Source organism: Pongo abelii, chromosome 16 (genome assembly GCF_028885655.2).
Source record: "Pongo abelii isolate AG06213 chromosome 16, NHGRI_mPonAbe1-v2.0_pri, whole genome shotgun sequence".
Lineage (NCBI taxonomy): Eukaryota > Metazoa > Chordata > Mammalia > Primates > Hominidae > Pongo > Pongo abelii.
In genome coordinates, this window is record NC_072001.2 from 22,434,349 (window position 1) to 22,578,527 (window position 144,179).

The 144,179-nt window shown below is 41.9% G+C and overlaps 3 protein-coding genes and 2 pseudogenes across 6 annotated transcripts; 3 read left to right on the plus strand and 2 right to left on the minus strand.

Annotated features, from left to right (window-relative positions):
* Window positions 1–10,404: 10,404 nt before the first annotated feature.
* Window positions 10,405–46,265, plus strand: LOC134760191 (U3 small nucleolar ribonucleoprotein protein MPP10-like). The gene is made up of 2 exons (XM_063716102.1): window positions 10,405–10,552; window positions 45,852–46,265. Exons 1-2 carry the CDS (start codon window positions 10,405–10,407, stop codon window positions 46,166–46,168), a joined length of 465 nt encoding a protein of 154 aa, XP_063572172.1. The 3' UTR covers window positions 46,169–46,265.
* A 9,280-nt stretch (window positions 46,266–55,545) lies between these two features.
* On the plus strand, window positions 55,546–64,345 carry LOC129050313 (golgin subfamily A member 6-like protein 26). Of its 4 annotated transcripts, none has more exons than XM_054532205.2 (10): window positions 55,546–56,160; window positions 57,789–57,917; window positions 58,715–58,744; window positions 59,009–59,059; window positions 59,148–59,241; window positions 59,337–59,443; window positions 60,803–60,861; window positions 61,192–61,333; window positions 62,019–63,137; window positions 63,795–64,345. In XM_054532205.2, the coding sequence occupies exons 1-10, from the start codon at window positions 55,663–55,665 to the stop codon at window positions 63,855–63,857; spliced, it is 2,292 nt and encodes a 763-aa protein (XP_054388180.1). In that variant the 5' UTR covers window positions 55,546–55,662; the 3' UTR covers window positions 63,858–64,345. The 4 variants fall into 4 exon arrangements, with proteins under 4 accessions (XP_054388180.1, XP_054388182.1, XP_054388183.1 ...); XM_054532207.2 differs by having other exon boundaries at window positions 62,022–63,137; window positions 63,795–64,343; XM_054532212.2 differs by lacking the exon at window positions 63,795–64,345 and adding an exon at window positions 63,520–63,679 and having other exon boundaries at window positions 55,611–56,160; window positions 62,022–63,137.
* A 3,387-nt stretch (window positions 64,346–67,732) lies between these two features.
* LOC129050012 (uncharacterized) lies at window positions 67,733–68,550 on the minus strand (annotated as a pseudogene).
* An 8,356-nt stretch (window positions 68,551–76,906) lies between these two features.
* LOC129050013 (uncharacterized) lies at window positions 76,907–89,705 on the minus strand. The gene is made up of 8 exons (XM_063716104.1): window positions 89,675–89,705; window positions 88,666–89,299; window positions 86,569–86,717; window positions 85,456–85,649; window positions 80,969–81,169; window positions 78,575–78,803; window positions 78,358–78,487; window positions 76,907–76,991 (listed from the first exon to the last, which is right to left on the minus strand). The coding sequence occupies exons 1-7, from the start codon at window positions 89,703–89,705 to the stop codon at window positions 78,465–78,467; spliced, it is 1,461 nt and encodes a 486-aa protein (XP_063572174.1). The 3' UTR covers window positions 76,907–76,991; window positions 78,358–78,464.
* LOC129050358 (E3 ubiquitin-protein ligase HERC2-like) lies at window positions 89,366–116,615 on the plus strand (annotated as a pseudogene).
* Window positions 116,616–144,179: the final 27,564 nt, after the last annotated feature.

The following is a 144,179-nucleotide window of genomic DNA, read 5'->3' on the forward strand; positions in this document are numbered from 1 at the left end:
CCAGGCGTGGTGGTGGGCACCTGCAGTCCCAGCTACTTGGGAGGCTGAGGCAGGAGAATGGCTGGAACCTTGGAGGCGGAGGTTGCAGTGAGCTGAGATCGTGCCACTGTACTCCAGCCTGGGCACAGAAGCTGGGCGTGGTAGAAAGGAATTGACTATGTAGGGGCACCAGAGGAGTTTCTGGCTGGGATTGTTTTAAGGGTTGAATGTGGTAGGGCCTATGTAACTGTGCTTTTATCAAAACTTGCTGAACTGTGCAAGTAGAATTAGTGAATGTCACCTTCTGAAATTCTGCAGTAAAGTTGAATAAAAGGAGACTTCCAAACCTATATTTTTGAGAGCCAATTTTGAGTCATAAGTCCAACAAAGTTTACCTTATATGGTTCTCACCTCTTTCCATTTTTTCACAATATCTATGGGTTGCCATCTCCATTTCTTTTCTGTGAACTCCCAGCAATATGCACAAGTTTTATAATTCTCCACCATGTTAATTGTAACAGAAAGCATTTTGAATTAGCACAACTAACCATGTTCCAAAAACAGATGTTCTGTTTTATAGTGTACATGTATTAATGTATGTATTAATATGTTAAAATATTAATGTAACAATAATTATATTACTAATATATTCATTATATAATATATTAATTATATAAATATAAATATATTAATAATACATTAATTATATAAGTATTGGTATAAATATATTAATATATAAATATATTAATATGTTAATAAGATAACTATTAATATAAATATATTAATATTGTGTGCATATATATAAATTCTCATGACAAAATTTTGTGTAACATAAAAGGATAGGAAGAGGAAAATGAAGATCTGCTTTTTTTCCCTCCAATCAAATCCTTCAACTGGGGGCAATTGTTGTTAATACATAGTTTTCTGAACATTTGCATAAGTAGGGCAGTTGTATAGTAGGGCAACATATTTTTTTGTCACATGGCATTATGTGTAAGGGAACTTAACATGTCAGCTTATATAGATGGATTTCAATCTTATGATTGTGACATGTACAAAATAGAGCAAATATACTGTAATTTGTTTAGTCATTTCTCTATTGTTGAACACTTACTTAGTAGTTTTCCAATTTTGATAGTTTCCATTGCAGTGCCAAAATAGATCCTATTAGATGTTTATTTCTAAAGATAACAGCTAAAGTACAGGTATTATATTTGGGCTCACCTGCTATCTAAGTAATAGCCTATTACGTGCTACATAGGTGCTGTACCTGTGTATGAATAAAAACACATCATAGAAATCAGCAAGGAAATCCTTTTTTCTTAAACACTGGATGAGATTGCTCCAAGCTTTCACTGAACACTTTCTTAAAAATCCTCCTCAGGATTTTTCCAAATTATCTGTAGGCTTATAATTTTGTGGTCATTCTCCTCCTACCCCCCTGCCCCACTTCCTCTGATTTAACTTCGTTTCAAAATTATGCAACTGTTCTGTGTAGGGTTCTTTTTCTAATTATTTTGGCCTATCATGTAACAAACACAGCATTTTCCTTAGTGTTCATAAAATCAAAATTCTTACTCATGCTATGTGTGTTTTAACTGAACTTACTCAAGTTTTTGAGGGCCAGAAAATTGTATACAACTGACCACTGTAGCACTGCCAACACCTCAAGTTGTGTGTTAGCCATCCTCCTTAAAATCATAAAGTTCCTTGGCCTGGTCTGGATTCTAGCTTCAGTCTGCCGTCATCTGTTGCAGACTGCATTTCTACTTCTCTTTCTTATTTATTCTTCACCTCTTTTCTCCCTTTTCTGTTTCTTTTGTTTCAGGAACAGCAAAAATAACAAGAACATATTTCTCCCACTGCTCTACACAGAACATTTAAGCTTCACTCGGCTAAATTGTGTAACTACAAATTTAACCCAACGCACTTTAGAAACTCAAGGGCTGGGCTAAAACACAAGTGAGTGGTAGCCCATATGTAGTGGCCTACAAATATTGGCCATTTGTAATGGCCTCACACAATTTAGTTGAAAGAGATGGTGTCCTCTTCAATCTCTATCTGGTTGAGGGAGCAGGGAGCTCACAGTCTGATAATGTACAGACCTTTTGAGACACCAGTGGACTACCATGTAACAGAAGAAGAGTCGAGGGAACACTAAGCAGGGTAGGATTAATTCTGCTTTGAGGTAGTCCCAAAGATTGCCAAGAGGAGGCAATACCTAAAGATAAGTCACATGAGTCACAGGTGAGGATGGTTTTCTATGAAAGGTAGAAGCCCTGTAAATTTGAGAAGGAAAATATTCTGGGAGACATCTGCTACCCTGCTGATCAAGAGTCTACTCAGTAAAATTTCACTAGTTTTTTGACTTCAACAATAAATCATCAATCTAATGTAGGTGGGCTCTACCATTCACAGCAAGTGCACACTACTGTTCAGGTAGACCCAAAGCACAGGAAAAGCAGAAATAGTGCCATTGCCATTATATAACTACACTATATTACAAACCTCAGCTTCCATTTTTGAAATATTTTTTTCTGTCAATACCAGCAGTGAAAATTAGACTATGTGCACAGGTTAAACATGCTTTGGAGAGCTACAAATCTGGTAACAGAAATAATAAAATGTTTCAGATCTGCAAATAATTTCAGTTGTCTATTTGATTGATCAGGAGTCATGGCACAGAAAGGAAAAAAAGGAAGTAAAATTAAGGAATATGTCCAGATGAAAGAGAAGTACCACGTGCCTACCACTCCCTTTCTGCCCAAAGTACCAACATCTCTTATTTAATAAACTGCATTTTACTCTATTTATAGAAAAGGATGCTCTGGAACTAGGAACTCCATTTCTATGATACCTGGGAACAGAATAAAAAACATAACTACAAAAACTGCAATATAAAAGCTACTGTAGAAAACAGAAAATATGAGTCAAAACATTTCAGCTGAAGAAATTCTTCCCCCCCAAACCAACTAGGAAGAAAGATAAACTGCAATAAAACTCTCCAGACTGAATTAAATATCCTCAAATAAGCATCTGAAGATAATAAAATTCAAGAAATTTAACACTGAAGTAATATTTTCATCTAATCTATGTAGTCCGTATTCCATGTCTAGAATCACATACTGCATTTAGTTTTTATATCTCTTTCACCTTCTTTATTCTATCAGCATTTCTCTGCCTTTCTTTATCAAGGCATTGGGAGTTTTGAAAAATTCAGGCTAGTAATTTTACAGAATGTTTCTTCATTTGAGCTTGATTGATGTGTTCTCATGATTAGACTCGGTTATACAGCTGCAAATGGAATAATGCAGCAGTGATGTGGTGTCCTTCTTGGGGTACCATAGTCCCCAAATGCAAGACATCTACATGCTTCTTATTGGTGAGGTTACTTTGCAGCAAAAGGTCAAAGTGTCATTTGCATTCTTCACTGTTTAGTTAGTACTTTTCTCCTTGTAATGAATAGCAGTCTGAGGAGATACTTTGAGAACATGCAAGCAGCCTGCTTCTCATCCAGCTCTTCCCAAAGATAAGTATTCTCCTGATACTTCTTGCCTAAATTATTCTTTACCACCATAGTTGCAAATGGTATTCCCCGCCCCACCTCCCTCCACCCGGCCACTCCATGACTCTTCCTTTCACATGTGTCAGCTGGCATACTAATTTAAAGAAATGTTCTCTTTTCTCTTCTGCCTATTTATCCATTTATGTATGCATGTATCTGTTTGTTTGCTTATTATAATAAACAAATACTTTCCTACTTTATTTAATCATCCTATTTTATGTAATTGTTACAATCCATTGCAATCCTCATTTATTTTGGTACTCAAATTGTCCCTGGATTTGGTCAGTGGGAATCCCTTGAAGCTATGGCCTATTTCTTTTTGACATGTCCCTGTTGTTTTCCTGAGCACTCCCTTTCTTTCTGGCACAAAAAGGTGTTCCAGTTTCATCATGCACCTTCTTTGTCCCAGCCCTGGAACCAGACATTGCTCCAAGAGGCTCTTGTTCCTTTCAGTAGGGACAGGTATTAAAAACCATCTGGGCACAAAATTCACTTATGGCTCTTAAGGTATAAGTGCTTCTTTTGTGGGTAGAATTAGGAGAAAAATAATACATATATAGTATGTATATATATATACATGTAAGTATATATGTGTATTGTTCATACATATCTATCTGTCTCATACTGAGACTCTAGTCTGTTTGCTTAGCTACATTTGACTTAGGTGCCAGTTTCAGCCAGAATTAGGAGAGGGAAGACATGAGGGAGGAGGGAGAGAGAGAGAGAGAGAGAGAGAAAGAATTCCTCAGGATCACTTATAAAGTGATTTCTAGAAGCAGTGAGTAGGAGTGGTTGCATTTTACTTCTGGACTCTGAGCATTAACTTTTCCCATTCATGTCTATAAAGATGTTTTCTGTTCAAATGCCAACCTTCAACCAGGCTTCAATGTGGGGAGGGAAGAGTTTTCAATTCATCTGCACCTATTTGCTTTTCAATGTCTCCTGCATTTTACTGTATCCTAGAAAACCACTACCCAGGTACAGGTACCTGGTCTGTGCTCACTTCGCTTTAGAAATAAAAATTATAAGGTAGAACTGAAAAGATAGTGTTTGAATAAATGGTTTAATAATGCCCAGACGGGCTGGGCACAGTGGCTCAAGCCTGTAATCCCAGCTCTTTGGGAGGCCAAGGTGGGTGAATCACGAGGTCAGGAGATAGAGACCATCCTGGCTAACACGGTGAAACCCCGTCTCTACTGAAAAAAAAAATATATATATACAAAAAATTAGCCAGGCGTGGTGGCGGGCACCTGTAATCCCAGCTACTCAGGAGGCTGAGGCAGGAGAATGGTGTGAACCCTGGAGGCAGAGCTTGCAGTGAGCCGAGATCACGCCACTGCACTCCAGCCTGGGCAACAGAGCGAGACTCCGTCTCAAAAAAAAAAAAAAAAAAGAAAAAGAATGCCTAGACCAACTCAGAGAAAAATGAACACTGTATAGATTATGTTATGCCCACAGATCACTGTGATAAAACTCCATGGCCGGGTGCTGTGGCTCAAGCCTGTAATCCCAGCACTTTGGGAGGCCGAGGCGGGCAGATCATGAGGTCAGGAGATCGAGACCATCCTGGCTAACGTGGTGAAACCCCGTCTCTACTAAAAATACAAAAAATTAGCCGGGCGTGGTAGTGGGCACCTGTAGTCCCAGCTACTCAGGAGGCTGAGGCAGGAGAATGGTGTGAACCCGGGAGGCGGAGCTTGCAGTGAGCCAAGATCACAACACTGCACTCCAGACTGGGCGACAGAGCGAGACTCTGTCTCAAAAAATAAATAAATAAATAAAATAAAAAATAAAAAAAGACTCCATGAACAAACCTTTAATAGTGTGCACATTCTGTGGCCAATTCATTTGCCATTTCAAGATATGCAGCCACTCAAAGGATTTAAATCAGGAAGGATTTCACAGGATCTATGATACAGTCTTTTGTTAAACCACTTTAGATAGTCATTTTATTTTCTCATTTTACTTTTAGCAAGCACAGAACAGGTGAGAAACACAGCTGGAATGGAACAAAGGAAGATTTGATACTTTTTTTAGAAGCTTTTACAATAGAATCTGTTCTTTAATGGATAGCGTTATGAGAGAAAATAAGATTATAATGGAATAAAAAGTGGTCTAATGTTCATCATTCAGTTTAGTGGATATGTTACAAGATTATTTCTAAAATCTTTTGTAGATAAAACTAGATGCCTTTCTTGATTCTGTGACTGGTATTACTCTATCATCATTTCTGAGCCCTTTACTAAAAATTTTTACTGAACATACTAAAGCATATTACGTAAAAGATAGTGAGCTATGATGCAAGATACTATGCAACGTGCCCCTCAATATTATGACTACCTCTCCACCTATTTATACATAGAATTTACGTGGTTTAAACAGATTGGCAAATACTATAATTATTATAAAATGATTTTTCAAAATCTGTATTTGTATCTAACAAAATACTAAAAAAGAACTGTGTCAAAATAAAATATTAGAATTTCATAAGTCTTTTGTGCCTAGAAATTGCTGAGATGTAAACCTTTTTTCATGAATGCTTTCTCTACTGACTCCTCCTCCCCCTGAGTTGATGAGTACTCTGCCCCTTGCTCTTTGTGCTAAACACAGACAAGAGTGAGTGGTGGTGGTCCGTAAGAAATAACTAGATTACAAACATTATTGCATTATCTTTCATAGAAGCCGTAACATTCAGGGGATGGTAATTCATAGGTAGATATAAAGTATATAAGGAAACAACAAAGAAGACGCTTCTGTAGAGCTTAGAGAGAGACTAAGAAGATCTGAGACAGGAGGAGTATAAGAGAAAACAGGAAGCTGACTTGTGGATCCGAGGAAAAGCCCTAAAGATGGGTCTGAATTACAGGGACTGCAGCCAGGTGAGTGGGTAATCCTGTGTTAGAACCATCCTGAGGCTCACAGTCTTCTCTCTCCGGACCAAGGGAGTGATGCATTTTTAGTAGAGATGGGGTTTCACCATGTTGGCCAGGCTGGTCTCAAACTCCTGACCTCAAGTGATTTGCCCGTCTCAGCCTTCCAAAGTGCTGGGATTACAGGCATGAACCACCATGCCCAGCCAGTTATTTTTAAATGTACAGTTAATTTTTTTTTTTTTTACTATAGTCACTCTGTAGTGCTAGCAACTAGTACGTCTTATTCATTCTTTCTATTTTTTTTGTACCCATTAACCATCCAACCAACTACCCTTCCCAGCCTCTGGTAACCATCCTTCTGCTCTCTGTCTCCATGAGTTCAATTGGTTTAAGTTTTAGCTCCCACAAATAAGTGAAAACATGCAAAGTTTGTCTTTCTGTGCCTTGCTTATTTCACCTAACAATGACCTCCAGTTCCATCCATGTTGTTGCAAATGACAGCATCTCATTCTTTTTACCGGATGAATAGTACTCTATTGTGAGTATATGTACCACACATCATTTATCCAGTCATCTGTTAATGGACACTTAGGTTGCTTCCCAATCTTGGTTATTGTGAATGGTGCTGCAACGAACATGAGAGAGCAGATATATTTTCGGTAATTGGATATGTACTTAGGAGTAGAATTGCAGGATCATATGGTAGCTCTATTTTTAGTTTTTTGAGGAACCTCCAAACTGTTCTCCATAGAGGTTGTACTAATTTACATTCCCACCAATGGTGTATGAGGGTTCAACCTGGGGAGATTTTTAAACACACCAATGCCTGGTCTCATTTGGATCTGACTTTTGGGGCTGGGGCCTCGACTTCTGCTCCCCAGGGAACTTTGTTGTGCACCAGCATTGGGACACATCAGACTGTGGACTCTCCCTAAGGTGGCCCCAGACAGGAGTGGTAACCCTTTCCATCCAGGGGCTTTTGGAAATGTGGGAAGGTATTCTTGGTTGTCATGTCAACCAGGTAGGGCTCCTGGCATTTTGTGTATCAGGGAGGCCCAGTATCCTGCAGATCAGCCCTGTGCAGTGGAGAATGGTTCTGGCCCAGATGCCAATAGCATCCCTATGGGTCCTGCACATTCTCCAGCCAGGACTGGGAGTCGTGTACTCCAATGCTGGTACAGCATTCCCCCAGTTTTCCCCTTCTTGTAAAAATTAGGCTGTCTGTGGTTCCAGCGAGCTTGATCACAGGCCATCAGTTCCTGGGGGAGCTGGCCTTTGACAGGGGCTAGGTGGAACTTGCCCAGCAGGTCTGATGTTGGCCATTTCAACCTTTTAAATAATGCCATCAATTTCTTTAAATAAGCAGATGTTGGTGGATACCTAGTATGCAACTTCCTCAATTTGGGGAACTCACAGATCTGAGACTCTGTCTCACGCAACCTGTCCAGAACAGTGCAGTTTCCCTGAGTGGTATTTCTAATATCCCCTCTGACTTTCTGGTGTCATTCTAAGGACACTGAAAGCACAAGTCTGGCTGATCTCTGTTGCATTGTCCTGTGTTGTGGGACTCTTAGGATTTTTAGGTCTCAAATTCCAGACAACATCCCCCAAAATGTACTCAAGGAAATCTGGTGTTCACACATGGTCTAGTCTCAGTCCATCTTTCCTAGTGTGGTGTCAAATGCAAAGAAACAAAGCCTGGAAGAATGCTGAGGGATGGCCAGATTTGTAATAATGTTGTGGAGAGAACATTTGAAACCAACACACAGGCTGATACCTGCAAAAGGAAATTATAGCATTTTTTACTATGTGTAATATTTCACAATAACAAAAGTTAAAAGAAAAAAATGGCAATAGTTTCAGGTTGTCTGCCAGCCATCTTAAAAACATTTTCCCAGGAAATCCTGACATTTAACCCTCCTAATGGATATTATAATTCCAGTGTTACCACTGAGGCAATAGGCTCTGAAGTTAGGTGACTTGGCTAATGTCACACAGCAAATAAATAGCAGGATTAGAATTTATATTCTAATTCCAAAGCTGACCCTTTGGTCTGGGTGCACCTTTGTTCTTAGGAGATAAATATTTCTTGATGTTAAGATGTTTCATTGTGATTAAACCTCTCGCACTTCTGAGAGATTGAAATCACAGAGCGTTTGGTCAGAATGTCCATGGATAGAATCAGAGCATATTAAAGTCATGGGACTTTTTGTTTGAAAGCCCTCCCTGGCCCCCAGATCTCCCCCATGATGGTCACCTGCCAGGGCTCTGACATGGCTACAGACACCTGGAATAAGAGAAGCAGGCCTTTCTCAGGTGTTCCTCCCTTTTATTGGAAGGAAGACAAGAATTCACCCTTGAATTTCCCAATTGTCTTCCTGCTGCCCGTCTGCATAGAAGAGATGGATGGATGTCTTGGGTGCTTTCAGGATCCATGAAGAGGAGTCGGCAGTGGTGTGCCCAGTGATTGACGTGATCGACTGGAACACCTTTGAATTCCTGGGGAACTCCGGGGAGCCCCAGATCGGTGGTTTCGACTGGAGGCTGGTGTTCACGTGGCACACGGTTCCCGAGAGGGAGAGGATATGGATGTGATTCCCCGTTGATGTCATTGGGTCAGGAGTTGACTTCTGGGTGACTTGTTTTTTAAGCATGCCTCGTTGCATCTGGCCGACCTGTCAGCGGAGGCCCTCGGGAGGAATGGTTAGCTGTCAGCTTAACTACCTCCCCTCTTCCCACTTTTTTGTCCAGAGTATTTGCTTATTTTTATTAAACATGTCTGCTACACATGTCAATTTTATATGGGTATATTTTATTTATTTAATTTTTAAATTGTGGTAAAATATGCATCACAGAGAATTTACCATTGTAACCATTTTGAAGTATGCGATATTAGGCTGAGCCTGGTGGCTCATGCCTGTAATCCCAGCACTTTGGGAAGCCAAGGTGGGAGGATTGCTTGAGTCCAGGAGTTTGAGACCAGCCTAGGCAACATAGCAAGAACCTATCTCTACAAAAAAATAAAAATCAGCTGAGCGTGGTAGTGTGCATCTGTAGGCCTAGCTAGCTGGGAGGCTGAGGTAGGAGGATTGCTTGAGTCAAGGAGTTCAAGGCTTTAGTGAGCTATGATCATGCAATTGCACTGCAGCTGGGGCAACAGAGCGACACCCTGTCTCTATAAAAAATAAATAAATAAAATAAAGCATGCAATTTTAGCAGCATCGAGCACATTCACAGTATTGTGCAAACATGATCTTTACCTATTTCCAGGGCTTTTTCATCATCCCACACAGAAAATATCCCCACTAAGCAATAACTTCCCGTACCCCACTTCCAGCCCCTGGGAACCTCTGTTCTTTCAGGCGCCCCATGTAAGTGGAATCGTACAATATTTGTCCATTTGTACTTGGTTCTTTCACTTATCATCATGTTTTCAAGTTTCCTAGAGAACATCATTCCTTGTGATGGCTGAGTAATATTCCTTTGTACATATATGCTACATTTTGTTTATACATCCTTCTGTTGGTGGACACTTGGGTTGTCCTTTGGTTATTGTTAAATAATGCTGCTATGAACATCGGTGTACTTTTATCTGCTTGAGTCCCTGTTTTCCATTCTTTCGGGTATACACCTAGGAGTGGATTGCATTCTTGAGGAAACATCATTAGGCCCCTTTGACCCGGGGTGTGGGTGGATCCATGGCAGGTGGAGGAGCCCGCTCTGGCCAGTGGGTGAGTCAACGTCTGAGTAGAGTGGGCCCAAGGGAGGCTCAGCAGCTCTCATTCTGGAGGTGTTGAAGTGATAGCCTGGCTTCTTCCCCCCTTCCAAATTCAGAAGCAAGTGGGAGACAGATGTGGGAGTTGGGCAGAAGGAGGTCAGGACTTCAGCCTCACCACTGGTGTGTTGAAGCGGAAGTAGGCTCTTAGTTCTGCATTCACATTTGGCATTTGGGCTTCTGAATTCTTTCACCAGAGTCCTGACCTTAAGATGACCCGCTGCTGGCTGGAGTGGAGCAAGCAAGGAGAGTGTCCAGAGATAAGGCTGGAGAGATGTGAGCGGGGCCAAGGGAAGGGATTTGGACTTGACCCTGAGCAGGTAGAAGCCACTGAAGGGATCCGAGCAGGAAGTGACCTGAGTATGTGCCACGTGCCAAGTGGTGAGGGCCCTGGAGGGACTGTTGTGGGCAGGGATACCATTAGGAGGCTCTGCAGTCCTCCAGGTCAGAAACAATAGTTCAGGAGATGGTGGGCACTGTGGATTCCAGAGATGGTAAGATGGAAGAACTGGAAGAAATTGAGTGGGAAGTGGGGAAGGAAGGAATTGAGAATGGCACCCAGGCTTCTATAGGAGCCCTTAGTGAGAACATCTTGCTCAATCCCTCACTGAATAGGTTTGGAAACTGAGACACAGAGTAGGAGGCTCTAATCCAGGCTACTTAGGCAGCCTGTAATGAATTCATGGGGGGCCATGAATTCTGATTGCCCCCTTACCCCACATGCTCAGGGCACCTATCCTACCCATCCCATAATATCCCTGTGCCTCAGTTATCTCATCTGTATAATAAGTACCAGCATATCCACCCTGCCTATTTCCTAGATTTTTAGGATAATCACACATGAAGGTGCTTTGTAGTCTAGAACCTTCCCTTCCACTGGGGATGTTGCTGTTGTCTTCTCAGTTGGCCCCACGCTTGGAGTCCAGGGCAGGCCCTGATGCTGCAGGATGTTAACATTTTTAGTGGTTGTGCTCTCAATGTTCTCTTTCCCTATTTCTTTTTTTTTCAAGTTGGGGTCTCGCTCTGTCACCCAGGCTGGAGTGCAGTGGCATGATCTTGGCTCACTGCAACCTCTGCCTCCTGGATTCAAGTGATTCTCCTGCCTCAGCCTCCTGAGTAGCTGGGATTACAGGAGCGGGCCACCACACCCGGCTAATTTTTGCATTTTTTTTTAGTAGAGACAGGTTTTCGCCATATTGTCCAGGCTGGTCTTGAACTCCTGACCTCAGGAGATCCGCCTGCCTCGGCCTCCCAAAGTGCTGGGATTACAGGTGTGAGCCACTGCACCCGGCCGCCCTTTGCCCATTTATTAATGGGATTATTGGTTTGTTTTTGACCACTGATTTGTTTGAGTTCCTTGTATTTTATGGATGTTAATCTCCTGCCAAATGAGTAGTTTACAAATATTTTCTCCCATTCAAAAGGGTGCCTTGTCACTCTGTTGATTATTTCATTTGCTTTCCAGAAGGATTTGTTTTTAATATAGTACTATTTGCCTATTTTTGTAGCCTGTGATTTTGAGGTCTTAGTCATAAAGCTTTCGCCTAGACTAATGTCCTGAACAATTTTCCTTATGTTTTCTTCTAATATTTTTAGTAGTTTTGGGCCTATATTCATCTTGAACTGGTTTTTCTATATGGTGAGAGATAGAGGTCCAGTTTCATTCTTCTTCTGGTTATCCAGTTTTCCCAGCACCATTTCTTGAAGAAGGTATCCTTTCCCCAGTGTTTATTCTTTACCGCTTTGCCAAAGATCAGTTGGCTGTAAATATATGGATTTATTTCTAGATTCTCTATTGTGTTCCATTGGTGTATGTGTCTGTTTTTATGCCAATACCATGTTTTCTTATTCCCTGTGGCTTTGTAATATATTTTGAAGTCAGATAGTGCAATGCCTCCAGCTTTGCTGTTTTTGCTCAGTATTCCTTTGGTTAGCCGGGCTCTTTCTTGGTTACATGCAAATTTTAGAATTTTTTTTTCTATTTCTGTAAAAAAAAAATTGGTGTTTTGACAGGGATTGCATTGAATCTGCAGATTGCTTTTTGCAGTATGTCCATTTTAATGATATTAAATTGAAGAGGACACAAACAAGTAGAAAGGCATACCATGCTCCTGGATCAAAAGAATTAATTATTCTTAGTTTAGACATGCAGCTACCTTATGCTAAGGACACAGTAAACTTAACTGCCATTACAACAAACCGCAAATCTAGGATACCAGGGTCTTTAAGACCAAAATAATGCTATTCCTTATTATACTCAAAGCAGTGTGAGAGGGAAAACATGTTGTGTTCTTTATCTCTCACAGTGACTATGGGAAGTCAGTGGGAGTTGTTTCATGTGGATAATTCAAGAAATAAAGGTTCCAGTGGCTATGTACTTAGAAATGGGATTCTGTGATAACACCTAATATTTTATGTAGTTAAAACCACTTTTTTCTTGGAGAATGGATATTAAAAGTGGAAGAAGGGGTGACTTTTTACTGTTTGTCTTATATTTGTTTACAGTATGGATTTGATGCCATAAGCTTGTGCTATTTTTTATGTTTATTAATATTGGTATAATAATTTATCATTTCCAGTATTTTCAACAATTCTGAATATCTTATATAACATGTTTTTATATTGGATCATAAAGCTCTTCAATAACTATATGCACTTTTGTTTATCAATCATTAGCACTTAATTTAAGTACTTGTGTATACAAAAATAACAGAAAAATAAAACTGAAAAAAGAAAGGAGGGGAGATAGAAAGGAACGGAGGCCTCTAACCAAATGGCTTTGGAAAGAATAAATCAGTCAGTCCCAAAGTAGTTTCATATAAATATGTACTTTTCAAACACCATGCCTAAAGCACAGTGATTGAGATTACATTAATAAAATGTTGATTTAAAAGTCCTAACAGTTATTTGCATGAAGAAAAGCATTCAAGATGATATATAGTATTTTATGAATTCTGTTGTTGTTTTGTTAATGTCTACAATCCTCAAAACTAATGATTTCTGATTCACTGGTTATATTTCTTAATTTACCATACCAGCATTACATATTACACATTGCAGAGATTAGCAGTGTATTCATTTATAAGAAAATGTTTTCTCAAATGAGAAAAATAGTTATTTTAGCATATTCTAGAAAGTTTAGGGAAACATGTAAACGTTCATCTACCTCTTAATCATAAGCTGCTAAAATCTTGGAGAAAAATCTATTTTGGGTAAAAAAATAAATCACTTGTTATTACCATCATAATGTAGTTGATAATATTTTATCCATATAGCATACATCTTCTACATTAAAATTATATTATGCCAACATAAACTATACAAATAATATCATATAAAACTTAAGTGTAATATATATGATATTGTTACAAAATTCTTAAAATCGAGCGTGTTCATTTTTTAATGCAGCCATAAAGAATGGCCACAAATATGGTGTCTTAACACAACACAAATTTATTACCTTAGAGTTCTGTGGATCAGAAGCCCAACATAGATTTAAGGTGTCAGTAGGGTGCATTTCATTCTGAAGATTCTTGGAAAGGAGAATTTGGTCCCTGCCTCTTCCAGCTTCTAGAGTCCACATAGTTTCCTTGGCTCTTGGCCCCTTCCTCCATTTCAAAAATCTGTCGCTTTGAGCCAAGTCCTTCTCATACTGCCATATCTCTGGTCCTCTCTTCCACCTTTATGTGCTCTTGTGATTACATTGGACTGAATATAATCATGCTAAGGTCAGCTGATTAGCAACTTTAATTTCATCTACATATCCTTATTTCCTCTTCGCCATTTAATGTAACATATTAGTAGGTTTCAAGCATTAGAATATGGAAATCTTTGAGGGGCCATTACTCTGCCTATGACACCAAGATATATGGGTGTGCAGTTGAAAATATTAACTGCAAAAAGTAATTATTTCATATTAAATTGTTGTATAAGGTCCTTTTCAAAATGTAGCCTGTCTTAAAAATGAGACTATATGTAATGCATTTGAATAAATATGCAAATTATATATATTTCATAAACTGAATAAAAACTAAAATGCACAAAAGCACATTACTAAAAGTTTTCTCTATCTTCTTTTATTATTATTCTAGCTATTATATTTGAAATTAAGAATTTAATTTGGTTTATAAATTTATATACTACATTACTGAGTAAGGAGTGTAACCATGCCATTTGTAGATGCAACTGTAATCATTATGTTATAAAATTATTTAGTTTCTAAGAAACTTAGATTAAAAATACATATTATTTAGTAAGTATTGTATCACTTTGAAGAGTTTTTCATAAAATGTTAGAAAGAAAAGTAGTCATAAAACTTCAATACAGAGTAATTAAAAATCATTTAGTTTACCAGTAATCTCAGTATTAGCCCCAAAATACTAAACTCTCTCTCTCTCTTTCTTTTTTCTCTCTGTCACAGACACACACAAACACACTCACATACACACACAGAATGTTCAAATATGTAAAGATATTAAGAATAGAGAGCCAGATTTTCTCTTAATTGAAGAAAGAATTTACAAATTTGAAGGGTAAAAACTTGTGTGGTTGGATCAGAATTAGAAATAAGAGAAATAACAAACACATATTTAATATGCAGACTTTTCATCACCTCTGTCCCTTTCTTGATGCACTGATGCTTCTTCCCCTGCATCAAGATCCTCCCTCCCCACCCCACAACAGTCCCCGAAGTGTGATGTTCCCCTTCCTGTGTCCATGTGTTCTCATTGTTCAATTCCCACCTATGAGTGAGAATATGCGGTGTTTGGTTTTTTGTTCTTGCGATAGTTTACTGAGAATGATGATTTCCAGTTTCATCCATGTCCCTACAAAGGACGTGAACTCATCATTTTTTATTGCTGCATAGTATTCCATGGTGTATATGTGCCACATTTTCTTAATCCAGTCTATCATTACCATAAAACCTAAAGTATAATAATGATAATAATAATAATAATAATAAAAGAAAAAAAAAAAAGATCCTCCCTCCCTTGTCCAGATTTCCCCATAATGTGCAGACAATTGTTTACAAGAAAGCCCTTCTTGAGCTGGTTAGACTTGAACTTCCAGCCTGAGTGTCCCCTAACAGAATGTTCTCATCCTGCTCAACTTCTAACACCCCACACCAGGCTGCACACCCATTTCTAGGCCTCTCTTGGACTCTGATTTCCATGCTTGAATGCCATATCGTTTCTCACCTACAACACTTTTCTACCCAGCCTGGACTCTGACAACATGCCCTCCATTTTGTTTCCCCCTTCTTTGCACAGAGACACTTTCCTAATCCACCTCATGTTGGTGTGTCCATCTCTTGTAGAAACAAGCCTCACCCTGCTTTCACTCTGAAATGATGTCCTGGGTCACCATCCTACTCATTACTTTCTCACACTACTCAAAACACACCACTAATAATCTGTCCCCACGGCACTCTTGTCATCTCCCTCCCACTCCTCTGTCACCTCTTCTGTAACACTGTCTTCCCCATCCTTAACATAATGCTGCTGTATTTGGCCCTACCTAGGAATAGAGTAGTTGAAGAAGAGAAAGGAATAAAAGGGAGGGAAAAGATGAAGTGGTTGTTTAAAAGAAAGATGATGAGGAAAATGAACAGCCCAATATAATCCTGAAAGTCATCAATATTAGTGTTTATTTCAGGTTAAATTTTTAAATGAAGTATCTTTATATCTTTGATGAAGAAGATACATCCAATGTACAGTATTCAGCTCAGGGTTTTGTATGGGAAAGAAATGTTTACTAATGAAGATCTAAAAAACTGTGAGCAGGAAGATCAAGTGTGAAGAAAATCATGTCATAGAAATATCTAAAGGCACAAGATGTGGCATAGACAAGTAAAGTGTTTGGAACATGAATGTATGATGATCTGAGTATTAATAGGAATGCCATATGCAAAACTGCTGTATTTATTCTGTGTGGTTTTGAAGGGATAACTGGGTAAAGCATAAACAGAAAAACCTAAACTAGCCTTTCTAAATATAAAAGCCATTAAAAAAATAAGAAAGGCTTTTTTAAAAAATACGGAGGTATGAGCACATGCTTCCAACATTTTCCTCACTGCATATGCCCTCCATCATTACCTAACCAAAATATTTGATGAGCCAAAAAGTATGTGGACACGTTGGAAAAACTGGATGTATGCTGGTGATTTTAGAAGTGTCTATCTTCAAATTCAAATTATGTGAGCATTCTTTTAGATACTGTACCAATGGATCAAGATGAATAGAAATCAGCAAAGATCAAATAAAAACTTGAGTTCCTGTGACAGGTCCTCCATGGCATGAGAATTAAAAATAAGCAACATGAACAGAACTCTACCAGTAACTTCAGAGAGAGAGAATGATAGGTCCACTGGGCACATGACTGCTCCATAATCACATCTGCTTTGTTTGGTGTGACATCAGAGAGAAAGCCTGCAGCATGGTGGCCTTTACTTGTCAGGGCTTTCTCTGATGCTGACCGTTTCTCCATACTTCTCACCCCTGTGAATTTGGAAAACCCAGTTACATTTTGTGAGAAAATAAATGGAAGTGACTACTGAATTGGGTAAATACACCGAATTGGCATTTAAAGCCATTAAAAGTTTAATTAACTGAAAACTGTCTAATTAAAACTCAAAACAGGATTCCATTTATTTTTCTTTTCTCCAAATGCTCATATTTACCTTCACTTTGACCCCTTGTTTAAACTTTTTTTTTTCTATTTGTTTGCTTGTTTTTGTCTGTCTTCGGCTGATAAATGGAATGAATAGGGGGATAAAAGTGAAATAAGATGGAAGAGAAAGGGGAATAAAGAGAAGAAATGAGAGAAAAACTTTTTGTGAGGTAAGTTTAGATATGTAAAGTGAGCACTGATATATATAAGTACTAGGAACAAACTACAGAGAATGCTCCAATGTGTGAAAAGATTTTAATGTGGTGCTAAAGGAAATGTGTAAGACTGAGTTAAAATGGGATGCCATGCACACAGTCTTTATTTGGTGTGGGATCTGGGGCAGGACAGTTAACCATATACAGCCCTTTCTTATGTCAGTGATTACAGCATCAGCTGATGGAAGAGGTAATAAGGAAAATAATTTCATCTCTGTACTTGAAGTCGTGAAATGTAAGGACAGAGAAAGCTATGGTATGGACATGACAGAATACTTTTTCTAAAAACTCCTAAAGGTATGAGTTACTAATAAAGAAATAAGGATTTATAGAATTTAAATCAATTCATTTATAGCTGGAAAGAGCTAATATGCCTTATGTATTTTGTTATTTTGTACAAGCCAAACTAATAAATTTATCTTGGTAGGTTTTCAAATAGGAAACCTATTGTGTAAATTTTAAAACCAATTCTGATACCTCATGAACCATAATTCCCAAGAGCATACTTTTTCTAATTATATCTTCTTTAAGAAAATTTACGATGAATGTAACACCTTAAAATATATTAACATAATCTTTCAGATCCTCTCAACACACATTCAAAGCTAAAATGTTTAAAAGTAACATGTTATAACACAGCTGGATTAGAACTCCTTGACATGACACCTTTTAAAACACCTGTGTTTCAAAGTCTAGTAGTAGGCTCAGTTGGAAGATATAAAGCTGAAAAGAATACTTAGCACAGGGAGAGGGTTTTACAAACCAGAACTGCTCATGAAAGTATAGTTCACATGGGTATTACAGTAATAATACAATTTCTCTTTGGCTTGAAATCCACTATGCATTGCTCACATTCTTCAATAAAGAGGCTTGAGTTCCAATAACCCGGTCTCTTCTGTCATCTCTTTGAGATAGTTCAATTGAAGAACAGGTAGTTTTCTCAGTAGGTGTCTTTACACGAGACCTTAATAACTCAGTACCTGCATTGGTCCACAAGGTGAGAAATTGAGTTAAAAACTACATGAAAAATGTCGCTATGCTAAAATTTGTATAATGCCAAATTAAATTTAGTAGTGATTTTAAACTAAATTTAACAGTGATTTTTTTTGGTCTTATAGTGGCAGAAATGTCAACGGGGCATTGTGATGTTGTGTAAGCATCACCTTGAATACTGTCATAATCACTGGCACAGCATACACAATGTGCTCATGAATAAAAAATAGGTGGTAGTTTGATTTAGTTTTTATAATCATATATTAATCATAAACAATTTTATATTCTACTCTACGTAAATTACAAGCATAAAGGGAAAATATTTATGCAGTGAGTCAAATATTTTTACCAAAGCAAAAGGTATTCATAAAACACTAGGTAATAAAGAAAATAAATTATGCTTTTTTGCTCCCTTAATAATGCTGGGATGTTAGGAATTCAGTATAATTACACAGATAAATGGAGAGTCAGTATTAGAATTAAAATGTAAGGGAAATATATTAGTGACTCTGACAGCACAACACAACTAATTTAAGGGAAAAAATGCAAGAACACATTTATAAACATTTCAGATTTCCATGAGTTTCAGAAAATAACATGGTACATAGTCATTTGTACTAATATAAAGTAAATATAAAAACTAACAGAATACGAATAAAACATGCAAAAGCTTACAATAATGTACCTTTTACAAATAAGTAGCATATATTTGCTATTCAATTTGTGTGTTGTGTTTGTGTACAAAAACAAAAAAACCCAAAAACGCATATTTAAATTATTAAATTTTATTTTTATCTGGATTGAAATACACACATTGTACGTTACTAATTATTCCCTAATTTGCTAATGTCATGCACTTAGCCAAACTTTGGTTAATAGGTGGTTGTGGTACTGAAGAATGAGAAACAAAAGATCTCCTTCTTCCTTTTATGAAAGTAAATGTAATTTATTTAGTGTATCAGTCTTAAGAACTTACATATTAATAAGTCTTCCAATTGTTGTTTTTTGCATTCCAAAACAAAACTACTGTCTACCATATTTTTAGCCAATTTGAGTGATTTTCCTTATTCATAATCATTTTGTTCTATTGTGGCAAATGGGTACATTTATAAGGTGAAGAGCTGATTGTAAGGTGCCATCTGTTATGCTACATAATAGTCTTTTTGTTTGATGTGCTGTATAAGGATCAGACCCTCAAACTTGACCTCATCAGCATCATGAGATAGATAATGGATCTAGTTAGTACCGATATAACTCATTCATATTCTATTGTGAAACACATTGGAGTCTCAACTCATATTTGATTACATTTCCATTAATCATTATTAAAGATTCCTCTGTGTAAATGAAATGGCATTTAGTTCATTTAACATATAATTGAGTTCTAGTGGAGCAGAAATTGTTTCATAGAATTCTTAAGTACTTTTTGAACGTAAAATAACACAGGTACCAATTTGTCGGTAGTTTTCTGTATCAATGTTTTCCCATTAACTTCAATTTCCATATACTGGACCAATAGCTATTGGTTCATCTTGCCCATCACGGTCCTCATTCCTCATTCAGTTATGTGGTATCATACACTTAATGAAATAAGTTACACCTTTGGATATCTTCTAAATGAAATATTTTTAGTTTTGTATGGAGCGATAAATGTCCTCATCGTGAAAAGAAAGTGTAAGCACGCACTCTTCTGTTAGGGAAAACCTCATATTTAAGAGGATGCTATCTGTAGTTTATGAGTAATTCCTTCAAACAGAATTAAAAGTATCTTATTTACCCTAATCAAAATTATAAATCAGGGTTGGGCATGGTGGCTCAGACCTGTAATCCCACCACTTTTGGAAGACGAGGTGGGTGGATCACTTGAGGCCAGGAATTCGAGACTAGCCTGGACAAAATGGCAAAACCCCGTCTCTACTAAAAATACAAAAATTAGCCTGTCTCAGCTGCTTGGGAAGCTGAGGCATGAGAATTTCTTGAACCCATGAGGCAGAGGCTGCAGTGAGCTAGGGTCGCACCATGGCACTCAGCCTGGGCAACAGAGCAAGACCCTGTCTCAAAAAAAAAAAAAGAAAACAATCTTCATCAAATGTTTTCTTCTTAATTTTTTGCAATTTATTGCAATTTTGCAATAAATTTTGCAATTTATTCCCAATTTGAGAATTCAGTCCTCTATACAAACCATTTTTGTTCATTTTTACATTCATAACTCTGTAAGTGTAAAACCTCTGTAAGTTTAAAACTTTTAATATAAAAGTTTTATTTGTTCTTAATTTTTAATATCATTTGATCCTCATTAATCTTGGATCCCTTGGAAATTTGTCTACTTCATAAAATTTATTTATAACCTCAAAATTAACACTAGCAGCACTTTTGTGGTCATTTGTGGACAAGTGGTGAGTGGCAAAAACTTTCATTCACATTGTGCACAGGTTCCCAGCTAAAATTAAATGAGCCAAAGCTGTTTGTTTCAACTCTATATTGTAAAGAAATGGCCCTTTCATGATCTAATTGGTGCCATATTTTTCACAACTTTGTCCTTTCTCTTGGTGATTTCACTATTTAAATATCTCCCAAAGATAATGCTGAAGTGCTGCTTGGTTTTTCTGAGGGAAAACAGCTGATATGTCTTAGGAAGAAAATCTATGAATTAGCCAAGCTTTGTTCAGACATAATTTATATAGTGCTGTTGGCTGAGTTCATATAAATAAATCTGTATTTTAACATAGATTAAATAACATGTCTTTAAATAGAAATAGACATAAAACTAGGATATGTGTTGATTGCTTGGTAAAATGTGACCAGAGACTCACAGAAATCTAAGCCTGTGTTTCTCCCAGGAGTAAGCCTTCAACATTTGTTAATTCAGTGTTATCTGTGACTTTATAGAACATAACAACTGCATATAAGGAAAAATGCTTGCATGTGAGAGAGTAAGCTGGAAGAATTTGGAAAATAATATTTTTATCAATCTTAATATTTCTAATCTCAAAAAGCTTATAATTTCACTTATGAGACCTAATATAATCAAACTCATAGAAGCAGAGAGTATATTGGTGGTTTCCAGGAGCTGAGAGAAAGAAATGCAGAGCTATTGTTCAATGGGTATGAAGTTTCAGTTACGCAAGATGAATAAGTACTAGCCATCTTCCATAAAACATAGTATCCAAAGTTAACAACGCTCTATTGTGCACTTAAAGAATTTTTGAGAAGGTAGAACTCATATTGTGTTCTTAAAACACACACACACACGCACACACCAACACACACACCAACACACACACACAGCCCAAAACCAAAACAACAACAGCAATCAAGAAAACAAAGGAACCTGAGGAAGCTTTTGGAGGTGATGGATGTTTATATCCCTGTGGTGGTGATTTCATGGGTGTATGCAAGTGTCCAAACTCATCACATTGTACACATTAAATATGTGCAGCTTTTTGATGTATCTATTATACCTCAATGAAGCTGTTACAATCACTAATCAAGACAGAGAATATTTCAATATTTTTTAAAAATCAAAATTAATCCAACAAAGCTATGTTGACCAACATATAAAAATTTAATACATGAAATGTAACTCTGCAAAAAAAGAAAGAAAATACAAGTATTTTCAATCTAATTTCAGTGTTTCCCGTATGACTCTGAATTTCTCAATCACTCGCTATACAAAATAAAAATTCGTGTATATATTTGACCCTTTGTATCTATAACCTTCTGCATCCGTGAATTCAACCAACCACAGAGCAAAAATATTTTTTAAAAAAACACAAAAAATAACAATACAGTAAAAAATACAGATAAAAATACAGTATGCTATTTACATGCATTTATATTGAAGTAGGTATCATAAGTAATCTAAAGATGATGTAACGCATATGGGAGAATGTACGTAGGTTATATGAAAATACTATGTCATTTTATTTATTTATTTTTTTTGTTTTTGAGACGGAGTCTCGCCCTGTCACCCAGACTGGAGTGCAGTGGTGCGATCTCGGTTCACTGTAAGCTCCGCCTCCCGGATTCACACCATTCTCCTGCCTCGGCCTCCCGAGTAGCTGGGACTACAGGCACCCGCTACCACGCCCGGCTAATTTTTTTGTATTTTTAGTAGAGATGGGGTTTCACCGTGTTAGCCAGGATGATCTCGATCTCCTGACCTCGTGATCCACCTGCCTCGGCCTCCCAAAGTGCTGGGATTACAGGCGTGAGCCACCGCACCCAGCCAATACTATGTCATTTTATATGAGGAACTTGAGCATCCATGGATCTTAGTATCCAAAGGAGTCCTGAAACCAATTCCCTATGGATACCAAGGGAGGACTGTACATTGTTCTAACATTTGCCTTCATTTTCATCCTATTCTGAGCTGTACCATATCTATTATAAACATATGAATGTGTATTCATTTATTGTAAGCATTTTTTTCTGTAAACTGATGCAAAATATTTTTAGTGATCTTGATCTTGTAAATACATAAATAGGAAGCCAATTAGCATTTTAGGTTCACATTTGCTTTTGAAATGCCAAATCATCATTTTTGAGTTATTCATAGTGTCATTTATAATTGGGGTTGTTTTTATTTTCACTTCAATTTTTAATAATGTTTTAACTTACTTTGTATTTTGTTCATGACTCTACCACAACATTCTGTTGCATCTTTGTCTTATGTTTTCTAGTTACGATCTTTCTTGTTGCAGCACAACATGTAGCTGTTTCACTATAGACCTTTTTGTTTCTTATTTTTTCTCTGTTTTACATACCTTTTCATATTTTTATATTTTTAGAGAATTTCCTTTAGTACTACTCTCATTTCACATTAGTTTGTATTTAAAATCATAGTTTTAATTTCTCAGAGATGCATAGTTTCTATTTTTTATGGCATTTCTATCTTTTTATATACAGTATCTTCTCCAATAACACTGAGAAAATAAATTAGTAATTTCTTAAATATTATCCATTGTGCACTGATCTACTTCTGTTTTATCCTCAGCTTTCTAAATATATTGACCTCCCTCTCTTCTTCCTAGATGCTGATTTTCTTCATATAACTATTGATCTATGGCTATTTGTTCATGGTTTAAGAAATAACTGGGTAGCTCCTTCTTTCATGAAGGATTGACTTTTATGAGATTTGCCGTCATGCTAAATACAACTAGAACCTTCCCCCCAAAAAATGTAAAATGATATATTTTAAGACAAGGAACATTAGGTAGCACAGGACTGTGATACCTGAGAGAAGGAAAACAGAGTAAATTCAAAATCATTGTCAGGCCTCAGAACAAGTAGGGAGAACCCAGGAGGAGCAGTGTTCTTCTGCTTATATGTGGAGATGAGGGCATTAAGTTCAGGAAGGCAAAGATGGCTAGACTGCTGGGTGGGGTACTAAGAGGAAGACGCTGATACAGAGAGTGACAGCTCAAGGGATGTGCTGAGGCATTTCCCTGAATCAGACCAAAGATTGATGTACACATGTGTGAGGAATCTCTCTAGAATAATGGAAAGACACACCTTGAAGCACACAACAAACCAACTGGAGCTTCCAGAGGGCTAGGAAACATTTTGTTTCCACCAGCTAGGATGGAGAAAGCTTGTAATAATTCACAGGGCATAAGAAATAATTATAAGGAAGGTCATGTTGTAGAAGGGGGCTGCATTTGTACCAAGTAAAGAAAGGCTGTTATGGATATATTAATTAGAAGATTGGAAAATGATATACCATGGAAAAACAAAGTCTGAAGTAGACTTCAGATAAAATACTATTTCTAGAGATAAGGAGAAATATTCCAAACTATAAATGGTGTAAATTCATTAAGAAAACATAACAATCTTAAATGTATATGTTCCTAACAACAGAGCATCAACAAATACAAAATAAATACAAATATGAAGTAAAAACTGAAAAGAAAAATCCTGATTTTTATCAAGTAATTTAAATTCACATTATATTATATATTTATTTATATTATAAATTTATTTATATTATATATTTCTCCAGTCTCAACTCTGAGTGCAAGTTTTTATCTGCTTTTTTCTCAAAACCTATCTGTGGAAAAAGAAATAAAATGGTATTTTGAAGGAATTTTTGCCCCCAAGGTTTACCATTTCATGTTTGTCCTATCCTTACTTGCTTGAAACCTTCCTATTGCATTGTATGCCTTTAGCACCATTCTAAATTGTTTTTACATTTTCAAGGATGGTTTTAAATTCCTAAAATTTGCCTTTTCCCAAATATTTATCTCAGAATTTTTGAGACCTGGGAATTTCGGGTGTCTAAAGCACAGAAAGGCTTTTACCTCACATGTTGAGATACCATAAGAAACTTAGGCTGTGGTACTTTTCTCTGAATTATCAGTTACCACCTTTCCATCTGCCTTCTATCTTCCAGAAATGTATTGTTATCTCCCTGCTACTAATTGTCCTAGTTTTATAAATGTGCTTGGTCTAAATCGCCAATGTTCTTTTGAAATAAATTTAATGTGGCCTCTTAAAAAGGAGGAGATTAATATATATAGTGAGGCAGCTATGATAATTTCAAACATTGCCATGTTTAATCCATGTTTAATATATTTTATGTGATTTAGTCTTTTTCTTATTTACTTATAAACATCTATTTTTTAATTGACAAAATTATATATATCGTGTACAATATGTTTTGTAGTATGTTTACATTATAAAATTGCTACATATAGCTAAGTAACATATACATTACCTCATATACTTTTGGTGGCAAGAACACTTAACATCTCTTTTCTTAGCAATTTTCAAGAATTCAAGGCATTGTTATTAACTATAGACCTATGTTGTACAAAACATCTCTTGAACTTACTCCTTCTACCTAACTGAAATTTTGTATCCTTTGATTAACATCACACCAACACTCATCCGCACCCCCATCTGCAGCCCCTGGGCACCATCATTCTATTATCTAATTCTATGAGTTCAACTTTTTTAGATTCCAAATATAAATGAGATCATGTGGTCTTTGTCTTTCTGTGCCTGGTTTATTTAACTTAACGTAATGTCTTTCAGGTTCACTATGTGTCACAAATGACGAGGTTTTCTTTTTTAAAAAAAGGTTGAATCATATTCCATTGATTAAATATACCACATTTTATGTATTCATTTATTAATGAACAATTATGTTGATTCTATATCATAGCTAGTGTGAATAATGTTGCAATTAACATGGGAGTGTAAACATCTTTTGGCATACTGATACCATTTTCTTTGGATATATACCCAGTAGTGGGGTGGTATGATATGATAGTCCTATTTTAAGACTAAATTAAAAATTTCCATTCTGTTTTCCATTATGTCTATAATAATTTGCATTTAATATACAACAGTATACAAAGGGTCCCTTTTCCCCATACCTTTGCCAATGTTTGTTATCTCTTGATATTTTGATCCTAAAGAGGATGAGGTGATAACATATAGTTGTTTTGAATGCATCTCCCTGATGATTAATGATATCGAGCAGCTTATTATATAGTTGTTGGCCATTTTTGTATCTTCTCTGGAGAAATGTCTCTTTAGGCTCCTTGCCCATTTGTTAATTGGGTATTTGTCTTTCTGAGTTGCATGAATTCTTTACAAATTTTAGGTATTAACCCTTTTTCAGATATGTGGTTGACAAATATTTTCCAAATCCCTAGCTTCCATTTTATTTTGTTGTTTCCTTTGCTTTGAAGAAACTTTTTGAATTTGATGTTTTATTTTTATAGCATTGCTTATTGGTATGGTTTGGCTGCGTCCCCACCCAAATCCCATCTTGAATTGTAGTTCCCATAATCCCCGCATGTCATGGAGGGACCCAGTGGGAGGTAATTGAATCATGGGGGTGGTTACCCCCATGCTGTTTTTCTGATAGTGAGTGAGTTCTCATGAGATCTGATAGTTTTATGAGGGGCTTCTCCCCCTCCGCTCAGCACTTCTTTCTCCTGCTGCAATGTGAAGGAGGATGTGTTTGCTTCCCCTTCCGCCATGATTGTAAATTTCCCGAGGTCTCCCCAGCCGTGCAGAACTTTGAGTCAATTAAAACTCTTTCTGTTGTAAATTACCCAGTCTGGGGCATTCCTTCATAGCAGCGTGAGAACGGACTAATACGCTTATGTAGCCTGAGCTTTTGATATGATATCCGAAAACACAAACAAAAAAAAATCATTGCCAAGGCTGCTGACAAGGAACTTTTTCTCTGCATTCTCATCTAAACGTTTTATGGTTTCTGGTGTTACATTTAGATCTTTTGTCCATTTTAACTTTTTTTGTGTTTTGTATAATAAATGGGTCCAATTTTACTGTTTCCATGTGGAAATCCAGTTTTCCCAGAACCATGTATTGAAGAGACTATGTTTTACCTATTGTAACCTCTTATTGCCCTTGTCAAAAGTTACTGGACCATATAAGTTTGGGTTTGCTTCTGTGGTCTCTATTATATTCTACTGCTCCATGCGTTTGTGAGCGAAATAGATGATTGGAAATCAAATTTGAGCAACCATTAAATGTGTTTTCTTCCTCCTTGTGTTTCTTTTAGTATTGAAGCTTTGCATTTTTAAGTAATTGTACATGCATAAGAAGTTGCAGAAAAAGAACACAGAGGCCCCATGTCCTCTTCATCCACTGAAGAGGATGAAAGTCCCACCTTTCCACTAATCTTCCTACACCACCACCACAGAGGGCAGCAGAAGTTTCTCATTACCTCCTGGTGGTGGTAGAAGTCCAGGTACCTAGTGCCTCTGAAGGCACTACAAGGTTGGGGGGTGGGGTAGAAGATGTTATTTTTTGGAGTTGGTGAAATTTCTGGTTTTCCAATAACCCCCTTCTCACACTACTTGAGGAAGGAGTGGGACAGGCACCTCTTATAGTCATGCAAAGTTGGAAGTATTCGCTTTCCACTCAGGCTTTGCTGATGTGTGTATAGATGGAGATGCAGGTTTAGGTTTTTCTCATGGCTAGGGTAGGAGTAGAGAAGTATCATTATTGAAAAATTTTACTGCTTGCTAGGATCTTCCTTTCCTGGCCCTTTGTCTAGAGAGGACAAGCTTTTCTTTTTTCTTGGTGTGACTCTTTGCTGTTTCTAGGTTGTAAGTTTCTCCAGTATCCAGTCCAGTTAAAATGAAGTGAAAAGAAACCCCAGTGGAACTCACCTTCATGTAATTCTTCTGGCACAAGGCCTTTAGCATGTCTGCCTTCTTCTCTCCACGTTTTTATGTTGTTTTACAATTTTAGCTGTACATAGCATGAAGAACACTGAGAAGTATTTCTATTACATCTTTCCTAAAACTTGGAATCTCTTTCCCTTTTTGAAACGTGTTCTGTATATAAAAATTAACTTTAAAAATATTCTGCATCTTTTATTTTAGTTTCTTTAAAACATTACAGCAATAAAAAGAATGCAATCTTTAGACAAAAAAAAGTTAACTAAGCTCAAGTGAATATTTACTTTAAAATAAAATTCTTCATTTTGCACAGTAATTCACTTTCAAATTTCAATAATCTCTCTCTTAAATATAATACGTGGTACAATTCCTTTGAATGTAAAAATTTACAGGACTTTTCAGGTACCCATCATTCTATAAAAGGATGCATATTTGTATTGAAAATTCTAAGACTGGCACTGGGAAGATGATTTTAGATACTGTCTTTATTTATTTTTCTTTGAATTTGTATTAATAGTAGAAATTCACAAGTGCCTCACATTCATAACAGTGTTCTTTGTGCTTTGATCTATAGTTGTAATCTTCCCAGGCACTGGAGGCAATGTTGTTTACTCAACATAAAAAAGTAAGGGTCACAGCTCTGCTTGCATTTTCAGCCTGAATATGCTGAGAATATTCTTATAAGACTCTTGGATCATTATTACATCCATTATGCACATAGCTATTACACTAACTTTAATTTGAACTTTGTTTCCAATGATGCAAAAATCCCTGAGTCTGTAGTTAAGCCAGCATAGTCTGAGTGAGTGTAGAGATAAACCCATTATAGGAAAAAATACATTCTTACTACTAAAAGGTCACAATGTTCCCAGACTCCAGAAAAGGGTGAAAAAAAATACTCGTCTTTTCCCATGAAATGCTGTTTGTCCAGCTTTGATGGTGATGCCAGGCCAGAGCCCCTTCTTCCATTATCTTCTTCTGTCTTCTTTGCTTTAGTCTTTTATCTTCTCTGCCCTGACCCAGACTCCTAACTTCAATACTCTGAGGTCCTTGTAATCGTCATCACCGTTTTGACTTCATGAAAGTTGGAAGACTGACAGCAGTTATTATTCTGCTTCATTTTGGAGGACTTCACCATTTTGGTTTCATCTTGGAGCACTGACAGCAGTTTTCTACTAAGTCCCACTCTGTGCTATTTCAACTTTGAGGTTCTTTAAGGTAGAGCTTTTAAAAATAAATAAATGTTTATCATGTATACAATATAATGTCTTTGCTATACATAAAAATATGTATGATATTTAAAATGTTGAGCACATTGATAGCAAAACTTGATGAATCATGCTCACGGAGTCTTTGTCTTTACGCCCCTCAAAGTCAAGCAGAAACAGAAAAAGAGATGAAGTGGAATGAAAATCTTGCTTTGCCATATGAGGTTTAGAATATTTAACTTAGTCTTAAATTTATTTCTCTTACAAGTAGCTGGAAAGATTAGAAATAGGATTTTCAATGTCAGTAAACATTAAGCATGCTGATATCATATTTACATTCCTGATTGTTTTATGTATGTAAACACATATATTGGAAATACATAATATATATAAATACAGTTGACCCTTGAACAACATGGGTTTGAGCTGCACAGTTTCACTTATACATACATATTTTTTCAATAAATATACTGGACAATGTTTTGAAAATTTGCAACATTTTGAAAAAAATTGCAGACAAACTGCACAAAATATAATTTATCAATACAACTTATGAAAAGTTAGGTAGCTCATGAATGCATAAAATATATGTAGATGCTAGTCAATTTTATTATTTACTATCATGAAATACACACAAATTTATTATAAAATGTCAAAATTTATACAAAACTTACAGACCATACATGGCACCATTCACAATGAAGAGAAACGAAAACAAACATAAAAATCCGGTATTAAAACATAATTGCCTAAAATTATAGTACATTTTGTACTACTGTAATGATTTTGTAGCCACCTCCTGTTGCTATTTTGGTGAGTTTGTGTTGCAGGCATCCACTAAAAACATGGTGTGGCTCTAGTCAACTTCGAGTGAACAGTTCATCTCTTCAGTAAATTGTGTATTCAAGTAAAAAGTGTTCTCTCACAGTTCTTCTGTTATTTTTCACTGTGTTTAGTGCAATATCATAGACTTTGAATAACACAGGGGACCTATATGCAGTGCCGCCATTGATGCTAGAAGTGCTCCACAGAAGCATGAAAAAGCCATGGCATTACAAGAAAAAGTCGAATTGCTTGGTACATACCAAAGATTGAGGTCTGCAGCTACAGTTGCCCATCATTTCAAATAAATGAAACTAGTGTAAGCACCATTGTCAATGTAAGAAAAAAAACTGCTGCAGCTATGCTAGCAGGTACAGAAACCTTGCACTTTTCATGAAATACATTTTTTATCTCATACCCTTATGCTAGTATAGAAAAATGCAGCTCTTATGTTAGCATAGGATTGTTATAAGGAAAACATACCAATAGACTCTAATATAATTCAAGAAAAAACTAACCATTATATGGAACTTAAATCAAAAGGAAGATGAAGTATCAAAGCTGGAAAATTTATTGCCAGCAAAGGATGGTTTGATAATTTTAGAAAAAAAAGTTTGGCCTAAAATTGTCTACATAACAGGAGAAGCAGCTCCTATCAACCAAAAGGCAGCAGATGAGTACCCAGATGCCATAAAAAATAATTGAAAAGAAAAGGTATCTGCCTGAACAGGTTTTTAATGCAGGTGAAAGGTCATAAGGACTTTTAAGGCTCATTATGCATGGCACTCTATGGAAATAATTTTCAACTCTATGGAAGAGAACCCTGATAGAACATCTGGAAGAATTACACTGTTAAATTTGCCATCATTGTTACAGAAAAGCAATGAAAACCATCAAGGTTGAAACAATAAATTGCTGCTGGAGAAAACCGTATCCAGAAAACGGTGCTTGACTTCACAGGATTTCTGGCAGAGCCAATCTAGGACATAATAAAAGAGATTGTGGATATAGCAAAAAAAGGTGAAGTATGAATGGTTTCAAGATATGAGTCTTGGAGAAATTCAAAAGTTAACAGACACCACACAAGAGGAATTAACAGAAGATTACTTGATAGAGATGAGTGTTTCTAAACTAGTGCCAGATAATGATGATGGGGAAGATGTAAAATAAGCAATGCCAGAAAACAAGTTGACTTTTGACAATCGGTCAAAAGGTTTCCAATTATTCAAGACTGCTTTTGACTTCTCTTACTATAAGGAACCTTCTTTGATATGGGACTGAAACATGATGGAAGACAGATTTTTACCATATAGGAACATTTTTAGAGAAATTAAAAAGCAAAAAAGTCAGAAATTATTATGTATTTTCACAAAGTTGGGCCAACTTTGCCTGCTTCTCGTGACTTCCCTTCTATAGCCTCCACAAATCTGCCTGTGCTACCCATGAGATAGCAAGACCAACCACTCCCCTTCCTCCACCTCAGCCTACTCAATGAGAAAATAAGAATTAATAAATTATGGTGACCAACTTCATAAATAGTAAATATATTTTATCTTTCTTATAATAATAATTTTATATTTTTAGCTTAATTTACTGTTAGAATACAGTACATAATGCATAGAACATTTAAAAGATATGTTCATCAAATGCTTATGTTACTGGTAAGGCTTCTGGTAAACAGTAGGCTATTAGTTAAGTTTTTCAGGAGACAAAAATTATACACAGATTTTTGCCTTTGTGGGAAATCAGCACCCCTAATCCCCACATTGTTCAAGGGTCAACTGTAATACATAACACATATAAATATATATATTATATACATAGTAATCCAATACTCAAAAATACTAACCAGGGAAACACGCTTTTTCTGAGAAATTAATATTTTATTAAATTGAAAATATATTGTGTTTTCATTAGTTTTCATTAGTGACTCCTTTTTGTGAGGTCATAATAAAATCCAAAATAAGGTCCATGTGGCAGTGGAACCAGCAATAAAAAATATTTGAATAGCTAGATGAGCACTGAAATATGACACCCAGAAAATATCGTGACAGACAATAGCTGGATGTAGAGCGTAGAAAGCAGTCAAGGAGGCAACAGATGACATAGTGGAATTTGGGTAGATTTAGGTGGATGACCAGAAGACTGGAAGACACAATATAGGGAAGTTAAGGCAGACTGTTGTGACAGAAAAACGATAGCTGAAGGTGTCATTCCTACCATGATCATTTAAATTGTAGCAATGGGTTTAAAGCAGGTGTGGTGATTCATGTGACCACATGAAAAATAAAATCCCCTGGGTAACCACATCAAACATACTCCTACACTCTAGGGAACATACGGGGAAGGAAGCCGATGGACAGTAGATCCCTACAGAGGTTATACAGTAGGCTTGTGGAAAGAGCAGATTGTTTTGTTCAAGACAGAATTAATCTTTTATAGTTTTGCTTTTCTGCACAACAAGAACATTATTTAGCTACTATGTATAAGCAGTTAAATTTGATTTCTTTGGTTTATAATAACGTTAAGCATGGTGTGTTTTTGTAATTCTAATCCAGTATTTTAAAGATTATTAAAATTATTATCACAGTTGTGATTGTGCATCCCATTTCATTTTTTTTTTATCCTGATACCTACATTCTGACCTCAAGTTTCAATTTTTTTATAAAACTAGGTTTCTTCTTTGCTCTGGTTCTCTATGTTTCTGTTTGGATAATGTGTCCCTTGCATGATTTTGCCTTCTAACTAGAACCTTAAAGGGATCTTGGCACAGAAACGTTCGATAGTTTCTCACTGTTATCAGAGAGTACATCTTTATAATTCTGTGTTTCTACAGTTCAAAGAGTCATCAGCCTCACTAGTCTCCATTATTTTTTTCTATATAACTCCAGCCATTTCCTGCCCTTGATATCAAATCACTGATGTCTTGCTGGAATAACCTGCTTGATACCACCAAGTAAATGCCATGAGCTTACTGATTAATTCAAATTTCCCATAAGTCCCCATGCATGTCATATCTCAATGATAAGGTCAGGTTCAAAAAGAGTACATATTTTTTTTTCTGCCAAATTCTCCTTAATTAGTACAGGCTCAGTTATAGCTTCTGGTTTTAGCAGGCAGTTATAGCTGCTGGAATGCAGATTTTAAAATATCCTCTCTGGGATATGTTATGTTTGGAGTAATTTCTTTTTCAGATGCCATTCTTGAAATCTATCAAAAGGCTAACTTAGAGATGACTGATTTTATCTACTATGCTACTCCAGTATTTGTCATGCAGAGGAAGTGTGACCATGTGCTTGCTCATATCTTGACTTTCACTGTGTTATTTTATTTGTGGTTTTTTGTTTGTTTTTTGTTTTTGTTTTTTTGTAATTGAGTAACTGGATGAGGGTTGTGGACTTCTATGAAGATCTAGAAATGGCTATCTTATTTTTTTCAGATAAAACTGGATGTGTGAGTTCAAAGGTCTACATTTTGCATTAGGAGGTAGGATATTAGTGTTAACTTTGTTACCAAGGCATATTTTACTTTTTCATTTTTGAGACAGGCTCTGACTCCAATGCCCAGGCTGGAGTGCAGTGGTGGATTATGGCTCAGGCTCACTGAAGCCTCAATCTTCTGGGCTCAAGTGCTCCTCTTACCTCAGCCTCCCAAGTGGCTGGGACCACAGGCTAGTGTCACCATGCCTGATTATTTTTTGTGTTTTTTGTAGAGATGGGGTTTCACCATTTGCCATGGTTAGTCTCGTACTCCTAGGTTCAAGTAATCTGCCCACTCCACCTTCCAAAATGGTGGGATTACAGGTGTAAATTACCCTAAGGCATATTTTTCAATCAAGCTTTTACTTCAGCTTTGCTCTTGGTCTAAAATTTTTGTTCTTTATCTCGATATGCTCTTGTTTGAGAACCTTGTAGGAGATGAATCCTATTTGGTGCATAAACCCAAAACAAAGTAATCTTTAGCAAGACTGCTATATACAGAACACAGCTCTGTGACTGATAGTAATGACACTCAGCAAGTACAAAGTCAAAATGCAGATATAAAAGTAGCAGTTACTAGTAGTGGGATTGATATTTTTGATAGAAGAATGTATCAGAGGCCAAGATTCTAACCAATTTTTTTCTGAATTAATTTTCAGAGAACAGCTGAATTGAACTAGGGAGACATACATTTGTTATGAATAAATCTGGCAGCAGGAATGTGTTCAAACTATGGAGATATGATATACAGTGAATAAATTTGTGGTTAGCAAAATGATGTTACAGTTTTATGATAATAAATTTCTTAGTATCTTGCACAGTGCTGGCGTGAATTAGATATTAAAACTTCCTACTCCCAAATTTAGCAATACATTATTAGAAAATGTTAGTCAATATTTACCAGTATGTATGCCCCAAACATTTTGCAAAGTATGGGAAATGCAAATTTTAAAAGTCATTGTCTTTGCCTAAGGTCTTTCCATTTTATGAGGGAATAACATCAAGAATGGAGAAAGAAGAGCGGACAGTGTTGAATAAAAGTGACATAGAAGTGGAAAAAAGTATGAGGAATAGAAAGTGTACACAAAGCAAGAAATAACAACAGTGATGAGAAGAAAAAGGAAAGAAGCATAGTAGTGAATACTGAAGAGGCGAGAGGATGATGAAAAAGAAGGATAAATAGATGCAAGTGGAGGATCAAGGCAGAAAGGAAAAACAGAGAAAACGTTAAGGGCAAATTAGACCAGAAAGGAGGACTAAAGGGAACAGGACTACAACCAAATGTTTCTATATCTGCTATAATTAATTCATTACAATAGATGATACATGCTTTTACTCTAATAGGTTTAGTAGTAACTGATTTGAAATTATTAATATATATATAATTTTGAAATTTGTTTTAGAAATATTAAATTGGTGGCAGCAAATAAATGACCACTATGTAGAAAAATAATCGTTAAAATTTAAAAGGATAAATTCTTGACAGAAACCTGCTGCAATAACAATCGCTATCTTATGTAACAAACACAGAACTTCCATTAGCTCCAATTTAAATCAAACTGACATGTTTCACTCAGAATTTGTTATGACTACTAAACGTTCTTGTAAAATTATGTAAGAAATAAATCTTCTTTATGAAATAGCAGTCATATTCCTGAAATAAAATGTAGATACCAGGTTGTTTTACCCACTCCACCCCATTGGAGATTGATAATTAATTATAAAATATGCATACATGCACAATAATGCAATTAGCACATATAAGCATATTACTCTTTATCCCTCACACAGACGTGCACACACACACACACGCACAACCATTCATGCACACACACAGAGTTATTGCATATGGATAATTTTAATTGTTGCTACTCTTTTCAACTGTCATTACCACCCTTGTGTCTTTTTCTTTATGACTAATTGCTCCCCACTGTTAGAATGGAATGAAATCTGATAATCAAAAGAGAAACTTCTTGAGGTTTCTCTCCTACGTTCCGCATATCCCTCAGCAAATTTCATCTTTAGTTTTTTTAAGCTAAGAAAAAAAAGATTAGAGAGCATCTCTGTCTCCTGACTGAAACAACATGCATTCATCATTGTTGCACAGTAAACATGTCGCATTGGTCCAGCCCCAAACATTGCTTATTTGTACAGCCTTGGCCTCTAGCAGTGGGTACAAACTAGGCCCAGGTATGGTTTTGTCCTGTGGATCTAAGTACTTCTGCTGCATTTTCAGAAATTCCAAAGTCTAAAATTGTCTAGTGAAAAGGAAAGACATGCAATCTAAGTCGTTATCTTCAGTAGATTGTCATTTCAGAATATACTAAAGCATGTGCAATGAGTTGTTCGTTAATATCAGGAACTGACAAAGTCTGGAAATGTGCCTAGAAATCAAAATCTATCATAACGCCATTATAAAATATATAAAATAAAGGATCAGGAAGTAACTGCTGCTACAATGAGAAAAATAAATGTCGTTTATGATTGTTTGCTAAGTCTATTTCTGAAATATTTTATGATTATAAAATGATTGACATGCAAATAATTCTCATGATTTTCAGGTAAAAGCTAAAAATTAAATTATATTTATATGACCTGAATCAAGACAGTGGAATAAAACAGTAAATATTCATGAATGTACACATGGAGAGAAATGTATTTTTTTGTTTCCTAAGATTTGACTGTGTTCCCTGAAAACCCAGTGGGTTGTTTTAAACTGGCAAGGAGGAATAATCCAGCTTGTTTACGATGTGGCAGCCCATATCAGCATCCTATTCCACGCAGTCCTTGAAAATCTTGAAAATGAACACATCAGCATTATCATTACCTAAATATACATCCTATGTGAATTTATACAGCTAGAATGTAAGATTAATATGAACAATTCAAAAGCATCCTTCCCTTCCTAGAAATTAATTTATGTTACCCTCTTATATTCATATCTTCCATAGTATAGTAAAGGTGCCTTCTCACACTTTTCCCCCTATCTTGAGCTTCTGCCTTCCTTTGTTTTTAAACTAAGTTACTCTCTATTTCCTGAAAATGCCTCCACTTCTAACACTGAGTCTTTACCCACGGAGACCCCAAACCCTTCATATATATTAACTCATCAGTTTTCCTAACATCTGGATACTTCTTACTTCTCTAATCTCCTCAGTCTTCATTCCTTCTCAAGAACCCTACGTGGTTAAAATCTTGCTAGACTGAGTCAGGCATTCTCAAAAGGATATTATTGTCCACAATGCGGTTACGATTGGCTCTTGAGGGAGAAAATATTCTTTAGAATTACAATAGTTTGGGCCGGGCGCGGTGGCTCACGCCTGTAATCCTAGCGCTTTGGGAGGCCAAGGCGGGTGAGTCACGAGGTCAGGAGATGGAGACCATCCTGGCTAACACGGTGAAAACCCATCTCTACTAAAAATACAAAAAATTAGCCGGTCGTGGTGGCGGGCACCTGTAGTCCCAGCTACTCGGGGCTGAGGCAGGAGAATGGCATGAACCTGGGAGGTGGAGCTTGCAGTGAGCGGAGATGATGCCACTGCACTCCAGCCTGGGTGACAGATTGAGACTCTGTCTCAACAACAACAAAAAAAATTACAACACTTTGGGTCTCCGCAGTTTAACACTATAGGACAAGATCTTCATTGTTAAAATTTAATTTCATGAGAGAATGGTGGTGATTTTATAAAAGCATCTAAAAGGGATCCTGGTAGGGAGAGGAGTGATAATAAAAGAAGATTGGGAAACACTGGGCACAATCATCGTCCCAGTTGCCCTCAATATATTTGGAAAACTCTGTACCAATACACATGTTGTTGTATCTTGCCCGGACCCCAAATCTATGTTATCCAATGTGGATTTCTGGTTTCCAACATTGTTCCTTTATTGCCATAAACCAAGGAGTGACAACCATAAACCAAGAGCCTCCAATTTCATTCCTGTAACACTGAAGTTATTCCTTTCAAGTCTTCCCTATCATTTCTCAGAGTGTATGTTTTCCCTATTTTTCTTCCTCTTATTTTTCCCCGGCACAAGCAAATAAGTAGCTTTCTATTCTCTATTGAAAATATTGAGTATCTAAAATATGACATATATTTTAATATTCATTTTTATATAATATCTTATTTAACCATCACAACTCTACTGTGATATATACAGTTTGTTCTCCTTAAACAGCTGAGAAATACCCTCAGTGAAATGAAGTAAATAATCCAAGAACATACTGCTATATAATGTTAGAACTTGGACATATAGATCTTCAAACTTGAATATAGGTAGATAGATAGATACTTCTATAGACACATATCTCCACTATATGTATATGTATGTGTGTGTTTGTGTGTGTATATATATATATATATAAAAAATATATATATAAAAAAATATATATATATAAACTGATTCTATATAACTGATTCCAAAACTTTGCTCTTGAAATATACAGTTATGAGGCAATTACCTAATCTTATTTTTCTCCCCAATTTAGACAAATTGCTTTAATTTTGATTGAGATCTCTATGCTTTTGGATGTATGTGGCCTAACACATCTCAGGTAGGCAGCCTCCATAGCTCATCTATTCCCTCAGTAACTATGCTGCTGAAATCTTGAACTTCCAGACTTCTCCATTACAACCCAGAGCACACATACACACACAAAATGTATGCTTAGTCTCAGTCTATGTCCTATTCATGGAACAGTCTTTTATCCATTGTTGCTACCTAGAGCCTTCTGACATATTTGGGTCTTGAACTTTGTCAGCTGGTTGACATACCACACCTCACTTCCCATGTCATTTAACACCTTCCCTTCCCAGGTAGCAAACTCCCTCTTGCTACTTCTTGCTTCTCTTATTATTAAAGAAATATATTGAATTATTTTATAGGATTTATAGTGAAATATTTGTATTTCCTATAATGTAAATACTGTGTACACTTTCCTTTCCATTTTTTAAAAATGCTAATATTGACAGTGGGTTCAAGTGTTAGCCTAATCTTCTGCAGCATTTCTCGTAATTTTGGGCAGCCATTGATAATAATTTTTTGTGTCTACAATTTCATTCGTGGTGCAATATGTTGATACTACAATTCTATTAATCTTTTTTTCTTTATCAGCTGGAATTCTTAATTTAAAAAATATTTCATCAATTATTTAGTTGCAGTTGTATAAGAATATTAGGATGAATGCTAGAGTTCTTCCCTTTCTTTCTCAGTTTACAGAATGCATTGGTTACCTAGTATTCACCAAATGTGATTAAGGAATTTTTATTAAGTAAAAAAATTATCACTTTTTATCACTAATTAAGGTCAATCAATTTTTCAGTAACTTCCACTTGTTTTGCTACTAAAATTGCCTCATCCTAACAATAGAATCCTCTTCCAATTGTACCATGAGAGTTTTTGATATGAAGTTTTTGAAATCTTCGTTACATTTTTAGGATAATAAGTTGCTTCAGACCAGTTCTGTACATTTTTTGCACCGTATCCAGATTTAATCATTTATTTGGGGTCCCTGATTTGTTTTAATGTAAAATGCTACATAAGAGGCTACACTCTGCTTGCCAAGGTCATCAGTGTTACTGGGCTTGTCATTGTTTTTAGGCTTTTTAGAATATGAGGCTTGGAAACATATGGATATAAAAGATAAAATATTTTATGTGTATAATATTTTTTATTGCCAAAGCCAAACTAACAAAATATTACCACCAATAAATGTACTATGGATATTGAAATAGTGATATTTAGTGGTGAGATTTTTTTTTCCTTTTGAACCAAGCACTTTTTTACCCACTCCTCCAAAGTCAATCTTTAAACCATTCATTTCCAACATGGGAAAAATTATATTTCTTTTTATTTATATGACAGTGTTATGATGACACATTTATAAAAATGTGAAAATGTTTTAAAAATTAAAATGTTGCAGTCAGCTTTTAATTATCAGAAAGCAGCTTCTTCTTTGGTATAGCCTAACTTTGAGAATTATTGAGGAAACTTCTAAATGATTTATTTTATTGGCAAAACTTTCTGAAAATGACACAGACGCAAAAATAAACAAAATCTTTAAACAGAGTTAGCAACCAAGGAGTGTGCATGACAACCAAAGTCAGCGCAATCCCTGCTGACATGTCCTTTGTCCAAACATGAAGGGAATAATTAAGGTGCATATTGATTTCATTGCAAAAAGCAGAATACTATTTTGTGCATCAGACTGCAGCATAAGACTCAGGACCTGTAAAGACCATGCAGAACAACGGGGCCATCTGTAGATGAATGTTTGATGACATTTTTGAAGCACCTGTGATGACATGGGTCATTCACCCAGACTCCAACTATCTCACACCCTCACTGGGGTTCAGCTGAGTAACTTTGAAGCAACCCAATGAAGAGCTATTATTGACATTTTCTAAAAATAAGACGTGAGAAAGGAAAGTTTCAACAAACGTCTTCCATTCATTTCAACTCAATAAACATTTTTGAAGACTCACTAATGTGCACTGTCTTTGCTGCTCTATGCATCTCTCTCATCTATTAAATGTTCATCCTGCTTCAGATTCCTGTCAGATCTATCCTTCATGCTGCTGATACAAGAATGTTTTTCAGACATACTCCTGGTAGGGTCACTTCTCCACCTAAAATCCCCAGGATAAAATTCAATAACTTTAGCAAGATATAAAATGTCATTAATGATTTGTTCCCTCCATCTCCTCTCATCATATCTCCTACTTATCCCCATGCCCCTGACATGCAAAGCTATTTATATGTCTTCTGGTGTTATTCTCACCTGAGTCATTTGTGCAATGCTTACATTATAGCCTCTTCCTGAAATGGCCATTCTGTCTTAAATGGATTATATGCTAATTGGCTTTTTGATAACTCACACATTGCCTTCTACACAGAGTCTTCCATGATTTTTCAAGCATGCTTAAATATCTGTGGGTTCTTTCTATTAGAATGTGAGTGATTAAAAGGCAGGAGGCCGGCTCATAAGTCTCTTTGTATAACCACCCCCTACTTCTGCAACAGTACTAGGTAAAATAAAATGTAAAAAAAAATTAATGTTTTATTTAATTACTCAACCAACCCTACAATATATCGAACAGCTGCCATTCCATTAGAGTCCTGGGTATCTCAAAGACTTACTCAACATCTCCGTTTCAAGGGGATGTGAAAGAGAACATTTCTTAGTAGAAAGCTTTGTAATTATTTGAAAAGCAAACAAAGAAAATGAAGCACAAAATGGATTACATGGAGTAGTTTTATACTTGTCAGAAAGAAGATTGATTTCTGAATCTTCAGAGTGGCAGTTCATTATTTTATTGATTTCTAGTATAAGTGAGATATCCAAATATAAAAGCAAATAACAAAGGGATTCCATAAACAGATAAATATTATATTTGCATTGACAGTCTTCATTGTCTCATTGCTTTTGAGGGTGCCAAGACATAATCCAGGCTGTCTTCCTACTCAAGCCACTGGAAAAGCACTAGACCTGGAGATGTAGGTGACTCCCAAAGTGAAATAGCTGAATAATAGCAGAAACTGAAAACATCCCTCGGTTTCTGAACTATTAATCCACTGTGCATTTTACTAGAGTAAGGGCTATCAAATTATAAATAATATATATCACAGTAAAACACCTTCATTAAATATTTTGTTTCACAATAAAAAAATTCATTATTGACCAGCATTTAATTTTAGATTCAAAATTCATAAAAATATTAGGTTATACTTTTCTTTTTTGGATAGATATTTAATACCTATTTTTAATTTTTTCAAATTGAATTATGTTTTAGACCTTGTATGAACAGCTTTATAGTTATTTACAAGAGGTAGCCTATTTGATGGTCCAGTTAAGAAAGCTGCGTTTATCTTACAGCACTGAGTAAGGTTAGTATGTTACAAACAAAATTAATGAGGGGAGAATGGAGCAACCAACTTTTTATATAAGAAAATAGGATTATTTGAAGAGAAGTAAAAAATCAAATACAAATGATCAAAAATGTCACAATAAAGAAGATTTGAGACAGAAGAAAATGGAAATGAGAGCCATTGTGATGTTCAATACTGATTATAAATATTAAATAGAGAAGATACAAAAAATGATATTGATATATATACTATGGCCTGAATGTTTGTGCTCCCTGAAATTTCATATTAAGTGTAAATTAGGTACTAAAACTCATATAGATATGGTATTAGGAGGTGAGGTCTTTGGGAGGTGAAAGAACCTCTTATGTAATTAGTGCACTTATAAAACAGGCCCAGGAAAGCTCCTTTGTTTCTTCCACCTCATGAGGACGCAGGGAGAAGGCATTATCTGTGGGAAAATGGGCCCTCACCAGATGCTGCACATGCCTGCGCCTTGATTTTGGATTTCCTAGCTCCCAGGACTGTGAGAAATACATTTCTGTCGTTTATAAGCCACCCAGTCACCCAGCTGATGTATTTTGTTACAGCAGCTTGACTAGGCTGCAACAATCTGGTAAAAACATAAGAAATTATTTTTATCTCTGAAGGAATTTTTTTTTTTTTTTTGAGACGGAGTCTCACTCTTTCACCCAGGCTGGAGTGCAGTGGCGAGATCTCGGCTCTCTGCAAGCTCCGCCCGCTGGGTTCACGCCATTCTCCTGCCTCAGCTTCCCGAGTAGCTGGGAATACAGGCGCCCGCCACTACCCCTGGCTAATTTTCTGAAGGGACAGACTTCCACAAGAGGCTCTCCCCTGATGATGCAGATTTTGTGGATGTCCCCCACACCTACATGCATTCCTTCAGCTTGAGCACTGGTATTTACATGCCCAGGGGCCACATTGACGTCTATCCCAATGGGGGTGACTTCCAGCCAGGCTGTAGACTCAATGATGTCCTGAGATCAATTGCATATGGAAGGGAGTTCCCTCTTTTCTGCTTTGTGTTTGACTCAGTTTATCCCATTTCCTTCTAAATCAGCCAGAGCCTTTAGTGCCGCAGGCACTATTTGTTCATTATTCTCACGTCTCACCACAGTGGCCCTCCAACACTGTGTTTAATGTGTATCGTTGTCCTCCAAGACTAACTGACCTAGTGGTTCCCGCTCTGGTTTCTCATGCTTTAAGGTTGCAGCTGTTATTAGTTGTTTTCTTTCTTTCCTTTTTTTTTTTTTTTTTTTTTTTTTGAGAGAGAGAGTTTTGCTTTTTTTGCCCAGGCTGGAGTGCAATGGTACAATCCCGGCTCACTGCAACCTCCACCTCCCTGGTTCAAATGATTCTCTTGCCTCAGCCTCCCGAGTAGCTGGGACTACAGGCACGTGCCACCATGCCCAGCTAATTTTGTATTTTTAGTAGAGATGGGGTTTCATCATGTTGGCCAGGCGGGTTTCAAACTCCTGAGCTCAGGTGATCTTTCCACCTCGGCCTCCCAAAGTGCTGAGTTTACAGGCATGAGCCACTGTGCCTGGCCGATTAATTTCTTTTTATGACAAAAGGAATACATACATTTGTTGAAAGAGAAATCAAGCATTATAGACTTGCACAAAGCAAAAGTGCACTCCCACTCCCACCTCTACTTCCACTCCTCAGATGTAGCCAGTATGAATGCTTTTGCGTGTATCCTTCTAGTCTTCTTTCTTTGCAAATTTATTTGCATTTGCATGCAAATTTTCCCCCAAATCACATTGTTCTGCAACTTTCTTTATTTTTATTTTTTTCAGCTTCATTTTTTTTCTGTAATAATATATTATGGATACTCTTTTTCTTTTCTTTTTTTAAAACACACAATCTTTTTTTGTTGCTGTTGTCATTGTTGTTTTGTTTTTGTTTTTGTTTTGTTTTGAGATAGAGTTTCACTCGTTGCCTAGGCTGGAGTGCAATGGCACGATCTCGGCTAACTGCAACCTTTGCCTCCCAGGTTCAAGCAATTCTCTTGCCTCAGCCTCCCGAGTAGCTGGGATTACAGGCACCCACCACCACACCTGGCTAATCCCAAAGTGCTGGGATTACAGGCGTGAGTCACCGTGCCCGGCCACATCCTCTTTCTTTCTTGAGACAGGGTCTTGCTCTGTCACCCAAGCTGGAGAACAGTGGCACAATCATAGCTCACTGCATCCTCGACCTCACGGACCCAAACGATCCTCCCACCTCAGCCTCCCAAGTAGCAGAGACCATAGCTGTGCACCATCATGTCTGGCTACATTTTTTATTTTTGTAGAGATGTGATCTCACTATGTTGCCCAGGCTGGTCTCAGACTCCTGAGCTTAAGCCATCTTCTCACCTGGGCCTCCCAAAGTGCTGGGATTACAGGTGTGAGCCACCATGCCTGGCCTTGGTATTCTTAATAATATGTCTTGGAGATTGTTTCATATCATTATATTTAGAGCTACCTCAGTCTTTCAACAACTGCATATAATTTCATTGCATGAATGCATCATAATTTATCTGGCCCTTATAAGTAGACATTTAGGGTTTTAAAAAATCTTTTTCAGTTATGAACAGTGCTACAATGAATGCCTTGTCATATTTTTAAGATGAGTTTTACAGCCAACGTACTAGAAGATGGAAGGAAGCATGTTTCTCACCCATTCCATTTCAGACTGCATTTTTAGGGGAAATTGTGCTAATTGGAGAACCACATTTGGCTTAGAGGTTCAGGAGTACTTGGATCCTACCCTGGTGTAACTCTTCCCTCCCCTACATCTGGGCCAATGAGAGATGGAGAAAAAAAGCAAGAACCATCATTCTTAGAGGGGCTGAAAGCCTAAAGCCGTGCTCTCGGGAGGACACCCCTTCCCCTAAGCCAGGGCTTCTCTTTGACGTTTGGGACTAGATAGACCTTTGTTCTGAGGGCTGTCCCATGCATTGGAGCATGTTTAGTAGCATCTCTGGTCTCGACCCACTAGATACCAGCAGCACCTTCTCCCTAGTTGTGACAGTGTCTCCTGGCTGAGATCTACTGCTCTAACCCAACGTGGACCTCAGAATCGTACCACCCACAGGCTGGCAGAGGGCAGGAGCCTGAGGCACCAGAAGTGCTTGGCCCAGAATAGGAGTGGAAGTGAGATGACCAGGCTTAGCACAGCAGGATCAGCCTGTCCTGCCAAAGCAGGCTCATGGAGACAGGGGTACCCCTGAGGGCCCCAAGTGCAGAACCTTTTCATGGTAGTGCCCCCCCACCCCACCCATTGGCAAACGTGGCCCCACGACACCCTGGAATCTATCCAAACATATAGTGACCTCTGCAGGAAGGATGGGTGGGAAGCCTGGGAAGATCTTGAGGCTATATTCATGCATGCGCAGAGCGAACCAATGCACCCGCCGACCACAGGTGGCCTCCATCAGAATGGAGACAGTAGATGTGAACTTTGCTTCCACCTCAGGGTCTAAGGACAAAGCTGCTGGAGCTGGCATTTTTTCCCCCGCACTTCTGGATCAGGCTGTATTTGAGTCCATGATCAGCCTGCATTTCTTTAATTAACTTGAACCAGGGGTGATAGATAATCTATACCCTTTTTCCTTGGATGGTTGGCCTTCACTTTTCCCCTGGTTGGCTCCTAGGAATTATGTAATTTTTGGTATTCATCTGATTTGTTGCTGCGGGACACCAAAAGGGAGGAACTTGGCACTCAGACATCAAGGTGAATGTCACAAACAGAGGCCAGTGGAGGGTGGAGGCTCCCAGGGGAGGCACGGGGTACAGATCACAATGTCAGGCTTAGGCTTTCTAATAAAGCTCCCGGTTGTCTTGTGATGGGGGAGGGGAGACCTGAAATCAGGATTGTGAGCTGTGACTGAAATATCTGCAGCAGCTCCAGGTAAGAGAGGCCCAAGACCTAGGATGGCAACAAAATCTCCCAAGATCTAGCCAGCCAAGCAAGCCTCTATTTTCTTCATGTTCTTCCCAACCCATAAAGATCACAGCTATTGCCAGCCATAATCCCTGCCTATAATCGCAGCACTTTGGGAGGCCAAGGCAGGAGGATTGCTTGAGCCCGGGAGTTTGAGACCAACCTGGATAACATGCGAGACCCCATCTCTACAATAAAAAATACAAAAATTAGCTGGGTGTGGTGGCATGCACGTATAGTCCCAGCTACTCAGGAGGCTGAGGTGGGAAGATTGCTTGAGCCCAGGAGGCAGAGGTTGCGGTGAGCTAGATCAGACAACTGCACTCCAGCCTGGGTGGCAGAGTGAGACCCTGTCATAAACAAAAACAAAAATAAAAACAAAGAAAAAAAACCCCACAGCACACAGCTTTTAAAGAGATGGAGTGACAAAGATCACAGAACAAAGAGTTAACAAAAGAACTGGGTTGTAGGGCTGGGCAGCAATTGAAGCTGTTTTTCCTCCCAGATGATTGGACGCCTCACCTTTTAGGGATGAGGGGTCCTCAGGGGCAGGGCCTGGGTATGAGTAGGAGAGAAGCCTCCTTCAAAACCAACTTTCAGAGAGTTGGATGCTTTTTCTTTTTGAGATGGAGTTTTGCTCTGTTGCCCAGGCTGCAGTGCAATGGTGCGATCTAGGCTCACTGCAACCTCTGCCTGCTGGGTTCAAGTGATTCTCCTTCCTCAGCCTCCTGAGTAGCTGGGATTACAGACACACCACCACGCCTGGCTAATTTTTTATTTTTAGTAGAGATGGGGTTTCACCATGTTGGTCAGGCTGGTCTCGAACTCCTTACCTCAGATGATCTGCCCGCCTCGGCCTTCCAAAGTACTGGGATTACAGGCATGAGCCACAACGCCCGGCCAGAGTTGGATGCTTTTTGGAGAGGAATGAATTTGGATTAGGCATTCACATTTATTTATGCCCTTACATGTTAAAGAAGGTGAAACTGAGGCCAGGTGCGGTGGCTCACACCTGTAATCCCAGCACTTTGGGAGGCTGAGTCGGGTGGATCATGAGGTCAGGAGATCGAGACCATCCTGGCTAACATGGTGAAACCCCATCTTTACTAAAAATACAAAAAAAAATTTAGCCTGGCGTGGTGGTGGGCACCTGTAGTCGCAGCTAATTGGGAGGCTGAGACAGGAGAATGGCGTGAACCCAGGAGGCAGAGCTTACAGTGAGCCGAGATCATGCCACTGCACTCCAGCCTGAGTGACAGAGCAAGACTCTGTCTCGAAAAAACCAAACAAAACAGAAAACTCAAGCAAATTCGATCTGAGGAAAAGCCCAGTTCTCAGTGATGAGGATTCTGATCTTGACTTTGATATCAACAAATTGGAACAGCAGAGCAAGGTGCAAAGCAAAGGACATGGAAAACCAAGAGAAAAGTCCATAGTAGATGAGAAATTCTTCCAACTCTCTGAAATGGAGGCCTGTTTAGAAAACAGAGAAAAAGAAGAGGAACGAAAAGATGATGATGAGGTGGCAGATACTGATTTTTCTGAAGATACTGATTCTGATGAAGATGAAGGGGGACTGTTTGGAAGTAAAAAACTTCAGGTAAAGTTTTGAGAGAGGAGAGAGCACTTTCCTCCTCCTCAAATTAGCTTTTGTTCTGTTTTTCTAGGAGAGATGTAATTGTGGTTAGAAGATTTGAAGCTAAGAAATGTTGTGCTCTATCTTATCAGTTATAAATGAATCTGTACTTCCATTCAGTTTGTGTTCCAGTTGTTCTTATAACAGTTTTATGGTAATGTTCTTAGTTGCCAATTTCACCTAATAACTATTTTTGGTTTGTAGTGTTATTAAGTTAGAAAGTAATGTAGACATACAGTATACACACACAAATATATGTGCATGTGTTAATGATGTATTTTTCTATTCCTAGTTAATAGTTTTAAAAACTTTTTATTTTTGTCAGATAAAAGTTCCAGAAATATGAAGTACAAAGATTTTTTTGATCCAGTTGAAAGTGATGAAGATATAGCAAGTGATCACGATGATGATCTGGTTCAAACAAGATGATGAAATTGCTGAAGAAGCAGCAGAAGAACTAAGCATTTCTGAAATGTATTTTGAACCATCCTTTACATTGTTAGCTGGAATTGCCCAATCATGTATTGGTACTTGTGGTTTTCACATATGTTTGTTTTAAGAAGTTAGATTCTCTCCTATCAGATATTCTCAAGATAGCCAGAGGAAAGTCTGGATTTAAAGGGACATTAGAGATCATTTAATGAAGAAAAATATTACTGGCAGTAGCAATCAAACCTTTCTTACCAGGAACTTTGATTTGGTTTTGTGCCCAAAATATCCTGTTATTTTTGTGAGATAGAAGGTTTGTATTATAGATTGATGAATAATTTATTTTCTATATATTGGACACTTTTTGTTCTGTTTCTTACATAGCATGTCACTTAAATGATACCTTCTCTTCCTCCATACCTGAATGATTTTGGAAGTTCTGAGCATTTGGTGGCATTAGGCATATAAAAGAAGAACTTTATTAAGGGAAAATATGTTTCCTTTTGTTTTTCTAATGGAAAGCAGTATATTTCTTTTTGTAAGAGTTTTGGTAGTGCAGGGATGGAGATGATGACCTGGAAGAAAGTGAAGACAGTAAACAAGGTAAAGAAAGCTTGAAAAGAGTGACCTTTGCTTCACCGGATGATGAGGCAACTGAAGATGCAGGTGTTTTAAATGTAAAGAAAAATTCTGATGAAGATAAATCCTCTTTTCAAAAAAGACAGGAAAAGGTAGTTAGGAATTTGAGGAATTTTTAATATGCTTGACATGATTGTGGAACTCACAGACTACTAACAAATCTTCTCTATTTTTTTTTTTTTTTTTTTGAGATGGAGTCTTGCTCTATCACCCAGGCTGGAGTGCAATGGCACGATCTTGGCTCACTGCAGCCTCCGCCTCCTGATTTCAAGTGATTCTCCTTCAGCCTCTTGAGTAGCTGAGATTAGAGGTGCATGCCACCATGCCTGGCTAATTTTTGTATTTTTAGAAGACAAGGGGTTTCACCGTGTTGGCCAGGCTGGTCTCGAACTCCTGACCTCAGGTGATCCTCCTGCCTTGGCCTCCCAAAGTGCTGAGGATACAGGTGTGAGCCACTGTGCCCCAGCCTTCCCTATTTTTCTTGTGGTAACTAGTAACCATCCTTTGAAAACAAATATGTTGGCCAAGTGTGGTGGCTTACACCTTGTAATCCTAGCATTTTGGTAGTCTGAAGCAGGAGGATCACTTGAGCTCAGGAGTTCAAGACCAGCCTGGGCAACATAGTGAGACCTTGTCTCTACAAAAAATACAAAAATTAGTGGGACACAGTGGTGTATGCCTGTAGTCCAGCTACTCAGGTAGCTGAGGCAGGAGGATCACTTCAGCCCAGGAGTTCAGTGCTGCAGTGAGCTATGATCACATCACTCTCTCCAGCCTGGGTGGTGGAGCAAGATCCTGTCTTCAAACAAACAAAGAAACAGAAAACTGAAAATCTTGCTGCTACTCTCTAATGCAAAAGCACAATATATAGAGTTGCCATATGGAAAGCATGTGATCTGCAAAAATCAGTGCCCGCATTACCCAGCCTATAGCTTTCAACTTGGGGCCTGTGTGTAAAATGATTGTTTCTTTTCTGTCTCCCTTATGTCTTTATATGCATAGCATATCTCTCCTGACAAAGCTGTCCTGAGAACCTCTTCTTGTAACTGTTTTGACTGCTCTGGAGGATGCCGCCTACGTCTTTAAGGTGCTCCACAGATTTTGATGAGTTCCAAATAGTCATAATTTTAATTAATACCATGAAAAAGATATCTTCCAAAGTATGTCATGATTTCAGACAAGTGAAATTTCATTTAATTTTAGTAGATGTAGTCCGGCTCCAATAATTGGGCTATATTATTTATCCAATCTTAAAATTTTATTATAATAAAAATGAGAATCATGCCAGGCACAGTAGCTCACACTTGTAATTCCAGCACTTTGGGAGGCTGAGGAGGGAGGATTGCTTGAGCCCAGGAGTTCGAGACCAGCCTGGACAACATGGTGAAACCCCATCTCCACTAAAAATGTAAAAAATTAGCTGGGTGTGGTAGCGTGAGCCTATAGTCTCTGCCACTCGAGGGGCTGATAGGGGATGATTACTTGAGTCCGGGAGTTCAAGGCTGCACTGAGCTATGACTGGACTATGGCACTCCAGCCTGGGCAACAGAGCTGGAGAATAAGCAAATAAACGATACCAAGAATATCAAAAGAATTATTTTTAAAATCTGTGAATCTAAGTTAAATTCATCATTGTCAGATTGTCCCTGGAAGATAAATTCTAAAGGAGAAAAAGAAACATAAAGTATCAATGAGGTAGTGTCCTCCCATCCTTCTCCTCCCACCCTCCCACACAAAAAAGAAAGAAAGGTTTGGTTTCGCTATGAAATTATATCAGAGCTTCAAGTGAAGTTTTCAGTAAATCACAAGTAATTTATTGCAATTTCCACATATAAAGAATAAAGTAGAACTTTCAAACTTTTTTCTTTTGAAACTGTTAGAGCATGAAAACCCAAACCTGACAAAGGTACCTGACAAACAGAGCATTAAAACACACACACTCTCTCATTCATGACTAGTGATGCAAATGTAGCACAGTGGGAAAATTATGCCACACAACCACATGATCCTTATTCTCTTGAATCACTATTAGAAGATCTGGTATGATTCCTGCTGGCAAGATGTTAAGGAGAGAATACACGGTTCCATCCATATGTGTTAGAAAGACCTTTGATAAAATTCAATATTTATTTCTAATTTTTTTTTTACTCCTAGTGGATTATAAATACATCTATCCAAAAGCTGCCATCATGCATGATGGGTGAAATTCTAAAAACATCCCTTTAAGATCAGGAATAAGACAAAATGTCCAGTATTACTGTTACCGCTGTTAATTAACATTAACAGTTAATAACCAAATAAGCCAGTGCAGCTACAAAAGATAAAGATAAGAGATTAGGAAAACTGCTGGGAGCAGTGGTTCTCACCTGTAATCCCAGCACTTTGGGAGTTCAGGAGCTCCCAGCACTTGAGCTCAGGAGTTTGAGACCAGCCTGGGCAACATAGTGAGACCTCATCTCTGTAAAAAAAATACAAAATTATCTGGGTGTGTTACATGTGCCTGTGGTCCCAGCTACTTGGGAGTCTGAGGTGAGAGACTGCTTGAGCCTGGGAGGCAGATGTTGCAATGAGCTGAGATTGTGCAGCTGTACTCCAACCTGGGCAACAGAGTGAGACTCTGTCTCAAAAAAAAAAAAAAAAATGATTAAGGATACTAAAATGAAAACATTAGTGTTTGGAGAGAAAACTGAATGGATAAACTGAATTGACATTAGGAAAATAAGAGCATTCTGTAAGATAGCTGAAAAAGCTGGTATTTATACACTGAAGTCATAATTGTTGTCTTTTAGAAGTTAGAGATAATAAGAATTTGAGTTTAGAGTCAAAAGGGTCAACCTCCATCAAATACTAATATTCTAATCAAAGAATTACTTAGGCGGGAATGATGGCTCATGCCTGTAATCCCAGCCCTTTGGGAGGCTGAGGCAGGCAGATCACAAGGTCAGGAGATCGAGACCATCCTGGCTAACACGGTGAAACCCCATCTCTACTAAAAATACTAAAAATTAGCCAGGAGTGGTGGCGGGCGCCTGTAGTCCCAGCTACTCAGGAGGCTGAGGCAGGAGAATGGCATGAACCCAGGAGATGGAGCTTGCAGTGAGCCGAGATCATGCCACTGCACTCCAGCCTGGGCGACAGAGTGAGAGACTGTACCTCAAAAACTGAAACAAAAACAACAATTACTTAACTTTAGGATGCTCTAATAATTAGAATTGATAGTGGTTTGTGAACAGATAAATCACTTGAATAGAAGAGAACCCAGAAATAAACCCAAATGCTTCTGGGGGAGTGTAGTATATTATAAACATGACATTTTAAACCAATGAGGAAAAGAAATCATTTGCAGCTCACCCCACCATAGGCAGCAGGAATAGGAAGTCATTGGCAGAATAAAAAGATGGTAAGAACAGAACAGAATTGTAGAACAGTACGTTTCTTGCTTCCCCATTTTTCAAAGTATTTTTTGCTTTTTCACAAATGTAAGTGTAATTTTGTTTTCTAAATGAATACTAATTCTTTTTTCTCTTTCTTAGATGAATGACAAAAATTACATCTTTAGAAAAAGAGTTGTTAGAAAAAAGCCTTGGCTGCGTGTGGGGGAAGTGACAACACAAAAGAGACCAGAGAAGAGCCTCTTGGAGGAGAGCTGCGCTTTGACCATGCTGTCCGGATGGGTGTGGTGCACTCTTCTGCAGAGTGTTCACTTCTCTGCTTTTTCTATGGTCCCATTCCATAGAAAGATTTGGGGTGATGTTTCTTTCCCTCAACTTTTTATTTTAAAAACTTGCAAACACAGAAAAGTTGATAAAATCATGCAGTGAACATATGTATGCTATTCAACTGGATTCACTAGTTAACGTTTTGTCATATTTGTTTTCTCTCTTCCACGTATGGAAGATTGTATATGTGCCCTTCTTCCCCCTGAATGATTTCAAAGTAAGTTGGCAGTATCAGAGCATTTCACTGTTAAGTACTTTTGCAGATATCGTCTAAGAACCAGGACATTCTCCTATATAATCACAATGCCATTAATCCACCCAAAAATTTTAACTTCAATACACTAATGATATCTAATGTATGGATTATAATCAGCTTTCTGGCAGTAATCTGTTTAGAAGGCTTGCATCCTGTCACTGTCCACTGATTAAATTTTGAACTCTAACTTGAAACCCTGGTCATCTCATTGCCTTCTTTCTTATACCCATTAAATCCAAAGAAGCTCTCATTTTATTTCTACAGAAAAGAGAATGGAAAAGAGGGGAAGAGTCCCTAGTACCTTGGATAAAGTATGAGCACTTACTACCATATGTATTCTAGTTCTGTAGTTTTCGAACTTCAGGGAGCATCTCAAGGCTTATTAAAGCACAGATAGCTGTCCTTCCACACTTTCTGATTCAGGAGGTGTGGGGCTGGCCCAGGAATTTGCATGTCTAACAAGTTCCCACATGTTGCTGATGCTGAGGGTCTAAGGAATACAATGCATGAACCCGTGGTTTAGTGGATATCCACCTAATGAATACATGTTGTATTTCCTTTTGCACCTGTGATTACAGAGGAAACACCTTTCAACTGGAAGATATCATTAAACAGAGGATAAGAGATCAGGTCAGTAAGAATTAAATTTAACTTAATTGAAATGTCACTCAAAAGTTTAGAAATAATATGACAGGCCAGACACAGTGGCTCATGCCTGTAATCCCAGCACTTTGAGATGCCAAGGCAGATGGATCACTTGAGGTCAGGAGTTCAAGACCAGCCTGTCCAAGATGGTAAAACTCCCTCTCTACTAAAAATACAAAAATTAGCTGGGCATGGTGGTGCATCCCTATAGTCCCATGTACTCAGGAGGCTGAGGCAGGGGAATCGCTTGAACTCGGGATATGGAGGTTGCAGTGAGCTGAGATGCGCCACTGCACTCCAACCTGGGCAACAGAGTGAGACTCCATCTCAAAATAAATAAATAAGATAAAAATAAAAATAAAGGGAAGATGGGGCAGCTTTGTGTACTGCATGTCCTGAAAATGGGCTGATTTCTCTCAAGAGGCAGGGATTTAAGCTCTGTAGCCTACATGGGATACATACAGGAGAAAAAAGAAGAAAAAGAAAAGAAATGTAAATATAAATAAATGAAAATAACACTTCTCCATGATTATAAAGGAAATCACATTGTTTTTGTAATAATTTGGATGACAAAATATAAAGAAAAATCTTTAATTTTGCCACTCAAAACATTCCGGTTTGTTGCTTTTCACACTTTTTATGCTATAAACATTTTAAAAAGTAGAATCATAGTACATGGTCTTTTGTCACTTACTATATTTTAAGCACGTTTCTATGGGAGAAATATAACCTGGCATCATCACTTTTAATCGCTGGGTGTAAGGTAAGTGAATGATCGCCACCCCAGAGGTGAATTTTCTGGTATATATATTTTAATGGACTCGAGTGAGGATTTTTACACTGAATTCATAGAAGTAGAATTTCTAGAGGAAAATAATATAAAACAGTTTTAGGATTTTTAAAAGAAATGTTGAAATCATCCTATAGGAAAATTGGTTGGGTTTATACTCCCACCAGCAGGGACAGAGCTCCAGGTTCCCCCTTCCATTTGTCATCTTCACTGGTCTTTAAGCAGAAAATCTCATTGTTTTCATTACCTTTCTTTGATTTCTAGCGCTTTTGAATCTTTTTCATTTGCTTACTGGCCATCTTTATTCTTGTGGGAGGTGCCGGTTTCTCCATTGTCCATTTTCTGCTGGAAATCATTCATTTTTTTTTCTGAGTAATTTTAAAGATTTCTTTATAGGCTAAGGATACAAACCTTTAATCTGTCATTGAGGTTACAAAGACCTTCTCCCAGTAAGTAATTTGTCATTTCACTTTATTTATTTATTTTTTGCTAGCAAAGCACCAAAGTCAAATTTCACTTAATTTTTATCCTGCTGAATGAACACATTTTAACTTAGTGATTTTAGTGGAAACAGGAGCAGGACAGAATGTAATAACTAGATCTTGCTCTGTCACCCTAACTGGAGTGCAGTAGCATGATCATAGCTACTGCAGCCTCAAACTTCTGGGCTCAAGTGATTTTCCCACCTCAGCCGCCCAAGTAGCTCTAGGACTACAGGTGTGTGCCACCAAGCCCAGCTAATTTTTAAATTTCCTTTGTAGAGATATGAATTCACTATGCTGCCCAGGCTGGTCTTGAACTCCTGACTTACCCCACCTTGGCTTGCCAATATGCTGGGAGTAGAGGCGTGAACTACTGCTCCCGGCCAAGAGCTTACTTGTGTTTGCTAGTGAGATTCTTGGTATCTTTTTATATTTGAGGCTTTCGTGCTAGTGCTGAAGTATTACACTCACCATCTGAGGTTTACAGGACTTTTGTTTTAATGTTGAATAGAGGGAACTGTTTAGTTTTGCACCTTTGCAAGTATACAAAATGTGCCTACCAGGACTTTGCTTTATATCCATTGAAAAGCAAGAAGTAACACAGTAAAGGTATGCCTGGCTACAGGCTGTGGAAGAATGGAGTATTCTGGTTTAATTCTATTAACTTGGAAGGATGAAGGTGAAAAAAATTCAAAACTTTAATTTCCTGTTGAATGCAATTTGAAAATATAGCCAGTGACTCCACTTTTCTTCTCTAGTAAGTTTGGACATTCAGATCTACGTTGTCTTTTATCATAGAATTCCTAGTGCACCAGAGTCTTATATTGTGAAGATCCTTTTCTAAAACTTTAGATGTAAGAGGATAGAAATGATATTGGATGAGATCAGGCTGGATGAGAACTGATACCTGTAAATATATTTTTTAGATGAAATCTCTGATTGCCACGCGTTTTCTTATTGAACTCATAAAAATAAAACACACTGGCTGGAGGGTGGAAATAGGAAGGAGATTTATGTCTTTTAATTGCATGTCATTTTTCATATCGAGACAGAACATATAGTATCCCTGGCTTTGGACCTATAGAAGGAAACACATTTTTCTACCTGCTGTATGGCAGAGGTTCCTGAACACCTGGACAGCTTATTGCAGCACGGATTGCTGGGCCCTACTCCAGAGCTTCTGATTCATCAGGTCTAGGGTGGGGCCTGAGAATTTACATTTATAAGAAGTTCCCAGGTGCTCCTGGTCCAGAGACTATATGTTTGAGAGCCACTCTTACATGCTAACTGTAAATTGTAGAACTCTATAAAAAAGCTTAGTTTGGTCTGAGATAAGAAGCACACAGGTAATGGAGCAAATCATGAAAAAGTCAACCCTTGATCCCAGGTAACAAGTAATACACAGTGACATAACACAATTCTTGGTTTTCATGATTGCAAGTCATAGCCAAGTATCTAGTGAGAAATTCAGTTTCATTTTCAGGGCTTAGAGGCCAGGTGATTCTAGAAAAATAGGATTTAGTGATTAACCTCATGAGAGTGGGAGTTATTTATGTCCTTTTTCTCTCCCCCATCACTTACCATTTAGCCTTACATTAGAAGGGTCCTGTATTTGCTTTAACCCTGTAAAGAACTTTGAGTGCTTATTAAACAGAAAGCTGTGTGTGTGTGTGTGTGTGTGTGTGTGTGTGTGTGTGTATGTATATATTTAGAGACAGAGTCTCATTCTGTAACCCAGGCTGAAGTGCAGTGGCATGATTTTGGCTCACTGCAACCTCTGCCTCACAGGTTCAAGGGATTCTCCTGCCTCAGCCTCCCAAGTAGCTGGGATTACAGGAACCTGCCACCATGCCCAGCTACTTTTGTATTTTTAGTAGAGACAGGGTTTCATCATGTTGGCAAGTCTGGTCTTGAACTCCTGAATTCGGGTGATCCACCCACCCCAGCCTCCCAAAGTGCTGGGATTACAGGCATGAGCCACCACGCCTGGCTCAAAAGCTTTGTGTTTTTAAAGATATTAGACATGTTTCGTGTTTTTTTTTTTTTAAAACTTAACACTAATGTAGGAGAATAAGAGAAAGTTTTTCTGAAAAAGAGAAAACATTGTGATTACTTTATCTTATTGGAATGTTGGATACTAAAGTCTGCTTTATCAATCATCAAGCACACTATAAAATTTCCATTTTAATAGGATTTGTACCTCAATTGAGGTAATAAAGTTTTAAAGTTTTTCAAGTGAAAGCCAGCCCCGCCCCTCTCCTGGAGTGGGCGGGGACAGCAGTTGCAAGGGCAGCTTTCCTTGTGACAACACAGGTCCTTCATGACACGCTGCTGTCTGGCCACGCCTCCTTTTCCTTTCATCTTTCTCATTGGCCAATGGGCTTCAAGCATTGAGGCCACGCCCCTATTCTGCATTCTAGTGCAGCCCTGGTTACGCCTCCTCTGGCTCAGTCACACAGCGACGTAGAGGTGACTGGAGGTGTATAGTTGTCCTCACCTGGATCGTGCTGATGTGGCCCCAACCCCACATCCCTGACAATCCCCACCTCCCTACCCATCCCCACCTCCCTACCCACCCCCACTTCCCTACCCACCCCCACCTCCCTACCCATCCCCACCTCCCTACACACCCCCACCTCACTACACACCCCCACCTCCCTACCCACCCCCACCTCCCTACCCACCCCCACCTCCCTACACACCCCCACCTCCCTACACATCCCCACCTCCCTACCCACCCCCACCTCCCTACACACCCCCACCTCCCTACCCACCCCCACCTCCCTACACACCCCCACCTCCCTACACACCCCCACCTCCCTACCCACCCCCACCTCCCTACCCACCCCCACCTCCCTACACACCCCCACCTCCCTACACACCCCCACCTCCCTACCCACCCCCACCTCCCTACACACCCCCACCTCCCTACCCATCCCCACCTCCCTACCCAACCCACGATGTACAAAGAAACCCGACAGAACAAATTGGCCGAGGCCAAGGAAAAGGTAAACGCACCAGCACCCCAACCCAAGTTGAGGCCCCCTCTGACAGCTGAACTGCTGCCAGTCTGTGCCACTCCTGAGGCACACCGGGCTGGGCCCCCCCAGTACCTCTGGGATCCCCACACCAAAATCTTGTCAGTCAGCCCAACCCCCACATGAGTCCTGCCCCTGCCCTGCCCGGCACCCCAGGGTGACTTTGAGCAGGTGACTCCCGGGGCTTCCAACTCCATACTCTGCCCTTACCTCCTGCTACCCCAAACCCGACCTCCCTGGGCTCTTTGGGCTCACATCTCCAAGGACCTGGGTGCCCCAGAACCTGCCCTCACCAGTTGCCACAGGGTGACTTTGGGGATGTGACTCCTGGGGCTCCTTGCTCCTTACTTGGCCCTCACCTCCTGCCGCCCCAAGCCTGACCTCCCGGGGCTCTTTGGGGTCACTTCTCCAAGGACATGGGTCCCAATTTTGTGACCCCCCTCCCCAGTCTCAAAGCGGCAACTTGGGCATTGCACTCATGTGTCCCCCCCACCCCCGCCACTCCACCGAGGAGTGGAATGTAGTGATGTCACAGTCCCTCTACAAACTGTCATTACTACCACAAGACCGGCCTTTGCTCTTAGTACCCAGTCCCCTAAGTGTTCTTGCCCACTTCTGTTTCCTCTGGTTGCAGCACAGGTTTCCAGCTGGAAGGGGAATGGGGACTGTGGGACCTAGAAGAGAGAGGTTTCAGGCTGCCTGACTTCCTTACCACAGACGTTGACAGTGTGAAAAGCCTACACCTCCCCCATGAGCTCCACATGTTGACAGTGTCTCTGGGTGGCAATGGGAGAACGGGTTGGGTTGGGTTTTCTCCCAGGCTTCTACTCTCCAGAGAGACTTTAACATTTTTTCTGAGTTCTGCACCTCAGATTTGAATTCTCCATCGTTCTGGGACCAGAGTGCCCCTCAGTCACTGGTTTCTGGAGTGAGATCTGCTTATCTTCTGTGGAACAGATCTTGGGAAACTGGACTTGACAGCTTGAGTCTTCCTCATCTCATCTCAACCTGGGGTACTTTGAGTGCCACAGGATAAATATGGGGCATCTTTCTGAAGCATCAGTTTCCCTTGATTCTATTGAGAGATGAAACATTAATGTACTTAGGGATGAAAGTCACATAGATTTATAAGAGTATACAAGACTTCTCTCTGAAATGAGGCTTGGGTTGTCCTCTTTCTGCTAAATTCCCGGATTTAACAGAAAGGCTGCCTTCTGCCATGAGGATACATTGATGTAAAGGTTTGAGAGGTACTGGTGTACTTCTTAACACTAACAGACGTGTGAGGGTGTACAGTTCCTGCCTACTTAATATTTGCTTTTCTACCTCTGTCTCTGGTTTTGGTCCCTGGCAGCTGCTGATTTGTGGCAAAATCCCAGAGCTCAGAGTCAGAAAACTGAGTTTAAGTTCCATTACTGCCTTTTTTTTCAGCCATGGTATCAATCTCTCTCAGTCACTAAGTGATTGTGACAACATTTCCTACAGTTGGTGGCATTAAATCAGATGGTCTATAAGAGTATTTAATATAAACTGTAAAGCAGGATGTGACTGTAGGAGCTTGTAGTTCTCATGAGTATCACTGCTCTTCCTTTCCACAGTTGAGAGACCATCATGCCCAGACCAACCCTAGTGTTGGTGCAGGAGCAAGCGACACCAAAAAGAAGAAAATAAATAATGGCACTAACCCTGAGACAACCACTTCTGATGGTTGCCACTCACCTGAGGATGTGAGTCTTGGCTGGCCAGGCTCCTGGGGACAGAGGGCCCAAGGGGTGGTGGAGGGTAATTGTTAAGATTGTGGAAGAACTGCCAGGTACTGGTTAAGAATTCTGGATTTGAATCCTACCTCTCCATCTGCTAGGGATATGATTTAGGGCAAATTGCTTGAGCTCTTTGGGCCTCTCTTTTCACATCTGTAAAACAGGAGTGGTATTGTTTTACTTGTATTTGTGAAGTTTAAATGAGATTTGTCATTGTGTTTTTATGTTAATCCCTAGTCCAGGGCCTGCTGTAAACTCTCCCTCTTGGGCATGCATTTCCTGAGGTAGAGTTAGAGAGTATCAGAGGTTTCTGTTAGCTCTGAGAGCCTGACAGTTAAAGGCCCACTAGAATGGAAACCTCAGGGCCAAGGACTCCTGTCTGCCTTTTCTGACCTCTATCCCCGCTGTGAGGAACGGTCCCTGGCCCGTATGTGCTCAACGTTTGCTGAATGAATGCACCTTTCTAAATCACAAGCTGGCAGAAGGGTGGGCTTTTCTCACACTCCATCTCTGAAGGTTTCTGTTACTGTCTTTTCAAGAGAATCTAGTTTCAGACTTTGAGTTCCATGGCTGTGGGCAAAAACCAACAAAGACCCAAATCCTTCTTCTTTGGGAGTTGAGGAGAGTTTACCAGTTTGTGTTCCCATTGGGTCTGAGAACTGTGCCTTTTAAATCCATTCCTGACCCCTGCCTACCGCTTCCTGGCCTGGGGAATAGAGTCAAGGGGGCCACCCTCAGTCACCTTCCTTTGACTCTCCCCACAGAAACAACAGAACCGAGCTCAGCTGGAAGAAGTAACGCGATTTCTTTGTTTGCTCACGACATGACCGCTGGGTTTGGGGGCACTCAGATGTAGAGGCCCCAGTCTCATCTCCCCGACTCCTAGCCTGGGGAAGAAGGCTCACCCCCCTTATTCCACCCCATCCCCACAGGGTCCCTGATAAACTGGTCCCATGGGTGGGCCTGTCCTGGGGCAGTGGTGCCATTCTGGGGGCATGTCTCTTGCTGTGCCATCTCTGCCTCCTCCTAGCAAGAGCTCTGTCTTCCTCTTTCTATAGGAAAAGAAGGCAAACCACCAACATCAGGAAGCTCTAAGGAGGGAGCTAGAGGTGAGTGGAGGGTGTGAAGTTCCCTCCTGTCCTCTGGGGAATGTTTCTTTGCTTCTCTTTCAGCATTTGCTTGTCTTTTCTCCCAAAGGCCCAGGTTCATACCATACGAATCCTTACATGTCAGAAAACCGAGCTTCAGACGGCACTCTATTACAGCCAGCAAGCTGTCAAGCAGTTGGAAGGTGGGAATCTGGCACCCCGTCATCCTTGAACCTGGCACTTTGACAGGCCTTTAGGGGGAGTCCTTTGGGCCACATCTGAATGTCTCTCATTCCAGGAGAGGCCAGGGATCTGATCGGCCGCCTGCATGATTCATGGAAGTTTGCAGGAGAGTTAGAGCAGGCTCTCTCTGCCGTCACTACACAGAAGGAGAAGGCGGATAAGGTGAGTCCAACCACTGCCCCATACCCTGGGAGCCCAGCTTCGCAGATGGAGGAGTGAGCCTAAAGTTCCCTTCTGTAGGATGGAGTGTCCTGCCCAGAAGGCAGCATTGCCATTTCTTGCTGCTTTTGTGTGTGGTTGTTCGAGGCAGACTGGGGCTGAGTGGGCTGCTGCGGATGAGTTGGGGAGCACTGTGGGGAGTGAGCACTGGACATAGAGCTCAGAGGCCAAGTGCCCGCCCTGCCCATCCTTGGCTGTGGCCTTGGCCAAGTCCTAAGTGGCGGTTAGGGTACTTGTACCATAAAGGTGCAGAAGAGTATCTTGAGTATGTTATTATTTGTGTGAAGAAAGGGAGCAGGTATATATGTGTGTGTGTGTATGTATTATGGTAATATACATAAAACATGTTTGTAAGGATTCATAAAAAAAACTCAGGATAGAGGCACAGTGTGGGGGGGAGATATTTCCCTTCTGGACTTTCTGAGTTTTGGACTATGCGAACATATCATCCTTTCAAAAATTCAACAAAGGATTAATTTCCTCCTTCTTAACTGTGCCCCTACCTCCAGCGAAAGAATGGGCTTAGAGAATCAGATATACCTGGGTGTTGAAATCCCAGCTGTAGGTGATCTTAGGCAGCACTTAACCTTTAATACCACATGTTTTTCATCTACACAATAGAGATAATAATGGTAACCATCTCCTATGGAGGTTGTGAGGATTAAATGGGATTGTTAGCATAGTGCCTGGTGAAGCACTCAATAAAGGTTCCAACAGTGGTAGTAATAAAAATAATAACAATAGCAATATTATCTGATCTCTCTGGGCCCCTGTTAGCCAGCCCTAAATTCAGTCTCTTTCCCTGTCCCTTCCACCTTCACTGAGTTCTTTGAAAAACAAATGAGGGCCGGGTGCTCTCACTCATGCCTGTAATGCCAGCACTTTGGGAGGCCGAGGTGGGTGGGTCACCTGAGGTCAGGAGTTCAAGACTAGACTGACCAACATGAAGAAACTCCATCTCTACTAAAAATACAAAATTAGCCGGGTGTGGTGGCACACACCTGTAATCCCACCTACTCGGGAAGCTGAGGCAGGAGAATCACTTGGACCCAGGAGGCGGAGGTTGTGGTGAGCCGAGATTACGCCATTGCACTCCAGTCAGGGTAGCAAGAATGAAACTCTGCCAAAACAAACAAACGAAAAACAAATGAGACCATGGGCTTGGAAATGCCTTGAGAACATGTCAGGTGTGATTGAGAGTGAGGGAGTGTTACTGTGGAGTAGTCATAGTAGCTGTTGTTCCTGGTCATCCAGCTACTCCTCTGCCTGCTCTGTCTTGACTTAACCTTTCTCTATTTGCAGTACATCGAGGAGTTAACAAAGGAGAGGGACACCCTGAGTCTGGAACTGTACAGGAACACGTAGGATGGGGGAAGGTGGAATGGGAGGTCTGGGAGCCCTTAGCGTGGGTGGTGTGCTGGGAGGTGGGGGGTACAGGTGAGCATGGGGAGAGGCTCCTACAGGTTTTCATGTGTGCACAGGGAAGCTCTAGTTCAGGCTGTGCCACTGACTCATGGGGTAGCCTCAGGCAACTCATGTCTTCTCTCTGGCCTGCCACCTGGGACTTTTAATTCCTGGGGTCCCTACCAATGCCACGGTTCTGTGGTTGTGGGGTGAGGGTAGAGGGTTGATCACCAAAGCGGTCCTTTCTGTTCTGCATTCATTCCTTTCTCTACTGCCTCTGGCCATAGCATAACCGATGAGGAGCTGAAGGAGAAAAATGCCGAACTACAAGAAAAACTTCGACTTGTAGAATCTGAAAAGTGTGAGATCCAGCTCAACGTAAAGGAGCTAAAAAGAAAGCTGGAGAGGGCCAAGCTCCTGCTGCCACAGGTGAGCGGCTGCAGCCCTGGGGGTTGTGGGAGCCCCACCCAGCTGGGACCGGGGGGGGGGGTGGGACCAGCCCCAGCCAGCTGGTCTAGGGATCATGCAGGGTATGGGGAGGCTCCAGCCAAGAGCTGGAAAATTTGGGTCCCTGTTCTGGTCCCACCATAGAATCCTCTAGAGTGTGCTAAAAATGTACAAATTGGGGCCCTGCCTGGGGAATCAGAATCTCAGAGTTAGTGCTTAAAATATTTTTTTAAAGGATACTGGATGAAAACCATTATTTTATAGATTACATTTATTTATTTATTTATTTATTTATTTATTTATTTATTTTGAGTTGGAGTCTCACTCTTTCGCCCAGGCCAGAGTGCAGTGGTGCAATCTTGGCTCACTGCAAGCTCCGTCCCCCGGGTTCACGCCATTCTCCTGCCTCAGCCTCCCAAGTAGCTGGGACTACAGGGGCCCGCCACCACACCCGGCTAATTTTTTGTATTTTTAGTAGAGACGGTGTTTCACCGTGTTAACCAGGATGGTCTCCATCTCCTGACCTCGTGATCCACCCACCTCGGCCTCCCAAAGTGCTGGGATTACAGGCGTGAGCCCCCGTGCCTGTCCTATAGATTACATTTATATGGCTAGCTCATGAGTCTGTTTCCTTCTGAGGTTCAAACCAACACTTTCACTATTCCAGCAGCAGCTGCAGGCGGAGGCTGACCACCTGGGTAAGGAGCTGCAGAGTGTGTCAGCAAAGCTCCAAGCCCAGGTGGAAGAGAACGAGTTGTGGAACCACCTGAACCAGCAACAGGAGGAGAAGATGTGGAGCCAGGAGGAGAAGATACGGGAGAGGGAGGAGAAGATACGGGAGCGGGAGGAGAAGATGCAGAGGCAGGAGGAGATGATGCGAGAGAAGGAGGAGAAGATACGGGAGCTGGAGGAGAAGATACACGAGCAGGAAAAGATACGGGAGGAGGAGGAGAAGAGGCAGGAGCAGGAGAAGATACGTGAGCAGGAGAAGAGGCAGGAGCAGGAGGAGAAAATGTGGAGGCAGGAGGAGAAGATACACAAGCAGGAGGAGAAGATACGGGAGCAGGAGGAGAAGATGTGGAGGCAGGAGGAGAAGATGCATGAGCAGGAGAAGATACGGGAGGAGGAGAAGAGGCAGGAGCAGGAGGAGAAGATGTGGAGGCAGGAGGAGAAGATACGGGAGCAGGAGGAGATGTGGAGGCAGAAGGAGAAGATGCACCAGCAGGAGGAGAAGATACGGGAGCAGGAGGAGAAGATGTGGAGGCAGGAGGAGAAGATACGGGAGCAGGAGAAGAAGATGGGGAGGCAGGAGGAGAAGATATGGGAGCAGGAGGAGAAGATGGGGAGGCAGGAGGAGAAGATACGGGAGCAGGAGGAGAAGATGCACAAGCAGGAGGAGAAGATGTGGAGGCAGGAGGAGAAGATGCATGAGCAGGAGAAGATACGGGAAGAGGAGAAGAGGCAGGAGCAGGAGGAGAAGATATGGAGGCAGGAGGAGAAGATACGGGAGCAGGAGAAGATGTGGAGGCAGAAGGAGAAGATGCGTGAGCAGGAGGAAAAGATACGGGAGCAGGAGGAGAAGATGTGGAGGCAGGAGGAGAAGGTGCGGAAGCAGAAAGATATGATGCGGGAGCAGGAGGAGAAGATACATGAGCAGGAGGAGATGATGCAGGAACAGGAAGAGAAGATGCAGGAACAGGAGGAGAAGATGCAGAGGCAGGAGGAGAAGATGTGGGAGCAGGAAGTGAGGCTGCGGCACCAGGAGGAGAAGATGCAGGAACTGGAGGTGAGGCTGCAGGAGCTGGAGGAGAGGCTGGGGGAGTTGGGGTGGAAGGCCGAGCTCTGGGGGGAGCAGACGAAGGTGCGTGGAAACCCTGGAGATCATACAGAACGACCTCACCACAACTTAGCAGATGGTGGTTGGCTCCCTCTGCTTTTCCACCAGTCTGTGGCCTACAGTTTAAATGGTGGGAAGAAGGGTGTGAGATTTGAGGCTGGGGAGGGAGGCATGGGCCTCTAGGCAAGGGAGGCAGTCATTTAGGCCTGGAGGAAGGGGCCAGGGCAAGGGGCCTGGGCAGGCGACAGAGCCCCGCAGTGCCCTCGCCACCCTGTTTATGGGCCCAGAATCTGGAAGCCAGCCACTACCTACCCTGACGCCTATCCTGCAGGTGGAGCTGAAGAGCCAAGAGGCTTAGAGTCTGCAGCAGCAGTGAGACCGTTACCTGGGTCACCTGTAGCAGTGTGTGGCCACCTATCAGCAGCTGGCCTCTGAGAAGAAGGCACTGCCCAGCTGCAGCAGCAGGAAGCTCAGGGCGAAGCGGTTGCCGAGGTGGCCCACCAAGAGTTGCAGGAGACCCGGTTGAGGGAGGTGATGAGGGCGGGGCCCCAAGCGGGATGACCTGGCAACCTCCGTGCCTTCTCACTCTCTTTCCCGGCCCCTTAGGAGCACCTGGAAGCTGCCATCTACCGAGCAGATGACAAGAACACAAAAACAATAAACATGTAAAAGCCGGCAGCAAGGCCTGGAGAAGAGTAAGCCGCCACGTGACTGTTTAGAAGAGAGTCTGAGCACAAACCTGGAAAAAAACATTTATTTATTTTAAATTGTGGCAAAATACTGGCCAGGCACGGTGGCTCACACCTGTAATCCCAGCAACTTGGGAGACCGAGGTGAATGGATGACCTGAGGTCAGGGGTTCAAGACCAGCCTGGCCAATACAAAAATTAGCCGGGCATGGTGGCGCGTGCCTGTAATCCCAGCTACTTGGGAGGCTGAGGCAGGAGAATCGCTTGAACCTGCGAGGCAGAGGTTGCAGTGAGCTGAGATCGTGCCACTGCACTCAAGCCTGGGTGACAGAGCGAGACTCCGTCTCAAAAAAAAAAAAAGTTTCTTCCTAACATGTATGTTTCTATTGTGTTTTTTCTTGGTCTTTCTCGTTTAGTCTTGTGTTGTCTTATGGCATTCCTAATAAACTTTGTTCTGTCTCCAGAGAGTATTGACTTTGACTTTATGGCACACAACTGGAGTAAGGGCACATCGCCTTCATCTAGTTTGGGACTAAGCTGGTTCAAAGCAAGTTTTAGGTTTTATGACGGCTGGTCTATGTTTTATTCATTTGGACTCCCAGGGGTGGCCCTTCCAGGGTCCCCACCGAGGTCACATCTCCTTCCTGGGACCCAAATTCTCATTAGATCATTTCAGCCCTGTGAGAGTGCCAAACATTCAGGTAGGCTCTCCAGCCCCTTAAGTACTACTTCATACTCAGTTTCTTAGCCTCTTAGCCCTCTACTGTTGACCAATCACCAAATGTGGGTAAAGCACCACAGACTGTCAGGGTCACCTCCTAGGCCTGGTCACTCAAGTTCTGGCTGAGGTTTTCAGTTACCTTCCAACAATTGTTTTTGATTGGGGGCAGGGCACACTTTTGTCCAGTTTTTCTAACTGCTCTTGTGGGGAGGCAAATCTGTCACAAGCTCCTCTGCCTTTAGTGAAAGTTGAAAACCTTCATCTGTCCTTTTTTTGTTGTTTTTGAGATGGAGTCTCGCTCTGTTGCCCAGGCGCTAGTGCGGTGGCACGATCTCTGCTCACTGTAACTTCTGCCTCCTGGGTTCAAGAAATTCTCCTGCCTCAGCTTCCCGAGTAGCTGGGATTACAGGTGTGTGCCACCATGCCTGGCTAATTTTTTTGTATACCTTTAATAGAGACAGGATTTCACCATGTTTTCCAGGCTGGTCTCGAGCTCCTGACTCAGGTGATCTACCTGCCTCAGCCTCCCAAAGTGCTGGGATTACAAGTGTGGGCCACTGCGTCCAGCCCATCTGTCTTTTAAAAAAATGTTTTTAATTGGAGGTATAATTTATATTCAGTGAAATGCACAGATCTGGTTTACATTTTGATGAGTTTTAACTCATTTAACATTACCCATGGAACCTACCTCCTTTGAAGATACAGAGTATTTCTATCATCCAGAAAGTGTTCCTGTGCTTTCATCCTGTCCGGAACTCCCCCAGCAGCTGATGAACATGCTGAGGACATTGGTACTGGATTCTGGCCACCCCAAAAGAGCCACTTTGAGAAGGCTTACCCAGCACTAAATCCCTGCCTGCTCTCTCAAAATTTCCATCTTTAAGCTGGTTGTACCTATAACCCTCCCTCATCAACTCAATAGATAAACAAACCCTGAAAAATAAACTCCCCTTCCTGGCCCAGCAGCCCACAGCCTAATATTGACTGTATTCCCAGGCTTTCAGAAATGGAACTCGCCTGCCGGTTCACCCTCACTAGGGCGGCAGCTGCACAGGAGCAGCTGGGCTCACCCATTAAGCCAGAAGCCAATAGCTGGACAGTGACACGCAGACCCCAGCCTGGGCCAGCCTGGCTGAAAGCCCCCTTCTTTCCGTCCCACTCTGGAGAGAGGGGGCGGAGCATACACAACTCTACTGCCCTCCGCATCCTTCAGCTGTGCTTCCTCCTGGGAGAGGGAGCCGCTCATTAATTTGGCCAAAGCCTTCTTGAGGGCTGTAGGTTTCACAGGCTGGGTGTGTGGGGCCCACCGTGCTAGAGAGAGAGGCTGGTGTGTCAGAAGGCAGCCACCTGGCCAGAGGAGGGTCAACCCCCTTGGTGACCTCCTTCCCCCGGCTGGACACAGCGTCCTGCACTCTCTACATGTGACTGTTCCCCTCAGAGCTGCTTCCAGGGGAGGGGTTCTAACCCTGTGGGTGGGGACATTGTGTTACTTTACGGTGGGCCATGGCTCCCTCTGACATCTCCAACTCAGAGGCAGTAGAGAGAAGATGAGAAATTCCCTGGCCCCTCCTCCCTCAGCACGCCCACCTCTGCACACGTCCACATATGGCGACCCTGACAATGGGCCCTGGGAGTGCCACCATCTGCGCCTCCTTTCCATGCCTGCAGCAGCCATGCCCACTCTCCAGACCCTCACCCGCCTGGCTCAGTAGACGCTGCACCGCCTGTGGTCCTGCGCCTACACCTGGGCCTCTGTACCCGTCAGTTCCCCCAGTCTGGTTCTTATTTTCCCCAACAAGTAGGGAGCCTGTAAGGTCACCTGTTGAGCAAGCTGGGGGAGAGAGTAGGGTGGGGCTGGGAGGATGAGGAGGAGAAGCTCATGGTCATGCTGGAGACTCAGCTGAGCAGAGTCTCTGCAGGCCCCTTGGCTGCCTAGCCAGTGGTGATCCCGCCCCCACCCTCATTTCTTCTTTGTTAACAAAACCATGACCTTATTAAATACTGGACACCTATAAACCTCATGGACCCTCCTCCAGCCTCCCCACCGTGTACTGGTCAGTCTAAGTCAACTCTAGTCATTTCATTCCTCTGGACGTTGACTGCTTGGGGCTTGGGCATGAGCTGCCTCTTCACCTGAGCCTGAGCCACAGGTACCCTCTGCACCTACCACGCTGATGCACTGGGCCAGGGAGAGCTCCGTCTCGATGGAGATGAGCTGTGAGGAGCTGGTGGCTGGGTGGATCAGGTTGTGGTAACGGGTTTTGTTCAGAAGGTCGTCCATCAGTTTCTGCTTGGCATGGGCCACGCGGCAGTCCCCTGGGTAAGCACACAGACAAGCTGGGCCCTTGTGCAGCTGTCCCCCACTGCAGCTGACAGCTATGAAGCAGGAGCTGAGAGGGCCAGGGAGCACAGACACCCTGAGAGCTGGCTGAAGCAGTGAAGGCGCTGGCGGGCCTTTCTTTCCCTGGGGACTTCAAATGACATTAATGACAGAGCTCAGCTACCTCCTCCCCATGCCATACCTCTTCCTCCTACCCCTCCCTCGCTCAATGAACAGCATCCCACGCTCTACACATCTGATACAAAACTGGGTGTCTCTTCCTGACTCCTCCCTTGGTTCATCCAAGTAGCCCCCAAGTCCCGTCTGTCCTCCCATCTCCACGGCTAAAGCCATGTCCCTGCCTCCCCCGCCCTGCCCACCTTCTATTCTCTCCACCTGCACTCTGCCCCTGCCATCCGTGTGCCATACAGTGGCAGACTGGTCTTTCTACAGCAAGCTGGACTAGGGCCCTTCCCCGCCCACAGCTCTCAGAGCTGGAGGTGGAGTTGAAGCTCATGTTCTGGCTTGGCATTCAGAGCTCTTTCCCCCTCGGCACTGGCTTATCCAGAGTGCTCACAGTGCAGGGCAGGAGCCCCATGGCTCAAATGTGGGTTTGGTGCAGAACTGGGTCTGAGGTGGTGCTTTCCCTATGAAGAGACAGGGCCAACATGGGGGGATTTTCTGGGTTCAGAGTTAGACCTACAGAGTGCAAGGTTTCTCTGAGGCACCAAACGGAGGGGTCGAGCTAGCAGCTGGCTCCTGGTCTGGAGCTTCAAGGAGGGGTCTCAGCTCAGAGCCAAATTCAATAGCCAGCTTACATGCAGCCTCCCGCAGGGAGCCCCTGGAGCTTCTACAGCCTCAGATCTGCCCCTCTGCATACCCCAGATCTCTTGCCAAGGGGCGTTTGGGTCTTCATGTCATCTCCCTCCCATATCTGGGAGTAAAGGTGAGGTGCAGGGACTTGCGCTTGTGTACTCTGGTGTCTTAAGGGAGAGTGTGTCAAGTAGAGTGGAGGTGGCTTGGAAAGAGGGAGACTCAGAGGAGAGTGAAGGACACGTGACCAGGCGAGCCTGGGAGCAGGAAAAGAGAGTGAGCAGAGGAAACCGCTGGGTCAGGGGAGTGGATGGGAGGATCAGGGAATGAGGGGGGCTGGAGACGTGGGGGTGGGGACGCTGGTGAGGGGCTGCCTGGCTCGCCAGGCTCAGGAGTCAGTTACATCCTCCCACAAGGACCAGCTCACCTAGTCGCCCCAAAGCCCTCTCTCTGTGGGTGGGACCAGAGGGCCAAGAGCACAGATAACCCAGTTGAGCAGGACTGAGGCGGACTCAGGTGGGTGCTGGGCTGGACTCCTGGCTCTGGGGAGCAGCCGCCACCCTGCCTACTGCATCCACTTTCCAACTCGCTGCCTATCTGAGCAGATGCAATATTGGGCACCTTGTGAAACATGCTCCTGGTGCACCTGCTGCCTGCTGCCCCTCCTGCAGAGTGCCCGGGCTCTCCAGAGGGGATTCCTGTAGAGGCTTGGCCTAGATTCTGAGTCCTGCCTCTCATACCTGGGGCTGCTACCCCAGAGGCCAGCTGCTTGAGTACCCTGGAAGCTAGTCTGTAGCCCCAGGCTACAGCTGAGTCCATCCCACGGTCCTTCTTTAGTGTATCTATTTGGACTGACTGCTCAGTTCATAGAGAGGGGTGTGTCTTGCCCCAGCCCATCTGGCATGTCTAAGGCAGCTGTGGGGTCAGAATCTGCAGCTCCCGGCCCCCAGCCCTGCAACAGTAGGAGAGGCTGGACCCCACATCTCTGAAGTCCCACTGGGCTGGTGCGAGCGGGCTCCCGAGTCCAGAGCTGCTCTGCAGGCTGTGGGGCTCATGCACCAGCTTTGAACCCACCTGATGTGCTCAGGTTGCTCACCTTTGGGCCTGTCCTGACTCTCAGGCATTCGGCTGAGCCTGAGGGCCTCTCCCTCATCTTGACCACCAGCTACAGGCTCTGACTTAGAGGTTCCCAGAACCTTAGACCATTTGGCCGGCCCCCCATTTCTCACCTGAGGAAACTGAGACCAGAGAGGGAAAGCAACTTTCTCAAGGACCCCCAGCAATTCAGAGGCAGAACCAGGTCTAGGAGCCTCTTCTCGATACATTTTCTCCCTGTCCCCGAGCCTTCTTTAGTGCCTCATTAACTTCCCTGTAAGGAAACTGCCCCCCTGAGGCTGGAAATGGTGCTGTCCAGAGTGGTGTGCGACAGTGACTGCGCCTGTGTTTGTACTTGTGAGTGTGTATGGGGGTGGGGATGGGGGGGGAATAAACGGCAGGGATTCTGGGGGCTGGATGCACTCCACCTCACCCCAAAAAGGGGTGCAGGAGAGCCCAGCCAAGTACAGCACATGCTTCGACTTTCCAATCTGCTGAATGCCTGTGAGGCCAGCTGGGCCCAGAAGACAAGGGACAGGCCTTTCCCCATAGATGGCAGGGGGGTGCCCAAGATGGGTGGAAGCTTCTGCTGTAACTTTGGGGGTCACATCCCAGCCCATGGGCTGACACTTAAGCAGAAAAAGCCACCTCTAGGAGTCAGTCGTGATCTAGTGATTCTGATGAGGAGGGGCCCCACCAGCATGTGTCCAGGGTCTTGTCTGGGAAAAACTGCTCCCTGGCAGAAAGAGGCTAATAATTTGAGAGGAAGCCATAGCTGAAATCCTAAACTGTGTGAGTGTGTGTGTCCAGTTTGAAAAAGCGTATCTGACCTAAACATTTATATTGAAAAAATGGAAAGATATTCCCCTTGTTTTGGAATACAAACTACAGAAAGCAACAGTTAACAGAATCTCATCGGAAAGGTCAGATTCTGCATCTGGAAAGGCACAGTGATTTTCAACTGCGGTGTGTGTCCTTAACTGAGGAAGGGAAGGTGAGATTTATATTTAGTAAAAGGCAGCTATGAATTTACCTTTTATAAAGAGCTTGCTATATACTATTAGTGCTTTTCAATCATGTCAGAATCAGCCAGATGCCTGTGGAAATGCAAATTCCCAGGCTTCATTCCCAGAGATTCTGGTCCTGTGAGCCTAGGGTGGGGCCCAGAAATCTCTATGGGGTGGTGCAGGCTGCCCCAGGACCACACCAAGAAACACTGCAACTGGCCCCCACACATCCCAGTTCACAAATATGCAGGCAGGCATCTTATCTCCACAGAACAGATAGGGAAACTGAGGTCCAGAGTGGGGAAAGAAACATCATGGGGCCACCCAGCAAGTAGTAGCAGAGCCACGATACACCCACTGTCTGCAGACACCATCTCTGATGACAGCTCCACCTCCCCACAGGAACCTTGCCTACCCCCACCCCTACCTCCTGCTGCCCGTATGGTGGGTCTCTGTCCAAGGAAGATGTATCCTAGGTCCTCTAGGCTGACTGGGGCTCAGAGGAAACCTTGGCCCAGAGTGTAGGAGCTAGAGGGGTCCTTGGAATTCATGTGGGGAATTTGAGGCCCAAAGAAGGCAGTCCTCACATTTGAACTCTGTCTGGAGAAGGGCTGGGTCTCCTTCCTGAGTGGTACGTTTGACTTCACCAGCCTGGCCCTCAGTCAAGCTGGCTGTCCAGGCCCGCCACACCTCAGGGTGGGTGACCAGAGACGGTGGTGCCATAAAACACATTTCCTGGGAAATCCACCCCCAAAGCTCAAAACACTCCAGGGCTGGTGAGTTGGGCAAGCCCCCTTCCCTCTCAGCCCAGTTTCCCCATCTCTACAACAGCTGTGCTGGTGGAGATTTCTCCCTGAGAGCCGCAGATTTTCTCCTGGGCGCCTACACCACCCAGGTTACCAGCTCCTCTGTGCCCGCTCTTCAAGAAAGTCAGCTCTCAGGTAAGGAAGGTGCCTTGGCTCTATCGGGAGCAGGAGCCGGTGCACCCCCAGCCTCCCAGACCTGTGGGGATGGCCCGGGCTGCCTACAAAGCTGCTGCCCAGCCCAGAGACACCCACCTGGGAGGGTGGCCCTGGCCCTCGCAGCGGCTCTGAGAAGAGGCGGCCCCCACTCCAAAACTGGCAGAGCCACCCACGCCTTCCCTCAGCCCAAAGAGGCTTTTAGGAACATGAATCATCTCAGGTTCAAACCCATGGGGTTGCTGAAAGACAAGAAAGTGCGGGGCGAGCTGGCGCCAGGGAGCACTGCTCCGTGCAGACTTTGCAGGGAGGGCACTTAGGAAAAGGGACTGGAGTCTGGGAGGGTGACTAGCTCAGGGTTAAAGGGAGGAGATGGAGCTGGAGTGAGCTGGCCTCATCCTCCCCCTTGGGCCTTCCAGCCTGGGCTCAGGCGATTCAAAGGAGCGAGCACCTCCCTCTCCCGGCCAGGGAGTTCTTGCCACATTCTTCAATCAGTACCATTCCCTTGGGGGCTGGGTGACAGCACCCACCTCCAGACCTGGCTGGAACTGCTGTCTCGATTCTAGATCCAAAAGAACCTCTGGCAGCTTCTCCATCTCCCTCTCAGTCCAGCCTCACCTCTTTGCCTATGGAGGAGCTCCAACAGCAAATCTCGCAACTGGAGGAACAAGGCAGGAAGGGCAGGGTCTGAAGAAGGAACCACCTTCAAAACGCAGCTCTGCCACCTTCTCTCCAGGACTCTCAGGCTTGCTTTCCTATTGCGCCCTCGACATCCTTTTGCTATAATCTAGCATGTTGACGTATAGTCTTTAAAAGCAACAACACTGTTGACGTGGAGCCGACTTCCCATTTGGGATGGTCTGGAGAAGTTAGGTTTGAGGGCATCCTCTCTTCTGCAAACTGCAGCAGTAATAGATGAGATATACACAGTAAATAAAGGCCGCACACGGTGGTCACACCTGTAATCCTGTAATCCCAGCACTCTGGGAGGCTGAGGTAGGAGGATCACTTGAAGCCAGGAGTTCGAGACCAGCCTGGCCAATATGGCAACACCCTGTCTCTACTAAAAGTATAAAAATTAGCTGGGCATAGTGGTGCACACCTGTGGTCCCAGCTACTCAGGAGGCTGAGGCAGGAGAATCACTTGAACCCGCGAGGCAGAGGTTGCAGTGAAACAAGATCCCGCCACTGCATTCCAGCCTGGGTGACAGAGTGAGACTCCATCTCAAAAAAAATAAAAATAAAAAATAAAGTACATAAAAAAGACATGCCCAGGCTGAAAAATAAGTTAATCTTTATCTCCATGAACGAAAAGCAGAAAAGAAATGCAAAGTGGTTGGAGGCTGAAGAGCCTGGACCCTGCTGGGCTTTGGGAACCAATGATGGTGGCAGGTCCTTTGGGATAAAGAGGGACCAAATGACTCCTAGCTAGAAGCTGGGAGCTTGTGTATACCCCAGTACTTGAAAGGATGCTGGCCGGGCGCAGTGGCTAATGCCTGTAATACCAGCACTTTGGGAGGCTGAGGGAAAGTAACTCTTACATCAGTGTGAAAGCAAATCAGACAGGACAGGGGAACATGGAGGGGAGGAGAGCCAAACCAGGGCCTGGTTCCACCCGCCCCATTGGGCCAGAAGCACAAGTGGTTCTCTGCACAACATCAAGAGCGAGGACATGCTTTCAGCTCCACTTTAACTCAGGTTCCTCATGTGACAGCAGGCTTGTCAATCCCACTTGCCCCCGTGGCTCACACCAGAAAACCACCAGCAGTGTGAGTAAGGACAGAAGCAGGAGACAGAGGAGCCAGGGTTTGGGAATCCCACAGCAACCCACAGGCCCTCATCACACACAGCAAGGATGTGCCCTCACTGGGCTCACCACCACCACCAGACATCACCTTCACTACCTGATAACCTGCCTGGGTAACACCACTGTAACACAAGAAACAGGTCTAGAATCTAGCATGTATGCTATACCTGAAGGAGCAAAAGACGGTAATAAAATACGATAAAATTTTTCTTTCTTTAATATAAAATTTAGAGCCATAATCAAAATGTGTAATTCTGATGGGGTTCACTACTTATGAAAACTTCACAGCCCTCTATTTTCAAATGTAAATGGTATTCCATGGCTCCTCACCAGCATGTAACTAGAGTTACTCTGAAATCTGTTTCACGGCTTATTTTTGGCAAGCGGCGATTTCTTCAACCCATGTTTTCCAAGGGAAAAAAGGACATGAAATGTTTCCAAAAGTTTCTTACAATCTTTAGATAAACTACTGCTCAACAACTGCATCCTCCAAGTCAACACATCAAGAATCCTTCAATCACAAACACTTAAGGTGAGAAAACGGTGTCTATCCATGCAGGAGAGGGACACGTTATCCATGCTTATGAAGACAGCCTGGATATCGGCTACTGAAAAACTGTGAATGCATCTTCCTTTTTCTACTTTCCAAAATTTTTGTGAGGTGATACTTATTTCTATGTTTGTTTCTATTCTTTTTATTTTGTATTTTTTAGTAGGTACATCCTTATTAGAAATCTACTGTAGAACCAATGTCCCATACAGGACTCCACGTGCCACAGGAACCAAAAAGTCACATGCAGCGAAGATGAAGACACAGCAGACAACCTGTGTGGACACCACAGAGCCACCTGCCCAGGACACCAGTGGAGCCACAGGTGCAATTCAAAATGTTCTTAGTCGTATTAATAAACATGGCCAGGTGCGGTGGCTCATGCCTGTAATCCCAACACTTTGGGAGGCTGAGGCGGGCAGATTACCTGAGGTTGGGAGTTCAAGACCATCCCGGCCAACATCGTGAAACCCCATCTCTACTAAAAATACACAAATTAGCCAGGTATGGTGGCATGCATCTGTAGTCCCAGCCACTCAGGAGGTTGAGGCAGAAGAATCATTTGAACCCAGGGGGCAGAGGCTGCAGTGAGCTGAGATTGTGCCACTGCACTCCAGTCCAGGCAACAGAGTGAGTCTCCATCTCAGGGGGAAAAAAAATTGTTCTTAGTCACATTAATAAAAGTAAACACACACATACACACACACACACACACACACACACACAAAATTAATTGTAATAATGGCCAGGTGCAGTGGCTCATGCCTGTAATCCCAGCACTTTGGGAGGCCAAGGTGGGCAGATTACTTGAGATCAGGAGTTCGACACCAGCCTGGCCAACGTGGTGAAACTCTTGTCTCTACAAAAATACAAAAATCAGCCAGGCGTGGTGGTGTACATCCATAGTCCCAGCTGCTCGGGAGGCTGAAGCAGAAGAATTAGTTGAACCCAAGAGGCAGAGGTTGCAGTGAGCCAAGATTGCACCACTGCACTGTGGCCTGGGCAACAGAGCAAGACTCCATCTCAAAAATAAAAAATAATTTTAATAATGTATCATACTTATCCCAACAGACTGAAAATCTTACCATTTCAACATGAAATATAAGAAAAATGATTGAGATATTTTACATAGGTTATTTCATATTAAGTCCTCAAAAACCATCAGCATAGCTTACATATGTAGCACATTTCAATTTGCAGTGAAATTTGCATTGAAAATATCTGATCTGCACTTAGACTCATAAAATACATAGTTGACAAAGTAGACTCACGTGGCCAAGTGACATTCTTAAATGCTTTCTAATAACAGAATCAAGTTTTCAAACCTGCATTTTAATTAATAAAAATTAGATAAAATATTCAGTGTCTCAGCTACGATGGACACACTTCAAGTGCTGATCAGCAAACGGTGTGAGTGCCGGCCAGACTAGCCAACGCAGGCTACACCGCTGCAGCTGAAACAGGCCAGTCTCTCTGCGCACGTGAACAGTCTGGGCAAGCAGGAGATGGGGAAACGGGCGCCGCCCTCGTGAGAACAAAGGACCCACAACAGGAACCCTGCACTCACCCCCTGCCAAAGACACCAACAGCCCATGACGCAGCCTCCTCACAAAAGGGAGAGGCATTCAAGAACTTAGAAAATCACCTCTTCCTGGAAAATGCTCATTTTAAAACTTTGCACGTAACTTTACATTTGAATTACAAGGTTTTTAACATCCATTTTCTCATGTCTTCTGAACTCTGTGAAAGTAAACACAGCTTTTATTCTTACTCCTATAGTTCCTGTGTTGGAAGTTCACCTATGTGAACAAGCTGTTGCAACTGAAATTTTCTGAGAACAAATCTCCAGCTCTTTCCATTAACACAAACTGTATTAAGTTTAGTTCTCTAATTTCCATTGCTTAAAGGCCAGAATCTGTGAAATATGCATTATCAGATTAGAAAAACAAAACAAACATCAGAAAAATATTTTGCAAAATAGCATTTGCTAAATTCCATGATAGAAACTAGCTCTAAAACTTCCTGTTTCAAAATTTCACTGTGTGTCCACTAAGTTAGTTTTTCTGGCTGTGGACAGCAGGCCCACCGCATGCCACAGGCCCACCGCATGCCACAGACGCACCCCATGACACAGGCCCACCGCACGCCGCAGGCCCACCCCATGCCACAGGCCCACCCCACGACACACGCCCACCCCATGACACAGGCCCACCCCATGCCACAGACGCATCCCACGCCGCAGGCCCACCACACGCCGCAGATGCACCATGCCCCCCATGAAGAGGCCAGCTGAGAGCTGCGGCCACTGCCCAGGGCTCCCTGCTCTGTGCTCAGCTGCCTGATCCAACCTGCCAGGGCTCTGCTTTCTCTATGTGTGACATGATGTGACAAAAAGCAGATTTTTATTAAACAGAGGTACAAATGTGTTTCATTTTCTAATAAATCTCTCTCACAAATCACCTTGTTTTTTTGCTCTTCTTGAATGATCATTTTTAGACAACACTGTCTGACTGTTTTGGCTTCTGCCAAAGTTAGTCTCTGTTCACAGGCTGAGTCTGATTCTTCCCACCTCCTCCTAGTCGGGCCTTCCAAAACAATGCTCACCATTCTTTCACATTGACTTTGGTTTTGAAAAGAAAAGTTATCTTACAAAGTAGTATGTATAACTCTGTAATATATGAAGTGAGGCAATGATACAATCAGTTTTAAAAGTAACCTTTCATGATGATTTTCATTTACATCCACCTGCTTGTTAGCAAGAATCTTTTTACAGGTTTACTGCACACCCAATTTCTCTTCTGGAAAAACTTTTGAACATCATCATGCCCTCGCCCTCCAACTTCTCCTCTCACCTATATTTAAAAGGGTCTGCTCTTTACCCTAAAATCTATACTAGGTAATTTTCAGAATATTCCTTCAATCACCAAACAAAGTTTTGAGATCCTCGTGCTGGATTTCACTATCTTAATATGAAAACCAATAATCACCTATTAAAATTCAATACAGGCCAGGCACAGTGGCTAACGCCTGTAATCCCAACATCTGGAGAGGCCAAGGCAGGTGGATCACCTGAGGTCAGGAGTTTGAGACCAGCCTGACCAATGTGGTAAAACCCCATCTCTACTAAAAACACAAAAATCAGTCAGGTGTGGTTGCAGACACCTCTAGTCCCAGCTACTCGGGAGGCTGAGGCAGGAGAATAGCTTGAACCCAGGAGGTGGAGGTTGCAGTGAGTCAAGATCGTTGACACTGCACTCTAGCCTGGATGATAGAGAGAGACTCCATCACAAAAAAAAAAAAAAGTTAGTAAGTAAAATAAATAGGCCAGGCGTGGTGGCTAATGCCTGTAATCTGAACATTTTGGGAGGCCAAGGTGGGTGGATCACCTGAGGTCGGGAGTTCAAGACCAGCCTGACCAACATGAAGAAACCCCATCTCTACTAAAACTACAAAATTAGTGGGGCGTGGTGGCGCACGCCAGTAATCCCAGCTGCTCGAGAGGCTGAGGCAGGAGAATTACTTGAACCTGGGAGGCGGAGGTTGCGGTGAGTCAAGATCGCACCACCGCACTCCGGCCTGGGCAACAAGAGCGAAACTCTGTCTCAAAAATACAAAAAAAAGTAAATAAATAAAACACAATACAATACAGCTAATACGATTTACTTAAGACGCTGTTGTATGAGCTGAACCAGAGGCAAACACTGTTTGCCAGAAGACTCACAGATCCCCGTATTAATAAGGTCTTTATCCAATGGAGTCCTGCTTCTATGAAATGCTGAGGCATTTGCTTCCTGTTCATCAATTTCTTTTTCCTTCTGTGCTTCTTTTTTGGCTTCAATATCCTGTAATTCATAAACAGAAATTGTTTACAAGTGATCTCATTACCAGGTGTGAAGACACAGGCTGGCTGAGCCCTGACCCCAGTGCCAAGCTATCCCAGTCTCTGTGGCTGCCGCACACACCTACCCACAGGCCTCCACCTGCCCTGTTGGAAACCCCAACTCAGTTGTGCAGTTTCAAACAGTGTCTTCTGTTTACAGATCCAAGGTCCAGGCTGCCTCTGCTGATGCTCTTCAGCCTCCTTCTGTGAAGTCCCTAAAATCCTTAACCCTGCTACTGGCTCTCACAAAACCCAATGTGATCTGCCCCACACACGCAGCATCTAGCTGCTCTGTAAGGACAAGAAGGAGCTGGAATTCTCACACACAAAAGTCCTGGTTCAAATGTAAATGGCAGAGCCACTTTGGGAAACTATGAATACACACTGACCCCAGAACCTAACAAATTCCACTCCAAGTGTTTACCCAAAGGGACGACATATGTTCACTAAAGTACTTGTTCACAGCACAATCATAGCAGCTCTACACAGCTAAAAACCAGAAAGCCTGGACGTGGTGGCTCACGCTTGTAATCCCAACACTTTGGGAGGCCAAGGTGGGGGGATCACGAGCCCAGGAGTTGGAGACCAGCCTGTGAAACACAGTAACACCTTGTCTCTACAAAAAAAAAATCAAAAAACTAGCCCGGCATGGTGACATGCCTGTGGTCCCTGCAACACAGGAGGCTGAGGTGGGAGGATCCTGTGAGCCTAGGAGGACAAGGCTGCAGTGAGCCAAGATCAGGTCACTGTATACAGCCTGGGTGACAGAGCAAGACCCTGTCTCAAAAAAAAAAAAAGAAAACTAAAACCAAAAACAATTTAATGTCCTTCAATAGGAGAATGAACTAACAAAGAGTACTACACCCAGAAAATGGAAAACTTCCCAATAATAAAAACGAAGTCACAATAGACACATCAGTGAGTGAATCTGAAAATCATTCTCCAAGGCCAGGCAGGAAAGAGTGCATACTATACAGTTATATTGCTGCGACACTCAGAGCAGGCGAAATGCATGTCATCTGAGGGCAGGGGAGTATCCTGGCTGCAAGTGCCAAGGGCACAGGGATCTTTCCGGGTGACGGGAATGGTCTACCTGAGTAACAGGTTATCTGTTAACTTCACTGAAACAGGCAACATGCAGTATTTTATCACAATTAAATCATCTCAATAATTTTTAAAATTAGCACATAAAAGAATTTTAATTTAAGAAAATACTTGGATATGATAAAAGTTGAGTGTTTTACTGTTTTCAGTTATTCTTCACATGTGTGAGTGTGGTATTTCTGATCTCAGCGCACCACCGGTCACATGTGCCTCCAAGGCCATACCTGGATCTCTGCAGTAATGGCTGTGTGTAAGGCTGACTCCAACCCTCCAGCAGCCATCAAGCTGCCCACCAGAAGATCAATCATGAATCGACGACCTGGACTTATGTTCACTTCATTGCCTGAAACTGAACTAGAAAGTGTGTGCCAATTTGAGTGAAACGCCATCCCTTCCCAGCACCCTGAACCATGCCGTCTCCTGTTCCTTCCCCGAGCCCACCTGCGCAGGGCAGGAGAGCAGAGAGTGCCCAGGCCTGCTTCTCGGCGGTGGGCAGCAGCACGGACCAGCCGCTCTGCAGCATGGCCTGGGAGGCTGACTGCACGGTGCTCAGCATGCCTGTGCTGCTGGCCAGGGTCACCACCGTCTGCTTCAGGCTGTTCAGGAGGACGCTGCCCAGACCTAAACCAAGGAATTCCAGGTCAACCTGGTGACTAATGGCAGCATGCAACTGAAAGGAGAAAAACAATTTTCACTTAGAACCCCTAAAAATGAGTGAATTTCAAAGTCTTATTAAACACCGAATAAAACTCAATTTGAAGTATTATTTAAATAGACAAAATAACTTCTCAGCTTATGTATTTTTAAAAACTGGACTAAAAAAACTCTTACCCACAATAATTGAAGTATTTTCTAGAGGAATTTTTGTAACCCCACTATGAACACATATATGGAAAAGCTCAAGATCAGCAGAAGAGCTAAACAACTAGCAACAGCAACCTCCACCCCACCCCACCCATCTGCACCAAACACAAATAATGGCTACAATGTAACCACAAAAGCTGCCACAGGCGGTGGCTCATGCCTGTAATCCCAGCACTTTGGGAGGCCAAGGTGGGAAGATTACTTGAGATCAGGAGTTCAAGACCAGCCTGGCCAACATGATGAAACCCCATGTCTATAAAAAAAATCAGCCAGGTGTGATAGTACACGCCTGTAGTCCCAGCTACTTGGGAGGCTGAGGCAGGAGAATCACTTGAACCTGGCAGGCCAAGACTGCACCACTGCATTCCAGCTAGGGTGACAAAGTGACACCCTGTCTTAAAAAAAAAAAAAAAAGCTGCTAAAAATTAGATTGCGGAGCTGAGAGTACACAAGGAAACTCCTCAAGTGCAAAACCGAAATTCACATGGGCACACACAGCAGGAATCAAGAGGTTCCGGGCTCTGGAAGCAGAGCCAAGCCGCCAGGCTTCAGCACAACCTCCCACACGGGAATGCACACAACGACCCACTGAACCCGAGCTTCCTGCAGAAGGCTGGGAGCCACTCAGGATCACCTGCCTGCCAGCCAACCACAGCCAGGGGGCAACACACTGCCCGTCCCAGGCTCTGGGTGGCAAGAGGCCCTACGAGAAATCAGAGACCCGGCCTTGCCCTGGGAGTAGAAGTGAAATCAAAAGCACACCACTCATCTAGGTGTAGATATCACAGGTCAGGAAATGACCACCGAAACTCACCTAGAGTCTGTGAAACCTACAGAACCCTCAGGACCCCGGAGAGGCAAATGCAAAACCATATGCTGGGACACCTCGACAGCCTAAGACATACACGAGGCCACGCCCCACAGCACCGACCAGAACAGAAACATCACTGAAAACCAGGAGGGGCAGCAAACACCTGGGCTGCACCCACGCAAATGCCAGGATGCCACAGGTATGGTGATAAATGAGTGCTACAGAGGACTAGAGAAGCACACTTCAGACCTCTGCTCGGTTCATTACTGCAACTAAACACTACACTCAGTTCTGTACATTCTAGAAGCAGGGCAAAAAGGGGAGGGGCTGGAAGAGGGACATGACGGGTTGTTACACAGAAACCACTGTAATAAAAGGGAAAAATTACTATGTCGAGAAAACTGTGGTTCTTGTCATTAAGTTAGAGGGTTTTATTACAAAGACAAAAGATGATGATCAAACACTTCAGCTTTAGTTTTGCCAGGGAGGAAGACTTTTGCAGCTTTTATTTTGACCATAACCATAACCTTCATGGTGAGGAAAGGAAGGTATTGCTTTGGGAGCCGAGCTTACTGAGTAGATCAAGCTTGTCCAACCCATGGCCCGAGGGCAGCACGGGGCCCAGGACGGCTTTGAATGCGGCCCAAAGTAAAATTTCTTAAAACATCATGAGATATTTTTGGGATTTTTTTCTAAGCTCATCAGCTATCGTTAGTGTATTTTATGTGTAGCCCAAGACAATTCTTCTTCCAGTGTGGCCCAGGGAAACCAAAGACCGGACCCTCTTGGTGCAGGGTTTTCACAGTACAGAGGAGAGACAGGCCAGCACTGGTGTCTCAGCTGAGCGCTGTCTCTCTCCATCACCTGTGATCTCACCCAGTCATTTCTCCACAAGCAACAACAGTAAAACAGTAACAATGCCAACAAACTAATGATTCTAGCAAAAATAACACAATCCATACACACTTTTCCTGCATGCCGAGGCTGACTTCCAGGACAAACAAAATAAACAGATCAAGTTTTTTAAGCCTTGCGTCCATTATTAGTGCATTACAATCTTACTTTAAAATACTTCATCCAACAGGCCTTCAAAATACATAAACCTTACAAATCGCTGAGACACTTATAAAAGGAGCAAGAGGAAGGGAAATCACAAATACCTGAAGTCGTGGAAGATTCAGCATTGCCACGGCCATGCACTCTTTCTCCTGGGGCGGCGGCCAGTCCGCGGAGCCGTCCATTCCCTCACTCACCTGCTGCAGCAGGAGATCCAGCTGCTCAAAAGTCACTGAGCAAATGTCCACCCGTAAAGGGACACGGAGGCCAATGGACCACTCAGAACACGATGACCAAGCACAGCTCTAAGAGGAAACGGAACAATCTAAAATGAATCTCCAAATGCAGCTGCTGGTCTGTTCCACAGGAGTCACCAGCGTGTGTGATGGAGCTGCCTTATGTTATTACCTATCATCCCTCTAACTGCCCAGTCAAAAAGCATTCATGGGTGTCTAGCTCACACACTATCAGCTTCCAATTTTCGTGCCCATTTCACTAGCCCCATCTCACTTGGCCATACCTAAAAAAGTAAAAACATTTTTAAAAATCTTTTCACTCTCAAAATGATTAATGCACATTAATGGATGGCAGTGAGGCTCTCCATCCACTTGAAGTGGTATAATAGCAACTCTAACTGGACAATGAATTGTTAGACACATATAACACACACACTCCCTTTCATAGTGAGAGAACAAGTAATCGGCAAAAATCTAGGAGAACTGTAGAACACCATCAATAAACTGGATCTAATTTATAGAACACTTCACCCAGCAACAGCAAAATACATATACTTTTTTTCTTTTTTGAGACAGAGTCTCACTCTGTTGTCCAGGCTAGAGTGCAGTGGTGCAATCTCAGCCCACTGCAAGCTCTGCCTCCCGGGTTCACGCCATTCTCCTGCCTCAGCCTCCTGAGTAGCTGGGACTACAGGTGCTCGCCACCATGCCTGCCTAATTATTTTTTGTATTTTTAGTAGAGACGGGGTTTCACCATGTTAGCCAGGATGGTCTTGATCTCCTGACCTCGTGATCCACCTGCCTCAGCCTCCCAAAGTGCTGGGATTACAGGCGTGAGCCACCGTGCCTGGCCATACATATACTTTACATATACATTTATTTTATTTTATTTTATTTGAGATGGAGTCTAGCTCTGTCACCCAGGCTGGAGTGCAGTCGCGCGATCTCAGTTCACTGCAAGCTCCACCTCCTGGGCTCAAGCCATTCTCCTGCCTCAGCCTCCCGAGTAGCTGGGACTACAGGCGCCCGCCATCACGCCCAGGTAATTTTTTTTGTATTTTTAGTAGAGACGGAGTTTCACCGTGTTAGCCAGGATGGTCTCGATCTCCTGACCTCGTGATCTGCCCGCCTCGGCCTCCCAAAGTGCTGGACCATACATATACTTTTTAAGCACAAACAGACCACACATATACTTTTTATACGTATATGTATACATATATGAATACATATATGTATATACAGACCATACATATACAGACCATACATATACTTTTTAAGCACATACAGAATGTTCACTAAGAGAGAACATATCCTGACACATAAGCCTTAACAAATTTAAAAGAAATGAAATCATATGCAGTTTGTTCTCCAATCACAATGGTATTAAACTAGAAATCATTAACAGAACAATCTGCAAACACTTTAAAATAAAACAACATACTTAATAATCCATGGGTCAGGCCAGGCGCAATGGCTCATGCGTGTAATCCCAACACTGTGGGAGGCCAAGTTGGGGGGATCACCTTGAGGCCAGGGGTTGAAGATCAGCCTGGCCAACATGGAGAAACCCCATCTCTACTGAAAATACAAAACAATTAGCCAGGCATGGTGGTGGGCGCCTGTAGTCCCACCTAATCAGGAGGCTGAGGCAGGAGAATCGCTTGAACCCAGGAGACAGAGGTTGCAGTGAGCCGAGATCATGCCATTGCACTCCAGCCTGGGCAACAACAGTGAAACTCCGTATTGAAGAAAAATAATAATTATGATAATAATAATAATCCATGGGTCAAAGAACAATTCTCAAAAGAAATTAGAAAATACTTTGAACATAAATGAAAATGCACCAAAATTTGTGGGTTTAATTAAAGCACTGCTTAGAGGAAAATTTATAGCATCAAATCATTATATATTACAGAAAAGATAGGTCTAAATCAGCAATCTAAGTTTCCACCTTAAGAAACTAAAAAAGAGCAAAGTGAACACAAAAGAAGCCAAAGGGACAAATGACAAGATAAAAGCAGAAAACCAATGAGATTGAAAACAAAAAAAAAGGCAAAAATTAATGAAACTTAAAGATTGTTCTTTGAAAAGATCAACAAAATTGAAAAACTCTAGTAAAACTGACAAAGAAAAAAACAGAAAAGATACAAATTATCAGTATCAGGAATGAATGAAGAGACATCACTGCAGGCCCCACAGACTTCAGACGGTTAGCAAGAGAATGCTAAGGAAAACTTGACATGTAAAAATCAGACAACTTAGATGAAATAAAGCAATGTCTGAGTGCCACAAACCAGGAAAATCCTCCTAGAAACAAACAGGTCACCTCAATAGTTCTATATCTGTTAAATAAATTGAATTTGCAAAATCTTTTTTTTTTTTTTTGAGCCAGAGTCTCACTCTGTCACCCAGGCTGGAGTGCATTGGTGCAATCTCAGCTCTCTGCAGTCTCCGCCTCCCAGGTTCAAGTGATTCTCCTGCCTTAGCCTCCTGAGTAGCTGGGATTACAGGCGCACGCCACCAAGCTCGACTAATTTTTTGTATTTTTAGTAGAAACGGGGTTTCACCATGTTAGCCAGGCTGGTCTCAAACTCCTGACCTCTGGTGATCCACCTGCCTTGGCCTCCCAACGTGCTGGGATTATAGGCGTGAGCCACCGTGCCCGGCGAAAAATCTTTTAGAAAGAAATCTCCAGGTTCAGATGGATTCAAAAACATTTAAAGAAGAAACAACACTAATTCTACACAATCCCTTACAGAAAATGGAAAAGGAGGGAACACATGCCAATACTTCGTATAAGTTCAGCTTTCCCCTGACAGAAAGTCAGACGAGATAGTATAATACAAAGAAAGAAAACTGCAAACCAACATCCCTGATGAGCATCAACAGAAAAATCCTCAAAAACGTGTTACCAAGTCAAATTTAGCAATATAGAAACAGAATAGGGCTGGGCGCGGTGGCTCACGCCTATAATCATAGGAATTTGGGATGCCAAGGAGGGTGGATCACTTGAGGTCAGGAGTTGGAGACCAGGCTGGCCAACATGGTGAAACCCCATCTCTATTAAAAACAAACAAACAAACAAACAAAATTAGCCAGGTGTGATGGTGCACACCTCTAATCCCAGCTACTCAGGAAGCTGAGGCAGGAGAATTGCTTGAACCCAGGATGCAGAGGTTGCAGAGAGCTGAGATTGCACCAATGCACTCCAGCCTGGGTGACAGAGTGAGATTCTGTCTCAAAAAAAAAAAAAAAAAATAGAGTAGTAAATTGTGGCCAAGTGATCCCTATCCCAGTAACACAAGGCTTGGTCAGTATTTAAAAATCAGGCTGGTATAGTGTCTCACACCTGTAATCCCAGCACTTTGGGAGGCCAAGGCAGGCAGATCACTTGAGCTCAGGATTTCAAGACCAGCCTGGGCCACATAGTGAAACCCCATCTCTAAAAAAGAAAAAAAAAAGTTTAAGAAAAGGAAAGTAAAAATCATCAATGTAATATACCACACTAACACACTAAAGAAGGAAAACTGCATGACCATTTCATTTGGATTAAAAGCATTTAACAAATTTTAACACCCATTCAGCATTTTTCAAAAGCTTCTAAAAGGGGGAATTAAGGCCGGGCACGGTGGATCACGCCTGTAATCTCAGCACTTTGGGAGGCCGAGGCAGGCAGATCACAAGGTCAGGAGATCAAGAGCATCCTGGCTAACACGGTGAAACCCCGTCTCTACTAAAAATACAGAAAGTTAGCTGAGCACGGTGGCAGGCACCTGTAGTCCCAGCTACTCAGGAGGCTGAGGCAGGAGAATGGCGTGAACCCAGGAGGAGGAGTTTGCAGTGAGCCGAGATCACGCCAGCGCACGCCAGCCTGGGCATAGAACGAGACTCTGTCTCAAAAAAAAAAAAAAAAAAATTGGGGGGAATTAAAGAAACTGCCTTAATCTGGTAATAAGGCACCTACACATAAATATGCACAGCTAACATCACAGTTGATGGTGAAAGTCTGAACTGCTTTCCCCTACAGTCAGGAGCAAGGCAGGGCACCCACTATCACCTCTCCTACTCAGCTTCACACTGCAAGTCCTGGCCAGGGCAATCAGGCCGGAAAAAATACATAAAAGGCAAGCAGACTGGAAAGGAAGAAATGAAACTGCCCCTCTATACAGATAGCATTTAATTGTCCATGAAGAAAACCCAAGGAAACTACAATGAAGCTCATAATAAATGAGTTTAGCACAACTGCAGGACACAAGAACAACAAACAAAACTCAGTGGTATTTCCTATATACTGATAATGAACAACTGGAAACCAAAATCCTCCAAAATACCAAATCAAGCTCTATATTCAGTACCTGGGCAGGCCCACAGGTAACTCCCACTATGTGTTTGGCATCCAGTCCTGGCAATGCTGCAGGTTCTGGCTTGGTCACGCGCAAGGTGTCAAAGTGCTGGCACTGGTCGTTGCTCCTCCAGTTGTGGACCTCGCTGTCCTCAGTCAGAGCCAGGCAGTGGGTGGAGCCTGCAGCCACATCAATCACCTTCTTCCCTACAAGGAAAGAGGGATGCAGATGCAGCTTCAAGCCTATGACCTGAATGGCCTAGAAAGATATTTCCACTAGGCCATTCAGGTCAGAAAGCTTTTAATATTACCTTCTTGAGGATAATCTGTTGCTTTAATATTAAGCACAATCATTTGCTTTGGGTGTGTTATTAAAACTCCTGTATTTTGTCAGCTACAATTTGTTAGGACCCACAGCCTACAAACATCATAATGCTGGGATACGAAAAGGATCTGTTCTTTTTTGTCCTCCTCATTCAGATTTTCATTCCGAAAGAAACAAGGTCCTTTTAATTAACCATTAGATCACATTCTCCCATCCCAGATACAACAATGCACAGCACACTCTTCACTGAGGAAGGCTTCCTAAGAAGAAATCTATTGTTCTCTCAGAGTTAGGAGATATCACTATTTAAAACGTTGTTTCTATTTAAACACTCAGCAAAATATTCTATTTTTCTTTCCTGGTAAATCTAACATGACCAACACAAAGGGTGTTTCACAGAAATGTCAACATATAAAATAATTCAGCTGAAAAAACACACTGCAGTGAGGGGAACAATTCTATTCTAGGAGCTTACCATAAGTTAACATCAGCAACAACAAAAGGTGTTTTCAACAGTAATTGAAATACCCTCAAAGTAAACGATTTCTGTATCTAATAACTGTCGTAGCTTTCCTATACTAATGGAGGGGAATATAAACAAGGAGGCAAGTGAAATTCAAATACCATTCAATGACACAGAGTAAACTTCTTCCTCTGCAACTTATCTCAGAAGCCTAGAAAATAATAAATACCGTATGGGCACACAAAACTCTTAGACATCAAGATATTAACTCTTAGACATCAAGATATTAACAAAATGTAAACAGAAACCCATTTTAAAACTCAGCTCCAATCACTTACTGCAGGACATCCGCAAGCTACCAAAACTCAACGAGTGACGGTGTGTTACAGAATGGGTGTCTGCGTCTTCGAAAGGTTCACATTTGCTCTTGAATGACAATTTTTCTGATCCAGTGGCCCAGATATGACCAATGATCTCATGCCATCTGCTGTTCAGAGAAGGTACTACATGAGAAGCAAATCCCAAACAAGAAGGTTTGTCTCTCAACCCTTTTTTTATTTTTTTTTATTTTGAGACAGGGTCTCACTCTATTGCCCAGGTTGGAGTGCAGGGGCCTGGTCTTGGCTTACTGCAGCCTCAACCTCCCGGGCTCTTGCTTACTGCAGCCTCAACCTCCCCGGCTCACGTGATTCTACCACCTCAGCCTCCCACATAGCTGGGACCACAGGTGGGCACCACCATGTCCACCTAATTTTTGTATTTTTTGTAGGGATGGGATTATGCCATGTTGCTCAGGCTGATCTCGAACTTCTGGGATCAAGCAATCTCTCTGCCTCCATCTCCCGAAATGCTGGGATTACAGGCATGAGCCACCATGCCCAGCCCTGCTTTAATTTAAAGTGTATTTCATTTGATATTAGTACAGCCACTTCGGCTCTTTTTTATTACTATTTGAATGTTGTATCTTTGTATTCTTTTACTTTCAATCTGTTTATTTTAATTTAAAATGTTTATCTTGTAGATAGCACATTGGTGGATCGTTTTCTTTTTTAATCCTTTCAGCCAGTCGGCTTTTCTTTTTTTCTTTTTTTTTTTTTTTTTTTTTTGAGAGAGAGTTTTTTGCTTGTCACCCAGGCTGGAGTGCAATGGTGCCATCTCAGCTCATTGCAGCCTCTGCCTCCTGGGTTCAAGCGATTCTCCAGCCTCGGCCTCCTGAGTAGCTGGGATTACAGGTGCCTGAAACCATGCCTGGCTAATTTTTGTATTTTTAATAGAGACAGGGGTTTCTTCATGTTGGTCAGGCTGGTCTTGAACTCCTGACCTCAGGTGATCTGCCGCCTCGGCCTCCCAAAGTGCTGGGATTACAGGCGTAAGCCACCGCACCCGGCCAAAGTGGTGGATTTTTTTTTTCTCAGAAAATCTATTCCATTCCTTTTCCAGAAACCGAATTTGTACAAGTTAACTAAAATAAATATTTATACTCCAATTTTTTTTGTTCTGAGGTCTTATTGAGTTTTAAGAAGAGAATTTTATCTTTACACGTTTAGAAAAATTAGAAAATATAGATAAAATATAACTAAGAAAATAATAACATCTTTTCCTTGTGTTCTAAATTCATTACTATTAGCCGAGTGCAGTGGCTCACACCTGTAATCCCAGGATTTTGGGAGACTGAGGCGGGCGGATCACTTGATTCCAGGAGTTTGAGACCAGCCTGGGCAACATGGCAAAACCCTGTCTCTACAAAAAATACAAAAATTAGCCAGGCATGGTTGCATATGCCTGCAGTCCAGCTACTGGCAAGGCTGAGGTGGAGAACCACCTGAAGCCGGTAAGTCAAGGCTGCACTGCAGCCTCTGTCCCCCAGGCTGGAGTGCAGTGGTGCAGTCTCAGCTCACTGCAATCTCCGCCTCCCGGGTTCAAGCGATTCTCCTGCCTCAGCCTCCCGAGTAGCTGGGATTACAAGCGCGTGCCACCACACTAGGCTAATTTTTGTATTTTTAGTAGAGAAGGGGTCTCACCATGTTGGCCAGGCTGGTCTTGAACTCCTGACCTCAAATGATCCACCTGCCTGGGCCTCCCAAAGTGCTGGGATTACAGGCGTGACCACCATGCCTGGCCAGTATTTTTCTTAGAGGCAGGATCTCACTCTGTTGCCCAGGCTGGGCGTGCAGTGGCACGATCTCAGCTCACTGTAGCATTGATCTCCCAGGCTGAGGCGATTCTCCTGCCTCAGCCTCTGGAGCTGCTGGGATCACAGGTGTGCGCCACCACACCTGGCTAATTGTTAATTTCTTTTTTTAAGAGATGGGGTCTTGCTATGTTGCCCAGTCGGGCAACATGGGATCCTCCAACTCCAGGCTTTGAGGGATCCTCCCGCTTCAGCCTCCCAAAGCTCTGAAAATCACAGACGTGAGCCACTTTGCCGGGCCTACATTGTTTTATATTTCTTCAATTTTGTTTTGTGGTCGCTGGAGGTGTTTCTTTCTTGGATTCCCTGCCGAGTGCTTCCACAGCTGCTCCATGTAATCTGCCCAAGACTCTTGCTGCATTCAGTTGAACACACACCAGGAAACTCTTCAGTCCCCAGCCGACCACACAAAGATCCGTTCTCATCCCCAGGGGAGCTGGTCTCCCCACTCGATCCCTGAACAGCTCCAGTTGGCGTGAGCGCAACCACCCGCGGCATAATTAAGAGCGCTGGGCGGGGAGAGACAGTCTCCTGTGGGAGTGCGGGCGGGCGGGCCTGCAACGGAAATCCCGCCTTCCGGCGCCCGCGGTTGGCCCTGGCCGCAGCCCGTGAGAACCAAGCAGGAAGATAAACGGGATTGCGGGAAGCCGGAGAGTACGGAGGAGCCGCGAAGGGCTTCTCTTCCCCTTTGGCTGCGCCGGCGGAGCAGCCCCGTTGCGATTGGCCGTACGCGGGGGGCGGTAGTCCCGTGTCCGCCCGCCCCTCGGGCCTCGAGAGGCGCCGGGATCGTGGGCGCGGGCTGAGCCAGCGGCTGCTGTGTGGCTGTGTCCGCAAGCCGGCGGGGCGAGGCTGCCTGGCCCAGCGCGTCAGGTCCTGGCCTGGGACACCGGGGACGCCAGCTGCGGGGGCGGTGCAGGCGCGGGGCTGGCGGGCGTGGGCGTGGCGGTCGCACCTGGGCCTGCGCTGACCGCCCGCGGCGCAGCCTCCGGCCTCTCTTCATCTCTAGGTGGTGGCGGCTGTGGGTTTTTCTACTAGCGATCCTTTTGAGTAATTTGTTTCACGCACGCGCCCTGCTGTGGGGTAAAGCGGCCGATTTATGCTGCTGTCATTTGTCCGTTAACACGATGGACTTCCTGTCGTGTGTGTGTACTTTTTGGATTTGAGGGCAGATGACATTGTGACTTGGCCTCATATGAGCGTCCATTCTCTAGGTCTCGCCAGCGTGGTGCAGAAACCCGGCACACCCTGCCTACCTTGGAAGGAGGCTTTCCCTTCCCCGAACATCCCTCTCCCTCCCTCTCTTCCCTCTTTCCCTCTCTCCCCCTCACTCCCTTCCCCCAGCTCTTCTCTCCCCTCTTTCTGTTCTCTCTCTCTCTCTTTTTTTTTTTCTGCATTAAACTTTTTCGGGAGTGTCTTTGTAAGTTATTAAAAAGCGTTAGGTCTTCAACATGTATGTTTACTTGCAGGCCTGAGAACTGGGAGGAAGCTGGAGAAAAGATGCCCTCTGAATCTTTCTGTTTGGCTGCCCAGGCTCGACTTGACTCCAAATGGTTGCAAACAGATATACAGGTGGGGTTTGACATGTCTTTTTCTTGATGTGTTTCTGCTTCCATTAAATTTCTCGGGTAAGGCTTTTTTTTTAGGGCATGTAAGGGGAAGTCAGTTGTATCTTGCTATATTAGAGGAGCAGGTTTATTTCCTGTAACTTATAATGTTAACAGTCTTTATGGCTGTTTTTGTAAATTGTGCACGGCTGCCTTTTAATTAGTTTCTTGCAAGTGCACGAAACTTGAGATATATGAATAGGCAAAATTTTTTTCCTATTTATTATTTCTGGTTAAGAAATCTGCCACACTCCTAACCATATCATGGTGACTGTTGTTACTGACAGTTTTTGAGCTGTTTAGTTAACTGTGGAGGGGAAAATTGGAGAAGTAAGTTCAGTAATTATGGCCTGTAGAAACTCACTCATTTTATGAGGTCTTGTGTTTGTGTTTCTGGAGAGATGAGAGTTAGTTCAGTTGAGCTGTTTGGTTTGTATTTGTAACCAATACAAGGACTGAGGACAATTGTGTTGAAACTGAGGTCATGATGTTAGGATCTTGAGGGCTGAAGGCTCCAAATAAATGGTATATATAGAATTCTATCTGACTTGAAATTTTCCCTTTCTGGACCTCCACATGCTGAGGCTAACAGTGTCCATATGACAGTGCCTTCCATGACAGGAATCAGCAACTTTTTTTTTTTTTTTTTGGGCACGTATCAATGATTCACTCTGTATATTTTAAAAAGTTTTAACCTCTTCCTCCTAGCCCTCCAGTATTTGTTAATAAATTAAAACGTTCCCCGAAGTGTTTTCTGTGAAACAGTAGTTCCAAAAGATGCTCTTAGAAAAACTAAGTACATGGAAAAATCTAAACTATGTGTTTTATTCATTACATTTGATGAATTTTTTTGTTGTTGTTTTTTCCTCTCGAGAGGAAGTCTTGCTCTGTCGCTCAGGCTGGAGTGCAGTGGCATGATCCTGGCTCACTGCATCCTCCACCTCTTGGGTTCAAGCAGTTCTCTGCTTCGGCCTCCTGAGTAGCTGGGATTACTGGTGCCCTCCACCTCGCCCAACTAATTTTTATGCTTTTAGTAGAGATGGACTTTCACCATATTGGCCAGGCTAGTCTTGAATTCCTGACCTCATGATCCGCCCGCCTTGGCCTCCCAAAGTGTTGGGATTACAGGCTTGAGCCACCGCGCTTGGCCCACATTTGATGAATTTTTTTGCCCTTTGTTCTTTTAAAAATCATGGTTAGAAAGCAGAGCATAATTGTCTTTACGTAGATCCCAAGTGATTGGGATTTTTAGGGAGATTTTTTGGCACTCAGTAAATGTCTTTATTTTTAGTGTGGCATGATGTGTGTTTTTTATTATTAGAAAATATTTATAGATAGATTTATACATATTAAATTCCTTTTTTTTTTTTTTTTTGAGACAGCGTCTCACTGTGTTGCCCAGGCTGGAATCCAGTGGTGCCATCTTGGCTCACTGCAGCCTCCGCCTTCTGGATTCAAATGATTCTCCTGTCTCAGCCTCCAGAGCTGCTGGGATTACAGGTGGCTGCCACCACGCCCGGCCAATTTTTGTATTTTTAGTAGAGATAGGGTTTCACCATGTTGGCCAGGCTGGTCTCAAACTCCTGACCTCAAGTGATCCACCTGCCTCGGCCTCCCAAAGTGCTGGGATTACAGGTGTGAGCTGCCCACCTGGCTCATTTTCACTCTCCATTAGCTGCTTTTTTCCCCCATTCATTTCCTACCTTTCTGTGTATGATTTCTGAATTCAGTGTATTTCACATCTTAACCTTCTGAATTGTTTGTTCTTTCATTTTACATGTTGTTAAGGAAAATAAGAGGCTAAGTGAGACTTATAAATTTGCATGTAGTTTCTCAGATCGGGATAAATGCTCACCTGTTGCAGAATGGGACTCTGCTCTTGCTTCACCCAGGGTGCGTTTCTCAGTTTCTTTCTAGAGTGGGGCCACACCCTACTCCAGCCCTCCAGATGCAGCTCCCTGCTCTGATATGATTCCACCAGACTGTATTCCAGCTGTCCTGCCTAACCTGGACCTAGATATTTTCTTTCTTTCTTTTTTTTTGTGAGATGAAGTCTCACTCGGTGGTCGGTGGTCCAGGCTGGAGTGCAGTGGCACAGTCTCGGCTCACTGCAACCTCTACCTCCCAGGTTCAAGTGATTCTTCTGCGTCAGCATCTTGAGTAGCTGGGATTACAGGTGCCGGCCATCACGCCCAGCTAATTTTTGTATTTTTGTAGAGACAGGGTTTCACCATGTTGGCCAGGCTGATCTTGAACTCCTGACCTCAAGTGATCTGCCCGCCTCAGCCTCCCAAAGTGCTGAGATTACAGGCGTGAGCCACCGTGCCCAGCCCCTGGACCTAGATATTGTCTCATGACCCTTTCCAAAGCCAGATTTGCATCGATTAGTTATATGTATGTGATAGGTTTTTCTAAAGTTTTTTTAGATGTTATCTTTTTACTTTAGTATAAAAGTGCTTTGAATACGCTGAATGTTAAATACATGTTTGTAGAATTTCATTGAAACTTTAATATTAATGAGAACCATTAACTTTGCGTGTGTGTGTGTGTGTGTGTGTGTGTGACACAGTCTCGCCCTGTCGCCCAGGCTGGAGTGCAGTGGCATGATCTCGGCTCATTGCAACCTCTGCCTTCCAGGTTCAAGCGATTCTCCTGCCTCAGCCTCCCGAGTAGCTGGTATTACAGGCACATGCCACCACACCTGGCTAATTTTTGTATTTTTAGTAGAGACGGGGTTTCACCATGTTGGCCAGGCTGGTCTCGAACTCCTGACCTTGTGATCCGCCCGCCTTGGCCTCCCAAATTGCTGGGATTACAGGTGTGAGCCACTGCACCCAGCTGACTTTTTTTTTAATTAAAAAACTTATATAAAATTTATTTTATTGTGGTATCTAGTTGAGTAAATTTTGACCTCTATAGATTCATGTAACCCCCACCATCATCAGGATGGGGAAGTTTCATCACCTCAAAAGCTCCCTTAAGGTGCTCCTTTTTATCACATGTTCCCTGGCCTCCTACCCTGGCAGCCACTGGTCTGTTCTCCATCGGTGTAGGGTATTCTTTTTGAGAATGTCATGTAAGTAGAACCATATTTTAAGTAACATTTTAAAACCATCTTCATTTACTCCCAGTTATATGTTTGAGATTTATCAGTTGTTCTGTGTATTAATGGTTCTTTATATTGCTGAATAGTAGTATTTCATCATTTGGATGTACCACATGGTGTTTATCCATTCTGCTATTGTAGGACCTTGTGGTTGTTTCCATTTTTCTTTCACAATTGTAATCCTGCTGTGAGCATTTCCGTACAGATTTTGTGTGAATGTAGTTTCCATTTCCCTAGGATAAAGACCTAGTAGTGTGAAAGTTGGATCATGTGCTGAACTGTTTTCCGAAGCAAGTTAAGGCATAGTTTTAGATGGTCTTAATGACTTAAAAATATTATGATCTAAAAAGTTTACCAAGGTGTCCTCTGTGTTAAGAACTAGAAATGCACCACTATTTCTTCATTACACTTTTGTTTATTCTTTGGAAAATACGACTTAAATAGCACACAGTTTATTTGTTACCATAAAAATTCTGACTAAATTTAAAGTTATATATGTGTATATAGCTACATATAACTATATATAGTTATGAGTATTAATACTAACATTGTATCTTTGAAATTTCATGATTCTGCCCTATTTATGCAAATGAAAACGGTTGGTAAATATTTTGCTAATTATTACTTGAACTGATTTTCTGTGTCAGTTTTTGTTCATGTTTATTTCAGATAACAGAGGGGTCTCTATATTTCAATATGCAAAGTTTTACCACCAAACTATTTCTGTACCTTTTAGGTGTCATTTTGTTTTCATCACCAATGTTATCAAATTATTTAACAATCTTATTGCTTCTAAATAATTTCTATTTGTAAGCCTACCTGTACACTATAATTAAATGTTAACTAATGTTTCTTATACAAAGAAGTCATCTATACTACGTAATTTTCACTCTTAAGAAACTGATTTCAGTAGAATGGCTTAAAAATCCCATTAGGAAGTTGATGGAATATCATTTTGGAAGACATGCTTTAAATAATTTGATATATTGGTTTCTTTTCTTTTTTTTTTTTTTTTTTGAGATGGCATCTCGCTTTGTCACCCAGGCTGGAGTGCATTGGCACCATCTCGGCTCACTGCAAGCTCTGCCTCCCAGATTCACGCCATTCTCCTGCCTCAGCCTCCCAAGTAGCTGGGACTACAGGCGCCCGCTGTCATGCCTGGCCAATTTTTTGCATTTTTAGTAGAGGTGGGGTTTCACCATGTTAGCCAGGATGGTCTCGATCTCCTGACCTCGTGATCCACCCGCCTCAGCCTCCCAAAGTGCTGGGATTACAGGTGTGAGCCACCGCACCCGGCCAATGTTTTGGTTTCTTTATGAAAATTTTATTGGATCTGTTACAGATATGATTGATGTATTTTATTTTTAAGTTGTCAAACATTCAGTTCATGATGTGTGTTTAACTTTTCGGGGAGGGACATTTGCAGAGACTGACTAATGGTATGGCATTCTGAAAAGCGGTTACAGATTAAAAATTTTTTAATTCTGCAGATGATAGTGTTGAACAAAGTGGAACAAAGAAAGAAGATCTGGATGACAGAGAGAAAAAAGATGAAGAAGAAACTCCTACACCTGTATATAGTGCCAAGTGAATTCTGGACAGCTGGGTATGGGGCAAGCAACCAGGTAATCTTCTGAGTTTTGGCACTTTGGAAAGCTTGATCTGACACTCCTTTTCTAAATAACTTGGATGGATTATTAGTAATTTTTTGGTAACAATTTTTTTTTTTGAGATGAAGTCTCACTGTGTTGCCCAGGCTGGAGTGCAGTGGCGGGATCTCGGCTCACTGCAAGCTTTGCCTCCTGGGTTCACACCATTCTCCTGCCACAGGCTCAGCCTCCCGAGTAGCTGAGACTACAGGCACCTGCCACCATGCCTGGGTAATTTTTTGTAGTTTTAGTAGAGACGGGGTTTCACTGTGTTAGCCAGGATGGTCTCGATCTCCTGACCTTGTGATCTGCCTGCCTCGGCCTCCCAAAGTGCTGGGATTACAGGCATGAGCCACCGCAGCTGGCCTGTTAACAGTTTTTAAAAATGTAGTTTAAAAAATTTAAATATTGTGGTAAAATATACATACCATAAAACTTAACCATTTTAACCATTTTTATGTGTACAGTTCATTGGCATTAAGTATATTCACATTGTTGCCCAGCCATCACCACCATCCATCTCTAGAACTTTTGCATTTTCTCTGACTGAAACTCTGTATCCATGAGACACTAACTCCTTGCTGCCCCCAAGCAACCACCATTCTACTTTTGTCTCAGAATTTGACTACTCAAGGTGTCTCCTTATAAGGGGAATCATACAGTATTTGTCCTTTTGTGACTGGGTTATTGAACTTCTTAGGTCTGTGGGGTTCATCCACATGTGTCAAAATTTTCTTCCTTTTAAAGGCTCAATACTAGTCCATTATATATGTAAGCCACATTTTATCCCTTCATCAGTGGGCACTCAGGTTGCTTTCGTCTCTTGACTTGTGTGAGTAATGCTGCTATGAACATTGGTTTACAAGTGTCTTGAGTCTCTGCTTTTAATTCTTTGTGTCTATACCTAGGAGTGGAATTGGTCAATAGATTTTTTTGTTTTTGTTTGTTTTTTTGAGACCGAGTCTGGTTCCATCTCCCAGGCTGGAGGGTAGTGGCGCAATCTCGGCTCACTGCAAGCTCTGCTTCCCGGGTTCACGCCATTCTCCTGCCTCAGCCTCCCAAGTAGCTGGGACTACAGGTGCCCGCCACCACGCCCGGCTAATTTTTTTGTGTTTTTAGTGGAGACGGGGTTTCACCGTGTTAGCCAGGATGGTCTCGATCTCCTGACCTCGTGATCCGCCCACCTCGGCCTCCCAAAGTGCTGGGATTACAGGCGTGATCCACCGTGCCTGGCCAATAATGTGGTAGTTTTATGTTTAACTTATTATTTATTGTTATTTTTGAGATTGGGTCTCACTCTGTCACCCAGGCTGGAATGCAGTGATGTAATCATAGCTCACTGCAGCCTTGGACTCCTGAGCTGAAGTGATCTTTTTGCCTCAGCCTCCCAAGTAGCTGTGACTACAGGTGAACAACACCACGCTTGACTAATTAGACTCTCACTGTGTTGCCCAGGCTAGTCTTACACTCCTGGCTTCAAGCGATCTTCCTGCCTCAGACTCCTGAGTTACTGAGATTACAGGTGTGAACCACTGCACCTGGCAGTAGATGTAACTTTTTGAGGAAGCAGTAAACTGTTTTCCGCAGTGGCTACAGTGTTTTACATTCTTGCAGCCGTATACCAAGGTTCCAGTTTCTCCACACCCTCACCAACACTTTTTCTTTTTTTTTCCTTTTCTGATGATAGCCATCCTTTTTTGTGTGAGTAGGTACAGCATCTCGTTGTTGTGATTTGCATTTCCCTGATGATTAGTCATGCTGAGCATCTTTTTACATGCTTATTCACCATTTGTATACATTTACTGGAAAAATGTTTGTTCAAATCCTTTGCACATTTTTTTTTTTTTTTTTTTTTGAGACGGAGTTTGGCTCTTGTTGCCCAGGCTGGAGTGCAGTGGCACAATCTTGGCTCATTGCAACCTCCACCTCCTGGGTTCAAGTGATTCTCCTGCCTCAGCCTCCTGAGTAGCTGGGATTACAGGTACCTGCCACCATTCCTGGCTAATTTTTTGTATTTTTAGTAGAGACGAGGTTTCACTATGTTGGCCAGGCTGATCTTGAACTCCTGACCTCAGGTGATCCACCCACCAAGGCCTCCCAAAGTGCTGGTATTACAGGCATGAGCCACTGTGCCTGGCCCTTTTGCCCATTTTTTAATTGAGTTTTTTGTTTTGGGTTATAGGAGTTCTTTATCATGGATGGAGTTCATAATCTCTTCCCTTTCTCCAACCCGGTGAAACCCGTATATTTATTCTTTGCTTACTTTATTTTGTGTAATTAAATTTTTTAAATGTGTGATGCATTTTTGTTCCAATTAAAAATATACCTGGATTCTTATAAAAATGTATAGATGATAAAGATTTCACCTGACTGCCCACCCCAATTTCAGTTTTCCTCTAAGAGTTAGCCACTATTATCCCTTCAGTGTGGATATTCAGACTTTCTTTTCCTTGAATGGACATACCTGTGTAAATGTACATATATAAAAATAATTTGTGATGCCAGTCATGGTAGCTCACGCCTGTAATCCCAGCACTTTGGGATGCTGAGGTGAGAGAATTGCTTGAGGCCAGCAGTTTGAAGCTGCAGTGAACTATGATTGTGCCACTACACCCAACCTGGGTGACAGGGTGAGACCCTGTCTCTTAATAAAAGTCCGTATGTGGGGTTAATAATAGTACCTACCTTGTAGGCTGTTATGGGATCAGCACAGTAGGCCAGGCAAAGAGCCTATGCAGTTATCTTGTGTGTAGTAAGTACCAGCATATACTACCTGTTATCCAGAAGTTTGCTGAAATGTGCCTTGTATTTTCTCTCTTTCCATTTTCATCAGTTTTACTAGAAGTTATCAGTTTAATTGAGTTTCTTCAAAGAGCCAGTTGTTGGTTTTATTGATTTTGTTTGTTTTGTTTTTCATTGATTTCTGTTTACTCTTTATTATTTCCTTTTTTCTGCTTCCTTTGGGTTCCATTTGCTCTTCTGTCTCTTCTAGTTTTTTTTTTTTTTTTTTTTTTTGAGACACAGAGTCTTGCTCTGTCGCCCAGGCTGGAGTGCAGTGGCACCATCTCAGCTCACTGCAAGCTCCGCCTCCCGGATTCACGCCATTCTCCTTCCTCAACCTCCCGAGTTGCTGGGACTACAGGCGCCCGTCACCATGCCCGGCTAATTTTTTTATTTTTAGTAGAGGCGGGGTTTCACCATGTTAGCCAGCATGGTCTCGATCTCGCGACCTCATGATCTGCCCGCCTTGGCCTCCCAAAGTGCTAGGATTACAGGTGTGAGTCACCACACCCATCCCTCTTCTAGTTTTTTAAGGTAAAGGCTTAGATCATTGACTTTAGATTTTTTGTCTTTTCTAACAGGTGTTCAAAACTATAACATAAATTTATCTCTAAGCGTTGTTTAGCCACATTTCACAAATTTGGAAATGTTTATTTATTTTCATCTTCATTCAGTTGAAAATATTTTCTAATTTCCCTTTTAATTTCTTCTTTTACCCACTTATTATTTGGAAATGTGTTATTTCATTTCTAAATGGTTGGGGATTTTCAAATATCTCTTGTTAACAATTTCTAAATTAGTTGTAGTCAGAGAAAATATTCTGTGATTTCAATGTTGAGGCTTGTCTTAAGCCCCAGAATATGGTGTATTCTGTGGAATGTTTCATGCATATGTAATAAGAATGTGGCTGGGTGCGGTGGCTCATGCCTGTAATCCCAGCACTTTGGGAGGCCGAGGTGGGTGGATTACTTGAGGTCAGGAGTTCGAGACCAGCCTGGCCAACATGGTGAAACCTTGTCTCTACGAAAAATACAAAAATTAACTGGGTCTGGTGGTGGGCGCCTGTAATCTCGATTGTGCCTCTGCATTTTAGTCTGGGTGACAAAATGAGACTATGTCTCAAAAAAAAGAAAAATGTGTATTTTGCTGCCCCGTAAAGCTTAATGTGATCAAGTTGATAGTGTTCAGGTATCCTTGACTTGAAATAATTTTCTGCCTACTTGTTCTATTCACTGTTAGAAGAGGAGTTGAACTAACACACAAGGTTGGATTACCACATTAGTTTGACATGAATCTCAGAGATCTTACCCGTTCCTGATTACTTAGTAACTTTAAAGATACAAGTAATATCCTCACTTGTGTGCTCAGGCAAAGTGGGGAGAGATGTGGGACAAGCTGTGCAACTCCCCCAAGTCCGTCCTCTTTGAACCCCGCCTGAGAGATGAGACCTCTCACTGAGGCGTGCCATCCCCTCACTGAGGCATGTCGTCCCCTCAGGTGTGTCGTCCCCTCACTGAGGCGTGCCGCCCCCTCACTGAGGCGTGTCGTCCCCTCACTGAGGCGTGTCGTCCCCTCACTGAGGCGTGTCATCCCCTCACTGAGGTGTGTTGTCCTCTCAGGTGTGTTGTCCCCTCACTGAGGCGTGTTGCCCTCTCACTGAGGCGTGTCGTCTTCTCACTGAGGTGTGTCATCATCTCACTGAACAAGGAGCATTAAGGATGTGCAGTGTTCCCATTTTGTAGTCAGATGGTTTATACACCTTAGGGAACCTTTTCCAGGGAGCCACGTCCCCATAAGTCTGTGGATTTTAGGTATGTTTACCAAACACAATCCTCAACTAACCACATCTTGCTAAAAACATTTCATAGATAAGGACTCTTTTCCTAGCAAATACTAGTCATTTATTTACAGAGAAGCCAGTCTCAGCGTCTCAGCGTTCTGGGGAGATGAGCCCCAGTGACTGGCCTTTATTTCCCTGGAGTATCTCCATTGTGCTGGGGAGGCATGAAGAGCAATTTCACTGCTTAGTTCCTCTTCTGAGGAGAATTGAAATCTCTCATGCTAATTATGGATTATTTTCTTTCAGCTCTGCAGTTTTTGCTTCATGTATTTGAAAACTATGTTATAAAGTGCATGCAGTTTTTTTCTTTTTTTTTTTTTTTTTGGAGACGGAGTGTTGCCTGTCCCACAGGCTGGAGTGCAGTGGCGTGATCTCAGCTCACTGCAACCTCAGCCTCACAGGTTCACGGCATTCTCCTGCCTCAGCCTCCCGAGTAGCTGGGACTACAGGTGCCCGCCACCACGCCCGGCTAATCTTTTTGTATTTTTAGTGGAGACGGGGTTTCGCCGTGTTAGCCAGGACGGTCTCAATCTCCTGACCTCATGATCTGCGCGCCTCAGCCTCCCAAAGTGCTGGGATTACAGGCGTGAGCCACCATGCCCAGCCAGGTGCATGCACTTTTAGGATTTTTATGTCATTTTCATAAATTTGACCCCCTTTATCTCCGGTGATATTGTTTGTTGTGAAGTAACCTTGGTCTGACTACCCTCTTTTCTTCTGATTTGGTGTTTGCATAGTGTGTTTGCCTGGTTTAGCTTTTTTCACTTTCAACCTTTGTGTATATGTAAAGTGGATTTCTTTTAGGTATCATATAATTAGGTCTTGCTTCTTTATTCACCCTGACAACCTCTGTTTTTTATTTGGAATCTTTAGACCACTTGGGTTTAAATCTATCATCTCTGGCATTTTCAGTTACATCTTTAACTTGTCACTCTCCACTTGCAAATGGTATTAACGCTGCCTGAGCTGCGGGGCAATGCTCTGACCACAGCTTCCTGCTTCTGACCTGTTCTTGGTTGGTTGTGTTGCTGTGTCATATGTCCAAGTGAACACCACGGCCTGGCTAATTCTGTATTTTTGAGTAGAGACAGGGTTTCGTCATGTTGGTCGGGCTGGTTTCGAACTCCTGACCTCAGGTGGTCCACCTGCCTTGGCCTCCCAAAAGCCACCACGACCGACCAAAAAAAAAAGTATTTATGTTAACCTACATGTTTATCATTTTGGGCCCTTAAGGTTTTGTTTATATCCCAGTTGCCCTCTGGTATCATTTTCCTTCAGTTTGAAGATCTTCATTTATCATTTCTAGATCTGCTGGCAGAGAAGTTTTTCAGTCTGTCTGGTTATCAATTTTGGCTTTATCTGACTCTACACAAATCACTTTGTCTCACCTTGGGCCTCTCATGTATAAAATAGGAGTAAGTGGCCGGGTGCGGTGGCTCACACCTGTAATCTCAGCACTTTGGGAGGGCGAGGCGGGTGGGTCACGAGGTCAGGAGATTGAGACCATCCTAGCTAACACGGTGAAACCCCGTCTCTACTAAAAATACAAAAAAATTAGCTGGGCGTGGTGGCGGGCACCTGTAGTCCCAGCTACTCGGGAGGCTGAGGCAGGAGAATGGTGTGAACCCGGGAGGCAGAGCTTGTAGTGAGCCGAGATCACACCACTGCACTCCAGCCTGGGTGACAGAGTGAGACTCTGTCTCAAAAAAAAAAGGAATAAGTATAATATAATGTAAATAATTAAAATTATATAATATATATAAAATAAGTGAATACTTATCAGAGAGTTGCTGTGCAAATGACATGAAATAATGCACTTGAAGCTTCTAAGTCAGTGCCTGGCACATACTGTTTGATAAACATTTGTTGTGATTTTTAAAATCTGTTGTTTTGCCTTTCTCCTTCTTTCCCCTCACCTAGCTATCAAAGTACCTACAGTTATGGGTGGGTAACTAGCCACGAAGTATACCTTTCTTGCTCAGATTAAAGCCCAGCTTGTTGACTCAGGGCGGCTTTAATGAAGAGGGTTTACTTGGAAGCCCTGCTTGCTCACAGGTATGGAGCTTTCGCAGAACCGACTCTCTACCTGGCAGCCTTGAAGGGGCTTGGATTCAAAGCATGTTCTTCAGCCACGTCATCTTTAGTCAAACTGCAGGTGGAATTTGTCGCTTTTAGAATAGCTCCTATTCCTTTCATTCCTTTTTTTCTTTTTTTCTTTTGCATCTCAACCTAAAAAGAAAAACACATTAATTTGAGCCATACGAATTTAGAACTTGCTTTTTCTTTTGCTTAGATACGTTTGACTAAAACTTCCTTTTTCACAGGTTTATTTTTTCCAATATTTTATTATGAAAAAAATACGGAAAAGTTGAAAGAATTTTACAGTGCGCACCCACATATTCACCACCTAAGACTGTGCCGCTGGCATCATCCCACTTGCTTTATCACTGCTCTCTCCACCTTTTCGTCCCTCTATTCATCCATCAGTCCCTCACATTTTTTTTGCAGTGTTTCCAAGGAGACCTCTGGACACTTGCTTCTCAACACTGCAGCGTGTAGGCCCTCAGCAGGAGTTCAGAAGTGTACATTTCATAGTGAGCCTTCTGAGAGTGTTAACAGATCACAGCTTTTCTTTTTGTCTAACGAAAAGGGCTTGCTGGCCATTTGGTGTTGTAATCTCTTAGGAGAGTAAACTCTTAGTGACTATCTAAATCATTCCTAATAATTCTCTCTGCTGTGTAAAGTAGGTCTAGGAGGACCCTCTCTGACATTGTTGTTAGCATAGGTTTTAGCTTAAGGTTTTGTAAATGCTGCTTATCAAAGTGATGAAGTTCCCATTTGTTACTGTTTTTTGAGAATTTTTATGCATGAGTATTGAGTTTTGTCATTTGCTTTTTCTTTTGTTTTTTTTTTTTGAGACGGAGTCTCGCTGTGTCGCCCAGGCTGGAGTCCAGTGGCGTGATCTTGACTCATTGCCAGCTCTGCCTCCCAGGTTCACGCCATTCTCCTGCCTCAGCCTCCTGTAGCTGGGATTACAGGTGTCCGCCACCACGCCCTGCTAATTTTTTGTATTTTTAGTAGAGACGGGGTTTCACCGTATTAGCTAGGAAGGTCTCGATCTCCTGACCTTGTGATTTGCCCGCCTCGGCCTTGCAGAGTGCTGGGATTACAGGAGTGAGCCACTGTGCCCAGCCTGTCATTTGCTTTTTCTAAATCAATTGATTTGTAATCATGCAATTTCTGTTCTTTAGCCTATTAATAGGGTGGGTTACATTGATTTTTGACTGTTGAACCAGCTTTGCATTCCTGCAGTGAAACTACTTGGCGATGATGTGTAATTCTTTTTATATATTGTTTAATTCTACTTGCTAATAATTCACTGAATATTTTTGTGTCTATGTATACATTGTCCTGTAGTTTGTACTGTCGTTAGGTTCGATATCATGCTAATATTAGCTTCTTAAAATGAATTGGGAGGTTTTTCCTTTTCTAGTTTCCAGAAGAGATTGTTTTGAGTCTGTGTTAATTCTTTTTTAATGTTTGATGGAATTATCCAGTGAATTCATTTGGGTCTGGTAATTTCTTTTTTCTCGGGATTCTTAGAATTATGAATTCAGTTTTCTTAATAGTGGTAGGGCTATTCAGATGATCTATTTTATATTTGGTGAGTTGTAGTAATTTGTATTATTTGAGGAATAAGTCCATTTTGCCCAAGTTGTCAAATTTATGTGTGTAGAGTTGTTCCTAGTAATTCCTAATTAATTATCTTTTTTGATATCTTTAGAGTCTGTGACATCACTAATGTTGGTAATTTATGTCCTTTTTTTTTTTTTTTTTTTTTTTTTGGTCAGTGTTGCTGAGAGAGGTGTGTCAGTTTTATTGATCTTTTCAAAGAAGCAGCTTTTTGCTTTACTGTTTATTGTTTTTTTGTTTTCACTTTGTTTCTACTCTTACCTTAATTATTTCTTCGTTTCTGTTTACTTTTGGGTTTATTTTGCTATTTTGTTTTCTTTTAGGTTGTCGAGGTGGGCACTTATATTATTGATTTGTTTCCAAGTTTCTAACGTACCATTCATTTAGTGCTGTAAATTTCTCTCTCATCACCCACTGTAGCTCTTTCCCATTCATTTTGATATATAGTACTTGCATTTTCTCTCAGTTCAGAATATATTTTAAAATTTCCCTTGAGACTTCCTCTTAGATCCATGGGTTATTTAGAAGTTTTAAAGTTTAGTTTCTGAGAGTTAGGCAATTTTCCTGTAATTGTTCTCTTGTTGACTTCTAATTTGTTTCCATTGTTTGAGGGAACATATGCTGTGTGATTGTAATTTCAAAAAATTTGTTAGGTTTGTTTTATGCCTCAGAATATGTTCTAACTTAGTATTTGTGGATACTTGAACAGATTATGTATTCTGCTGTTATTGGCTGGAGTGTTCTATAAATTTTGATTGGATCTAGTTGATTGATGGTGATGTTGAGTTCTATATCCTGGCAGCCTTTCTGTCTCCTAATTTTATTAGCTGTAGAGAGAGATTTTGAGGTCTCCAACTATAAAAGTATAAATGTCTTTTTCTCCTTTCAGTTCTGTTCATTGTTTTTTGTTTCAAATTGCTGCGTCTTAATGGTGTATTGACCAAGTTCTCATTTTGTAATGTTGCCGTCCGTTCCTGGTAATTATCTTTTTCTTTTTTTTTGTTTTTTTCTTGAGACAGAGTTTCGGTCCTTTTGCCTAGGCAGGACTGAAGTGGCGCGATCTCAGCTCATCAACCTCCAAACCCACCAGGTTCAATTGATTCTCCTGCCTCAGCCTCCTGAGTAGCTGTGATTATAGGGGCCCGCCATCACGCCCAGCTAATTTTTGTATTTTAGTAGAGATGGGGTTTTGTCATGTTGGCCAGGCTGGTCTCAAACTCTTGAGCTCAGGTGATCCACCCACCTTGGCCTCCCAAAGTGCTAGGATTACAGGCGTGAGCCACTGTGCCCAGCCCTCTTGGTAATTATCTTTGCTGTGAAGTTTACCTTATTTGGTATTAATGTAGCCAACTTCTGCTGTCCTTTCAGTAATGTTTGCATGATCTTTCTTTTTCTGTGCTTCTGTTTTCAGTTTGCCTATTTGAAGTCACTTTCTTATGGACAACATGTAGTTGGATCATGTTCTCTAGCCTATTCTCCCAGTGTCTTTTAATGTATTTAGACTTTACATTTAATTTAATGTCATTATTGTTAAATTGAGGCTTAACACTGCCATTTTATTTTGTATTTTCTATTTCTTTTGTTTTTCATTTTTTTGGTTTGATTCTTCTTGGCTGTCTGTGGTTTACTTGACCATTTTTAGCATTTTATTTTGATTTTTCTGTAGTGTTTTAGAGTGTATCTTTTCGTATAGCTTTTTTAGTGCCTTTTCTAGGTACTATATTACATATAGATTGAGCATCTCTAAACCCAAAATCCAAAATCAGAAATGCCCCAAAATTCAAAACTTTTGGGCACCCCAGCATGATGCCCCCAAGTAGAAAATTCCATTCATAGGTACTTAGCATGAATTTTGTTTCATGCACAAAATTATTAAGAATACTATATAAAATCACCTTCAGGCTCTCTGTATAAGGTATATATAAAACATAAATGAATGTATTTCGACTTGGGTCCTATCCCCAAAATATCTCATTATTTATATGCAAATATTCCTAAATCTGATAAAAATCTGAAATGCGGAGCACTTGTGCTCCTGAGCATTTTGTAAGGGACACTCAGCCTGTGTATGTATGAACACTTATTAGATTGTACCTGGTGTTGTCATTTACTAGTTTCAGGGATATAGAAACTACCTCCCCTGACGTTCCTTTATGTTCTCCTGTTCGTAATATACTTGCCTTAAATATTTCATTTGCTTACATTTATAACCACATATGACAATGTTATAATTTTTGGTTGAACCTTCAGACATAATTTAGCAAAATCAAGAGGTGAGGGAAAAGTCTGTTGTATTTATGCATTGGTGTGCTTGTCATCTCCTCCTTCCGGAAGTTCCAGGGTTTTCTTCTTTGATGGTTGCCATTCTGCTTAGAGAACTTCCATTAGCCTTTCTCTTGGTGTGGGTCTTCTGGTGACAAATTCTGTTTTACTTCCTCTGAGAATGTTTTGCTTTCCTTTTCATTCCCGAAGGACATTTTTGGTGGATGTAAGAATTCTGGGTTAATGGTTCTTTTCATCATTTGAAAAATATTTTGTACTTTCAGCTGGCCTCCATGGTTTCTGATGAGAAATTTGCTGTCATTTGACCTGTTAATCCATGATAGTTGAGGTACTGTTTTTCTTTAGTGGCCTTTGAAATGTTTTCTTTGTCTTTTGTTTTTTGGAGTTTGGTTATGATATGTCTTAGTTTGGATTTCTTCAGATTCATCCTGTTTACGGTTTGCTTACCTTAGATCTGTAGGTTTATGTCTCTTGCCAAATTTGGGAACTTTTAAGCCATCACTTTTTAGAGTACACTTTCAACCCCAACTTCTTTTTTTATTTATTTATTTTTTTTTTTTTTGAGACAGAGTCTTGCTGTGTCTCCCAGGCTGGAGTACAGTGGTGTAGTCTTGGCTCACTGCAAGCTCCGCCTCCCGGTCAACCCCACCTTGTTTCTCCTGTCCCTTTGTGAGTTCAGTGACTGGAGTTGTTATAGTCCCATAGGTCCCTGAGACTGTTTTGTTTTTTGTTTGTTTTTCTTTTCCGCGGGGACATATACTTCTTTCTTTTCTTTTCTTTTTTTTTTTTTTTTGAGATGGAATCTCTCCCTGTTTTCCAGGCTGGAGTGCAATGGCACCATCTCGGCTCACTGTAACCACCGCCTCCCGAGTTCAAACAATTCTCCTGTCTCAGCCTCTTGAGTAGCTGGGATTACAGGTGCCTGCCACCATGGCCAGCTAATTTTTGTATTTTTAGTAGAGATGGGGTTTCACCATGTTGACCAGGCTGGTCTCAAACTCCTGACCTTGTGATCCACCTGCCTCGGCCTCCCTAAGTGCTGGGATTACAGCTATGAGCCACCATGCCCCACCTTAGGGGCGTGTATTTCTTCTGTGTTATTCACATTGGGTAACTTCTATCTTTTACATCACTGATTCTTTGCCCTTTTTCCTCCACTCTACTGCTGTGTCCATTCACTGAGCTTTTTATTTTGGTTATTGTATTTTTCAGTTCTAAACTTCCTATTTGGTTTCTTTTTTTTTTTTTTGTCTTCCTTTTCTTGTCTTAGGCTTTCTATTTTTTCATTTATTTCACATGTGCTTGTAATTGCTTGTTGATGCCTTTTTATCATGACCGCTTTTAATTATTGGCCACATTATTCCCACATCTTTCATTGTGGTATGTCTATAATTGTTGTTTAAAATTTGGTTTTAGATCTTCCTGGTTCTTGGTATCATGAGTGACTTTCTCAATAGAACATGTTGTTAGGTGACTCTAGGTCTTACTTAAATCTTCTGTGTAAGTGGTTAAATCTTTCTGTGACCCTGCTCTGGCCGGGATAGGGTGTGCTTCAGCTCATCACTGGCAGCTTGAGACAAAGTCCAGGCTTCCCACTTTGCCTAGAGACCCCTGGTTACTGTGAGGTAGGGGTAGGAGTTCTGACTCCCCAGTGGTGTCCATGGTTTGTGTATTTTCTCACCCACTGTTTTAGAATGTACATGAATGATGGACTGGGCAGTCAGGATTGCGATGGAATAAGCAGGAGGGTGTCAGGGAGAAGGGCACGTGGGTGCTCAAGGGCAGAGCTGCCTTCTTGGAGCTTTGGGGTTGTTTCTGGGCTCCGCAGCCAAGCAGAAGGGAGATGTATTATTTAAAAGTGGAAAATGCAGTGACTCTTCAGGAAGGGCTTAGCCCTTGAAGTGCTGGGCCAGCCTCCTTGCCTGAAGGGTGGCTCAGTGGCGATGCCCTGAGAAGGGCAGGGGCACTGCTTTACCTGTCAGTCTTTCACTTCTCCATCTTGAGCCCAGTGTGCAATTCAGTATTCTTCATGTCATTTTAAATAACTATTAGCTCTTAGCTGCAAAGCTTCAGCTCTCACATCCTACTGCTGGTGCTGGGCACAGTGTGCGTCACCCTGTGCCTTTCCAGGGAGTGGTGAGATGTGTCCCTCTCCTGCCTTCTAAGGTCCCTCCCGTCCAGTGGAGAGCATATCCAGGGAATGGGTAGCCGGAAAACTGATGTCTTCTGCCCAAGGGGAGGCAGCCAGTAGGGGTGTTGTTATTACCTGTCAGGATCCAGGGCTGCGAGGCTGGTGACTGCTGGCCTCCAGGCTAGTAAGCAGCAGAGAGGCAGGCCCAGAAGAGCCCAGCTCTCACCCTGCCACTGGGAACTGTGCTGTTATAGGGGATTGGTGGGAGGTAACTTACAGTTCCCCTATAATGATCTGTACTCTGAGGTAGACGCATGCTTAATCGAAAGACCAGAATCCTTTGAATTATTTTCACTCATGTGATTGCCTTCTAGCTACTTACAAAACACTTCTTAGTATGGAAATTTTTGAAGATACATAGAAGTAAAGAGAATAATATAATGAAATATCACTTACTAGTTGGAATGTGTATTCTAACTGGTTACTTTATCTTCCTCTAAAATATGTCCATAAATGTGTTTCATGAGTCATGCGTACTGGGTAATTTTATCAAGACATCGTTTTTATTTTGAATTTGGTTTTTCAACATAAAAGTAATGGCTAGTGTTTTTCTCTGTTTAGGAGATGTGCTGCTGAAAAATATTGATTGATGTTGACTTCAGAGTTCTGTGTTAGTAACTTCTTTTTTGGGGGGGGAGACAGAGTCTCATTCCGTCACCCAGGCTAGAGTGCAGCAGCACAAGCTCAGCTCGCTGCAACCTTCCGCCTCCTGGGTTCAAGCGATTCTTGTGCCTCAGCGTCCTGAGTAGCTAGAATTCTAGGCGCGCACCACCACACCCAGCTAATTTTTGTATTTTTTTTAGCAGAGAAGGGGTTTCGCCATGTTGGCCAGGCTGGTCTCGAACTCCTGACCTGAAGTGATCCACCCGCCTTGGCCTCCCAAAGTGTTGCGATTACAGGCGTGAGCCACTGTCCCTGCCAACTTTTATATGATGTTTTCAGAGAGGCAGTATGCCATGGTGGTTCAGAGTCTCTGTCATGTGCTGTACTCCTCTGTGTGGCCTCGGAGAAGTTGCTTAACCACTTGGTGCCTCAGTTTCTTCATCCATAAAATGGATTTACAACACTGCTTGACAGTGCTGGGTGTGAGGGTTGCCTGAATTCGTATGTGTAAAGTGGTTAAAACCGTTGTTGCCACATATCATGCCTTTGAGTACTACCTGTTGTCACCATCCATTTTCTCAACATTACAACAAACTGTGGCCACATTGTCCACAGGTGAGATGTTATCTTGTCTTGTTTTCTAGATGTGAATGAACTGAAGGGGTGTCTTTCTGTGCTGGTTAAAGAGCAGCAGGCCCTGGCCATCCAGTCAGCCACCACCACTCTCAGCCCCGTGACTCAAGCAGAGGCTGGTAATCTTGGAGCACTGTTTCATTGCCTTGAACCATTTTTCAGGAGAATGTCAAAGTTAAGTGGAAAAGCCATGGCATTTCTCTGCCTCTTGTGGACAGAAAAAGGTAATATAAAGCAAAGAAAGAATCCTAATGGGCCGGGCGTGGTGGCTCACGCCTGTAATCCCAGCACTTTGCGAGGCCGAGGCGGGTGGATCACGAGGTCAGGAGACCGAGACCATCCTGGTTAACACGGTGAAACCCTGTCTCTACTAAAAATACAAAAAAAATTAACCAGGCGTGGTGGGGGGCGCCTGTAGTCCCAGCTACTTGGGAGGCTGAGGCAGGAGAATGGCATGAACCCAGGAGGCGGAGCTTGCAGTGAGCTGAGGTCGTCTCACCACACTCCAGCCTGGGCGACAGAGTGAGACTCCGTCTCAAAAAAAAAAAAAAAAAAGAATCCTAATGCCAGTTAAATATAAAATTCAGACTGTTTTGTTTCAGAAAGTTTAATTAAGATTTTCAATATAGTGTCTGTCTTCCCCTTCTGAAATTTATTCTTGCTTTCCCTTTTTGTATGTTTTATGTAATCTGGAGAATGAATTTGCCAATTTGCTCATGTAGTAACAGACCATACTATGTAATCTCTGTCATTATTTATTCAATTAAAATTTTTTGTTTCTTTTTTTTTTTTTTTTTGAGAGGCAATGTCTTGCACTGTCACCCAGGCTGGGGTGCAATGGTGTGTAATCATAGCTCATTCTAACCTTGAACTCTGGGTCTCTAGTGATCCTCCTGCTTCAGCCACCTGAGTAGCTGGGACTACAGGCACATGCAACCATGCCTGGCTAAATAAAAATAGTGTGTGTGTGTGTGTGTGTGTGTGTGTGTGTGTGCGTGCGTGCGTGTGTGTGTGTGTGCGTGCGTGTGTGCGTGTGTGCGTGCGTGCGCGCGCCTGGAGATGGGGTCTTGCTCCTGGCCTCAAGCAATCTTCCTGCTTCAACCGCTCAGAGTACTGGGATTACAGGCATGAGACACTGCGCCTGGCTCTGTGTCATTATTTTAAAGACCTTTTTCTGTCAGTAACTGTGGAAGCCAGCCAAAGCTTTAAATCAGCTCAAGTATAAATTTGAAAATGAATTCTGAACATTGTGTACGTTTTATTTTGTTTTGCTGCTGGGTAAGGAGATAGATTGTAATGTTCAGTGCCCATCTAGTTTAGATGCTTCATGTTTTTCCTTCCTAATGTGATTTTCTTATTCTTTTATTACAAGAGATGCTTTTGGGCCGGGCGCGGTGGCTCACGCCTGTAATCCCAGCACTTTGGGAGGCTGAGGCGGGCGGATCACCTGAGGTCGGGAGTTTGAGATCTGACCAATATGGAGAAACCCTGTCTCTGCTAAAAATAAAAAAATTAGCCAGGGCATGGTGGCACATGCCTGTAATCCCAGCTACTCGGGAGGCTGAGGTAGGAGAATTGCTTGAACTGGGGAGGTGGAGGTTGCGGTGAGCGGAGATCGTGCCGTTGGACTCCAGCCTGGGCAACAAGAATGAAACCCTGTCTCAAAAAGAAAAAAAAAGTGGGGATGCTTTTGGGCATATGAGTTTTAATTTGTTGATGCCTGATAATATATTACAGATTTCCTCTATTTGCTGACAGCCACTAGAATGTTTAAAGCTTATGTAAAATTGTACTTTTCCAAAATGAAGCTGTCTATCAGACTTTTGTCCTCAGAAGGCTGAACTACAAGATTGCCAGATGAAACTATATTTTGTGTAGTCAGGAGTGTTGGCTTTATTTGACTGTGATAGTGACTTTGACTCCCTGGAGAGCACATAGAAAGTATAGGAGGCAGGAAGAAACAAGAGCAAAACCCTGATCATCTTGCTCGCCAGAGACACGAGCGATACTTGCAGCTTGTTTCCTTGTTTTCTTACGTTTTAATTTTTGTGTTTGTTTTCCTTTTTTGTTTCCTTATGTTTAACTATAGTTGAAATCACATTACAGTTGGCTCTCTGTATCTGTGGGTTTCACATCCACAGATTCAACCAACTGTGGATTGAAAATATTGGAAGAAAAGCAATAAAAAACAACACAACAATTAAGAAATACAAATAACAATACAATATAACAACTAATTACAGAGCATTTACCTTGTATTAGGTGTTAATCTAGAAATGATTTTGTTTGTTTGTTTGTTTTGACATGGGGGTCTCACTGTTGCCCAGGGCAGTGGGGCTATCATGGCTCCCTGCAGCCTTGACCTCCTGGGCTCAAGTGATTCTCCCACCTCAGCCTCCCAAGTAGATGGGACTGCAGGCGTGTGCCACGATGCCTGGCTAATTTTTGTATTTTTTGTAGAGCCGGGGTTTTGCCATGCTGGCCAAGCTGGTCTCAAACTCTTGACCTAAAGTGACTCACCCACCTCCTCTGACCACACTTGGCCCATGTGCTTCTCTTGTAAGGACTGTGTGTCCTGTTACATGTCTGTGTCTTGTCATGTTCATATTTCTCCTTTAGGATTCGGGAGCAAAGATTTCCATCTTCCAGGTACCCAGTGCCCTTCTCAGAGGTTCTTGTGTTTCCTCTCTGAGCTCCCGGTGCATTATTCAGGCACTTGTGGATAAGCGTGTACCGTTGCCCTGGCCAGCCATGTTCTTCTTTGCCATTTTTATTACACATGGTATCTTGGGGAGATCCTTCTATAACATCCCTGTTTGTTGTTTTTTGTTTTGTTTTGTTTTGTTTTTTTTGAGATGGAGTCTTGCTCTGCCTCCCAGGCTGGAGTGCAGTGGTGCGATCTTGGCTCACTGCAGCCTCCGCCTCCCAGGTTCAAGCGATTTGCCTGCCTCAGCCTCCGAGTAGCTGGGATTACAGGCATGTCACCACCACACCTGGCTACTTTTTGTATTTTTAGTGGAGACAGGGTTTCGTCCTGTTGGCCAGGCTGGTCTTGAACTCCATATCACCTGTTTTTATAGCGTATCCCCTGATCATGAAAGCAAATTTTAGTAAATTTGGAGAATATATAGTAGCAATACTGTAATATACATATATTAGAAATATGATATACTATAAAGTATAAAATAAAATTCCTTTCTATGCATAATTGAGTTGAGATTATGCCTTTTGGTGTTCTAGCCTTTTCTCTCTTGTACAGGATGGTTTTTGTGGTGTACCATTTGCATAACCTTTTACTACATGCGGAATGAAACTGACTTGTGAAATTAACATACGCAAGTAGCGAAAAGCTTAAAAACACACAGGATGGTGATGAGCACCATCCTCAGAAGAGGGCGACTCCCCACGGGGTGGCTCAAGCACACAGGGCTTCACCCGTGGCCAGGAGCAGACCCCAAGTGGAGGACGCCGGAGCTGGGGCGAGCCAGGCTACCCTGTGCATCTCTGCTGCTCTTCTTCCAGCTCCTCCCTGGCCTGGTCTCCCATGTGGGGTTTATTCTCCCTCTGTTTATGTATTTATCTGTTTATCGTCTGCTTCCTCCCACTAGAATCTCACTTTGGGAGGTCATTTCATGAGCATTTTCCCAAGACATTTAAAATTCCTTATACATTTCTTTGATGCTTAAAAAGAAAACTTTTCCTTTACAAAAGACATTTGATCAAAGTTGTTAAACAACGAAACTAAAAATCCACTTGTGATCCTGTCACTTGAAGAAAACCATTGGTCAGATTTTGGTACACACCCTTTCATAGTATTGATTTTATGTAGTATCTGCACCCTCTGCTGCTGACTGGTTGTATGTTCCGTGTGTGTCGTCTGCAGTTCCCAGCCTGTGAGCAAAGGTGTGGAGGGGCTCGCCAGAGTGGGATCCCGAGCGGCACTGTCTTTCGCCTTCGCCTTCCTGTGCAGGGCTTGGCGATCAGGTATGGTCCCTGGTGTGATGCGTTGTTCTGCTTCCCTAACACATCAACAGTCTGGGTTTTGAGCTCGGTTCAGCCACCATGTGCCCTTCGGCTGATCCCTTGTGCTCTCTGTGCCTCGGTTTCCTTGCTTGTGAGATGAGAGGCTGCAGAGGCTGTTTCACTTTTCATGTCTGTGCTTTAAAGAAAAAAAAAGAGAGTGCATGCACCCTCACCCCCACGTCAGCCACTACCATGGAACACCTGAGTACAGACTTAATTCTAGAAGAATAAGAAGTTACTGTATTGCTCATGTGACAGCCGTGAAATACAGAATTGACTGGAACAGCTGTGCTAGATTTTGGCCTGCTGAGTGAGGGATTGGAAAGGTGACAGTGGCATCATCTCTCGCTGAGGGATGGGAAGCCCAGCAGGAGAGTGAGGGGAGTGGGCAGGCTCCTCTGACACGTGTGCGCCCAGGCGAGAATGCGGACCTCTGCAGTGAGCTGTTGTAGGAGTCCCTGGACGCCCTGCGAGCACTTCCCGAGGCCTCGCTCTTCGATGAGAGCACCGGGTCCTCTCTGTAGCTGGAGGTGGTGGAGAGAGCGACCAGCTTCCTCAGGTCCGTTGTGATGGGGTGAGTTCTTTCCTTTCTTGCCTTCTGCACGCAGACAGCTGGCCTGCTTGAGGCTGGTTCTTACCACCCTCACTTTAGAGCTAAGAAGCCTAGTAGGTTGGTTTCTCACCTCTGTTTTCAGCGGGCTCTCAGTGCTGTGATTCTGGGTCTGGGTTCTCAGCTTTTCAGGAGATTTGATATATGATACTCTGACTAGACCCAGGAAGCTGTGATACTAAATGAGATGGACGAGGGAGGATGCTTAGAGATTTGGCCATCAGTCATTCGTGGAGGGTTGAGCACTTACATTGTGTGTCTGTCTGTGATTAGGAGCTGCTGTCCTGAGTGCAGAGTGGTGCTTGGTTTGAAGTCTTATAGATAACGTGGGAGTAAACAACTACTCAAGATCAAATAGTTTAGTCCTTTAGCTGGTCTTTTTAGCGTAAAAAATTTTGAATAGGAATCATTTGTGTGTAAGAAAAACATGAATTCTGGTCTTAGGTGCTATGCATTTTTGTTAAGGTTTTTAAATTTAAAGAAAATATAAAATTCAACAAGGAGGACAGATGCAGAGGAAAAGTGAGGCCACTCCTCACTCCCCTTGCAGAGGTCAGCACTGTGCCTTCTTCCATCCGGCAGGAGGCCTTTGGCATTTGCATCCCTGGCTCTGAGTCCACTTCCTGAGCCTGCTGGTGAAGGCATCACCACAAATTTTTAACGCTGGAGGCCCTGAACATAGGCATGGAGTTGATTTCAAAAATTCAGCTGTAATATTGATGCCATAGGATCCTTTCTCCGCAGTCTTGGGATAGAATTTTAAAAAATTTATTATTGAGTAACATAGAAAAGTTAAAAATATTTCATTGATCAGAGATAAAAATTAGTGTAGACATTTTGCCTTCAGATTATCAGGTGGTTTTGGAGATTGGCTCTCTAATTCCGTAGGAGGATGTTGATACTGTTATAGTCTTACAAGTCATTGAAACTGGAAAAGATAGTTAGATATTCTTCTACTCATGTTTTTGATAATGAGATAAATTATTTTATGTTTCACAAACTTGGAGTATGTCATCTACTGTAATATAGTGTCTGAATGAATAATTTAAATAAAATATATTTCTGTAAGCTAATTTTACACTTTAAAAATCTCTGAAAAATTTGAGTAGCAAGTCTCAGAAACTTGATTCTAAATATTAAAAATATATCCTTCCTTGGGAGGGAGCGTGTAGTAAACGTGTTAGTGTGATTGTAAGCATGCTGTCTTTCTGGAGGTCGCTTTGTTCCTGCATCCATTGTTTTAATTTCAGGGATGTTCACGGAACACCAGGCACCAAAGGGCCAGAAGCGTCCCCCTGCAGGACCAGCACTTGGCCCTGGCCATCCTGCTGGAGCTGGCTGTGCAGAGAGGCACGCTGAGGTGAGGGCTGCCACAGACTGGGAACACTTTGGGGAAGCGGCTCTGTGTCCAAATACCTGTTGCATTGTGTTTGTTTCACTGAATCGTGTGTGACTGCAGCAGATGTGGTGCTCTGTAACCGGAGAACCATGTCCCAGAGCTCGCTCTCTCTTTTCCTTTTCTTCACTTCCTTTTTTTATGCTTAGTTTTCTAGACTGGGAATTTTTTTTTTTTTTTCAGTTTTCCTCATTTAATTATTTTTATTCCATGAATTTAAGATCCTAGATCTTTCATGTAAACATGCTCTTTGAGCTTCTTAACTGGTCTTTCCTATCAGCAAAAGGTGATGTCGTGTGCTGAAATCTTGGTGTCAATTCAGTGATTTAATTACCATGGCTTTACTTTCGTTTCCTTTCATATCCCAAGTATTTCTTCACTTCTATCTAGCTGTTTGCTTTTATTTTTGCTCCACCATGAAAAAAAAAGTTAATCTGTTTTTACTAGGAATAAATATCTTTTCTCCTTTGGCCAAATGTTGTCTGCCATCCTGATGTTGCTTCAGCTGTGGGACAGCGAGGCACAGGAGACTGACAATGAGCGTTCTGCCCAGGGCACCAGCACCCCGCTTTTGCCCTTGCTGCAAAGGTTCCAGAGCATCATTTGCAGGAAGGATACGCCCCACTCCGAGGGCTACATGCACGTGGGTGTCATGATGGAACTTTGTGTGTAGGTGGCACTCGAGTCTAGTTATTTTTTAAGCAAGACCGGCGTGCGTGTCCACGGCAGTATTTTTCTCTGGCGTGTGTGTGTTTGGTAGTAACAGCATTGAGTCAGATGAGACAGGTGTGGGAGGCCACTTGTTTGTGGAGAAGACTCAGATCAGTGAACACTGACTTCCTTGTCAGCAGAGAACCAAGCTTGAAACATGCGCTTTTAAATCAATACCAGAAAAGAACAACGAAAATAATGGCCTGCTTTGTTGGCCCTTCCTATGTACTGGGCTCTGTGCAGGGCATGTCACCTGAGCTATCACTCTGTTTAGTACCAGCTCCCCCCTTAACAGGTGTGGACGCCGAGCTGGGGGAGGAGCAGGCGTGTGGGGCCCTGGGCCTAAACCTCCAGGACTGCTGGTCTTTACAGGTCAAGTACAAGTTGGATTTTGCCGGTTTTTTGGGAAAGTCTTAGGCATTCCAATATCATGCTTTGGTTTTTCTATTATTTGCAGTCTTTAATGATAATAGGGCTCTTCTGCCTTTAGAAGAATTAGAACTATGCAAATGAAAGTAGGTGTTCTCCAGAGTGGGCAACGTTTAGATGGAAATAAAGTTTTTGGTTTTAGATTTCAAGGCCAGCTTGAGATGCTGTGCTGGGTTCCCACAGAAGTGGTTCTGCCTTTCTCCGGGGGTCCTAGGCCTGTAGGGTGGTTTGGTTGTGTTAGTAATCTGTGTGGATTCAACTTACCTGTGGTATCATAAATGTATATATGCACAGTCAATGTTGTGTACATGTATACAGCAAATTTAGACATTTGTACAGTCAGTTTATATGCTGCATAAATATATAGCTGTATAGTATAATTGTATCATCGACATTGTCATTTGATGGGTCAAATGAGTCTATAGCAAAATAAAAAAGATAATTAAAGGCTAATTGTTACTTTAATTTTTCCCACCATTTCTGAATGTTTGTTTACTTTTCCTTTCTAGCTTTTGTGTGGCCCTCTGAGCCTCATTGAGAGTTTCTTGAGGTACCTCACCCTTCCACAAGACAACGAGCTTGCCATTGATCTGCGACAAATGGTGATTGTTGTCATGGCCCATTTAGACCATCTGGCTATGCCCTGTAGATGCTTCCGCTGTGTAGCTCTCTGACGTCTCATAAGGTGTGTGTGCAAGAACCGTGTTCTCCATGTGTTTTGTAGCTAGTACCACTTCTAGGTTCTCATCCTGGGCCCATGTGAAGACTTGTTTTTTCTGGTATTGTTGGGGGGAGCTGGCTTATGGTTTTTAAACATGTTTGCTGTTGAAAGTGTTATCCGTGTTGAGAGTGAGTGATGAGCAAGCTGAGGCACACAGGCCTGGGGACCCAACCTGGGGGCCCGCGTTCCAGGTTCAGGTGGCACAGCCCCAGAGAGCTCCCCTTTATCCACAGCCCCAGGCCCTCCCACCTGCAGGGGGTTCCACAGCCTTCTTTATGCTCTGAACACGGGCTGTGTTAGTATGTAATGCTGGTTATAGTAGTGAGAGTATAATTATATATTATATCTGTTATGTAATAGTAATGGTAATAGTAGTGATTTGCATGTGTGGAGCACCTGTATGGTGCAGGCCCGCTGAGGACCTCATGCACGCTGTTGTATCTCATTATGTCAATGAGAAAACTGCCTTTGGGAATGGTAGTGAACTTTGCCAGTGTATAACAGTAATCCTAGTTTTGAATCCAGATTTTTCTAAGATTTTATTTCTAGTATGAAGAGTATTTATTTTGTTTTACAGTGATTAAAAAAAAAAAGGAATACAGTCACATGGTTCAAAAATCAAACCTAGGCAGAGACACACTGTCGCTTCCCCGCCCACGCCTTCCAGCCATTTCCCACCTGCTGCCTCTGACTTTTCAGTCTCCTCTGTAACCTCCTTGTTCTCTGGAATGAGTACGCTAGTGGTAGCATGTTGCATTACTTGTGTTGCTTGTTTTTTTTTTACTAACCATATATACTGGAGTACTTTATCAGAGTGTCGCTCTTTGTTTTTATAAAGCAGCTTAGTCTTCAGTGTGTGGATGTGTCTTTTATGTATCTTTCTTTAGTGAGTCTCTTATTGGTGGACACTTGGGCTTATTGCCACAATGTTGCTATACAAATAGTGCTGAGGGTCGGGTGTGGTGGCTCACGCCTGTAATCCCAGCACTTTGGGAGGCCGAGGTGGGCGGATCACCTGAGGTTGGGAGTTTGAGACCAGCCTGGCCAATTTGGAGAAACCCCGTCTCTACTAAAAAATACAAAAATTAGCCGGGCATGGTGGCACATGCCTGTAATCCCAGCTACTCGGGAGGCTGAGGCAGAAGAATTGCTTGAACCCGGGAGGCAGAGGTTGCAGTGAGCCAAGATCGTGCCACTGCACTCCAGGCTGGGCAACAAGAGTGAAACTCCATCTCAAACAAAAACAACAAAAAACACAAATAGTACTGCAAGGCTTGACCTGGAACATGTGTCCTCCGTGTGTGCATGCGTGTGTGCCTGTGCACATGCACAGGTGGGGATGCACCTAGTGTGGGCTGGTTGTCACCAGATTGCTCCTGTACGTCTTGATTTCTCTCACCACCAATAGGGCTGCTGGCCTCCCAGCCTTGTGTGTGGGCTTTTGGGATTTTGCCTGTTAAAGCACAAAATGGTGACCCTGATATAGTTTGAGCATTTTAAAATACATTAGTATTTAAGGGCCATTTATACTACTTTTTAATGGTCTGTGTTAAAATGAAATGCAATGGAAACGGAAAAATAACCTGTTCAGTTGCTTCATCATACCTGTTAAATGAGGTAATACAGCATGGTACGAGCTATTTTGATGCTTTGAATCAGCATATTTTCTCTTTATTTGCTTTGTTTTTTAGCTTATAATATCTCAGTGCTACTCCCAGCATTTTTTTTTTTTTTTTTTTTTTTTTGCTGTTGTAAAAGAAAACATTTACTTTCTCATCTTGCAGGGATCATTGCAAGAGGTCATAGGTTGGGTGTTAATAGGATGGAAATACTATGCCAATGTGATTGGTCCAATCCAGTGCAAAGGCCTGGCCTACCTGGGAGTCACACAGATTGCCTGTGCAGAGAAGCGCTTCCTGATTCTGTCACGCAATGGCCGCGTGTACACACAGGCCTACAATAGTGACACACTGGTGAGTGTTCTGGGCACCGCCTGCAGTGTTCCCTTGTGGAGCAGGGTCTGTACTATAGATGCACAAGCTCTGGTGTTTCTTTAAGCCATTTAATTTCTGAAGATTGATAAGCTTCTGTTTATTGTATATTATGTTTAATGATCTCAGTTGTAATATTGTCAAGATTTGGGTTGTGAAGATTAGGAAGTCCTTACAGTGAAACTCATTGCTAATCGTGAGATTCCCATTTGTAAACTCATTTCCACGTGTAAACTCATTTGATGTTGGGGCCAGACAGGTGACAGATGAGGGAGATGGGCCTCATGGGGATAGTGGCAAATTGGGACGTGGCATGTTTTCATTAAAGCGAGGTATTCCTCCCTGTCGGCTGTGTGTCTCTGTGGCATGGGGCTAGCCTGTCCTGCCCCTGCATCGGCTCTGGTCTTGCTGCAGAGCACTTGGAGGCTGCCCGCTGTTCTGTTGGTGCTCAGTGGGAAGGGCTGGAGAGCCGGCCCCGTGGCCCCCAGAGACTTACGCCCCACTTCCAGTTAGAGCAGGCTTTGCTCAGGGATACATGATAAAGGAGAGCTGCGCTGATTTCGTTTTCCTTGGACTGATGACTACTTTTCTTCGTATTTTTCCTTCTTTAGGCCCCACAGCTGGTCCAAAGCCTTGCCTCCAGAAACATTGTAAAAATTGCTGCCCATTCTGATGGTCGGTCACCATTACCTAGCCTTGGCTGCCACTGGAGAGGTGTACTCCTGGGGCTGTGGGGATGGCGGACGGCTGGGCCACGGGGACACTGTGTATATATTGCTCATTTCTGTAGGGGACACATTCTTCTTTTATGTTGCTGTATCCTAAACAGGATGGAGCACAGATGTGTGTCCCGGTGTTTTCCAGCTACCCTGACATGTAGCGCTGGGGTGGAGCAGGACACTATGATATGCCCCTCCTTGGTGATGGCTTAGGAGCTCTGCCCGTGCGTGGAGGGCAACAGGAATTGGCCTTTCTGCTCTTTTCACCCCGTGCAGCCTTGGCCAGCCTTCTATCTACTCAAACTGCATCCCCACTCTGGAGTTTGCCAAAACAAATCCTACACCACTGTTCCTTCATTCACAAACAGTTCACCCTGTCTCCCGTAGATAAGGTTGTCACCCTTTCCTTGAACCATAATATTATTTTTACAGGAACAAAAGTCAGCAGTTTCTTCCTAATATTATCCTATTCGGTGGAACCTTTTATTGTGAAAGAACAGAGATAAAACACAGTTATTATAAATGCCAGGCTGTAAGAATTGGGAGGTCTGACAGCCCCATGGAGTGATGGGGAACCCTCTTGTACTTTGCTGTTGTGCGTGGAACTTTGGCATTAGGTTTAAATGAAGGACGTCTGTGCATACCAACCCAGCAAGCCCATTTCATGTGGGCCAGAGCCCTGAGCAGGGAGCAGGCAGTTGCAGAGCTTGAAATGAGCGAAGTCATGACTGCCCTTGTGTCCTTTGAGAGGAGCCTGGGGGGCATGGCCCATGCACACCACAGGATGGAGTTGAGGTCATCATTGCTGACAGCATCTGCTGGGAAGATCCCAAACTGGGAGAAAAGCAGAGTGATGCGCATTGTGTGGTACATGTATGCCAAGCTCAGAACAGCCCAACCCTGACAGTGTTGTAAGGGATTCAGACAAATGTAAAATGAGTGAAAAACAAAAGATTGATCTCCATGGAATTTATAGCTGTTACTCTCACACTGGATCGTAAGGCTGGGATTGACATGGGGTACACGGGACTTGAAAGGCGTCGAGGTGCAGGACAGGGTGGTATATCTGCTTACTTCCTTTATGGTATTTATAACTGACTTTGTATAAAATATTTCGTAGTAAAACAATTCTCAGTGGAGAGTAAGTGCTGGGATGAGTAACTTAGGCCTTATTCTAGGACTTCAAGGAAGGAAGAGAGATGAGTGCAGATGGCAGAAGCTGGAGATAACCTTTTGGGGAAGTTGAAACTTAAGCTGAGTAAGGGAGAGTTTGTACTGAGTAGAGTCATTGGGCTGTCCCTGTGAGCGCCTGTGCCACTGTGTGTGTGTATTTTGCAAACTAGTAGGTCTCAAAGTGAGTAAACCATGTCGTTGGAGAGGCCTGGCTTCTATAGATTCTCAAGAAAATGTCATCCATCATAGGAACATATTCTGGATCCTAAGAATAGGGTATTTTGCTAACTTTGCAATTTCTTCAACTAGTAAGACTTCTCTACCCTAATCCCCACTGCCTCATACTTTTCATTTGTAAAGTATAGATTGCAGAGTGCTGGCTTCATTCCATCCCCATTCATTTAACAAATACATACAAATGTTAGTCAGCTTTATGAGGCTTCCATACAGCCAGATGACAGTTTCAGATGTAGAGTTGGGTGGTTTTGACAAGTGCACACAGTTGGGTCACTGCCATCAAGACATGGGGCGCTCCCGTCGCTTCCAGGGATTCGAGTCGATGCCCCTTCCTACCTCCAGTTCCTGACAACCTCTGATCTGCCCTCTGTTGTTACGATTTTGTCTTTTCCATAATTTAATATAAACAAAGCCATACAGTGTATGGCGTTTTCTTTCTGGCATCTTTCACTTAGCATGATGTCTTGAGATGCAGCCATGTTGTTGGGTGTGTGGGTAAGTCATTCCTTCTGTTGCAGATGGACCATGGTTTTGGGCCATTGTGAATAAAGCTGCAATGGACTTTATTGTACAAGCCTTTTTTTTTTTTTTTTTTTTTGAGATGGAGTTTTGCTCTTGTTGCCCAAGTTGGAGTGCAATGGCATGATCTCAGCTCACTGCAACCTCCACCTCCTGGATTCAAGCGATTCTCCTGCCTCAGCCTTCCAAGTAGCTGGGATTACAGGCACCCGCTAACATGCCCAACTAATTTTGTATTTTTAGTAGAGATGGGGTTTCACCATGTTAACCAGGCTGGTCTCAAACTCCTGATCTCAGGTGATCCGCCCACCTCGGCCACCCAAAGTGCTGGGATTATAGGCGTGAGCCACCATGCCCGGCCTATTGTACAAGTCTTTAACAAACACTGTTTTTATATTTCTACTGGATACCATGCTTGGCATCAGGTTCCAACTGAACAAAAAGTCATGGAGGTGTTAGGTGTTTGAATTCTGTCTTTCTTATTTTATTAGGTACCTGGAAGGTGAAACTGGCCTGATGCTGTGATGGTCTAAATTTGGATAGTGAATTTCCTTTGCTAACACTAATAAGAAATAACACCAAGAAGAAAGGCGTTCATGTTTGTTCCCTTCCTCCCCAAGGCCTCTGGAGGAGCCTAAGGTGATCTCCGCCTTCTCTGGAAAGCAGGCCGGGAAGCACGTGGTGCACATCGCTTGTCGGAAGCACTTACAGTGCAGCCGTCACTGCCGAGGGGGAGCTGCACACCTGGGGCCATGGGAACTATGGCCGGCTGGGCCACGGTACATCTGGTCTGCATGAGTGGGAGCATGCAGCAGGAGGTGGCCTCTTACAGGACTTAATAAACGGCCGTCCTATCTGTTTGAAGGCTCCAGTGAGGACGAGGCCATTCCGATGCTGGCAGCTGGGCTTAAAGGACTGAAGGTCATCGATGTGGCGTGTGGGAGTGGGGACGCTCAAACCCTGGCTGTCACTGAGAACGGTATGTAGAGCTCTTGCCACCCTCGACAGGCCCTCGAGGACACACATGGCAGCTTCCCTGGAGGAAGCCGCCCACCCTGTCGTCCAGTGGGTGTGGGGCTCAGTGTCATTGGTGGAGAGGCCCCGGTGGTTACTGGGCTTGTTTGCCTGGGGCCTGTCAGATGGTTCGCAGCTGCCACCATCTCTATGTGAGCATTTTATCAACTATGCTGATAAATGCAGTTGGGAACACATACAGTGGTACGGTTGACCAGCAGTCCGCACGGTGGCAACAGAAGCAGCAGGCAAACGGGAGGGTGGTCCGCAAGCGTCTGCAGTGTGCCGGGCCCCAGTTATGTGTTACGGAGGCAGTGGGCCTTTGGTTCTGTGAAGCAGTGAACATTGAGCCCAGGCTAGTAAGAGTCAGGACTTTGTTTTTCATGGAATGAAAACAAAAAGAAAACTCAGCTTTCCCTGTCTTTATTGTTTCTATATCAACCTCAAGTGTCATCTAGAGTTCATTTGCTCAGTAGCCACCCTTGTAGTGTTAACTATCCACGTGGGTGGTCTAGATTAGTGTGCATTTTTCATTATATTATTTTCAGTCATTTAAAATTTTTCATTAAAATGGAGAGTTGTTGTTATTTAAATGCATTTGTATTTTTTATGGCAAGTGTGGTCTTGGGGAGATGGTGACTATGGGAAATTGGGCAGAGGTGGTAGTGATGGCTGCAAAACCCCAAAGCTGATTGAAAAGCTTCAAGACTTGGATGTGGTCAAAGTCTGCTGTGGAAGTCAGTTTTCTATTGCTTTGATGAAAAGTGGCCAAGTTTATTCATGGGGAAAAGGTGACAACCAGAGACTTGGACACAGAACAGAGGAATATGTTCGTTATCCAAAACTCTTAGAAGGCTTGCAAGGTGAGTGCAAATGTAAACTTTTAAAACCCTTCAGGACAGTTTCTTTAGTAATGTTTTAAAGTTTGCAGGTTTAATGTTCTTAACCTCACATTCCATGAATGGACTGTCATTAGAAACTTTTACTGCCAGCTTGGTGTAGGTATTGATACTAAGAGGAAAGTGGGTGTGTCTCTATTAAAAAATGACTTTGAGTTACTCTTACCAAATTTAATTTACACCCATTGAGTTTTACAAACATTGGCACTTTCTGTGGCAGGCACGCATTCCTCACTCAGCAGGCTGGACTCAGTAAGGGTTCCTTCTGTGTGGCGAGGTCACCTGTACTTGTACTGCAGGCACACTGAGACCGTGAGTGTGTGTTGTGCTGTGGGGCCACATTGGGAGGTGGGATTGGGTCCACCTGGGACGCTCTCATGTGAACTCATCCTTGGTGGGTGATTCCTGCTTGCTCAGTTGCAAAGGTGTCCAGCATGCATTGTAGTTGGAGGGAACAGATGGAAGCCAAGCTATGTAGATATGAGTGCCAGTGCCTTCAATGTGGGCTGCCGGTGCGGGCAGAGAGGATGGGAGCCTCCGCAAGAAGACCCTGAGATTCTTCTATGGTGTTCTTACTAGGGATGTTATGCTGCAGGAAGTTGGGGTGGGAGCCATCAAAACTATGATGATGGAGGGATTTTTCTAAGGTAAAACTGGACTTTTCCGTACCACCTGGCCTAGTGGTTGGGAGATAGTCTTCATCCTAGTCGAGAACTGGCGAAGGGCAGGCAAGTTGACAAGAAAGTAGGGAAGAAGGGAAAAGGCAGTGAGAGGTACATCAGATGGACTCTTTAGGGTTCTCTAAGGGTGGGCAGCCTTTTTCTTAAAGGGCCAGATTGTATTTGAAGCAGGTGGACCTGACTGTGTTCCAACACCAGTGTCTTCACAGAAGCAGGCTTTGGGCTGCGTTCTATGGGGGGCTGTAGTTCGTTAGGTCCTGGTTACTATATACATTCTTTGTGTGTTTGCTTCTTTACCAAGTGGGTTTGGAAGTGGGACTTTTAACTAAGACTTGCCAGTTCCTTTCTCCATTAGTTTTATTTTGAAGCATGTTAATATCTTGATGTCTAAGAGTTAATATCTTGATGACTGAGAGTTTTGTGTGCCCATACGGTATTTATTGTTTTCTAAGCTTCTGAGATAAGTTGCAGAGTAAGAAGTTTACTCTGTGTCATTGAATGGTATTTGAATTTCACTTGCCTTCTTGTTTATATTCCCCTCCATTAGTATAGGAAAGCTATGACAATTATTAGATACAGAAATCGTTTACTTTGAGGGTATTTAAATTACTGTTGAAAACACCTTTTGTTGTTGCTGATGTTAACTTATGGTAAGCTCCTAGGATAGAATTGTTCCCGTTACTGCAGTGTGTTTTTTCAGCTGAATTATTTTATATGTTGACATTTCTGTGAAACACCCTTTGTGTTGGTCATGTTAGATTTACCAGGAAAGAAAAATAGAATATTTTGCTGAGTGTTTAAATAGAAACAACGTTTTAAATAGTGATATCTCCTAACTCTGAGAGAACAATAGATTTCTTCTTAGGAAGCCTTCCTCAGTGAAGAGTGTGCTGTGCATTGTTGTATCTGGGATGGGAGAATATGATCTATTGGTTAATTAAAAGCACCTTGTTTCTTTCGGAATGAAAATCTGAATGAGGAGGAGAAAAAAGAACAGATCCTTTTCGTATCCCAGCATTATGATGTTTGTAGGCTGTGGGTCCTAACAAATTGTAGCTGACAAAATACAGGAGTTTTAATAACACACCCAAAGCAAATGATTGTGCTTAATATTAAAGCAACAATTATCCTCAAGAAGTTAATATTAAAAGCTTTCTGACCTGAATGGCCTAGTGGAAATATCTTTTTAGGCCATTCAGGTCATAGGCATGAAGCTGCATCTGCATCCCTCTTTCCTTGTAGGGAAGAAGGTGATTGATGTGGCTGCAGGCTCCACCCACTGCCTGGCTCTGACTGAGGACAGCGAGGTCCACAGCTGGAGGAGCAACGACCAGTGCCAGCACTTTGACACCTTACGCGTGACCAAGCCAGAACCTGCAGCATTGCCAGGACTGGACGCCAAACACATAGTGGGAGTTACCTGTGGGCCTGCCCAGGTACTGAATATAGAGCTTGATTTGGTATTTTGGAGGATTTTGGTTTCCAGTTGTTCATTACCAGTATATAGGAAGTACCACTGAGTTTTGTTTGTTGTTCTTGTGTCCTGCAGTAGTGCTAAACTCATTTATTATGAGCTTCATTGTAGTTTCCTTGGGTTTTCTTCATGGACAATTAAATGCTATCTGTATAGAGGGGCAGTTTCATTTCTTCCTTTCCAGTCTGCTTGCCTTTTATGTATTTTTCCCGGCCTGATTGCCCTGGCCAGGACTTGCAGTGTGAAGCTGAATAGGAGAGGTGATAGTGGGTGCCCTGCCTTGCTCCTGACTGTAGGGGAAAGCAGTTCAGTCTTTCACCATCAACTGTGATGTTAGCTGCGCATATTTATGTAGGTGCCTTATTACCAGATTAAGGCAGTTTCTTTAATTCCCCCCCCAATTTTTTTTTTTTTTTTTTTGAGACGGAGTCTCGCTCTATGCCCAGGCTGGCGTGCGCTGGCGTGATCTCGGCTCACTGCAAACTCCACCTCCTGGGTTCACGCCATTCTCCTGCCTCAGCCTCCCAAGTAGCTGGGACTACAGGCGCCTGCCACCGTGCTCAGCTACCTTTCTGTATTTTTAGTAGAGACGGGGTTTCACCGTGTTAGCCAGGATGCTCTCGATCTCCTGACCTTGTGATCTGCCTGCCTCGGCCTCCCAAAGTGCTGAGATTACAGGTGTGAGCCACCGTGCCCGGCCTTAATTCCCCCTTTTAGAAGCTTTTGAAAAATCCTGAATGGGTGTTAAAATTTGTTAAATGCTTTCAATCCAAATGAAATGGTCATGCAGTTTTCCTTCTTTAGTGTGTTAGTGTGGTGTATTACATTGATGATTTTTACTTTCTTTTTCTTAAACTTTTTTTTTTTCTTTTTTAGAGATGGGGTTTCACTATGTTGCCCAGGCTGGTCTTGAAATCCTGAGCTCAAGTGATCTGCCTGCCTTGGCCTCCCAAAGTGCTGGGATTACAGGTGTGAGACACTATACCAGCCTGATTTTTAAATACTGACCAAGCCTTGTGTTACTGGGATAGGGATCACTTGGCCACAATTTACTACTCTATTTTTTTTTTTTTTGAGACAGAATCTCACTCTGTCACCCAGGCTGGAGTGCATTGGTGCAATCTCAGCTCTCTGCAACCTCTGCATCCTGGGTTCAAGCAATTCTCCTGCCTCAGCTTCCTGAGTAGCTGGGATTAGAGGTGTGCACCATCACACCTGGCTAATTTTGTTTGTTTGTTTGTTTGTTTTTAATAGAGATGGGGTTTCACCATGTTGGCCAGCCTGGTCTCCAACTCCTGACCTCAAGTGATCCACCCTCCTTGGCATCCCAAATCCTATGATTATAGGCGTGAGCCACCGCGCCCAGCCCTATTCTGTTTCTGTATTGCTAAATTTGACTTGGTAACACGTTTTTGAGGATTTTTCTGTTGATGCTCATCAGGGATGTTGGTTTGCAGTTTTCTTTCTTTGTATTATACTATCTCGTATGACTTTCTGTCAGGGGAAAGCTGCCCTTATACAAAGTATTGGCATGTGTTCCCTCCTTTTCCATTTTCTATAAGGGATTGTGTAGAATTAGTGTTATTTCTTCTTTAAATGTTTTTGAATCCATCTGAACCTGGAGATTTCTTTCTAAAAGATTTTTCGCCGGGCGCGGTGGCTCACGCCTATAATCCCAGCACGTTGGGAGGCCAAGGCAGGTGGATCACCAGAGGTCAGGAGTTTGAGACCAGCCTGGCTAACATGGTGAAACCCCGTTTCTACTAAAAATACAAAAAATTAGTCGAGCTTGGTGGCGTGCGCCTGTAATCCCAGCTACTCAGGAGGCTAAGGCAGGAGAATCACTTGAACCTGGGAGGCGGAGATTGCAGAGAGCTGAGATTGCACCAATGCACTCCAGCCTGGGTGACAGAGTGAGACTCCGGCTCAAAAAAAAAAAAAAAAGATTTTGCAAATTCAATTTATTTAACAGATATAGAACTATTGAGGTGACCTGTTTGTTTCTAGGAGGTTTTTCCTGGTTTGTGGCACTCAGACATTGCTTTATTTCATCTAAGTTGTCTGATTTTTACATGTCAAGTTTTCCTTAGCATTCTCTTGCTAACCATCTGAATTCTGTGGGGTCTGCAGTGATGTCCCTTCATTCATTCCTGATACTGATAATCTGTGTCTTTTCTGTTTTTTTCTTTGTCAGTTTTGTTGATCTTTTCAAAGAACAATCTTTAAGTTTCATTAATTTTTGCCTTGTTTTTTTGCTTTCAATCTCATTGGTTTTCTGCTTTTATCTTGTCAATTGTCCCTTTGGCTTGTTTTGTGTTCACTTTGCTCTTTTTTAGTTTCTTAAGGTGGAAACTTAGATTGCTGATTTAGACCTATCTTTTTTGTAATATATAATGATTTGATGCTATAAATTTTCCTCTAAGCAGTGCTTTAATTAAACCCACAAATTTTGATGCGTTTTCATTTATTTTCAAAGTATTTTCTAATTTCTTTTGAGAATTGTTCTTTGACCCATGGATTATTATTATCATTATTATTATTTTTCTTCAATATGGAGTTTCACTGTTGTTGCCCAGGCTGGAGTGCAATGGCATGATCTCGGCTCACTGCAACCTCTGTCTCCTGGGTTCAAGCGATTCTCCTGCCTCAGCCTCCTGATTAGGTGGGACTACAGGCGCCCGCCGCCACGCCTGGCTCATTTTTTGTATTTTTAGTAGAGACGGGGTTTCAACGTGTTAGCCAGGATGGTCTTGATCTCCTGATCTCGTGATCCGCCTGCCTCGGCCTCCCAAAGTGCTGGGATTACAGGTGTGAGCCACTGTGCCCGGCCTCAAGATGCCAGTTTTCTAAAGTGAGAAAAATTAATTTTAAAAATTAAGTTGTATGTTCAATATCGGTGTGAGATCAGATAAACCATGTGTCTTAGAGAAGGAAAGGTTTGAAAGTATAATTTTTATAGTTTCTTATTTATCTATATTTTCCTATATGATTGTTGTTGAAATATCTTAAATTTATTTCACATTACAACTGTCAAATATGTGAATTCATGAGTCACCTGTTGAAGACCACTGAAAGAATATAAATAAATAAAATTGATAGCTCATTGTTTTTCAATAACTTGTGAAGACTAAGCTCTGATTTTTTTATTTTGCCCAAATTCCTATCTAAGGGGTCTGGGGAGTCATCCCCTACTAACCATAAATTCTCATCAGATGGATTTTATTTAACCCTATATATCATGGCTTACTTTGCAATCTGACTCTGGCATAACATTATGTGACAAAGAAGAAAGTAAAAAAGAATTTACCCCAAAAGCAAGTTTCTTTGCCATATTTTGAAATGGTCCTGCAAAGCTGCCCTTTGTTGGGGGACATACGCATCTGTAAAGAATCTCTGTTGACATAGCTAGATCTTTTTCTTCCAAGCCCTCCCAATCCTGAAGAAATTAGTAGAAGTCTAGCACTGTTTAAAGGTCTGAATAGGAAATACTTGTCATCTATTATCTCTAAGGGCAGCCACTATAAAACTTCAGAAGAACCTTGGTATCCACAATCTTTTAGCTTAACCTGAACATTTCCTTTCCTTTGATCCCAGGTTTTTAGACAAACTCAACCAATTGTCAATTGGAAAATGTTTAAATTTACCTATAGCCTGAAAGCCCACCCATCCCTGCTTTGAATTGTCCCGCCTTTCTGAACCAAACCAATGTCTTTCTTAAATGTATTTGATTGATGTCTCATATCTCCTTAAAATGTATAAAACTAACCTGCACCCTGACCACCTTGGGCATGTGTTCTCAGGATCTCCTTAGGGCTGTGTCATGTGCCGTGGTCACTCATATTTGGCTCAGAATAAGTCCGTTAAAATATTTTACCGAGTTTGACTCTTCATCGACACTTGTTTTATTGAATGAACTGGATTTCCATTGTTAATATTACCCTAATGTAAAGAGCAGTGAAGTAACAGACTTTTTGTCAGCCTTTTACTTACAGAGCAGATGACCCTGTGATCTGAGCCCTAATTCCTAACAGGGGATGCTTTGGAATGAATAAATCAAGAGGTACCTTGAACTGGAGATTGGTCCTGCTTCATGGTAGCATTTTCCCAGAAAATATGTCTCCATAATAAAAAAGAGTGACTGAATGGCAGATGAAGGTATCCAGTTATAAAGCCAAGAGATAAGCCACCCATTCCAGAATTGCTACTTCCTCCTTTATCTGCAGTGATCAAGTGGCAACTGTGACAGTGTCAACAGGTTGTACAGTGCACAAAAGGGATGTTCTGGCTGAGAACAGAAAGTCTGCAAATGAGTGGATAAGAGAGCAAAAGGAAGAAGTCCTAAATTGAGGAGAAATTGTCCTTTAGGCACAGGAAAAGGAAAATGAGCAAGAAGAATAAAAGATTTTAAAAAGAAATGAAGCTGGAAATCTATCATCATAGCCTAATCCGTAAATACCCCACAGATGTTAGAAGAATGCCAAGCATTCCTGAACTTGATAGACACAGATATAGATAGGTAGGTAGATACATAGAGATAGATTAATAGATAGGCAGATCCATACATACATACATGCATACATAGGTAGCTACGTAGACACATAGATGTATTGAATTGTACACATACACATGTGTATATATCATATGTACCTATGTATGAGAGAGACAAGTGAGATATTAAATTATAATTAGCTAAAGACCATTTACAATACCCTATACAAAGAGAAATATCTAAAGTGTTTTTGGATAATTAATTCCATATTCTTTAGCAACTCATCCAATTTCCCTCTGGCAGAGATTCAGGGCAAAGACGTTTCAAGCCGTTTACAATGAGTCTCAAAAAGCAGTAAAATACCTTTATTCTGAGCATCATTTTAAACTTTTTAGCAAGTTGATGCTACTGCGACTCTTATTCCTGTCACCAGAGAAGCAATTCAGAAGAAGTGTTAATATTTCGGAAGTTGCTTAAACTTCCTGTAAAGTGATAGGCCTGACCTTCTGGGGTTAATGTGAGAATCATAACAGTTAATACACGTAAAGTATCTAGAACAATGCTTGACATACGATAAATGCTAGTAAGTGTTAGCCATGATTAGTATTTTCATCAGTTAAAAATGCCTCTTTTCTGTCTCACACTATATTTCCCTAAAGTGCTCTGCCATTTCCTTATCTTTAACCATACTTCCCACTCTTGCTCCAATATTTCTCTTTTATATTTTCATTCCTTCATATACTGCTTCTAATACCTTCCTACTCAAACAGAAAGCTGCCTCTTTCCTTTAAGAATACCCACTAGTAGTCCCTAGAAAGATTATTCTTCAGACACTTACCATAAGGTGGGGTGGGGTTAGCAATCACCTTTTTTCATGCTGCCATTTTTAAAACTACACTATCTCAGTCTCCTTATGTTCAAGATAACACCATTCATAATCTACCCCTTCTTCATTGGGCCTTATGCCATCATGTCCACATTTTTGGAATACACAAACACCTGTCATTTTCCTTGAGACCTCAGAGCCCTGTGCAGGTGTCATCCAATTACCCGGCCTCACTCTTTCGTAACTGATGCGTCAATGACTACCATCATCATTTATGCATTTCTCACCTTAATTAATGGGGAGGGGCTGGGCACAGTGACTCACGCCTGTAATCCTAGCACTGTGGGAGGCCAAGGCGGGAGGATTACGAGGTCAGGATATCGAGACCATCCTGGCTTACACGGTGAAACCCTGTCTCTACTAAAAATACAAAAAATTAGCCAGGCGTGGTGGCGGGTGCCTGTAGTCCCAGCTACTCAGGAGACTGAGGCAGGACAATGGTGTGAACCCAGGTGGTGGAGCTTGCAGTGAGCCAGGATGGTGCCACTGCACTCCAGCCTGGGCAACAGAGTGAGACTCCGTCTCAAAAAAAAAAAAAAAATTAAGAGGGAGCTTGCCTGAAGGAAATCATTTCCTAGTTCTGAATTATGATATAAGTGCCTTTGCTGAGACATTTTATATATATGGGCCATTGAACTATGATACTCTTCAACAATATTTTTGTATTAGGCAACAAAATGGATTTCATATGACTATTTGTTGTATTGTTCTTTTATTAAAAGGAGTAGGGCATGGCCCGAAAACTTAATTCAAGGAAAGAAATTCTGTTGGAGACTAAGGCAATGTAGTTCAAGTTTGTAGCCTCCTGGTGATTCGATTTGACCAAGGCTAAAATTTATAATACCCAGAGGAGTGACAGCCTTCAAATGATTTTCTGTAAGTATTAAAGTTGAGGTGTTTATTAAATGTCCACTTCTGTTTGGTGACACTTTAAGATTTTCTAGTTATTTTGAAGACTCATAAAATTCTAAAAAAAAAAACTTAGTAAAAAATAGTTTCCTCAAAATAAATATATTGCTCACAATTTTAATGAGTCAGCATTAAAGGTAACAAGGAAAGGGGAATTATCTGTCTTAAACTATTTGTAATTGATAAATAAGAGGTTAAATTTTTCCCTGCAGAGTTTTATTATTGAGCCATTATTCAATTATGAGAAAGAGTAAAGTGAAATGTTTGCCAAGTACTTATGATATGACAGATACAGTGCCAGGTTATTTTACATATTGTATATCACTAAATGTCAGAATTAAACTTGTGAAAATCAAAGCTGGCTAAAAGTAGGTATTTAACTTTTGTGGACTTGTTGAAACCCAATACAGAGATGTGTCTACTTGGGATCATGAAATCAAATATTCAGAAGAAATATATTTTTCATGCATATTCTGAAATCAGTGGCTGAAACCACAAGAAATAAGTGAACAGAGCTTATAAATATTGATTTATTGAGTTTATTCCCTTAGGTTCATATCATGGAGATGCTTAAAATACTTAAGCTAGAGTTATATTTCAAGTACTGCTATGTACAGATGTAATACAACTTATTTTACAGAGCTTCCCTTTGGGGGACAAGAATTATTAATGTATGTGGTTACCCTGAGTTTCCTCTTTCTGTGTGCTAATGGGGATTCTGGCTTTGTCTGCTCAATTTCTTCCCCATTGCTCTTCTCTGAAAAGGCACTGCCGGTGGCTGACAGTGATATTCTCTTTCGTTATCTCCACATCAGTACAATGATAAGAGGAAACTGGAACAAAAAGGCAGGAGGGGTGGTAGGTAAAGATTGAGAAGATGCATTTGAATAAGGCTTAGGTGAGCTTTCTTCCAGAAAAGAAAAAATATATAGTCAGGAGGTGATAACAAATTTTAACCGAAAAGATTTAAAGAAAGAGAGATATGGATAAAAGGATATAAAGATGTGTGCATAATATTTTATGTTTTATTCAGATATTACCAAAATACAAATAAGACTTGAGGTATTTTTACATTATGTTTCATTATAATAGAATGACTTATATTTCTTTGGGTATATACCCAGCAATGAGATTGCTGGGTCAAATGGCAATTCTGGTTCTAGGTCTTTTAGGAATTGCCACACTGTCTTCAACAATGGCTGAACTAATTTACATTCCCACCAACAGTGTAAAAGCATTCCTATTGCGTCTGTTTTTTGCTTCACTATTCACAGTAGCACAAACATGGAATCAACCCAAATGCCCATCAATGACAGACTGGATAAAGAAAATGTGGTACCTTACACCATGGAATACTATGCAGTCATAAAAAGGAACAAGATCATGTCCTTTGCAGGGACATAGATGGAGCTGGAAGCCATTGTCCCCAGTAAACTAACACAGGAACAGAAAACCAAACACCACATGTTCTCACTTATAAGTGGGAGCTGAATAACGAGAACACACACACACAGGGAGGGGAACAAAACACACTGGGACCTATCGGGAGGCTGGAGGCAGGGAGAGCATCAGGATAAATAGCTAGTGCATGGGGGCCTTAAAACCTAAGTGATAGGTTGATAGGTGTAGCAAACCACCATGGCACACGTTTACCTATGTAACAAACCTGCACGTCCTGCACATGTATCCCAGAACTTAAAATATTTTTTTAATTACATTTCAGTTTTTTTAAACCAGAGTGTTGTCGTGCTATATCATGTGGGTCCCTCATTATAGGCATTATGTATTCTAATAAGATGGCAAGAGGAAAAATGTTTAAGCTGTTCAGGCTAGAGGTAAAATGGAAGAGTTGAGGCTGGTCTTGGCTGAGAGTCAGTTGAGTCTGGACTCTGGCCCTACCTGGCCATGTCTATGGATAAGTTTCTGAACTTCTTTTCTTCAAAATATAACCAGGCTAAGAGCAGCCTGATGGGAGTCTGACTGAGCAGGGTTTGAATCCCAGCTTTGCCATTTAGCATGATGAGATGTGAGGTAAGTTACTTAATTCAAGCCCTACGTCCTCATCTATAAATGCAGACAACAGTATCCACCTTCAGGTTGTTGTCAGGATTAATATAATTTATGTAAAGTATTTTACCCAACATTTGGCATATATTTTTATACAGTAATTGGCATATCTTTGGTATAAAATAAATGTTACAAAACATGAATGTTTTTCTTGTTATTGGTGTGGTACCTTGCATTTTCAAGTTGTCTTAGTCCATTCACATTACTATAACAAAACACCTTAGACAGGGTAATTTAGACAATTATAAAACAGAAACTTATTGCTCACAGTTCTGGAGGGTGGGAGTTTAAGACTGAAGTGTAAGCAGATTTGGTATCTGGCGAGAGCTTGCTCTCTGCTTCATAGACGGTGACTTCTGTGCGTCCTTACTTGGTGGAAGGGGCTAGGGAGATTTTGGAGGCCTCTTTTATAAAGGCACTAATCCCGTTCATGAGGGCTCTGCCAGTCACATTCCAAAGCCTTCACTTTTAATACTATTGCATTGGAGATTGAGTTTCAACACATGAATTTTAGAGACACAAACATTTAGACCATAGCACAAGTCGGTATGTTTCTCTTTTGTTTAGATTTGCTGAGAGAGAGAAATTGAGAGACAGATTGAAATTCAGTAAAGGGTAAAGTTACTGAAGTTGTAAAAGTATATTCAAGAACATTATAAGGGAAATGTATAGGGCATTGCAGCAAATAAAATATAATATGGATACTGTGAATGATTTCTAAAAACTCAAGTTTACAAAAAATATATTTTGAACACTTGAACTGTTTGAAACATTCAATCCTTGTAGATCATGAGTGGAAGAACAGATTCTCTAAGCAGTGAAGAAAAATAGAGCAGTGGTCCCCAGCCTTTTTGGCATCGAGGACTGGTTTTGTGGAAGACAATTTTTTTCAGAGACCTGGTGGTGGTGGGGATGGTTTCAGAATGATTCAAGCCCATTACATTTATTGTGCACTTTATTTCTATTATTATTACTTTGTAACATATAATGAAATAGTTATACGACTGACCATAATGTAGAATCCCTGGGAGCCCTGAGCATGTTTTCCTGCAACTAGATGTTCCCACCTGGCGGCGATGGGAGACAGTGACAGATCATCAGTCATTAGATTCTCATAAGGAGCACACAACCTAGATCCCTTGCATCCTCAGTTCACAACAGGGTTCATGCTCCTATGAGAATCTAACGCTGCTGCTGATCTGACAGGAGGACGAGCTCAGGGGGTAACACGAGCCATGAGGAGCAGCTGTAAATACACTGAAGCTTCGCTCACTCAGCCGCCACTCACCTCCTGCTGTGCAGCCCAGTTCCTAACAGCCATGGACTAGTATGGGTTTGGAGAGCCCTGAAATAGAGGATATCCAGCAAGCCTTTTAAAAGAGTGAATTATTCCATTCCAACCTCTGGAATATAAAAGATAAATAGTCTCTCAGGAATTCACACTGTGTTGCCTTTTGCATTAAAAGAATCACCTAGGTTATCTGGAGCTTCATGTACATGGGTCAGATGTTGCTGGCATTGTCCTAACTCTGCATGGCTGTTCTCAAATCAGTCCTTCACCACTTCCATGAGATTCATGCTGTGAGACCCTAATTTCCTTCATTTTTTCAAAGATGTCTATTTTCCAGGAGGACACATCTGCATTTTTAAGGAAAACTCTGGCTACAGGCCATCAGATGTTTTTCCCCCTGCCAACACTCTGGGTAACGTTAGTGCATTTGTGCAAAATACCTTCAACACGCTGGCCTTACACCTTTTGTTCTCCTTGTCTTCAATAACATGTATTTCTACTCTAATTTAGGCACCCACATTCATTGCCTCATCAGGAATGATGACATCTTCTGTAGTACTCACATTGTATTTTTGAATTCCAGTGGCCCTCTCACCTTTGACTTCAATACCTGATTCTTTTAGTTCTTTAAAATTTTTATTTTCTCTTCACACATTATTTGATCTCCTGCAGAACACTATTTTCTTCCACCTTTGCCTCAGTTATTTACCAAATATCTCTCCTCCTTCTTTTTTTTTTTTTTTTTCTTTTGAGATGGAGTCTTGCTCTGTTCCCTAAGCTGGAGTGTGGTGGTGCAATCTTGGCCCACTGCAACCTCTGCCTCCCAGGTTCAAGCGATTATCCCACCTTAGCCTCCTAAGTAGCTAGGATTACAGGCACCTGCCAACATGCCCAGCTAAGTTTTGTATTTTTAGTAGAGATGGGGTTTCACCATGTTGGCCAGGCTGGTCTCGAACTCCTGACCTCAGGTGATCCAACCACCTCGGCCTCCCAAAGTGCTGGTATTACAGGTGTGAGCCACTGCACCCGGCCAACCAAATATCTCTTAAGCACCTCAAGTGCTTTACAACATGGAATGCCAGAATACACCAGTTCCAAGCCAAATCCACACAGGAGTGAAAAATTGTGTTTAGATAAATGCAACTATTCAAACACATGCTTTCAAATAACACTTCGTCCTTAGTGCTGAGGGCCATCTTGATACTTTGTTAAAAGGATTAGATCAAGAGACAGAATAGAGAGATTGAGGGAGAGTGTGATGCTTTCTTTAATGCCCTGATCCTGAGTTAGATGTATCAGCAATGTGTCCTGGAGCTTTTTCTAAATCACCTGTTTCCACATCTACCACCTTCTATCACACTGGATTCTTTACATAGTTTCCACCACGACACTGTAAATGTTAAGGATGTCAAATCAAGATTGAATCTGGGTTTTTCCATTGCCTTTATATTATAGTAAAGTACCTGGTACATAGTTTATAGTTAATAAGTATCATCTAAGTGGATTAGTTACCCTACATTATCTTCCCAAATAAATATTGATTTCAAATAAATACCAAATTTTGCCAACTGTCTATTCAAACCCACATCTTTCATTTTCAGGAAATGACATATTCTCTTTAATGAAAATAAGGACTTAAAGTATCACCTACCTTTATGTAGCCAGTCTCACCCTCCTATAAACTTACCTATAATTGGGTGATGAGTGATCCTTCCTCTTAACTAAATATAATTTTTCACTTGTAGAATTGATCTAGCTCATGCCTTTCATTATATCTTGTATCTTTCCCCATTTGTTATTGTGTCTCATATCCCTGCCTTCACCCCTTCCCACTTCTCTATCTCTTATTTTGCCTGTAAACATGATTGAGGCAAAATGATTGAGGTAGAATGACATAACCAAAAAGAGGGTAATTTCAGAATTTCATTCTAATGTGAGAGATCTCCAGTGGGCCCTTTTATCTTCTAAAATCACCCTCTTTTTTGTTATGCTATTCTCTAGCTTCCAACTACATTTTTTTTAAAGAGATGGGGTCTCGCTACATTGACCAGGCTGGTCTTGAAATCCTGACCTCAAGTGATCCTCCCATCTCAGCCTCCCAAAGTGCTGGGATTACAGGCATGATCCATCACAGCCAGGCCCCAACTACTATCTTGCTGACCCTTTTCTAATTATCTTCTTTTGAAAGGAGTTTTCAATTTGCCACTTTACTTCCTAATATCCCATTCATGCATCAACCCAATGTAGAGTAGCTTCTATTCTAACTACTCTACCAAAGCTGTTCTTCCATACCGTTTCACTCCTTTCACTCAAAGTACCCCGTATTTTTGAAGAATGGTATCATTCATGATACAGTGTTCTCTAGTAAGCAGATTTGGACATGGGGATATATACTAGGGAGTGCCCTTGGATTACTACCTGTGAAAATGAGAAGAAGGAAGCTGGATTGGGGGAAAGGGAAAAAGCTGGGCTGAAAAAAAGTCCTGGACCACAGCTTTGGCTCATCTCACCAGGGGACTTTGAAGATAAAATGGCCCACTGGCATCCTCTCACATTACAATGACATGACTGAGTCTTTATAGGCCCCAAATCCCCTCCCCACCTCTTTCACCTGCCTCCTTGCCTCACCTCAGTCATTGGATATGCGCCACAACTGGGAACATCAGGACCTTAGGCAGAGGGAAGCTCTGCAGCTGAGGTGACGTCTGAAGGGGCTCACAGCTGAGTCCTGTCTACTGACACAGCTCTCAGGGAGGACCTAGGTGATGCATCTCTGTGTATATCATATATATGAGTAATGATATTAGAGGTTTTATAATTTAACCTTTTTTCTCCTTTTTATCTTTAATCTTCACTGTATTTCAGTCACGGTCTTCAGGCTTCAAAGTGACCTTTAAGATTCAGCAAAGAAGATACAGCTTTTTAAACACGGGGAATAAAACAAGAACAATGTGATAGCATAGTGTAATGGTGCCATAGAAATAAACAATAAAAAATAATTTAAAGAGAGAACCAGGAATCAATTTCATAAATGCCACCATTACATTACTTAGGTTAAGCTTTTGAATTTATCTAGAAAAATGTCATTGGCCAAGATATTAACATTAGTAGAGGAATGCAAAAGTGCAAAATTAAAGTTCCTAAGAATCAAGTCCAGAAAAATAGAAAATGTGTAAAGGCTATTGTTCTCAGTGTGGCAAATAAAAAAAAAAAAAAAAAGCAAACCCAGAATTGGTTAATTTCAAATAACATTTCTAGTATTTCTCACACAATTTTTTTACATATTTTAAAATCACTAATATAGCACTACATTTTAAAAAGGCATTTTTCAATACCTTACCTTGAAATCATAAGATGCATTTGTTCAATGAAATCTTACAGTAAAGCAGCATAAAAAATATAAATTGTACAGTGTGATATAAGTGCAAACTATTTGATGTTCAATTTAATCATTTTTTTCAGGAACCAAAATATTAGTTATTATTACTTTAACGACAATATTAATTACAGTGAAAAGAATATTGCCTTTGAGATCTTCCATTAATGATTCAGTTCCAAGGCCCTGATTTCTTTATAAACTTCTAAATTCTTAAGAGAGAAATGTACTTGGCTCAAATTTAATCATTTTAGAATATAGGTTCTGTATCAACTTAGTTTTTGTAGACACTATATGGTATAAGAAGACAATGTTTAATTTTATGTCAATTTCTTGCATAAACTTGTTCAATTCATTCATTCAACAAATAGTCATTGAGTTCATATCATGTCCCATGTCCCAGGTACTTTCTTTTTTTTTTTTTTTTTTTTTGAGATGGAGTCTCGCTCTGTCACCCAGGCTGGAGTGCAGTGGCACGATGTCCGTTCACTGCAAGCTCCGCCTGCCGGGTTCACGCCATTCTCCTGCCTCAGCCTCCAGAGTAGCTGGGACTACAGGCGCCCGCCGCCACGCCCGGCTAATTTTTTTGTTATTTTTAGTAGAGACGGAGTTTCACCGTATTAGCCAGGATGGTTTTGATCTTCTGACCTCGTGATCCTCCCTCCTCGGCCTTCCAAAGTGCTGGGATTACGGCGTAAGCCACCACGCCCAGCCATTCCAGGTACTATTAAAAACACTGATATTATATGGTGAAAAAGACTGACGGGGTCCCAGTACATACTTTATATGGATCATACTGATGTCTTTTCTAAAACCTCAAGTATAGTCTCTGATTTGCCTATATAAAGAATGACAAGTTTTATTTTTACTTTCTACAAAAATTCAGTTTCTTACTGTTTTATCATCATACATACAACTTTTATTCAAATATTCATCTAAGGGCCAGGTGCCGTGATCTCTACTAAAAATACAAAAAATATTAGCGGGCATGGTGGCGGGCGCCTGTAGTCCCAGCTACTCCAGAGGCTGAGGCAGGAGAATGGCGTGAACCCGGGAGGCGGAGCTTGCAGTGAGCCAAGATCGCGCCACTGCACTCCAGCCTGGGGAGAGAGCAAGACTCCGTCTCAAAAAAAAAAAAAAAAATTTAAAAAGAAAACCCGATATTAGGGATTTCACAGTGCTGTAGACTGAATGATGGTGCCCCCCAAAATTCAACTGTTGAAATGTAACACCCATATGATGATATTTGCAGGTGGGGCCTTAGAGGGAGGGGATTAGATCATGATGGTAGAGCCCTCATGGATGGGATTAGTGCACTTATAAAAGAGTCCCCAGAGAGACTCCTGCCCCTTTCACCAAGTGAGGACGCAGGGAAGAGATGACAGTTCATGAATCAAGAAGCAGGTCCTCACCAAATCTTATGGCACTTTGATCTAGGACTTCCCACCCTCCAGAACTGTGAACAACAAATTTCTATTACCTATAATCCACCAATTTATGGTATTTTGTTATAGCTGTTTAAATAGATTAAGACACCTAGGATGGGAAACCCATTAATACTGTAATAGAGAGATGAGCTTTCTTTTCCTCTAACTACTTTTAAAGTCTAAGATAATTAGCAAACTATGTTTTGTGTAGCTATATTTTGATTTAAAATTATCTGCCTCAATTACTGATGAACTAACTTGATTTTGTGCCTGAGTTTTAATAACTGTGATATGTTTGAATCAATGTGAATTATTTGATCAGTTCAAAATATCCAAAACAAATGTGTCAGGTTAAGATCATGTGCATCTCCATGATGGGATTAGTGTTCTTATAGGAAGAGAGAGTGAGACCACAGCTCTCTGTCTTTCTCTATTTTGTGCCATGTGAAGACACAGTCAGAAGGCAGGAGCCTGTAGTCTAGGAAGGGGGCTTTCACCAGGGACTGAATCTGCCGGCACCTTGTGGAGGATTTCCCAGCCTCCAAAACCGTGAGAAATAAATGTCTGCTTAAAACACCAGTCTCTGGTATTCTGTTCTGGCAGCTTGAGCTGCCTAAGACACCATGATAATATAAAAATATTAACAAGACTAGCCTGGGCACCATAAGAAGACCCCATCTTTAAAAGTAATACAAATAATAATAATAACAACAAACTAAAACATTTTGAATTTTTAAGTGATAATTTTCTCATTAGATACAGAATCACCTACTTAGAAAGATACAGATCCCAGGGCAGGGCACAGTGGCTCAGCCTTTAATCCCAGCACTCTGGGAGGCCGAGGCAGGCAGATCACGAGGTCAGGAGATCGAGACCATCCTGGCTAACACGGTGAAACCCCGTCTCTACTAAAAATACAAAAAATTAGCCGGGAGTGGTGGTGGACGCCTGTAGTCCCAGCTACCCGGGAGGCTGAGGCAGGAGAACGGTGTGAACCTGGGAGGCAGAGCTTGCAGTGAGCTGACATCGTGCCACTGCACTCCAGCCTGGGTGACAGAGCGAGTCTCCATCTCAAAAAAAAAAAGACAAAGAAAGATACAGATCCCAAACTATTATTCTTAATATTTCTTCTAAAATGTTCATCATTTTGAGGATTAAGATTTCTTAATGCATCCATACAAACACACATGCATATATTCATACAAATAACTATAGTCATTTTATCAATGTTTTATTCTGACTTTTATTAAAAATATTAAATGTATTTTATAAATGAAGAATGCATGTGTGTATAATTTATTTATTTATATTTTTACTTTGAGACAGAGTCTTGCTCTTTCGCCCAGGATGGAGTGCAGTGGCATGATCTCCGGGGTTCATGCCGTTATCCTCTCTCAGCCTCCCGAGTAGCTGGGACTACAGGCGCCTGCCACCAAGCCCGGCTAATTTTTTTGTATTTTTAGTAGAGACGGGGTTTCACTGTGTTAGCCAGGATGATCTCCATCTCCTGACCTCCTGATCCACCCGCCTCGGCCTCCAAAAGTGCTGGGATTACAGGCGAGAGCCACTGCTCTGGGCTTCATTTAAGTATATTTATATAGGAATGTCTGAAATACTGCCACCTAATGTTTAGCAATTATTTTCATTTCTGAGCAGTAGAATTTGAGTGATTTTTATTACTTTTGATTCTGCAATGTGTTGTATTCTTTAATTTTTTCATAATGTCTTTCGTATTTATTAAAAGGTTAATTAAATCATCCTAAGAATATTTTATGCATATTTTTGTTAAAATGGGATGTTTAATACTCAAAATTCTCCATTTACTAAATCCTTCTCAGTCAATGCTTCAGGCTTACCTTTTCTACATTTACTAATAATAAATTTAATTTCAATGTTATATAATAGAAGAACATAAAGTATCTATTTTAAATTTTACCTCCACAAACATCTTTAACCAGAAAATGAAATAAGCATTTAAAATATCAAATAAAATACTAGTTTTCAGGTCTGTTGCTTTGAAAATGTGCTTCCTCGTTGAGCAGTATCTGAATTTTTATTACTATACCAGGGTATAGATGAAATATCTAACTAGTATATTTTTAAATTAAAACTGCAAAAAATATATACAGAATTCAGTAGTGCATATTCAGTATGTAAAACATTTTGCCTATTACATTCTTCATGTTGATGGTAGTTATGGCTAGAGTTTGTAGATACTTGGTTTCATTAGCTTTTAGAGTTGCTTAGGTTAAATATGCTATAATATACCAGTCCCTGTTGGCTTTGAACTACTTGGAATTCTAAGAAGTGGAGTAACATAGTACAAACCTATAGAAAATATGATAAATGTACCACGAATGACACAAAATATTTTCTGCATGTCACATAAGGAGTCATTCTCTATTTTGTCAATTTCCTTACTTATTTTGTCTATTTTGTCTATTTTGTCAATTTCCTTCAAAAGTTCCCGGCCAGGCGCAGTGGCTCAGGCGGGCGCACACCTGTAATCCCAGCACTTTGGAAGGCCAAGGCAGGTGGATCACAGGGTCAGGAGGTCGAGACCATCCTGGCCATCCTGGCTAACACGGTGAAACCCCGTCTCTACTAAAAATACAAAAAATTTGCCAGGCGTGGGGGCGCCCACCTGTAGTCCCAGCTACTTGGGAGGCTGAGCCAGGAGGATGGTGTGAACCCAGAAGGTGGAGTTTGCAGTGAGCCGAGATCCCACCACTGCACTCCAGCCTGGGCTACAGAGCGAGACTCCGTCTCAAAAAAAAAAAAGTTCCGAATGCACCAATCAATCAAGAATTTCACCCTCAACAGTGAAAAAAAAAATGTGAAAGCAGTCAAGTTTTAGTCACTGTAAATCACAATTTCAATTCCACCCCATCCAAAGAAAGCTGTGTACGTCCTTCTCATTCCAAATACATACAGGCCATGAGTTAATAATCTTTCATTCTTCTAAAACACCAACAGATTTGCTTTTTTACTTTCATTTGTAGTTTATAGTACTCATGATTAAATTGATCCAAATGTATTTGAGGTATATATCTAAATATATATATATATGGATCAAAGGTCAATGCTATTGTCTATGCATTAGCCACTCCCATTTATGAGAATTTTCTAAACTTGTTGCTTTATATCTCTTAAATGGTGTCAGTTGGCCACACTTCTTTCCTGAGAAACAACTGAGCAGCTGACAATGAAAATGAAGCTCTCTGCATTCCTGTTAGGCATACTGCACACATCTTAGGCTCTCTGCATTCCTGTTAGGCATACTGCATACATCTTAGGCTCTCTGCATGCCTCTTAGGCACTTACACTTACATACATTTGTATCTCATTACATAGTGATACAGTCCTAAAATAAATAATGAGTTATTTTCTAGACAAATTTGATCAGGCTTTTGATAACAAATTAAAATTATGCCACCAGATGCCTATACTTTAACTTATAAAATGTGTTATGTTCTGCATGGGCAAACAGAAAGTGTAGAAACGGCTACCTGGTAAAATTACCTAAATCCACAATGCCACTGGACAACATTGAACTAGATATTTAAATAAGTGAAAGTAATCAAGTAGTTGAGTTCACTGATAAAATTATACTTGGAATCTTACATCATTCCCAGATTAATATATACAATGTATATCAAATGTCATTGCTATGGGAATGCAAACTGTTACACATGAGGTTAAATTTTTATAAAGAATTTTTTTTTCCTCTAGAACTGACCTTGAGAAACTTGATATCCTCTGTTTACGGCATGTCTTAAGAAAATGTCAACCCAATGTCAAAGGATAATTAATTTTTTTAAAGAAAAGAAAAATAATGGTTCTCATACAAATGTAAAGTGGATATATGTTCATGATTTTATTTAACTGATTAATAAATAAGAGTGCCACAGGATGTTTTGACTGGTTCAAAGGAGAATACAAAGAGCAGAGAATATATAGGCAGACATTCATGCTGAAATGAATTTGCTTAATAAAGGCAAAATTAGCCAATATCCATAGGGTGACGGTCAAATATATCTACAGTGGATAATTTGCATTTTCATGGACAGGAGTTATTTGCAATTTACACAGTTGTGAAATAGGTAAAACAAACAAAAAGTGAAAGGTTCAGAAACCCCATACAATCAGCTAAACTAACATTTAGTTTTCCATTGAAAATATTTAGTAATTTTTTGAGACCATTTCAAAGTTTTTCTTAATTTTTCTCTGCTCTAAAAAAGTCTATAAATTATTTCCAATGAACATTAGAGCTTTTTCTTTGTTGAATTAGTATTTTGAAAAATTTATGGAAGGAGACAACATAAAAGCAGTCG

What these genes read in the sequence shown, in the direction of transcription:
- LOC134760191 (XM_063716102.1), top strand. Translation starts at nt 10,405, where the DNA reads ATGACCCGCTGCTGGCTGGAGTGGAGCAAGCAAGGAGAGTGTCCAGAG. An exon ending in CCGAGCAGGAAGTGACCTGA is followed by an intron (nt 10,553 to 45,851) that starts GTATGTGCCACG and finishes CAAACAAAACAG; the next exon opens with AAAACTCAAGCAAATTCGAT.
- LOC129050313 (XM_054532205.2), top strand. Translation starts at nt 55,663, where the DNA reads ATGTGGCCCCAACCCCACATCCCTGACAATCCCCACCTCCCTACCCAT. An exon ending in CCAAGCTCCTGCTGCCACAG is followed by an intron (nt 61,334 to 62,018) that starts GTGAGCGGCTGC and finishes TCACTATTCCAG; the next exon opens with CAGCAGCTGCAGGCGGAGGC. An exon ending in AGAAGATGCAGGAACTGGAG is followed by an intron (nt 63,138 to 63,794) that starts GTGAGGCTGCAG and finishes CCGGCCCCTTAG; the next exon opens with GAGCACCTGGAAGCTGCCAT.
- LOC129050013 (XM_063716104.1), bottom strand. Translation starts at nt 89,705, where the DNA reads ATGTTCGGGGAAGGGAAAGCCTCCTTCCAAG. An exon ending in AGGGAAAGCCTCCTTCCAAG is followed by an intron (nt 89,300 to 89,674) that starts GTAGGCAGGGTG and finishes CCGGTGTCCCAG; the next exon opens with GCCAGGACCTGACGCGCTGG. An exon ending in TGAATCTTCCACGACTTCAG is followed by an intron (nt 78,804 to 80,968) that starts GTATTTGTGATT and finishes TTCTCCTTTCAG; the next exon opens with TTGCATGCTGCCATTAGTCA.